The 144,179-nt window shown below is 37.9% G+C and overlaps 1 protein-coding gene across 2 annotated transcripts; it reads right to left on the reverse strand.

Moving 5' to 3' along the window:
• Window positions 1-6,402: 6,402 nt before the first annotated feature.
• On the reverse strand, window positions 6,403-108,271 carry LOC121313311 (zinc finger protein 40-like). Of its 2 annotated transcripts, none has more exons than XM_041245710.1 (9): window positions 108,213-108,271; window positions 106,521-106,673; window positions 46,151-46,204; window positions 28,147-34,016; window positions 27,443-27,579; window positions 25,166-25,341; window positions 20,140-20,241; window positions 9,513-10,018; window positions 6,403-8,281 (listed from the first exon to the last, which is right to left on the reverse strand). In XM_041245710.1, the coding sequence occupies exons 2-9, from the start codon at window positions 106,558-106,560 to the stop codon at window positions 7,082-7,084; spliced, it is 8,085 nt and encodes a 2,694-aa protein (XP_041101644.1). In that variant the 5' UTR covers window positions 106,561-106,673; window positions 108,213-108,271; the 3' UTR covers window positions 6,403-7,081. The 2 variants fall into 2 exon arrangements, with proteins under 2 accessions (XP_041101644.1, XP_041101643.1); XM_041245709.1 differs by lacking the exon at window positions 108,213-108,271 and adding an exon at window positions 108,084-108,172.
• Between the last annotated feature and the right edge of the window lie 35,908 nt (window positions 108,272-144,179).

The following is a 144,179-nucleotide window of genomic DNA, read 5'->3' on the forward strand; positions in this document are numbered from 1 at the left end:
CCACGCATAAAAAGCAGGTTTATGGAGTACAATAGTGTCACTGCCAAATAGTGTCTCCAGTCTGGTGACTCTATTTGGCACCTAGAGATGCCAAATTCTTCCAGGGGACACTATTTGACAGTGACACTTTAGGCATAACACCTGTGGCTAAGCCCCAGACCGGGACTTGGTCTTTACATTTTGGGACTGTCCCGCCCAACTAAGGGCGAGTGGTCACCCTATATCAACTGTGTTACTCTGATGTCAACTATGTTTCTTGCAAATATATTACTCCACAATATCTTATTTTATGTTTTATTACAACATAACTTGCTTTGTTGTTTGACAGAAGGGAAGAGAATGACCCATCACAAATATTTTGTGGAAATGATACTGATATCTAACTCTGTTCTATACAAACTTAAGTGCTTGCAAGTGCAGTTTGTAGATTCTGCAGTATTATTTAAAATAAAAAGTGAGTTCTTTGAGGACAGTTATTTTCTGTTTCAAGAACTATATTTAGGGACAAAAATAAATGTTGCTTTTCAATGTATTTACAAGGTGCAAAAGGCACTCTATTGCAGTTTCCACTGTATTTAATGTATTATGCTTTTTTTTTTTTAATGTGTATCATGCATTATACATTTCTCTGTATTTAAAGTATTATGGATTTGCTTAAAGGCGCTATATAAAATAAAGACTGATTGATTGATTTAGCACACTTCTTTGTAATATAGGTACGGGCAGCATGCATCTGATAAAAAAAAAAAAAAAAAAAAAAAACGGACAAAGTTTAGCAATCAAAGTTTACATCCTGTATCCAAATTTATTTTCGTTGAAAATGCTGAAAATTTCCCAGATACAATATCTGCATTTTAGACTAGTGGTTGATAGGTCATTAACAGGAGCGGTTACAACAGAACCCTACCTCAAATACAGACCAAACTCACAGGATCAATGGGAAGTTATTGTTTGACTTTAATAGTAGAATACAACAATTATCTGTCATGCGTCACGTGTGAATTGCAAGGATAGTACATGATACAGCTGTGACGCATTTCGGTAAACAGTTCATTGTGCTTGCGAGCTTGATATTTTTATTTTAAAGATAATTGAAGTGACGGGTTTATGTAGCGTATTCGAATAATAAATGTGTGGACTTTGACTCATACTGATAACAATATATATATAGAAAGTTTACACCCCCTTGAACTTTTTTCACATTTTGTTGTGTCAGTGCCTCAGAGTTTCGTGCATTTGAATTAGGATTTTTTTTTCACTTATCTACACACCATACTCCACACTGTTAAGGAGAAAAAAGTTTTATTGAGAAAAAAAAAAATTATATATTGAAAATACAAAACTGAAAGATCATTACTGGATAAGTCTCCACCCCCCTGAGTTAATACTTGTGGAAGCACCTTTGGCAGCAATTTGGGTGGTTGTCATGCTGAAAGGTGAACTTCCGCCACAGTTTCAGCTTTCTTGCAGAGGGCAGCAGGTTTTCTTCAAGGACTTCTCTGTACTTTGCTCCATTCATTTTCCCTTCTATCTTGACAAGTGCTCCAGTCCCTGCCGATGAGAAACATCCCCATACCATGATGCTGCCACCTCCATGCTTCACAGTAGGGATGGTGATGCTTTGGGTGATGCTCTGTGTTGGGTTTGCGCCAAACATAACGCTTTGCATTTAGGCCAAAAAGTTCCATTTTAGTTTTGTCAGACAGTTTTTGCCATATGGCTACAGAATCTCCTGAGTGTTTCTTTTTGCATACTTCAAACGGTGGTTAACGATTCAAGGTGGGCTTTCTTGAGTAATGGCTTCCTTCTTGCCGCCCTACCATACAGGCCAGATTTGTGGAGTACTTGGGCTATTGTTGTACACATGCACACTTTGACCAGTCTTGGCCATAAAAGCCTTTAGCTCTTGTAAAGTTGCCATTGACTTCTTGGTAGCCTCTCTGCTCAGTCTCCTTCTTGCTCAGTCATCCAGTTTGGAGAGACAACCTGATTTAGGCAGGGTCTTGGTGGTGCCATAAACCTTCCACTTCTTAATAATCGTCTTGACCGTGCTCCAAGGGATATTTAAGGCCTTTGATATTTTTTTTTTATACCCATCCCCTGATCTGTGCCATTCAACAACTGTAGTCTTGGAGTTCTTTTGAAAGTGCCTTGGTGCTCATGGTTGAGTCTTTGCTTTGAAATGCACTGCCGAGCAGAGGGAACCTACAGGAACTGATGACTTTATCCTGAAATCATGTGAATCACTACAATTTAACACAGGTGGAGGCCACTTAACTTGGTGTGTGATTTTGAAGGCGATTGGTTACACCTGAGCTAATTTAGGATTGCTATTACAAGGGGGGTGGACACTTATCCAACCAAACTTTTTCAGTTTTTATTTTTAATTAATTTTCTACAAATTTCTAGAATATTTTTTTCACTTGCAAGTTGTGGGGTAGGATGTGTAGATAAATGAAAAAAACAAACAAAAAACCCCCAACAATTTTAATGCATTTTAATTCCAGGCTATAAGGCAACAACATGTGAAAATCTTGAAAGGGGGTGTAGACTTTCTATAGGCACTGTGTGTGTGTGTGTGTGTGTGTGTGTATATGCTAATTTACACAGTCTCAAGTGTAAACCCTTCCTCCCTCGTACAAGATGCAAGCACCTTTTTGAGTGAAAGGAGTATGTGGCAGAGATGCATGATTCTTTGATAGAAGCAGCTTAATTTCTTTGAAGTTTTGCCACTGATGATGGAGATGAGAATGTAAAGATGGGAGCCCAGCTAACAAGCTTTAAGTTCGTTGCAGATATCAGACTTTTAAAGACTGCTGCCAACACCTTTGATTTGCACAAATGGATAAAGGATCCTGTAGTGGCTTTGACGGATCCACTGAGAGTAAAGCCTGACCCAAGACTGTCACTCCTGCTAGAAGCAGGCTGATCTTTGGGATACAAATTGAACATCTGTGAAACTGCAACAATGTTAAAATATTGTAATAACTCTGTGTTTTAAAGGCTATAAAGCCAGCAGAAAAACTATTGCAGAAAATGGAGAGCAGGCAGTTATCTAATATTAGAGAAAAGATTGCCTGTGTTAACCTTGAGAGGAAGAGACAAGAACTCCTTGGACACTGGCCAGACTTAAGACATGGGCCTCCTTTATCTGAGAGCTACTGTGCAGAAATCTGTGTAATAAGAAATAGTTTTAGCAAACTTTTAGAAACTTTTAGCACTCTGCAGTAAGTCGTTTTGGAAAGACAAATTTTTACATTTAGGCAAAAAGTTCTTTAGCATTTTCCATCTTCCCATAAGCGTCTACCAACCTACCGAATCTGGTGAGTTTGAGCAACTCTGGCAGAAAGAAAAATAGTAAGAATAATAATCCCAGCAATAACAATAGGCTTCCCAGCCCTATGGGCCTGGAAGCCCAATAATAATAATAATAGTGCTGGACATTAGTCTTAAAACTTTAACCTACTTTTCTCCTTGTGTGATAGTGACTGTTATATTCTGTAAATATGCTGTAAACACCTACTTTAAGACAAAGTCTATACTTGTCTCAGTGATATCATAATGATTGGGTAGGACAAAACCTAACCAGTTAAGCACTCCTTAAATGTCCTTAAGCTAACATTTTAAGGTTTATTTTTGCGCTCAAAACTACTGGACATTTTTAGCCTTATTCACAAAGTTATTTAAAGTTATTTTTGAGAAAAAAATACAGTTTGATATGCACACAATTTCATTAGACTGTTAAGTTCAGAAAAGTTTAATGAGTTAAAGCAGTTTGTGCAGGGCCAAGTTTTTTTTCTTTCTTTCTAGGTGTGGGGTAGCACTGAATCTTTAATGGCTAGTGTTTTATTTCCAAAGCTGGTCAAATCAAACAAATGACACCCCTCTGCAATAGATGGAGTGTTGTGCAATGGCCATATTAATTCGTACAAAAATGTTACAAAGGTATTACCTCAGTCATCTGAAAATGTTTGCATTAGGCCATTGTTTAGCACAAATTGAAAAAAAAAATGGTACTGCAAATTAAAACAAATTACAATATTAAAGCTTAAAAACAGCATGAAAAGAAAGCGACACAACACTTTAAGAAAATGCTCTGTCTACCTAATTATCAATTTTCAGGTATAAAAGAAAATGCTGGGGAGACTGAAAAAACTTCCTAAAATATCATTGCTTCAGCATTTTGTGAAGATTAGACTGCTGTGTCATTGCAAGGCCAAAAACTACTATTTTAATAAAATATGCAGAGCCACACTTTACTTTGACTTACTGGTAAGCACTCAATTAACAATGTTCTGTTCCCTTTTTCTGTCTTCGTATACACACAGTTCGCAGAATCATTAAATCTCATGGTACAGCACATCTGATTTTAGCTAGCCCAGAAAACATGCATTCAACGTTCACAGTGCGAGCAGAAACATGCATAAGTGTTCTCCATTTAACAGGGCAGCTAAGCCTGAAATATCTTTCCAATAACTTTCATTATCGTTGTCGTTGTTAATTGCTTAACAGACACCCTTACCCAGGGCAACTTACAGTTGTACACAAAAAATACATACCAACAATTGAAGTACAATTAAGAGCAAGATACAAAATACTGTGATTTCAGTCTTAATAAGAGCAAATACAAAACACAGTACACAGTGTTGATAGACAGAATAGGGTTATGCATGAGTGCAAGTGAAATACAAAGTACTACAGATTGGGTTAAGTGCAGGATTAAATACAGTAAAATAGGGAGCAGATAAGTACATGTTAAAGTGCATTAAAGGCAGAGTGCTACGTTGTCCAGGGGAGAGTTGAGTTTTACAGATGTTGTCTGAACAGGTGTGTCTTGAATTGGCGCCAGAAGGTGGTCAGAGACTGGGCACTCCTGACATCCATAGGAAGGTCATTCCACCACTGTGGGGCAAGGGTAGAGAAAGAGCTGGAGAGTACCAGAGCCTGGACAATGAGTTGCATGGAGTAGTGGGGGGAAATGGTTGGATTCTTCATATGTTGCTCAGGAAATATTGGCAAGTGCATGCTAGAGTGGGGATGTGCTGGGAGTAGGAGAGTAGGGGTCCAGGGTTACTCCGAGGAGGAGGAAGATGAGGAGGGGAAGAAAAGGAGGTCAGATTTAGAGAGGCTAAGTTTGAGGTGATGCAGTTGCATCCAGGAGGAGATAGCAGACAGACAGGTAGAGATACATGAGGGGATGGTGGGGTCAGAAGGGGGAAAGGACAGGAATATCTGAGCATCATCAGCATAGAAATGGTATGAGAAACCATGATGCGATGAGGGGGCCCAGGGAGCTGGTGTAGAGAGACAACAGGACAGGACCTAAGACTGATCCCTGGGGGATTCCTGCTGAGAGAGAGTGAGGTGTGGAGGTTGAGCCGCGCCAGGTTACCTGGTAGGTGCAGTCAGAGAGGTTGGAGGAGAACCAGGCCAGTGCAGTGCCAGAGATTCCCAGGTCAGTGAGAGAGGATAGGAGAATAGAGTGATTGACAGTAGTTGGCATCTTCCAGAGCGCTACTATGTTCGGAATTTCTCCAACAGCCTCTCCTCGCAGGTCTCTCCTCGCTGGACTCCCTCAGCTAGGCTCCCGGCTCTTTGGTAGAGAGACTGTTCGGTTGGCTGTCGCTTTGTGCTGGTACACAAATAAGATAGCTTTCTATTATACTAAACTGCGCTAAAGACAATACTTCAGCAATACAATAGTTTGATTGTACTTCAATGGGATTACACAACTACAAACCGTTGTGTGGAAACCAATCAAACCTAAAATCAACCTCTATTCAATTGAACCGCACTCACCTGGTACTAGTCACAAACAGTAGATCACCTAATTAAAAGAACAATACCTTTATAATGTTTATTTAATACAGCTAATGTTAACAGTTGGAATGAGGACTGTAGTAAGCACCGGAAGAGATTTGGAAAAGGTCCTCCCTCTACCTGTCCTCGCTCTTCCTGTCCTTGCTCTGACTGCCACAGCTCAGACTGCCCTTGGACGTGTGGCCCTTCGACGGCTGGCATTCTAAGACACTAAGCCAATTTATACTGTCCTGCAGGTCTAGAACAGATCCAGCTTTACACGCTATCTAAATTCACTTCAATCAACCACATCTCTGAACACTTTAGAAAATTCCTTCAACCAGCTAATGTAGTTACATCAGCAACAAGCATTCAATTGTACTTACCAAATCGCTAGTGTCTTCCTTCTGAGTGCAAACAAACAGCAAAACACAATCCAAGCAGGTCAGTTGCTAGAACAACTGATTAGCCAAGGGAAAAACAATGTTCATTTTAACACTACAGCCAGCTAAGAGACACACCCAAACAGCTGACTTGAAAATCGCTGACCAGTTTACACGCTATCTGAATTCACTTCAATCAATCACAGCTCATATTTCAGGCAGATAGAATATAATAGCTCTTAGTCAAGAAAGACCTCAGAAATAAAGAACAGAGTCCAATTGCACACATGACTTCTAATGCAAAAAAGGAGACACAATGATCAGTGCTGTCTGTAAACAATGTTTTACTGATACCATTTATCAGAAAGATACTGAAATGTAAAGCTACTCTCTTACACAAGGAAAAAACAGACCCATGTTTCATGGCCAGAAGATGAATACAATAAATAGTTTTACATACTACATCTGTACACAAACATTGTCCCCAAAGTCATCAAAATTTACATTTTCAGTGCAACATATATACTTTCTTTTGATATATTTATGTTTGACGTAACACTTTTTAAAATAAATCTATGTTTTTTTTTTTTTTTTTTTTGTAATAAACAAGCAACTACTTGATTTATATCCTCTATATTATTTACAGGTTCCTAAACAAGAAACTCCAAAAAGGCACAATTGTCTATACAATATGTTCAAAAAAAAAAAAAAAAAAAAATGGCTGGGGCTGACAAGAAAAATAAAGACAGTACAGATTGGTCGTCATTTATGATTGCACATACAATATGACATTGCAGTAAATGTGCTTCAAGGAAAGGATGGTTTGCATGGATACAAACCTCAAAGTGTTTTCAATTTCACAAAGTGACGAATTTAAAAAAAAAAGTTTAGTCAAGGGATCAGGTCTCTATTATAAGTCTGTCCTCATCATCACTGGACATATCGCTGTACTGAACCGTGTTCCGATGTCGCGATGCTCCTAAGCGTTTCTGAGATGGGTCATATGAGCATGATGTTGAAGCCTGCTGCTTCGAAATGTCGTCTTCACTCCTCTTTACAAAGTGCTCAATGGGAGAGTTTTTGGTACTATGAACAGACGTGGGTTTTTGACCAGCCTTAGGTTGCGATGCGACTTCAATCCGTGGAACACTATCTGCTTGGTCTCTGCAATCTGTCTGCCAGTTCAGTCTACCAGAAATCACAGGATCTGAAGCCTTCAACTGCACATTGGGTGATATTTGTTGAGTTATTGTACAGCCTACAGGACTGATGGTAACAGATACTGGAAGATGGACAGGTGTCTGCTCAGGCCTTCCCTCACCAACTTTTGCTGTTGGATTTTCTGGCCATCCTTGGCTTTCTGCAATTATTGGACTAACCGATGGAATCAGAGTGGGTAATGTTATGTTCAGTATCTGCAAACCAGGTATATGTGGCTGTGGACTGGGGCTGCTTTGAGTTGATGGGTTTGCAGCCAGCATCTGAAGTCCTAAAGCATTTAAAGTGAGGCCTTGAGGGTGCATTTGGGGGGCAATATTTGAGTTTGTAAGCCCCAAAATGTTGACTGCCTCCAGGCCCAGTGCTGGAAGAGGCTGCAGGCTTTGAGTGCTGAGTGTTTGTAAGCCAGAGACATTGACCTGGCCAATAGGTATACAAGGCAGGACTCTATTCACATGTTCTGCCACACCCATTGTGTTTGTAGTGCTGGGTCTTCCTTCTGGGGTCTTCTCACCATGTGGACTTGCTGTTCTGTGAATGACACTCACAGCAGGAATGGTGAGCTGTACTGGCCCTGCCTGGATAGGTACAAAAGTGGAGTAGGCTGCCAAGCCCGCAGGCACCAATTGGATTCCCCCAACTGGAATCATGCTGTAGGGTATTCTGGCTGGCTGCTGGGAGTGCATGGGAAGGTGGCTAAACAAGTGCGTCTGATGGGATGCAGATTGAATTTGAGTCTGGGGGAGGAACTGCTGCTGCAGCTGTGGCTGGTACTCTGACAAATGTGAAGTGTAGACTGAGGCAGGCAGCAATGTTGTCTGTGTGCTGCGATCAACAGGCAAACCAACTTCACTTGATGCAAAAGACTGGCTAACAGGCACCTGAAAATAAAGTAAATTAAAAGAAAAGTATGACACATTACATAAGAACCTAAGAATTCAAAAACAATAAACACAATGAAATCCACATCAATAAAACCACACTGCCAGTAAACTACCTTAGTTTGTAGCAGAGATAACTAAATATGGGAGGAAAGGGTACTAGTTTAAGCAGTGAATTGCTCTGCTTTACTACTTTTTTTTTTATTTACAAGAGGGATTTGGCAAATAGTTTAAATTTGCACACATATATTATAATAATGGTATGTAGGAACATGGGTGTTTACTTTTTCTATTTGAATTTTACCTTTCTAATACATGTAAATGATGAAGCAGAACTGAAAAATTCCCAGTAACTGCATCTCTCAGACCACTGGGTATCACTATACCTTAACACAACTGTACAAGGAAGTCTTTCATTTCAGCAGACAATGTCATAACTGAAATTATTGGGTATAGACTGTAAAATCGTAATAAATCTGTATAAAGGTTCCTAAAATTGTAAAGAATGGATAATTAAGTAAATTCAGTGATCTAAAAACATTCCTATTACACCATTTGTCATAAAACATGAGAAAGTGAGACATACCATACATGTGTGGGAACTGTATGTCTATATTTTAAAATATAATTTTTATCTTTAAAAGTTTAATAATTTTTTTTTTTTTTAAATACTTGCATTTAAACATTTTTTCAGCTAAAACGCAGGGCTTAAATTCAACTTAAACTCGCTAACACTTAGGATAACATGTACACAGTATCAGAGAGATATAGGTTTGTGGAACAAAATAACACCAGGGTGTCAGTTCAAGCATACAGATCTGATGATGAGTTTTTATGTTCACCAGAAAGGGCACAAATTTATACATAAAAGCTGTAGCCAAAGAGTAAAGAGATGAATATGTCTTGTACTAAATCAAACTATACTGGCTTTACTTGAACTGTAGCTTCGTTGTCACCGTAACAAAGTTCCATGTTTTTTCTTTGAATTGAAAACATGTTTCAGTTTGGTGATTTTTGTTTTAATTTTTACAAATAATGATGATGTGAATGAAAATAAAATGCATGGTAGGCACTGGAAAATGAAACCTACTATGGAATTACTTTTTAAAATTTGACAATATTCTACAAATATACTACACATTCTAACCGTAAAGGCAACTCTTCAAGAACCAAGTTAAAAAAAAAAAAAAAAAAAATGTATTAGCAAAATATCACAATATATACAACTTACCTTTGGCTGTTCTTTAACTTTACTTAATGCAGAAGGCATCAGGATTTCATCAGGCTCGGGGTAATCTATTGACATCTGACGGCAGGGAGACTTGGGACTCGTTACCAACAGGCCTTCTGTTTCTGTTCCAGCTGTACCGTAAGTACTGGTCTCCTGGATCTCAGATAATAAACTATCTGCTGGACTGTTTGACGTGGCACTTGAAACTGTCATTTGGGTCAGTAATGCTTTGGGCAGAGTTTCTAGTAGAGCCGTCTCCAGCCTTGCCGAATCCCTTGTAATCCTGAACTCCTCCTCAGCACTGGTGTAGCTCAAGGATTCGCTGTAGGTGCTCCCTGTGGGGTGGTGCTGTGGGCTTGCTGTGACAGATGGGGTAGTAGACAGTACAGATTCTGCCTGGCTGTCTTCTTCATCCTCCTCTTCATTGTCATTGTCATCGTCATCTGGACCTTCCGAGTCTTCTGCGTCTGAGCCTTGTCTCTCATATCCATACCTCCCTCTATCACCTGTGACAAAAAAGAAGTAGAGATGTTATTTCATTGTCTGGTTACCTTTAAATAAAACTGAAACTCCAGTATTAGTTTTAAGGAAAGAAACTCTGCATAGATAAAGTGCATATTTCTAGGTAATAGTCTTTTAATGTATTGCGATTGCCTTGTTTTGTTTGTTAATATTTGTGTTTCGCCGCTCTGAGCTACAGCATGAATTTGTCAGTCATTGCCATTTGTAACTATAGGAGTGACAAGAAGACTTCTTTGAGGGGAATGTTATGTGCTGCTATACAAAAGGACAAAGTAAAGACTAACATGGTAAACGGCTTTAAATTACTGTACATATTTTACATTGAAAATAGATAATAAAATAATTATACTGGAAAAGTTTACCCATTTCAGAACTAGGTCTGAGCCCAAGAGGTTACTAAAAACCGTATTTCCTTTTTTCTGAATTATTTAGCAAGTAGCCAATAGTGGTATGGTAGGGGATGAATCAAGTCCAGGCACTACAAGTACTGCAGAGGTAGACAAGATACCTGGGAATACTGAGTTAGCAAACTTGGTGTGTAGGGATAATTTTGGAACTGCCAAGCTAAGTGACCCCAAATTTACCTCAGTAGGTAGCCAGGTACAAATTATAAATGGGACACCCGTACTTTTGGTTTATCCCTGTTTTGAATTGAAAAATTATTTGTTGTACAAATTAGAAAAAAAGGGGTGAATATAATTGAACAGTTGGTAGTACCACAACTATTTATACAAACTTGGCCTATGGACTCGTGTTAGGAGGACACTTGAGGATTGCAAAGACCAGGGAACGTATACTTAAAATCGGTTTTACTGGCCTGCAGTACATATAACTGTGACCAGCCCCTGCACATCTTGTCCCGAATGTCAGCACGCAGCTCATTTTAAGGCATTCCGCAGCTCCCTGGTACCATTACCTACAATTGAAATTCCCTTTTCACGTATTGCTCTGGATTTAGCTAGTCCCCTCATAAAATCCACTAGGGAGAACCAACTTATATTAGTAGTAATAGTAGACTGCTACTTGGTATCTTGAGGTAGTTCCACTTCACAACACGCCTGCAAAATCCATTACAAAAGAGCTAATGTTTAGTTGTGTTGGTATACCCAATGAAATACTCACAGCCAGGGTACTTATATATGTCTTTACATCTAGGGTAACTAAACAGCTGTGTGCACTGCTCAAGATGAAACATTTGAAGAGTTTCGTTTATCACCCCCAAACAGACGGTTTAGCAGAACGGTTTAATAAAACTCTTAAAAGCATGCTATGCACAGTAATTGATAAGGGTGGTAAAAACTGGGACTATTAGGGACAGAGGTTTGTTGATGTTGCTAAAGAAACCTGGGGACAAGAGACTACCCCTTACCGTAGTGTTGCTGAACATGTGACCCAGATGAAAAAGCTTATTGTGTCAGTTATGCCAATTGTCAGGGAGCATGAGACAGGCTCAGGATGCTCAACGAAACTCCTTTAAATCAGTCTGCCAGGGTCAGGTGTTCCAGTCGGGAGGCCGCCGTTAGTGTTAGTTTGCACGGTTGAAAGCAAATTTCTGGCTACATTGCATGGGCCATACGAGGTAATTGGGGGAGTAAGAGATAAGAAAATCTGAGCAAATTGACTATGTCAATTTGCTGAAAGCATGGAAAGATGGGAAATAAACTGTCATAACCCGAGGTTAATAAAGCCAACACCTTGACTGTGTCACAGAAACAAGAGGTACACAAATTTGTAAGCAAACACAAAGCATTTTTTTCGGCCGTCCCAGGTAAAACTAACATTATGGTGCATGACATTATCACTGAACAAGGGAACTTAAAACCATATTGTGTTCCTGAAGCTGGAAGATACTTGTGCAATTTAAAAAAAAAACTATTTTAATTTAAGAAACAGGTACGTTTATCTGTTATTATTATTGGCACTTTTTACCCCAAATGAGTCCTCATTTTCTCTTTGTCTACGATGCTGGCTAGGAATGGCAACACTGTGTAGGCATTTGCAGTGATGGTTCTTGAGCCATGACAGGAAAAAACAGCGGGTTGCACCACAGGCTACTTGCACTCACTGCATGATACATAGACAAGCCCTTGTTGCTAATAAAAAAATAAAAAAATGCTACCCATTGTTCTCGAAGAAGTTGTTCGCATTGTCAACTTTATCAAGTCTCCTCCAACAAATGCCTGCCTGTTTGGCGTTTTGTGTGATGAGATGGGAGCAGAGCACTGTCAGCTACTTTACCACATAGCAGTTTGCTGGCTATCGCGGGGCAAGGTGCTCAATCATTTGTTTGAGCTCAGAGAGGAAGTGAGAACATTTCTTTCCGACAACAATTCTCTGCTGGCCGAAAAGCTTGTAGATGTAAATGGTTTGCTTTGCTAGCTTACCTGGCAGATATTTTCGATCGCTTAACATGTCACTCCAAGTAGGAGATGCATTTGTCCTTACTGTCACTGACCAAATCAAAAGCTGGATCAAGAAGCTTGCTTTGTGGTATGATCGTGTACATAGTGGCAGTCTGGCAGTATTTTATTTATTTTATTAGGTAACTTTTTTGACGAGAGCATCTTTTCAAAGAGTGATTTACAATCCATTATCACCAGCCACCTGGAAAGCCTTCAGCTACAGTTTCGAAAGTACTTCCCTGAAAATGATCGGAAAGCAGAGTGCTAATTTGGTGGTTGCAGTGCAATGAAGTTTGAGAACCGCTGGCTTAGAGGAGGGTAAAACATTGGTAGGGTTCTTGTTGAACCTGAAATTGGCAAACTGGACGCTACCCAGAATTGACCTCAGCCTGTTTGAAAAACAACAAGTAAGGGCTTTTCATGGGATAACAGGATATTATAGAAGATTTATCCCAGACTTCAGAACCATTGCAGCGCCTGAGTGATTTAACCCGAGCCAGAGGACCCGTAATGATAAAGTGGATTGAAGAAGCCGAGCTGGCTTTTCAAACCTAGAAAGATACTCAACCAGTTTTGCAGTGACACATAAGAGATGTTATTAGACGTTAGAGGTGAAGAACATCCTGTGCTATTTGTTAGTAGGAAACTTAATCCACATGAAAAGAAATATGCTACAATAGAGAAAGAATGCCTCAGTATTAAGTGGGCTCTAGAGTCCTTGAGATATTATTTATTGGGTAAATGTTTTAAACTGGTTATAGACCACGCACCTCTTACCTGGATGCAGCAAAATAAAGAGAGAAACGCTAGGGTTACCAGATCGTGTTTAGCTCTACAGCCCTTTAACTTTACAATGGAGCACAGAGCTGGAAGTAAACATGGTAATGCAGATGGGATCTCCAGAGTTCACTTTTTTTTTTTTTAGACATCAGCTGAGGGGGAGGATGTGTGATAAAGGGAGGGGTAAAATAATTGATAGAAGGTACATTAACCCAGAAGTTCAGCGAGGCATGCTTCCCTTTAAATCTTTAAGATTACCTCAAAGCACATTTAAGATATCACAAGTCAAATAACGAGAACAATTTTAATGTTTAATCTTCTGCAATATAAACCATATATTTAGCAGAGCAACAGTCCCATAACATAACACAGATAGTATATAATATAGATAATGATAGTTTAGTATGAGGAAATCAGGGCTGGGAAGACAACAGTGCATAAACACACAAAATAAAACTAAATCAGACAACTGAAAGTGTGGAGGCTTTTCTGTTGTCAATGATTATAGTAACATAGTTAACATTTTTGTTTCCCATTTTCCTTGGAGCTGTGCAGCTGCTGATGCTTGTGAACAAACTAATCTCACCAAATTATTTCCCTTTGATCCTCATTACTGACAGGAGCTAAAGAGGGTGTTTGGTTTTTGGCTGCCTGATTTCAAACCATATCCATATGCCAAGCACAGACATATTGTCTTTTTCAGCTTGCACAACGCAATAATTCGTAGCCACACAGTGCCTTTAAAGCCATAGGGCTCTATTCTAATGAAATGAGTGCAATCACAAACACAGTGGTTAAAGTCAGTCCCCTCTGCCCCGCAGGGAGTGGCTTCTCAAAATGTGATTCTGATGAAATTAAAAACCCAGCGCAAGCACATTTAGTGGCGCATTGACAGCGCCCAGCAAATCAATGCTGAGTAGGTTGGGGAATCTGCTATCCAGTCAGGGCCAGGCAAAAATCCCTTTAACAGACAGAATGTGCTTGCGTCACCGCAAGGCTCCGTTTTGAATGTAGAAATAGCGACCATGTCGAGAGGCAGTAGCACAGAGCAAGAACAACCAGCGCAAGTCAAAACAGCAACATTTGTCTTGTTACTTTAGGTAAATATCTCTCATACAGTACATATGAGAGATAGCAGCCAATTTCTATCATTCAGCATTCATCATTACCATGAAAGAGTCATAGGCAGTGTTTCGCTGAATGACATGTGAGACAGTCAAAATTGTTTACTGAATGTACTCCAACAACACTAGAACACCACAGGTGATTGCAGTAGGATGCTGTGTCACGACATCAACTACAACCGGACCTTGAAATGATCCTTCACCTACTATAGGAACAGCTTTCCAGCATCTCAGAAACAAAGCCAGCTGCATCGCTTGGTTTACAAATCTCAGGAGGAAGGATGCAACAACTGCTCCATCCATCAGCCTTACCGACCACAGAATGAATTGGGATCTAAAAGAAACATTGTAATAGTGTGTAGTTGTTTGTGTAAGTAAGGGGTGTACGTTTACAGGTTGGGATGTACATTTACAGGTAGGTAGAGAGGAATTTGGCAAGGGAAAGGGGATGCTTTTGTGTATTACAAGTATGATTAATACAGCTAATCAAAACTGTTGCAGAGAAAGAGATGAACTACATGAAGACATTATCATTAGTAAGTTTCTCGCAGTTAGGCAATGTGTACTGGATACATTAATTGAGGAAGTTCTGGGAGCTATATTTGCTGCTATCACACAAGGAACAGAAACAGAAAAAAAACAATTTTTTAGATTGCCAGAGAAATTCTCAGAGGTGATTTGTCATATTCTCTTGTATGGAAGCAGCGTGGGTGTAATGGGACCATTTTCATCCCTGTCACTCGCCCACAACAGTGGTGCAGGGCTCTAGGTAACTAATTAGATAGGAAGCAAAGTACAAGCTGTAAAAAAAAATAAAAAAAATAGGATCCTTCCCCCACATAGATTGCAAGAGACTGTCGTAAGGAAAGAAAACAAATAGTCCTTAGCCCAAGCGCCAGCTGTATTCTAATATTAGCATATGATTTTTTAAAGCTCTTTATACCCCCCAGATAAACAATACAAATTACTAAATAATAAATGAATAACGTTATCATCTAAAACCAAACAAACTGGACGGAGACGCCGTATACCAGTTAAAAAAAACAAACACTTGTCTTTACACCATCTACAAGGTTAAAACAAAAACACACAGGTTTACAGTACCTCACTCGACACCCACAGCTTTACATTACCTTACAGTACCTCACTTGACATGCTCAGCTTTACTCAGCCTGTAACTTATCACAGTAGCAGTAGCCCTGACTGCAGGGTGCCTGCCCCTCCCCCTTTATACAGGGCTTCACTAAATTAAACTGGAGACAAGTGCCTCTGGCTCTTCCCCCTCCCTCAGCCACAATATGTATTTACATAACAGTGAATATTGGCACATTAATACTGACAGTCTATACATTACAGGTACCTAAAAACTTAGCAGTTCATCTCAACCTGACAAATACTTGTCACCAAAATAAATAATAGTCATGTACATTAATGTACATGTCTGTGTGTTCATATGTACCATTTTTAACATGGTTTAGATACCTACAGATTGTCTGCAGACTGATAAACTGTAAAACATTTATGGTTTGTCAAAGAAAGTGTTCTATAATATACCATCAAGCCAGCACAACAAAATGAAACAGACAGCAATGCCTACAATCTTTCTAATGGCTACTATAAACAAATGATATATATATATATATATATATATATATATATATATATATATATATATATATATATATATATATATATATATATATATATAGACACACACACACACACACACACACACACACACACACACACACACATATATAAAAGGAAACTGATAAGTCGTTGGTTGGAACTTGCATAAACAGCCACACTCTAACATGGGCTCGCTTGTTTTGGGCTTGTTTTGAAAGGCTGTGTCATTTTATTTTTCTTGTGAGGCCTGGCAACACTGGTAACCTTCTCCGTCTTTCTCACAGGCAGCCACTGATTCCTGAACACCTCATTCTGCTATTGACAAGAGTTTGTGCAGGATACAGCAGGCAGTTTTATTATTATTATTTTATTATTTATATATATATATATATATATATATATATATATATATATATATATATATATATAGATTATATATAAAATAATGTCTCTACCGGTTTTCAGCCATAGTGATCTGCAATAACTGTTTGTCAGTTTAATTTTATACATCAGAGTTTACTTTTAATAATGTGTCTTAAGATAAATTGGTTGAAACAGTATTCACTACTAATGACTCTCCACTAATGACATTTGAAAAAAATTTGAGCAAGAGCAGTAAAACACATTATGAACCAACCGGTACAAGGTATTTTGCTTTATTACAGCAGCTTAGATTCACTCATGTACCAGTTCTTTGAGCATGGAAACCATGGAAACACATTCACAAAATTTCACTAGTAATCTTCAAAAACAGCACCAGTACTTTATGCATAGCTAATTTACATATCAACCCCCACCTTTCCCATTCATTTGCATGACGTCGGGTGAAAAGCCCGGTTTACTAGAGTAAAATAAACTGAGCGAACGGAAACCCCTAAAAAAAAACATTTTGCATGAGACATTTTTCTCATGCAAAAAAAATCTTGCATGGAAACCCCATGAATATTAACAAGATATCATATTGGACTAATATATTGTTATATTTCCAGCCCAGTCCATAGGGTGCACATTGTTAGATTATCAGATACAGTCGGAGCTGCCTAATCGGGATACTGGTAATCGGGATGCCTTCTTTAATGGCATACAACTTTGGGAGATGGCTCTTCCCAATGCTATTTGTGTCGTTTAATTGGGATACAGTATTTTCAAATGATGATTGGAGATCGCTTTTCAGAGCTAGATAGTTTTGCGTAGCCCAGTGCACGGACTACATGAGTACATGATAAATACCCTGTAACTTGCATAAATTGCATAAACCACACTGAACTCTTGAAGGAGCTGGAGTCCCCTGTGGTTTCTCAGGCTGCTGTCGCGAAAAAAGTTGCCCTGTCAACATTGCAGGTGCCTCGCCTTGTGAAAAGATCTGAATTCATTATTTTTTATTTCATGTAGAAATAAAAAAAAAAAAAACGGATTCATTTTGTTTAGGAATAAAAAAAAAAAAAAAAAAATGTAATTATGTACTTAACATTTAATCCTAATGTGATTTATTCTTACAAAAAGTGTGACTAATGTCATCTCAAATGCCTCTCGCTTAATTGGGACATCCCCTTATTCAGGATATTTTTACATCTCCCAAGGCATTCTGATAAAGCGCCGCCAACTGTACTGAGAAGACGGTATAACTTAGACCAATTTAATGGTTAAACTGGGGTTGAACTAGACCTGAATCTAGTACCAAGATAATAGTCTAAGTATGTGTTATGTTATAATTTGACCATAGTGATTACATTTAAAACCTAAGATTGAATTTTAAACAAAGAGTAATACTGTATTCATTACTTGCACAATACGGTTTATGCAAGAAACAAAAAACAGAACAAATTAAATCTATTGTGCTGTATGGCCTCAACTACAGAGAGAAGCTTTTGGTGGGTGACCCAGTAGTTCCTCTTGGCCTTGCCGAGAGCATGGCAGTAGTAAGCCACCAACTCTATTCTTCGTCTGTGCCCTCCTGGGCTGTACCGCCTGATCCCCATGTTGCTGTTGTCAGTATCTAGGATGAAGCGTCTCTGGGGTACAGGAAGGCGAAGACTGATGCCTTGGTGAGGGCCTCCCACAGCTCTCCGAAGGCAGCGTCGCTGGCAGTGTCCCAGCAGAACCGGCTCCCCTTCTCTGTGATCCGGTGCAAAGGCCTGGCGATGTGCGAAGCGCTCTTCAAAAAGTGCCTGTAGTAGGATGACAGGCCCACGTAGCTGCACACCTCGGACACAGTTTTAGGTCAGCCAGTCTTGCACCGTTGCTATCTTAGCCGGACGCTGTCCCTCCTCTAGCATGGTTTCACCCAGCTCAGCTATGATTAAAACCTGCTCGAGGGTGGCAGGTCCTGCTAGCGGCACCTGTCATTGGAGCTTAATGGGTGATAGGTCCCGGATTAAGACTCCCATCGCCAGGTCACTGCACACCTCTTGGGGGGAATGCATATGTCTTCTGGGCAAGGTAGCAAATGTCAGTGGCCGAGTTACTCCCCTTGAGCTGGTCACCTGCTCTTAAGGCTCTGCTTCAGCTCCACAGTCCCGAACTGACGGCTGAGGGCTGCCATCAGGGGCTGGATAATCTTGCTGCCCCTTCGTATCTAGGTCAAATAGAACCTGGAGCACCACCTCTTCAATGCCGCCACCAGGTACCCGGCTTTAGTCCTTTCGGCCCAACAGTTTGCTGCAGCTACAATGTAATTTATTTTTTGTATGTTTTTTTAACTTGTTTTATTAAACAAATGTACCCAATTATTTTACCCTCTGATTTTCTCCCCAATTTGGATTTTTTTTTCTTTTCACTGCAGCAATTCCTCACACAGCTCAGGAGATCTGATGGTTCAGTGGGCATCCTCTGATCTCATGACCAAGCCATCTTGCTCTTTTAAACCCAGGAACTTGAGAGAGGATGTCAGCGAGCTACCGTCCTCTGGAGGACAAAGGTCAGCCCTGGAGGTGTCTGCTCTGAGTTCACTAGGCGTCTGGCCAACAGGGTTTGCAGTTGCACGATGAGGAGAAGTGAAGCAGTCCCTGCCGGTTATGCCTCCCTTACCCACGGGAGCGCCAGAGCCAATGCGACACTTCCTTCGGAATCCGCAGCAAAGACAGACGACGTCACACAGCCAGGACGTGAACCTGCACTTCACCCTGCACACCACATGGCTGCGCTATTTACCAGATGAGCCACTCAGGGACCCAAAAGTAGAATTTTGTGATCCCATTTATTCAAGTTTCACTGCGACTGCTGTTTTATAATCAAATTGCATGTATATATTTTCCTGCATAATCCAAACAAGTTTTAGTATTTTATAGATTTTTGTCTTTAATAGAAAGAACATCAATCTTGACACAGAGGTTAAAAGTGCCACTGTGTTAGTATTTTAAATAGTACAGAGTTGTAAATATTGAGAGGATATGAGTTATTCTCCCGGCAGTATTTATGTACAAAGTCTAATTGATTTACTTTTGTCTACCCATAAGCAGGCTGTGAGAAAGCACCAATCAACCTCATCCTTAATTGCTATTCCAATAAACACAACTATGAACCATCATTATGATTATTTTAAACCTTGCACACATTGCAATGAATCAGCTGCAAGATACACTGAAATACATTTTTTTTCGGGGGTACATTTGTGGAATGGAGATAGTGTATCAAAAACACTCACTGGGCAAAATAACAACAAGTAAAGCGCAATACACATTACTCTATTAAACAGGGATTATGTTTTCACGGTTTAACCCAATAATGCCTCTGGCTTTTACCACTGAAAAGGATCTTTTTTTTTTTTTTAAACAGAAAACCTGCAAACCATAAACAACCGACTTGGCAAGAGTGGGCTCTGAACCTGCCAAAGAGATAGGTCAACCGTCCAATGGATGAGAAATAAAATTAAAAAAAAAAACAAAAAAAACAAAGCCAGCTGGCTTCTCACCATCAAGCATTGCAGGAACTGCTGTTATGGAATCAGGCAAGGACAGGGAGAATCTGTGGGGAGCCTTGCAGCTGCTACTATACTTTTTTTTTTTTTTAAGTTATTACATCTTCAGACCCAGGTAACATTATACCTTTAGCCTTCTGAGTGTTTTAAAGCGTATTTTATTGAACAATAAGATCTTTAAATATCAGAATATTAAACATACTTGAGACTTCTTTATATTGTAGATGTAATTTACAAACCAATAGAAAGCCTACCTGATTCATCTGCATCTTGATCTTCTATCAGGCCCACGGAGACACCCATATCCATACATTTCTTGCTATGTGCCTTGGATTTCATATGCTTCGTCAAGTTACCTTTGATTGTAAAAAGAATAAAATGCTAAATTCTAACACATGCCATGCTGGGCCAAGAATGACCTTTGACAATGGACCACTTCTCTGGAAATATATCTGGTTATATTGGGCCTATAATTATTATTTGTGCGTAAATAAATAACTCGATTTGTTTGTACACAAAGTTTAGAAATTCTGATTCATCAATTTTGACGCATTTCCGAATGCAAAGTTATATAAAAAAAAAAAAAAGTACCTTTACTAGCCTATAAACCTTTTATTACCAGTGTAAACCTGAAACAAGGGAGTCACAAAAACATTAATAACAATAATATTAATAGCATATTTGGTATATAACGGCAATAATATATAAAATAATTTTATGTGACAGACATCACAATTTCAGCAATACAGTGGCTGTCAAAAGTATGCACCCCCCTTGGACTTTTCCACATTTTATTGTGTTACAACGTTTAATTTAATTAGGAGTTTTTGCCACTGATCAAAACAAAAAAAAGTCCAGAATGTTAAAGTGAAAAATAAAATCTACAAATTGTTCTAAATTAATTGCAAATACAAAACAGAAAATAATTGATTGCATAAGTATTCACCCCCTTGAGTCAATATTTGGTAGGGGCACCTTTGGCAGCAATTACAGCCACAAGTCTATTTGGATGAGTCTCTACCAGCTTTGGGCACTGCAATTTTTGCCCATTCTTCAAAATTGCTCAAGCTCCGTCAAGTTGGATGGGGACCTTTGGCGAACAGAAAATTTCAACTCTTTCCACATATTCTCAATTGGATTGAGGTCCAGGCTTTGACTGGGCCACTCCAGGACATTGACCTTTTTGTTTTTAAGCCACTCCAGTGTGGCTTTGGCTATATGTTTGGGGTCATTGTCCTGCTGGAAGATGAATCTTCTCCCAAGTCCCAGGTCTATTGCAGACTTCAGCAGGTTTTCCTCCAGGATTTCTCTGTACTTTTCAGCTTCCATTTTGCCCTCTATCTTCACGAGCTTTACAGGCCCTGACGAAGAGAAGCATCCCCATAGCATGATGCTGCCACCACCATGCTTCACGGTAGGGATGGTGTTCTCAGGATGATATGCACTGTTAGGTTTGCGCCAAACATAGTGCTTAGCGTTGAGGCCAAAAAGCTCTTTTTTGGTCTCATCAGACCATAGAATCTTCTTCCACTTGGTCTCAGAGTCTCCCACATGCCTTCTGGCAAATGCTAGCCCAGATTTGATGTTTCGAGTTTTTTCAACAATGGCTTTCTTTTTGCCACTCTCCCATAAAGGCCAGTTTTGTGAAGCACCCGGGGTATTGTTGCCGTATGCACAGTGTCTCCCAGCTCAGCCATGGAAGACTGTAACTCGAGTTGCCATAGGCCTCTTGGTGGCCTCCCAGACTAGTGCCCTTCTCGCCTGAATACTCAGTTTTTGAGGACGGCCTGTTCTAGACAGATTCACAGTTGTGCCATATTCTCTCCATTTCTTAATAATGGACTTTACTGTGCTGCAGGGGATACTCAGTGCCTTGAAATGTTCTTATATCCTACCCCTGATTGGTGTTTTTGAAGAACCTTATTCCGGATTTGCTTTGAATGTTCCTTCATCTTAATGATATAGTTTTTGTTAGGAAATGTACTAACCAACTGTGGGACCTCCCAGAGACAGGTGTATTTAAACTGAAATCAAGTGAAACACCTTAATTGCACACAGGTGGACCACTCAACTAATTATGTGACTTCTAAAGACAACTGGTTGCACAGGAGCGTTAGGTGTGTCATAGCAAAGGGGGTGAATACTTATAATCAATTATTTTCTGTTTTATATTTGTAATTACTTTAGAACAATTTCTAGATTTTATTTTTCACTTTGACATTATGGAGTTTTTTATGTTGATCAGTGGTAAAAACTCTTAACTAAATCCATTTTGATTCCATGTTGTGTTCCATGTAACACAATAAAATGTGGAGAAGTTCAAGGGGGGTGAATACTTTTGAGAGCCACTGTATATAATACCTAATGAGAATGTTATTTTACATCTTTAGCCGATTTAATAGGAATTTGATCTGATCTTGCAGTACCATTTGACACAAGGAAACGATTGTAAGCATGGTCCAGACTGTACGAGTCTACGAGGACTCACACAAACTCCTGTGTTGATAAATCACATTATTTCTGTTTCAATGTGTGTATGCACGGTTTAGAAGATAATACTTATAAATATAGGCCATGGTTTTCTCAGTTACTAGCCATTCTGTGACAGCAATAGTATTTTTCTTATTATATAAAAACATGCATTCACCCTTTCCCTTAAAAATTACTGTTTTTAATAAAACAAGCTCTATTTGAGATATTTCATACTGCTATATAACAGCAACTACTGTAAGGAGTGGGGAGAATATACAAAATAAATTTCAAAGCAAACTGAATACTATTATTATATTATAAAATTCCAAACAAAATAATTATACATTTAGAATTAACAAAATACAAAAGTTATAGGCTAGGCTTAATATTCTATGAATCTGATAAGAGATTCAATTAGCTATGCAAAAAAATAGCTAAGAAGGGGTTTTCTGGCAACAACTGATGCTGATGCTGGCATGTGAATGTTCCTGTCGGCTACCAAAAAATTATAGCTAGAAGAAAATCTTCAGGTGACAACCGAATCCTTTGGCTCACGTTGTGCGAGTGTGCCAAAATACCATAAAATTCACTTAAGAATAAGGTATCATATTCCATTAGTACGACTATAAAACACCTGTCTTGATCAAACAATACTGAATTTAATTGTAATGGTCCGGAATATTTATAGATCTTAACTTGTAAATGAAAGACTTGATAACCTGCTTTTTAGGAAACTTGCACTTTATTGATACTTTAATCATTTAAACAATGACAAAATTTAACCACACTCAAAACCTATAAACCTGTTTTATTGTGAATCTCATTCCACTTTATTTTTACTGTATTTACCGATGGTACCATGGGGGTAAATAACTAATTATTGGTGAAAAAACAGCTTAAGAAACACAGCATTATGTTTGCTGTTTAGATTATAAAAAATGACCCTATGGTGTTTAATGTTCATTTTTTCTAAGTAGGACTGAAATGGTTCCTTATGGTGAGAAACTTTAAAAGGGAGGGGTACTCCTTCACATTCGGGGTGAGAATCAGCAATGACTAAATTGTAACAGTCTACCTGAGCTGTCATTGGCTTGAGGTGCTAACATAAAAATATCAACAAATCATTAATGCGGGGAACTTCAATACATTATTTTCATATGCATACCAGTAAGTTTTAACAACTGTGTGTTTTATACTTTCATTTTTTTTTTTTTTTTTTTTTCTTCTCTGAAAGAGCCATTAATCTTTAAAATAAAATGAGAAGCTTCCGGATTTGCTAAGGGTCCAAAGAATAACGAACCACAAAATATATTAGTGCTTTTTCTTAGCATGGCTCTTTCTCAATGGTACAGAAGCATATTGTATGAGTAATTGATAGAACAGCCCTGAAGGTATGTAGGCAGTTTTAATGATCTGCTGTTCCATTTCCCAGTGCACGTAGGCAGCAGGTGATACTTTCTTGAGTCATGTTGACCTTTCATCAGATTGAAAAATACACATGTTTCTCTTAAATTATGTTTCTAAAAAAATAAAAAAAAACTAAATAAGGTATCAGGGGGTTCTAAATAAATATCCTACTTAATAAAGTTCTCTTTTTTAAAATATATTTTCTTATATACATGATAACCAGACTGAAATTCAAAATAAAAATTAACCAGAAACATTCTACTGCTTACCAGTGAATGATTCCTGATTTTCAGTATAGAATTCTTTATTATGATATGTAACTGATATTATTTATTTGCATTCAATGATATGATTTGTTCCCCAACAATGTCTATTTGTATCTGTTCTTACAATAAAAATAAAAAATAACAAACTTTTGTATCTACCGATTATATATATATATATATATATATATATATATATATATATATATATATATATATATATATATATATATACAGTCAACCTCAGTTAACTCAACACTCTAGGAGGATGCCATTTAGTGTTGACATGCATATAAGTAACAGAACTTGCACATTTAAAGTATTAAAGTATTTAAGCAAGTTTATTTTTAGTTAAATGTCCTTATGAAAACGGTTGAAAAGAACTGCAGTGAATGAATTAATTACAATATACAGTACTGTACAAACTCGGTATAACTTGTATAGTTCGATTGAAATAAAAATTAATAAAATAACTACAGTGTTATTTTTATAAAAACAATCCAACCACAAACTGTGCACAAACTGTAGACTATACTTTTAGGTACTGGCCTGTATTATCTAATTTGACGACTTATATAGCAAAAGGTAACAAATGTACATTATACAGAATTAACTCGGTGATCAAAAACAATAATAAACAACTGACAGTTTCACACAGAAATCAAACATTATCGATTGTTTCGCATGCAAAAACACACGCTTTGATAATTCTGCAGACAAGCTTCTTATCCCGAATAACCTGAGCTTTCAAGCCAGTTGAACAAGAACACATTTTCTGTTTCTTATTCATTATGAACTGACACTGTAACTAGTTGCACTCGGTAGCTGCAAATGAATGAATGAACGATCGTTTCCAGTCAATGGTCACGTGTAATGACAGTCGAGTTATCCACTAATCTTTCTCACAGTTTTTATCCCTTTGGTACCGATAATAAGTGCCGAGTTACAAGTAAAGCATGGTGTCAAACTAAATTAAGAGGCAGGATGCATATATTTTATATGGAGAAAATTCCGGACCAAGACTGTCTGTCGCGTTATCCACCAGTCGTGTTAACCGAGGTTCACTGTATATATAATGAATCCTATCTAATATATACTGTAGTTACATTAAACGCTGCTGTTAAAAACATTTTCTCACCTTTCGTTTTGAAGGAAAAGTTACAATAGTTGCAGTGATATGGCCGAACATCAGTGTGCGTTCGAATGTGCTTCCTCAGCATACTGGGTTTCTTACACCGTATCCCACACTCTTCACAGATGTACTTTCCCCTTCCTCTGCCTCGGACATACACATACTCTTCATTGGACTTATACCTGGTGACAACATTTTACCAACAGTGTTAGATTATCATGCAACGTATTACGTTTTCCAATTGAAATATTTATGTACATAATTTGTTTGTGGATTGTACTGTTCAGTGAGGAAGGTAACAATCAGGAATACACTACAAAGAGGCTGTTTAGTTTAGGTTATCTGTCTGTGATGTGAAAAAAAGAAGTCTCCATATCTGGAAAATAACAGGAAATTAGTTGATTGAGATGGAAAGGCTCCTCACCCTCAGTTTTTAACTGTAGCATATATAGAACTTCCAGAGTTGGTTAATATCAATCAACAACTGCAAAATCTGTGAAAAACCTGATAAAGTAATTCGTTTTTTGCTAATGACAGTGCATTGGGCTACTGTAGGAAGTAAGGTTTACTGTCCCTTTGTTCTCTGACTAATTGTACAGTATTGTCTTTTATACAGTACACTAGTTCCAGTTTCAGTGCACACTGGTTTCTGTTCTGAAACCTGTGTCCTTCTAAAATGTTAACACATTCCACATGCACTTATTTGTACTTTCTTAAACAAGCAAGCAGAATATGTCACTGCACTCTGAAAACCCATCAGAGTGAATGTGGGCGTGAAGTTTCAGTGATGTTTCTTCAAATAAACGGGATCTGAGCATGTTCAAAGTTCTTCAAAGAAACTGAATCAAGTTGGAAGTCCTATTTTCAAGGAAAAACATAAGAAAATGTCTTTAACCCTTTAAACCCTACAATATAATGGAGAAAATAACGGCATTCCTTAGATTATTGTTTAACACCTTTGCAGCTTCCGTTGTGGCTATGTTTGACTCCCCTAGTGGTCTTTGGGTAGCCTCCTTCGTCCATGTTTTTTTGCGTTATGCATCCCTTCTTAGCTACGCAAATAAGGCATTCCATCATTGAATTGCAACAAACTAGACGGTCAAGACCTTTGCAAACCTGTCAGATGTGTCTCTGTTTACTTAACAGCTTAATTGATAGGCTGTTTGTTTTGAAGACATAATGGCTTTGATTGGTGTTATAGTTGTCAACTCTCTCACACACCCACATTTCAAGATCGCCTGCATGACCTGCATCACCTGCATGAAAACTTCTATTTGTATTTTCTATTTCAAAAGGACAACAAATGTATCTATTACATGGAAGGAATTCATTTTGTGACATTCTAAACTTGTAGAAAAAAGTTTAGAAGTAAATGCATGTATAAATTGTAACATTCCATGTGCCTTAATCTCTATTTTACCGTATATATGAATTATTTCTGTTTATTTGATATATTCTGTGAAAATAACAGTAACTGAATTGGTTTTATTACACAGACATGCCAACCACAGATGGAATGTAATGCAAGTAGGAGGAGACGCTATGGATGATGATTCATGTTTCTTTATACATTTTAAATCTCTATTGTGGGCGGACATATAATGCAATAATCAAATGCAGAAACTAGGGAATGACATAGTTTATATATATATATATATATATATATATATATATATATATATATATATATATATATATATATATACATACAAACCAGTAATGCATACTTTATTGTATTCCTTTATACAGTTAGATTTGTATTACAATAACTAAATAAATGCATTTGCTGTATGATAAGGACGTAGCGGGTGACAGTATATCTATATAATTCATCCATTAATGTTTGCATTGTTGTGCAACCTGTTGACATTTTCATTTTATCATGTGGTTATGTTGAGTTAGTTATAATAACTATAGGTTCAATAATTAATGTTAAATTGTGAAGAAAAGAAAAAAAAAAAACCTTTAGGTTAATCCAGGGTACCTAAGGTAACAATTTATTTTTAAGAAGTGCTCATGTTGAATAAATAAAATCTTTAAAAACAGTATGGTAAAAATGGTCATGAAACGCTTGGCTGTAGAGTTATACCTATGGCAAAATGCTTGGCTGTAAAGGGGTTAACATCTGACATACAGATTTACCACCATCACAGTAAATTATGTTGGTGGCTTTAGAAGATGCAATGCGGTACCCATTTCTAATTAATAAGAGGAAACAAACAGAATAAGATTTATTCTTTTGCCCTTTTGTACTATAAGCTCCATCTTTGCCACTGTACGTACCCTCCATCAAAGATTCTGACTCGTGCTGGTTCACTTTTTGTTGATGACTGTTCCTTGTCTGGTTCATTAGTTTGCCGATTTTCAACCTTATCATTGCTGCTGTTTTCCTTTGTAAATGTTTTTTGAGGGCTCAAGACCTGTGAAGCACAATGAACAATATGAAATATATTTACCTTATATCTTTTATTTTTTAAATCATATGAATGCAAGGAGATAAGCAGCTACTTTTTATAATACAAGTACTATCAGTAAGCTTAAAACTGCAGAGTGTACATTAGATGGCACAGTGTATTAGATGATTAGTGCATTTGGCACTTACCATAGAAATGTGACATTCTCATTGAAACAACTCGTTAAACATCGAAATTGCTAAATAACTGCTGCTGATGCATTTTGCTTATAGTCTTAATGATTCATTATACCTTTTATGAATAAGAACTAGCGGTGAAATAAGATTAATGCCTCCTTCAAATTATAACCACAGTGTAATACTTTTTAGTTTATTTTCGTTCCATTCAAACATAAGAAGCACAATAATGCATTATTACTTATTATTTACTTTGTATTACTAGTACTTCAAATTAATGCTCATTTTGACTGATTATATTTAATCTTTATTTGCATGCAGAAAATTATTGTAAAAAAATAAAATAAAATAATAATAATAATAATAAAATAATAAATAAATCTTTTTTTGATCATACCTTGGGCAAGCTATTTTTCAACTTGCTGGAGTAAGCCAAGATGTCAAACTTAGAAGTTGTAGTTATTGCTTGAGTGTAGTGTATCTTCTTTACCTTCTGTTTGGAATCAAAAAGAGACAGAGCAACTTTTGTTGGCAGTCCAAGAGGATTTGGATTGTTTGCACTAATGGCCCATGTGGAATAAGCAGAAACCCTCTGGTCAGCTTGCAGCACATGCAGAGGCTTTCTTTTCATCAGAAAACACCATGTGAAACTTGTTGCTGTCTTCAGGCTTGGAAATGACAAACGATGGCTATCTCTTGTGTTCACCACTGAAACAAATGAGGCTAGTTTTACTTGACCTTGAAAGCCAACTGGTTTGAATTGAGTACTCACAGGAGACCTTCTCTCTTGACCTTTGCCTAACGTTTTCAAATCTGAATTCACTAGCTGTACAGAAACCGATGGCCCAGGTGAAATCCTTGTAAGAGAGTTTGATGAAGGAGAAACTGTTTCATTCTCTGATGTTTCAGAAGGCATTTTGTCTTGATGAGGTTTCCCTTGATGTTGTGGGACAATTTCCTGGTCTGATAATAGGTTTTCTGCTGGTTCTGTTGTGCACATCTGTCTAACCAGCATAAGTTTCCTTTGTCTAGTTACCTCTGCAGCTCTTGTGTTTTGGAAATTCAAAGATCTACCTTCAGTGGTACAGGCTGCTCCATGTTCATCCTTAGCTCGTTTCTGGTGCTTTTCCATAGCAATATCTAAACTATTGGCAGGAGAAAGCATTCGTTTACTTGAAGCAGTAGGTTCCTGTTGTGGAAAAAGACCCACAGATGACATTTTCTGAACAAACTGCAAGGAACCTAATACAGAAGAGTTTCCAGTGTCATTTATGTTTTTTTGAATCCCTGGAACAGAGAGGCATTTTTCTTGAGAATGAATTAAAGTCTGCAGTTTGTCTTTGTGAACTTGTGACATTTTACTTATGTCAGTATCGGTGTTATGTACAGGGGCAGTTCCAGGAGATTGGTTCGTCTGATCATTTGGTTTTGACCTGGTAATTATTTTGTGAACCTGGGACATCAAATATAAACTTGATATTTCTTCTGGTGGTCTATACTTACTGTTTACTTCATTTGAAACTTGAATATTAATTATAGGCAAGGTACTGCATGAAACTTGTGTAGTTGGTAGCATGTACATTTGACTAGTTTTTAGATGAGCTACATGCAACTGATACTTAGGAGTATAGGTTTTATTTTGCTTTGAATCAGAAGTTTGGACAGAAGGTTTCTGTATTTCTCTCTGGTCTGCAGTTTGTGAGACTGATGAATGTTGTGACCAAAGAGTATTATGACCAGTGGAAATGTACTGCCAAGGATGTGGAAGCCCATGAACTGGGGGCTGCTGCACATGTATTTGACTGCCCAAATTAACACTCTGAACAAAGTGCTCACTCTTGTTCTGAACAGGTTCTCGTATCGAATGTTGTGGAATTAGAGTTGACACCAAAGACCTACAAGCAGCCTGAGACCTCTGATGTGATACTGCAGCCAAGCTGACTGTAGGACCCTGCTTAAAGGACACTGGAAGCTTGCCATGAGACTGTTGGCTTTCAGGACCAATATTTAAAGACATCTGCCGAACAAGAGGACCTCTTCTCCTTTCTATAAGAGGCACCTGAACTCCTACTACTACTGGAGAAGCTCCTCCCATAGGGGATATCGATCTTGTGGGTGAAATGCTTCCACAATCAAATGACTTACTGCGATATTCTGTGGTAACCTCAACAGAAGATTGAGTGCAACTGATTTGCTCAGATGCAGCCCTTCTCATTTCTCTTAAGTGTGAACTAGGAACACCCAAGGTATTGGAAGCCACTGGCAGCACATGAAACTCAGAGGATTTGCCTATACAGTCTGCCTTCAAAGGACTCTCGGCTCTTGGCACCTCATCCCTATCAAAAGAAGCAGATATGCTAGAACAGTGTGATAAGCTACTTTCCCGACTAAGGCTTCTGGACAATGAAGATTCAAGGCTTGAGTCTGCAGATGAGTTTTCCATTTCAGCTAACCGAATTCTTTTTTTCTTTGGAGGGAGTTTTTCTGTTGGCAGTTTAGACAGACTTTCACTACGCTGGGGCCAGTTAAATGTTTCCAATGGCTTTTCTTGTTCTGCTGCTTGGCTTTCTTGCTCCCTGTCTGGCTCTTCGGTGACCAGAATTTCAGGAACTTGAATGTTGTGTTGGCGAACTAGTCTTGATTGATGTACAGGAATGGTGCTTTCCCCAGGAACTGTTGTTTCATCATTCTGCTGGTCAAGCAGAGGCTTTTCTAGTAAAGCTGTCTGTTGGCTTTTCTCTTGATTAGCATTCACTGTTGTTATAGACAGTTGTTTGGTTATAAATTGAATTTCCTTGTCTTGTAAATTAGCAGGAGAAAAGTTCTCAAAAGACTCTGATTTATCAAACGAACTGGGCCTGCTTAATGAGTTTGTATGCTGAATCACAGATATACCGCTGCCCTGTCTTTTGAAGTCTCCTCTCTCTTTAGAAGTTTCTCTGATGGGAGACAATCTTGAATCTACAGCCTCTGTACTTCTTGCAACTAGTGGCATGTGAGAACCTTGCCCTGGAATGGTGGTGGGCTGTAATTCTCCCATAATAGCAGCATTCTTACCAAAAATCCTACTACACATTTCTTGGGACAGCTGGGTTGACACAGAATCAAAGCTGGAAGAAAATGGAGCACTCCTTTCAGTTGGCGAAGGTTCATCGTCATCTCCAACACTTTTCATTTTTCTTCTCTTTCTTATCAATGGTGTTTGCTCCACAACATCTGTAGCCGGTGTAACTCTGTAATGAAAGATTTGGGGCTGTGTACTGCGCGGTAACATATCCTGCTCCAGCTCTCGCACAGCTAAAGCTTTGCTTTTTGGTCCGTGCAATTCTGAACAGTAGAACTTTTTGTGATTTTCAAAGTTCTCCAGCTTTCGGTATCGGTTTCGGCAAGTTTCACATTCATACATTGTCCCTCTGCCTAGCTGTGATTTTTTATTCTTCTCTGGAGGTGATCCTTGTTCACATGATTTACTTCTTCGCATTATTTCTGTGGTCAAGATGGACCCATGGTAGCTTTCATCCACAGAACGTGTTGAGGCAAGACTGTGACCATCACTGGTTGAAGAATCCTCAACAGCTGTCTGTCTCACAAGTGTACGGGGATGGACTGCCTGAAGCGGGGTGGGAGGACCAGATACAAAGACATCATCAAAAACATACCCTATTTTGTCATCAAATGACTGACTACCTCGCAGTGGATGAGGTGGGGGTGCTACATTAGGGGGGAAAGTTGAGTAACCAGGTGTTGCAGGCATAGAATTACTTCTAGTTATTGGCAAATTGTCCATAGATAGATACTGGGAAGGGACAGACAAAAGGAACACTGGCTTTGACTTATCTGTGGGCGTGAAAGGGGACTTTGGTATATCAGAGCTTGAGCTTGTCCTTCTACCAATAGGTTTTAAATCAAACTGGAAAGAGTCTTTGAATATATAAGATTTTGGAGAGTCTATGCTCCCTCTTCTTGAAAGAGATGTCCTTCTTGGTTTGACACTGTCCAGCTGTTTGTCATCAACCACTGCTTCATTATCTGAAATTAATTTTGAGATTCGCTCTTCAAGTGACTTTGTTTCCATTGGTGGACGCATCTGGCCAGATGGAGCAGATGTTTTCTCTGTGTAGTTAGACTGAACTACTGATGCCATGACTTGGGTGGTGTGAGATGGACAAGTCAAGATGTTTTTATTTATATCTATTTCAGCTGGAGGTATTAATTTAACAAAAGGACTAGGACTTATGGTTTGATCTGCACTTTCTGACCTTGAAAAGTAACCAGAATCTGTGCTGCCTAAGCTCCTTGGACTTAAAAGGCATTTGCCTTGCTGCTGTTGTGAAAAGTCTGTTGCCTGTTGCCTTTGTAACTGTGCATGCCCACTTCCAGGAGATTTACTGTGCCTCTCCTCAATATCACTTATGTCATCCTGGGACAGGTTTGTGTTATCAACCTCTATTAACGAAGACATCACCGATAAGCTTGACCTTATACTTGCCGTTTGGAATTCCCTTTGCCTCTGTGCTGTGGCTAGCTCAGGGGTAGAGTCTGTTACTCTTGGACTGTCGGCCCTCAGTGGGGATACATTTACAGGGTAAACTACCACTTTTGGCAAAGCAGCAGTTACTTTTGGTTCAGATGACTTCTGATCTATTTCAGATTCTGCTGACTCATAAACAACCAAGGTTTCATCCACTTGACCGGGTGGGATGGGGGCTGTTTTTTGTAAACTGTTCTCAGAAAGTGACATAATACTACTTTGCGTTGATTCCGATTCTAAGTGTCTTTCATCAGGTGTGCTTTCCTCCTCACTTTCACCGCTTTCATCCACATCTGAGTGAATACTAAGTGCTTTGTCAGAATCTTGTGATAGAGTCCCACTGCTAGAATCTGGACGTAACACCAGACCTAGCTTGATAGCATGGGCATGGGATTTTTTGTGCTTGTACAAATTGCTTTTAGTCTTAAAAGAAAATCCACATGTGACACAAGGATAGGGCCGTTCCCCTGTGTGGGACCGGATGTGCTTTAGGAGGACACTGGGTTTAGCACAAGCCCGGTTGCAATATTCACAAACGTATTTTCCTTGCTTTTTAGGTTTCTGGTCTCTAACAGGAATACTGGACATCTGATCTACAACGTGATTTATAACTGTGGCAAGTGGTATTGGATTATACCCAGGAGTTACAGGAACTTGTATAGAACTGGGCACACTGGCAGACACTGACTGACAAGTATGAACCATGGGCTGACTCTGGCGAAGATCCTCAGGGCTTGAAGAATTAGGAACTTGAGTAAGTGAAGATATATCTGCCACACTATAAGGTTGCCGCAGGCAATGTTTTTCTTGGTCATGTTGGTGGCCACTTGCTCTTACAAAGTGAGCAGTTTGCTGTGAATTTTGTTGCCCAGTTGAAACATGCCGATACTGTAAATGAGATGCAATTTGATTATGTGCTTGCTCATTTTTTGCTGAAGGCAACTGTACTGTCTGTAAAATACCGGGATAATAATGGGACCCAGACACAAACTCTAGCTGTGACACTGAAGACTGATTTCGAACCCTTAAATTGCTGTCTGATATTCCAGCATTTTGTCCTGAGGATTGTTTCTCATCATTTAGTCCTGGTTTTCCTACATGGGCACGAGAAGCATAATATTTCTTCTTTGTCAAAGAGCTCAGATCTGGCTCCATTGCTTTCAACAAGACTTCAAATGAAGCACTAGCATTTGAAGAAGACGCACTGTTTGAAATGCATGTGCTGCCTGCAGGATTAAAGTTCCAGTTTTCATTTGACAATGACGTGGTGGCAGTTGGGCAATTTGACTGTTCTTGTGACGTTTTATCAGCTACTACCCATTGTAATATGTTACCATTTTGACAGTCTTCTACTTTCCCAATACACAGATCAATTGACTGCTTCTGCACCATAGGGGTCTCTGCCTGCATTGCCCTTTCACAATCTGTTGTTTCCACAATGGACTCAGTGTTCACTCTTTTCTTGTGAAAGATATCTTGCACTGGAGATTTTTCATTTTGTGGGTCTCCATTTTGTGCAGGTGAACTGCATAACTGATTCAATGGGTCAGGAAACAAAGCTGAGGGTGTGTCTGCCTTTACTTTAAGTTTAGATGCTGTTGGTGTACAAATCTTTGACTGCTGAGGTTTCTTTACAGGTGACTTGAGGATTTTCTTTATTTGATTTTCAGAAACCACTTTTTTTCGTTTTACACCTTTTATGGTTTCTGTAATTCTTCTGCCACACTCATTGATACCTGTTGAACAAACAGAATATTTAGTAAAATTCTGAACTGTATATGGACCATAATGATTTCACTAATTTTAAACTTTGTTATCATTCTCGAGTTAAAGCAAGGTAAATAAGTGAGAAGCTAAAGCAGTAGGCATAGAACTCAAGTTTCATGTGTCAACTTGAACATGTCAGAGCAGGAATCTGTCACCTTCTATTACAATAACAGAATACAGTATGTGAAACTTCAAGAACACTTTCTCAATAAAAAGATAAAAAAACATGTTGACATATTGAGGGGCTGTCCCAAATTCTCAGCATTTTCTGAAAGCATATAAAGCATGTGCTGGGATGGGGGGTTCATGGACAGTGTACAATATTGATTAAAATTGTGACACTTTTACAGCTTCCGTATGCCAGTACAGCAAAAAACATGTCAGTGCTGTGGATAAGAGGAAAATAATCTTTAAATTAGCTTTTAAAACATGCACTGTGGAAGTTAATTACCCCTGACTGCAACTTTTCACTTTGTTTGATGTATTATTTTTTTAAACAAAGTTTTAGGGTATTTGCTATTGCTATATATATATATATATATATATATATATAATATCATATATATATATATATAATATATAAGGTACAATGTGGTCTATTATAATTTTCTTTTGTGGACATTAATTCACTGTATTTGTATGTAGTAATATGTATGTAACAGAAGTTAAAATATGGCACTTCATATTTAAAAAAATTGAAAATAAGCAAATAAATGTTTCCTTCATTAAGTATTTGTTTAATGTTTCAAAGCAGACAAAAAGTTACATATATTAATCCAAAATGTTTGCTTGCAAATTCTGTTTGTCTAAACAATAACTTTGAGATGAATATGAATAAAAGGGGTATAACACCCACTTTAGTTGGTAGCATGCTTCATAAAATCACTTCAGACAACAACAGTAGAAATGCAATAAAACTCCAACAAAAATTGCATTTTTAAGCCCCAGCTGTCACTTTTCAGGCATTTTCCTTACGATAGCCTGTGAAACACTCCATTCATTGCTATGTTTATAACTGGATTCATCATATAACTGGCAGATATAGTAACACCCACATCTTCTGTCAAATATTGCATTCCAATGCACCAATTACTGTGCCGCAATATAGCATCAGTCATTCCACTGCCACATTACAATCAAGCATAGAGAGGCATGTTTGTATTTTTCAAAATGTTATTCTGGTATACCAGTATTTAGAATTCACACACAGCTACAAGAACCAACTAAACCAAAGAACAATTACCTAAAGCAGTGTAATTGTATTGTTCGAAGCATTTCAACTGCTTGGGACTCATTACTACCACAACTATGGCTTTCTGGCAAACTTTTACAATATCATTTTGTTGTTTCTTTTATTACATGATGTTAAATAATGTTTATTATTATTATTATTATTATTATTATTATTATTATTATTATTATTATTATTATTATTATATTATTTCTCAATTATGTCTCAATCCTAAAATTTTAGGTGATGCTAAACATTTGGCCTTAACCAGTTCTTTATTTTTGTAAACAATTCACTATACTAAATCCTGCTAGTAAGCCTGTTAAAGAGCTAATCCTGTCAATAAAGAAGTGCATTTCCTGGTTGTTCTTCCAAAACAAAAACAAAACAATGCTACATGTCACCGATAAAGCTTTCTGGTAATATATATTTTTAACAGCTCCTTTCTGGTCTTTAGAACAGACTTGATTTGATTTAAACCTTCCTTTTTACTTTTGACTTTTTCATTACATACATAAGATGAAAGTGGCCCTACATGATTTGCTGTAGTTCCTAATCTTGATGAAGGTGTGCACACCTGGCTTTTTCCAATCCACTTAAACCAAAAAATATATGCATGCTGTATGTAGTAGTTAGCACAACTGTTCTCTGTATTGCACACTAATCCAATTGTACATGTAACTTGAATACATTTAGTGTCAGGATACTGGGGGAGTGATGGTTTGTTGTAATATGGACATATCATCGGCATGGCTTAAAAACATTATGGAGAAAGGACTCACCAAATATTTCCAACAGACCACACCGGGTGCAACACTGTAACCAAGGATCAATGCACTTTAACATTCTACCTTTTCAACCAGTTTCATCCAGCTATTTGTCTATATTGCCTCCTTTCTGGGAGCTAGTTACAGGGGTGGAAGCAGAGCAAAGTAAGACGGGAAATGTATGGTGCCAGTTGAAGCAAGGCCAACATCTTTATCAGTTTATATTTTAACAGTAGTTGCACATAGTCTATACACTACAAATACAAAGCAATACAGATATAGTCAAATGTTTAGCATCACGTAGAACTTTAGGATTGAGACATCATAAAAAAAATAATAATAATAATAAACTATGTGAACATAATTTAGATATTTTATTTAACTCGAGTAGGTGGGCTGAAACAAGCTGTCGGATTCAACTCAACAGTGGGGTGCAGAAGAGCTGGGTCCCGGTGGAGGAACCACAGGCAATGGTGACTAGCCTGGATAGCGTACAATCACACGACCGGGGCAGCACATAGCTTGCAACGGCGTGGGCCACTGCCTACAGACAGAGGGCATCGTGGGCACTGTGGCCAACAAGGGCACCGATGCAGTGAGTGTTTAAGCACTGAGGGAAAGGCACCGAGGCGTCGGGAGCATCGAGGGCACTGAGGCCACCGATGCAGGGGAGCGCTTGAGCACCTTGGCTGTAGGTCACCGAGGCTCCAAGGGCGTCGTGGCTGAGACACTAGGATGCCGAAGCACCAAGTACTAAGGGCTTCAAGCACCGAGAGCATATAGGCCATGCCTGCCTTTCAAAAAATTTCTCTTATATTTTTAGGCTAGTGTCCATAAATATTATGCAACCAGAAGTGACACATCCAGGGATTTATAAGCTTTTTCACATTTACTGCAACAACACTCTGTCCATATGAGCATTGCCCCCGTTAAATATATTTGTTTCAACTATTACAACGGGGTGATTGATAAAAGTTTAAAGATGTCATCTGCCAGCTAATTTGAATAGAACAGCTTTTAGAAATTAAACAATAGTACAGGTTTGTTGTCTTCTGGATGAGTTTGAGTTGAAAGTGTTAAATAGCAGATCTACTGCATACCATGCTTTAGAGCTGGAACGAGTCACCAAAATCGAGTCAAGTCACTGCGGAGTAAAGACTCCAGTTGAGTCGAGTCTTTGACATGCCAAGCTTGAGTCGAGTCGAGTCACCAATCTGGCTCAAGTCATTAGTTCCCTTTCAGTTCGAAGATGACCACCAAAACAAAACTTTTTGGATACGCCTGCTTGTCAGGTATTTACCGAGTATTTTATATCAAAGCTGCCGATAGGCCCCTCCATGTAGTGACATCCTTGGTCCCACCTCCCGAGGTAATAAATAGTCACTGCACGGAGACTTCAGTCTCTTTTGCCTTTCACTTCAGGTGAGTAAACAAGGTAAGTATAAACTAACCTTCTCCAGATGTGTGGCTGACTCTTAAGAGCTCGAGTTCGCCTGTAGTATTTTTTTGTATTTTTATTGCTGGAAGTTGGCTTGACCCTGAATCAGAAACTTGACAGCTGAAGACTGAGCTAATGCTGCGGAACTGGCTGGCAAGTGTAGTCTGCTTTCACTAACCTTGTAGCTTGCAGCATGCATTTGTATCTTTTGCTCTGCTTTTTGTAGCTGTTTTGAAAGTAAAATTAAGAGAAGGGAGAATGTGATCGCCCAGCGAAACCCGGTTTGTCCCGAAATAATAGTCCCATTCTTTATACACCCACACAAAACACAAAACACATACACAAGCTCGGTTAGTGCGTGAATTAGTGCTCATGGTGCAAATACAGTTTCTCCATGATACTAGTACAGTGCTGTTCCGGGTTTGTGCTGGCCCTTGGAGACAGCTCCGAAATGTGTTAGCCATCTAATAAAAATAAGACACAATTAGACAAACAAACAAACACTCATGATACGTATACACAAATCCTAAGGTCCTTCCGTGTTCTTTTGCAATAAACAAAACGAAGGAACAGATTACGTCGCTTTGTCCCCTACTTGTACCGTCACTAGTGACCCCTTGGTAAATGATTGCAGCCGCTCCTCCAATTCACAGCTGCCACATCATTTCCCTTCCGGGTCGACGAGTTAATGTACTGAAGCTCCGCCCCATTTCTGAATGAGATTTACCACCAAGAATCATTGTCTTTCTGTCACAACGTCCAATATTTAAAAAAAAAAAAAAAAAGTCTCTTTCTCTCTCTCGTCTGTCTTTTTTTCTCCCTGCTGTAAGCTGCACCGGTTGAATAGAGCACGCGATCCGGAATGCACCACCAAACTACAGTGCTCCACTCCGCTGTAAGCTTTGCGCTGCACTGGCTGTGTGACTGCAAGCACTACATGGTCTACAGGCACCACACCATTGCATGCTATGCGCTGTTCCGGTTGTGTGATTGCATAAGCCACAGACTAGACACACAGCTCAATAACCCCATTGTAACAGTAGAAAGAAAAATGTATTTAACGGGGGCAATGCTCATGTGGACAGAGTGTTGTTGCAGTAAATATATGCCCAGTGAAAAAGCTTATAAATCCCTGGATGTGTCACTTCTGGTTGCATAATTATTTATCGACACAAGCCTAAATAAATAAGAGAAATTGTGCTTTGAAAGGCAGGCATGGTCTGTATACAGTACACCCATGTGTTATGGCTCCAACTTCTGTCTTTACTTCATCCCATTAAAGTTTTTTTTTTGTTTTTTGTTTTTTAAATTTGATTTGATTAACAAAAAGTTGCTTTACTGCCACAGCACAATTTGCTAATGTAGTAGACAGAAATATTTACATTAATTAAGCAATTCTGGCATATGTGACTGCAGGGTTCATTATATTCATAAACTTTTTTTTTTTTCTTTTTTTAATGTTTCCAGCCTTTGCAATATATAGTTGATTTAATATTTATATGGGAACTGTGATTTGGAATATGGCTTCACTATCTTTTAGAACTGTTAAAAAATAATAAACAATCTGGAATGAATGACTAAAACATAGGTATGATTATTATTATTATTATTATTATTATTATTATTATTATTATATAATAATATAATAATTTTGGTAATATTATAAAATGTAATCGTGATTTCAAATATTTCGTCCTACTAATGACAAAACAATGCACTGGAGCGGTCCTAAAAATCAATAATAGTACATTGTGAGTAGTTAATCTGTACTACTTTATGCACATGCTAAATAAGAGGTGGAGCAGAGCCCCACATTTGTCGTCACTCTGCATGCACATTATTTTGCGTATGCCTACTTTATTTTTCCGCTATCATGGAATAATATCTAACTAGACCCCACCCCCTCCCCCCATTTTCCAACTGTACTTCATACCTTGCAGTCTGCAGTCTGTACGATGAGAGGGCAATGAATGAGTAACTTTGTGTATTGTGTCATGTATTGTGCGTAAATGCAGTTATTTGCTAATCCAAGGCACCCCCCCCCCCCCCCCCCCCCCCCCCCCCCCCCAACTACATACAAATGCCGTCTGTATGACGGCTCATGAAGGAAATAAATACGTAACTTTGTGTACTGCATAAATCGTTACAAATTCAGTTCCTTACTAACCTAATGCATCATTCCAAAAGATTAACTTTTCACAGTAACACTAAAGTTAGGAATGAATCACGTCTTTCCACTGCAGCTGTTAGGACCAAAGTGACACTGTGTAGAGCACAGACAGAATGACCTATACCGGCTTCTCTGCAAAATGCTGCTCTGCAAAATTCTGGCAGATAAAAACTGTTTCCTTAAATAATAAAAAGGCCATACTTCATACCTCTGTGAAATAATGTATTCCAAATCATTTATTTTTCTTCTTCTGTGGCGTTTGCAAAAAGACGCCACACACCTAATGATTATTTGTATGTTCCAATGTAAAACACTTTGGAATAAATTACTTCTAGCAACTATGAAGCATGATATATATTTGAAATAATTTTTTTTTTTGCTGCATATAAATATTTTTTACAGCCCTAAAGTTAATGATTGCATGTTCCATATCACAGTTCAGGACAAAGTTATCTGCTCCCATTTGCACTAAGTTTTATCATAATCAGGGGCAAATGCATTTTACCATAGTGTTAGAGGTTTGCCCGTCAGATTGATGGACAACTCATAAATGACTGCAGGCAAATTCACATTGGAAAACAGCTTAGCACATGTACAACACATAATCAGCTCTGAAACAAACCCTTATCTATGCAAATACCTGTACAGGTTAACTTCACATTACCCTATACTGCAGGAAAACAAAACTTCTGTTTTGTTTTCCTTTACCAGTAAGTGGCAGAGTTTGCCATTCTAAGATAAAAGTAATGTATTTACTTACATAACATACCTGCAACAAGCATAACGAGTTCATAACAAAACTGCACGTTCACATTACTCAAACAGCTTCATATAATGGCTCTCATTGACATCATTTTTCAAAGATCTACCTTGCAAGTCTGTTTCCCACAAATTATTCCCAACAGTCAAGCTTTGTTTTCATAATTCCATCTACACGAACACCATTCTTCTTAGTACTTTATGTGCTATGCATATCAAAATGAAGCATAGAATCTTAAAAAAATAAAAATAAAATAAAATAATAATTATAAAACAATGATGGTGATGACAGTTAATGAATCCTTATTAAAACTGGGTTTCGAAGAATACCATCTAAATTAGCATTCTTACCTATTCATTAAGAAACTTTCATCAAAGAACATAAAGTGAAAATTACCTCTGGTTTTTGTCCCTCGAAATCCATCGTCGATTCAGCTATTTGCTTGATGAAAATGACTATATGGTTTTGTTCTAGCAATTCTCTGAGCTGCCTGTCTCTAGATCTACTAAAGCCCACACGTTATTACAACACCCACATCCTCTCTCCATCTTGCTCTCTCTCTCTTTTTTTTAAATAAGCTGTAGGCTTGTACAAATAGACACCGAATAGAAAAAATCTACAACAGGCTATTCAGCAACCCACCAATATTGTGTTGTGGTATTAACTACATGTCACTCAGTTTGGAAAAAAGTCCTACCCTTAAAATACTTAATAAATAGCATTTTTTGAAAGCAGACCAGGCATCCTTGAAGTACCAACTTAAGAGGATTTTTTCTTAATTATTGTGTATTTTGAACCATACATGTACTCTGTTCTGGTTCTATTATCATTGAAAGTAGCATATTGATAGTCCTCTGTTTACAGAACAGATGATGGAGATGACAACCCAATGTAATAAAATAAAAAAGTCATCTGGGTCTTCCCCAACTGGTGCTGGGATCCCCCGAGGCCCTGGGGTTGCTAAGTATTCAAAAAAGCCATCACTGAGCTCCGGGGTCCTCAGCTATTTTTAACTTCACAGAAAGCAACTCTGGTTCTGTTCTGTGTTGCTCCCTAGTCACTGAAGTCATCTCTGTGCCTGGCTGATGTCATTTCTGAACAAAGAAAAAGTGTGTTCTGATGGTAAACAATTTTTTTTTTTTGTACAATTTTTTTTTTTTTTTTGAGTACTTTTAATGCAGCTCTCCCTAGAGCAGATGGGGAGGCTGTTGCAGCATATATTGGAAGAGAAAAAAATAGCTTCTTGCTCAGTGCATTTAGTTATACTTAAAACTGCACGATAATCATATTATCATTTATTTTTGTATTTCACTCTCTAAGGCACCCACTCTGTATTAAGGGTTACCAATAGCTAGGTACTGTATATGTTATTAATATTATGCTTTGCAGTTCAATGCCAATGTAAACTATTAACCATTTAGATTATAATAATAAATAAAAAATGCTGTGGGAGGTAGACATTGCACAGGGAAAAACTACAACAAATCTTAAACTCCATGCCCAATATAAATGCTACAATATAAATGCTTATGCTACAATTATTGTCTATGTAAAATTAGACTGTATAGGATCTTATAATATACTTTAAAGGAGCAAGAATGCTCACATTTCTGAAAAGTCTATAATTAAATGAAGGTCATTGCACTGCAGCTGCACACTTTGCTATTTACATCACATCCTTTCTGTACTACGATTTATTTTTTTATTTTATTTATTTATTTTTTTTTTTAAGTTGTGTGGATCAAGGCAATGTTGAAATTCTGCAGAAAAGTGACACATTAATCAGCTCATGCAAACTTTATTTAGGTTGTGCAGCAGCCTTTGCAATCCTGGTTATTAACAGTAACTCGTCATCACATGAAACTTCTGTAAAGGAATATCAGCAAGGGGCTGGCTGTGTGTTCATTAATTTGTTCATGTGGCAAAAATAATTTCTATACTATAACAGCTGTCTAACCACCAAGCATGTGATTTTTCTTCAGACTGTGCTATAAATGACATTGAAAGTCAAGCAAATTTTTGCCCCTTTGGCACTGTATTAAAAAAAAAAAAAACTGTCAAATTACAGTACACTGTAAACTTTCAGCAGCCAAGAATGGGATTACCACTTATTTATTATTGACTAATGTAATGTGAATAATTGTTTACACCATAATAGATATAGTACTGTCAAATATTTTGTATAAAAACTAGAATGGAATGTCATTCCAATTTAAGAAACAACCTGTTAACATTTACTCACCCTTTTTAGTCAAACCATGTTTTGGCCGTGCACTTGATATAGCAAGAGGAATGTGCTTGATATGTGCGTGCTACACCACATTCTCAAGACAACGAAAAATTTGGAGTTTCTGAACATCATGTAAGCTAAGCCTATGTTTATTACTAAATACACACAAATAACTGTCACATAACTTGCACAGAGACACAAGTTGTAATGTACATCCTACTGTACTGTAAGTGGCTTGTGATCTTCATTACCAGTTATTTCATACTTTTTTGGTTTATTTATCATAAATAAACTGAAAATCAAGCAAGCTCCAATCACTGTTTGTACACTATGACTTTAGTCCAAAATATTATTTGCAAAATGCACATATTTAAAACTAAGCAGTACAAAGCCCCCAGTTATAAAACAATACTCAGTGAAATTAAAAGCGTATTTAAAAATATGGTTTGAAAATAAATACTGCCCTGCCACTATCCTCTGAGTAAATGTTCTGTCATATGTTTAAAAATGTTGGCATCATTTCTTTATCCTGTTATCACATTTGCCAAGAAATTTGGAACAAAACTAATTTCTATCTCAGCATGCCTTACCTTAAATCTAGATTGGTTTGGAATACTTTTAGCATAGAAGTAAATGTATTTTATTAAAGGCTTTATTACAGTATATTTAAATTACAAAAATGATTGGAAAATGTAATCAAAACACTACCAGGAAGTTTCTAAGTTTATATTTTGTATCTTGCTTGTTGTTTATTCATATGAAAATCAATTGATCTCCTTCCTCCATAGCACAGGTGGATATCAGGTCATCTGACTAATCTGCAGTTCTATTATTTTTATTTAGAGGCACCCAAACTTGTAAATGAAATATTTTATAATGTGAATTTATTATACATTTAGAGCCTCTATTTTTCAGATTTTATTAAACAAAAATTTGGTGCTTATTTTTAGCTATTTTCAAGTTTTATGTAAAATCTTTTTTTTTTTTTCTCCTCTGTGTTTTCGTTTGTTATATACTGTATGAAATGATTGTTTTCGGTTACTTTCCAAAAAATGTGGTGTTTTTTTTTCTGTCACAGTATGTATAGTAACTTGCCATTACTTGCACACTTCAACTGTACCTTCTTTCCTTTGCTGTCTTCCCTATGAAATCCTTATTGTCACAGGCATATTTTTCTGGGGTTTTAACAGGCATTATTTTTTACATTTCGCCATAATTTGCAATACTGTTTTAAATTCCCTGAGCATGTAAATACTCCCTCTTGAACTGTAATATAGCTTTAAAACTTGAGAGCAAGAACAATTCTTCATTTCAAGTTGTAATTAAATCTTGCAAGTGTGTTATAATCCTTCAATAGAAATGTAGGAATTTGCTGCCACTCAGTAGTTCGGGTGGTTTTAAAGTATTCAGAACAAATCAATGCAAGATACAAGTCAGGAAGGAGGGGCACTGCCCAACTGCACTGGAGGTTTTATTTATTTATTTATTTCACAGGGAAAGGGGTCAAGTCAACGAGAATTGAGTAACCATTTCCAGTGTTTTCCCGTGTGTGTTGGATATACACCGATTTCATTTTTTGTATAGGGTGTTTTATCGTTTTTTTAATCGGTTAAAACCGAAAATCAGAAGCCCTAATTATATTACCTTTTTTATATCATTTCAAATGAAATACATTAAGTTTTTTTTTTTGTTTAAATCATACAGTAACTTGGATAAGGGAGTGTACCTTTTATCTATATAAGTAATGATTAACTTATATATTACACTGCCAGATAGAACAGTTCTAGTATACTTGATGTAATAGTCGTCTGTATATATGTTAGTGAACCTTTAGATGCAACTGATTCTAACCAGTGCATTTTAGTTCTGAAATGCCTTTGTGATGGTAAGGTAAACCCAGCTGGTTTTTGAGTATGACAGTCTTTGTTACCCCAGTGTCTATTGGCTGATGAGAACAGAAATGGTGCTCCCGCACTGCTGCAATCGGTGAATAAAGATTTTCCAAAATCCCCCCATGCATCTTTGAGAGAAGGACGATATTCAGTGGCTCTGTCCCTGCTAATGTAACAGCCTGCCTGTAGATAAACACCTTCCAATTGCAGCCTGGAGCCCAGTTGAGAACACCCACAGCTTAATGATCTCGCAGGCATACATTTAATATTCTGCCTGCTGAAAAAGCAATCAGACGTTTTGGGCACCTATTCCTCAAGATAAATCTTTCCCACTACAACCTGACAATTTATCAGCCATTGTTTTTTTCTACAGTTAAAATGAATGTTGACTGTAAAATATGTGCTTTGAATGTCAACATTAGTATTGCAAAAATACAAATGTAGGACATCCTTGCTGCTTTAACATCAGATATGTACTGTGTGTCTATCTGGCATAGGAGGAAAGCTAGACTGAACTATTGCCCTAACATCCTTAAACCACAGGGCAATAGTCTCCACCTGTCATAAAGGAACGTCTTTCATCTCCACTCCGCACAACAAGAGGAAATGACTGAACACCAATTCTGTGATGTAACAGAAAATTAATTGCAAAACATACTAGAAAAGAAAGATGCTCAAAACACTAAAACGGTAATTAAAACATCACTGTCACTGTTTTCTGATTTTCTGAAATTCAAACAAATTCAACTCGACGATGTAAACAAATATGACAGACGGGATATAAACTGGATTATGCAGCAGTCAGCAAACTAGACGGAGAGCTGTATGCCAAAAAACTTTGGTAACTATGCGGTATGAAATTTTGTTGTTTATTTATGTACTTATGCTGTATCAGCTATATTTAAACAAAATATATAAAGTCATATTTACTAGCCAACCTTGCCTCACTTATTTTCTTGACTGATTCATATATTAAATATGTACTGCAGACTCACCATAGTGGAAAATTAAATGCCCCTTGGGAAGACTATTGTTACCTCCAGGGTGCAATGCCATCAGTCTATGGTCTTGCCATGGGTCAATAATTTTCCACTGTAGCCCTCCTCTCCTGTCCATATTTATTAATATACACAACACCCGCATGTTCACTTTTCTTCATGTACTTGTGTGCAGTTTGTATTGTTCTTCATCTACAGTATACCCATGCACACACCCCTAATAGTGTGGTCTGGACATACACATGTGAAGTTTATTGCACACATGTAGTGTAAAAGAGCAATGGGACATTAGACCTGGTACCGCCAAACAAATATAATTGACATTTGTGTTGATTTCAGTTCAGTGTTGGTTGCTCACTGGCTTTAAAGCCAGAAACAGAATCATAAACTTTCCAACTGAAGCAGCTCAATATGGCAGCTCAAAATGGCTTTCTTGAATAAAAATGTAACATAATCAGCACCTTACAAATTCCAGCAGGTGAATGGCATTGGAGATTACTACAGAATAAGTTCTGTGCAAAACTCTCTAAAATGCTGTAGCTGACTTGAGCTAACATTTTTTTAAATTTTTTTTATCAGGGATTAAATCTACCATACTAATGTATTCTAGATTTTACCTTTTTCAGCGTCTTCTGGCTCATTAAGTTCTTTTTGTGCTTCTTCAATTTTATCTGCAGTAAAAAAAACAAAAACATCCTTGTAATTTCTGTGAAGATAAATCAGTAATATAGGATTCTGACCTGTTTGAGATTATTAAATTTGCTGTGACAACAATCCATTAAACCATTTTTTTTCACTAAAATGTGCTTTCAATTAACATGGCATAACAAAGTCAGAATTTTAATTGTGGTATTGGAATGATACAGGCTGGTACATGCAAACATCAAGAGGCAGTGGAATGAGCCATGTGGCCCTCTGCAAATCTTGTGTCGTAGTAGAAACTGTATTATATTTGAAATCCAACTTCCTTATCTCAATATATGTATTTCCATCGAAGAGTATGCTATTCACTTCAGAAATCTGGTTATTAAAAACTATGTACAGGCAATTTCAATACCATCATTCAAATCAACTCAAGTACAAAAATGAATGTGTATTTAATATACAAACAGTTCAATTGAAGCTATATTACAACTGATAAACCAGTCGACACCATTACTTTCTACAAAAATGTCCCTAGAGGACAGTGTCTGTCCATCCAGCTAATGAGTGCTCCCTTTGTTCTAACCAATTATTTTCTCCCTGCAGAAAACAGCTTAATGTCAAATTTAGCAATAGTACAGGTACTTAGATATCTATTTAAAGGTACTGCAGCTTTAGCACTCCCAGAGTAAACAAAATGCAGTTAGTTGAAAAAGGCTATTCGAGTAGAACAACAATGTTTAACTTAATGAGCAACACTTGTTTTTTTTTTATGCAACAGGAAACAGTTGCAAAATATATAGTAAATTCTACAAAATAAACTTGTGTAAAATTTGAATGTACTGAATGCATTGTATGCACAAAAAATAGCTTTACAATACATTTTTATGGTAATGCTCTGCTTCATTGAATTGATGTACAGTAAAACAACCATCAGTGGGCTGCGACCATGGGAATAAACGGGGGGATTTTTACTATATACAGGCGAAGAGATCGACCTGCGCCTTCCCAAACCATTTCCAAATGCACTCCACCACTCTTACAGTGCACCTTCCCTTGACAGGAGGTCCGCTGCCCAGTTCGCCACTTCTTGACACTCCTCCACAGCTGGCCCAGGGATATCTGTGTGTCCAGCAATGTCGCCTTATTTGCGACAGGCATAGCTGTCTATGAGCCACCATCAAGCTTGCCAGGCTTCGGCCTAGGGCTTGCCCTTGAAAACCACAGATCTGGAGCAGTGTACTTTAAAAGGAGACAAAGCTCCGTTGGCACCGGCTCTGGAAGCAGGATCCCTGTGAGCACGCTTATCCAAGTATGCAGTCAGGATACCTGCCTTGTTGGCCAGACGGGTCACCTTCGATTCCCCTGTGTTGGCACATAGGGTCCATTGACAATCCACCCACTGATGGGGACTTAACCAAGGCCGCGATGGTGGAGTCAAAGGGGGAAATCCTGCCAGGCTCAGCTTCTCTGTGCCCTCGATCCCAAGAGCAGTGCACCTACTCCATAAAATCAAGGAACAGTGGGAAGGGCTACCTGCGCAGTCTACTCTACTGAGGGGCTAGTACAAAATTGTTTGTTTGTTTTTCAAGCTGTTGCACAACACAGGCGAGCGGGAGAACCACGTGTGTGCTGCAGATGTGCCAGCAAGGTATGCCGTCAACAACACATATATATCCTTTCAATCAATACTGCACAGGCAGTCGACCTATGTACCACAAATGGAAAGCAGCAGCCTGCAACATGAGCTCTGGTATTGAAAGATCAGAAAATACCTGTTTTGGTGGTCGTCTTCAAATTGAAAGGGAACTTTAAAATCAGTCATCTCAAAATATACAGTAAAAAAGTAACAAAATTAAACAAATATTTCAACAAGAAGTCTTGTGTCAATCTCATGTGTATATTAATTGGTTAAAATCCTCTAAAATTACACTCACTATGGAAAATTAGCGCACACATGGTCTGTATGGCATTAAAAAGTCTTCCCAAGCAAAGCAGTAAAGCATTTGAGAGTCTCTACATTGGCTTCCTGCTTTCAAGTAGACTCATGACTGACTGACTTGTTCCAGTCGACTAATTGCAGTTGTAATTTATGCAGAAATAGTCCAGATATTTAAGTGGCGAGTACCCAGCTCTTGTCGAATGAATTCACTTATAATGAAGGTGAATGAGCACAATTCAAATCTCAAGCTCTTTGTCAGGTCAGAACATGTAGGTGGGGGTTGCGTGAATGTGTATAACTTTTAATAAAAGTATCCATAATTCTATGACTTAAAAATTGTCCATAACTTAAAGCCACTCGCCAAAATGTTTGTATGCATAATTTCTTAAGGTTTTCCCTAATCATGTGACATAAAGAATATTGTGCCCCAGACTTAAGGAAGTGCACAATTTAGTAAGAAAATTAATCAATAATACAAAAATAAGTAGAACTATACATATTTAAGATTAAGACCCAATAATCTCAAAATAAAAAATTTGAAAGAGAAAAATACAGAAACCAATATGTTTCTCAAATGAGGTAGTTTTTGGATTTACACAAAATACACAAACCCGATTACTTTTTTTTTTTTAAACGAACACAGTTGCAACACTATAAATAGGCTTTTTAAATTTTATATATTTATAGTATATGTACCAGATAAGAAAACTGTAACTTGAAACCTATCGAAAGATGTATTTTCTTATTTTCATCAGTAATTTATTCCAAATTAAAAGGGCCCCTTGGTGTTCATTCAATAAAGAAAAATATATATATATAGGTGTTAGAGGAACATTTTTCTGATCAGACTGACTGCAAGCGATAAAGCCAAAAGGGGAAAAAAGCAGGCAGCATCTGACTTGGCAAAAACCCCATTTGGTTTGCAGCCAGGGAACTCTTTCACTTCCTTCTAGGCAAATATATTAGCTACATACTGTACACATGTAACTACCTGTAGTAAACACTGCTGCAAAAAAGAGGTAGAGAAAGCACTTACTTCCGCCTAAGAGAGAGAGAGAGAGAGAGAGAGAGAGAGAGAGAGAGAGAGAGAGAGAAAGGAAAGGGAACTAACCATTCCACTCTATGCATGTAACAGGGATGCCCAGTTACAAAATCAGCTTTGTCGAGAATTTACTGTACGGATGTAAATAAATTTGTAGCTAAATTATAAAAAACCATAATATAAATAATTTCACAAATCTATTTTCATTATGTTTGCTAGTATATTTCTCAAGCATGGATTGAAATTATGTGTTAAATATTATAATTTGGTGCTTCATGGTTTTACATACAGTACTGAACGTAGCTTGTTGTGCAGTCTGTTTGTAGAAGTTTAGCATCTATTAACAAATAGCTAAGCAAACAAAATAGTAAGAAGGTCAACATTTAACCCCCTCCCCTTAAAATGTGTGAGTTTATTTGTTTTGTTTGTATTCTGAGAATTTCTAAACCAATTAGCTGCCAGACTTGTGATATATAGGACCAAATGTCAAATACCGAAAGGTAAGACCAGAGCATAAAAGGCTGTATTTTTCCACTGGTTTACTTTACTGGCTAATCAGCACATTGGCTGAGCCTCTCATCTAGAACTATAAAACATTCCATCGTAAGAACAAATGCAACAATAATACTAGATGACACAGCCACAAACACATGAAATCAATCAATCTAAATTAGAATGAATTTCAATTGAAGCCAATGCATTTGTGCTTTAAAAGAGTATTGTCAGTATTGTTCCTGGTGGTTCTGTCTCCTTAATCTGATCAGATTATGAAACTGACTTGTGTTAACCAGTATCATCCAATCAGCAGAGTACTGCACTGCAGTGGGACTCCCTGAGCATTAGTCTCAGGAAGCTCCCCCCTTTAGCAGCACTACTGAAACAGAATAATCAGCACAAAGAAACAGCAAACGCAAGCGGTATATGCAAGGGAAACGGTATTTAATTGCACTGCTTATATGGCATTACTCATAAAAGACATTTCAGTCTCCAAAGCATCCCTAAACCACAAAGGAAACACCATTTCATTGAAAGAAAATGTCCTCTAAAAAAAATACAATGCAATCTTATAACACAAAGAAATTATTCTAAATCAAATTAATTTTAACAATCTGATAACATATCTTAATTTTAAACAAAAAAGGCACATTTCTGTACACATATAACACACACTAGAGGGTTTCTCAAATGGTTTCTAAGACATGAAGTGTTGAAATTGTGTTGAAGCTGGCCAGCATATTTGCCGAAACATATGATCTACTGGCTCTATTACTGGGAAATGTAACTGTAAGGGTGGCAATACTGTCTGGTAATTAAATATACACGTGATATTCTGAGTGACAAGGCTGTTTTTTCATCATGAGAAACAAGATAAAGATTCCATTACAAAATGCAGTTTTAAATTTTGTTTGGTTAATAAGACTGGTTATTTTTTGTAAGCAAGCTACACACCATATTTGGAATTTTTTAAAAAATGATATTCCCCAATACGGTTATTCCTGAATTTAACAAAACTGATATTAATCCATAATACTTGTTCTTTTGAACACAGGTCGGCAGTGGTGTGTGTGTGCTTTCCATTCCTGACAAGAGTTCTTAATTTCTTGGAACACTTGTACCCTGGTGAAAGTTAATCCTCAAGTGTGTAAGTGTAGTGGTTTATCAACACCATATATCTGCTGTACTAAAAATGACTATAATGGCTCAAAACTCCAACCACCACTTTCAGCAGAATTTAACCCTCTGTAAACTTGCAGCCTTACCTTTAATAGCACTTTCAGGCTAACAACAAGCCGACATTAAAAAGACGGAACAAAGCCAAGAATAACCAACTTTCCCAGCCAAGAGATATTAAGCACTAATTTCATTTGAATATAAAGAAGAAGAAAAAATCCCATTCATGCAAAGGCAGGTTTAAAATGAACCTGCTTCAGATTCAATTTAGTTAGACAGGTAAACACTCCCACATGTTCTCGAAAGAGTCCTCCAGCAACTAGATTCTATATTTCAAAGTCTAAGCTGTGATTATAACACTGTCCTAGCTATTTTTTAACCTGTTATGCTTCCCTCTTTCTTTTTTTTTCCTTTTAACAATCAGTTCTGTTGTACAGAAAAAAAGGCATATTGTACTACTACTCATAAAAACAGCTACTTTTCCTTTTAATTGACAGAGGCACTTTGGCATGATTTTTAAGTTGTGCTAATGTAGTTCAACCCTTTATGGTCTGTGGGACCTGGTTATCCCACTAGAATGCATTTTATATATGAAGCATGCAGTATACATGTGTATCATAAGTCACAACATGAATAGTAAAAGTTTATTTGTGTCTGACATAAAATACAACCAAAACCAAACTCTTTAAATTGGGATTCGGGCTCCATGACAAGTTTACAGCTTATGCTTTATTGATAACATAGTATTACTACTACAGTAAGTATTATTCTAAACTTGACCCCTCTGCTTTCAGCAAATAGAGAGGAGCAAATGTGTAAATGAAACTGTGCAGTGATGTGCACAATGCAAAGGTTGAATGTTATAGTCTAAAGACTATGGTACATTATTTGCTGTATTACAAATCACATATAAGAGATCAATACGGTGTCTCATATCTAATAGAGGCTATTTCACACAGATTGAGCAGCAAGAACCACTCAGCTTCACTTCATGGTTCTCCCACCCAAACGGCACAAGATCTTTATACAATAAGAAGCACGCTACACTTTTAATATATGGTTTCTTGGCTTGTCTTACTCTCTGTATATTCCCATTAACCTTTTGCCATTGAAAAAAGAATACAGGAAAAGATGGCGTTCCTTGTCAGATACCCAGATGTTACCAAGCTTTCATATGCCATCTCTGTGGGTAGATTTATTATTGCAATTTAATTCCTAATGAATGAAAAGGACAAATTAAAATTAGTTTTCCATTTATTTTACAAGTTCCAAGTTACCTAATAAAGCCATGTTAAAAAGAGACATCCGTTAAACCTACAGCAGGTATAACAGTATCAAACATGATTTCAGCCATCTAAAAATGACCAATTACAGGAAACCTAAGATCCACATGCTGTGATTTTAGTTCCCAGCGATCGCTATGTTATTCAATTTGTATAGTACTCTGTATAACCTTCCCTTTCAAATTGTCTTTAATATGCCCCTTACTGTGCTATTGATATTTTTTATATCCTGTTTTTTTTTTTATTAAGCAGCAGTTAAGTTGCTCCATGGAACAACAACATTTCTAACATAATTGAGACAACGCTTTCAATACACAAGCATGGCAGTGCACACAAATACACTGAACAAATATATAAACGCAACATGCAACAATTTCAAAGATTTTACTGAGTTACAGTTCGTATAAGGAAACCAGTCAATTGAAATAAATTCATTAAGCCCTAATCTATGGATTTCACATGACTGGGAATACAGATATGCATCTGTTGGTCACAGATACCTTAAAAAAAAAAAAAAAGGTAGGGGCGTGGATCAGAAAACCAGTCAGTATCTGGTGTGACCACCATTTGCCTCATGCAGCGTGACACATCTCCTTCACATAGAGTTCATCAGGCTGTTGATTGTGGCCTGTGGAATGTTGTCCTACTCCTCTTCAATGGCTGTGCGAAGTTGCTGGATATTGGCGGGAACTGGAACACGCTGTCATACACGTCGATCCAGAGCATCCCAAACATGCTCAATGGGTGACATATCTGGTGAGTATGCAGGCCACGGAAGAACTGGGACATTTTCAGCTTCCAGGAATTGTGTACAGATCCTTGTGACATGGGGCCGTGCATTATCATGCTGAAACATGCGGCGGATGAATGGCATGACAACGGGCCTCAGGATCTCGTCACGGTATCTCTGTGCATTCAAATTGCCATCAATAAAATGCAATTGTGTTCATTGTCCGTAGCTTATGCCTGCCCATACCATAACCCCACCGCCACCATGGGTCACTTTGTTCATAGCATTGACATCAGCAAACCGCTCACCCACACAACGCCATACACGCTGTCTGCCATCTGCCCGGTACAGTTGAAACCGGAATTCATCCACGAAGAGCACACTTCTCCAGCAAGCCAGCGCCCATCGAAGGTGTGCATTTGCCCACTAAAGTCGGATTCAACGCCGAACTGCAGTCAGGTCAAGACCCTGGTGAGGATGACGAGCACGCAGATGAGCTTCCCTGAGACAGTTTCTGACAGTTTGTACAGAAATTCTTCGGTTGTGCAAACCCACAGTTTCATCAGCTGTCCAGGTGGCTGGTCTCAGACGATCCCGCAGGTAAAGAAGCCAGATGTGGAGGTCCTGGGCTGGCGTGGTTGCACGTGGTCATGCGGTTGTGAGGCCAGTTGGACTTACTGCCAAATTCTCCAAAACAATGTTTGAGGTGGCTTATGGTAGAGAAATGAACATTCAATTCTCTGGCAACAGCTCTGGTGGACATTCCTGCAGTCAGCATGCCAATTGCACGCTCCCTCAAAACTTGAGACATCTGTGGCATTGTGTTGTGTGATAAAACTGCACATTTTAGAGTGGCCTTTTATTGTCCCCAGCACAAGGTGCACATGCATGCACATGCATGATCATGCTGTTTAATCAGCTTCTTGATATGCCACACCTGTCAGATGGATGGATTATCTTGGAAAAGGAGAAATGCTCACTAACAGGGATGTAAACAAATTTGTGCACAAAATTTGAAAGAAATAAGCTTTTTGTGTGAATTTCTGGGATCTTTCATTTCAGCTCATGAAACATGGGACCAACACTCTACATGTTGCATTTATAGTTTTGTTCAGTGTAGTTCCTACGGTCTTTGATACTGCACGGAAAAGCACCTTCACACATTCCAGCGGTCAGTCCTGAAGTTCAGGGTGATTTAAGGGTTTAAGATGATATAAGTTTGAGACATAATGATATTTTGATTTGCATACGCTCGTAGAGACATACTGTTTATTGCTAATACTACTAGAAATACAAATGCAGTGTAATCAAGTTTATTTTATATTAAAATACAACAAACCCTATACATACCAATCATTGTTAGTCTCATAGGCAAACACCACACAGTAAAGTATTATGTAACCATTTTATTTAATTGATTGGTGTTTAGGTACCAAATACTATCTGCGTGCTGTGCCAAGCACTATTGGCATTATTTTGAAATATGCAGATGTGTCAGTGGTTCATTGCATTATGTGTGTGTGTGTATGTATGTATGTATTTATATGTGTATATGTGTATATATATATATATATATATATGTATGTATGTATGTATGTATGTATGTATGTATATATATATATATATATATATATATATATATATATATATATATATATATATATATATATATATATATATATATATATTATCATCGTCATCATCATCATCTTCAGCCTTTTTCAATCCACTGATGGATGAAGGCCTTCCCAAGATTCTTCCACAAAAGCCTGTCTGCTGCGTCCCTCATCCATGATGCTCCAGCGTGTTTCATAATTTCATCTTGCCTTATTCCTGGAGGTCTTCTTCTTGGTCGCTTCATATCTCTTGGGATCCAGTCTAGTATCAGCGATGGTCTGTTCTTCTTGCTACATGTCCGGCCCACTGCTATTTCAGTTTTTTCGCTCTTATAATAACATTGCATACTTTTGTTTGCACTCTTATCCATTCCTTCCTTTTTGTCTCTTCTTTATTCCAAGCATGCATCTTTCCATATTCCGTTGAGTCGTTTGTAATTTTTGAGTCATTTTTGCAATGAGGGTCCAGTTTTCGCATCGTAAGTTAGCACTGGCAGCACGCATTGGTCGAAGACTTTCCTCTTGAGGAATAAGGGTAGTTTCCCTTTCAGAACCTGCTTAATCATCCAAAGGCACCCAAGCCCATTACTGCTGCATATTTTTACAGATTGTATTAAGCAAAAGAAAGTGCCAATGACTGGCGCAACGCATCAGTGATACTTTACATGAGAAAGGAGATAAAGAAGACCTCAGGAACTGCACACCTATTAGCTTACTTCCTATAATCTACAAAATCTGTACCAACATACTCACCAACAGACTTCATGATAAATTTGACTCGGCACAATCAAATGAGCAAGCAGGATTCAGCAGTGGATTTAGCACAATGGATCATCTTCAAGTTGTACAGCAAGTGATTCAAACCAGCAATGAGTACAAATTACCACTTTGCTTGGGATTCATCGACTATGAAAAAGCCTTGATTCTGTTTACACAAGATCTGTATTAAACTCTCAAAAAAAACAAGGAATTGAGAAAACATACAGAGTCTTGATCAACACCATATACAAGAATGCAACATTCACAGTAGGACTCCGTAAAAACAAAATCAAAATTAAAAAAGGACTTAATCATGGAGATACAATTTTCCCCATATATATATATATATATATATATATATATATATATATATATATATATATATATATAATATATATATATATATAATTTCAGAGAAGGTTGAACTGCAGAATCTGTAAAGTCCCACAGATATAGTGTATGTGATACTACTTGGTATGAGAATTGTCTTCATGCTAAACCACAACTGTTTATTTACTTAAGTAATAAGTAATAGCTTTCTGGCCAGCGCTTTTAGAGCAACAATGACATCGGATTTTATTTTAAGAGTTGGTTCCTTTATTCTATAATTGCAAATTAATTATTCAAGTATTCAACATTTAACACGCGCACATGATAGAGGTGAACACATCTCATATTCTGGAAAAAGGCAACATTGCATGACAATAATGAAATACTAAAGAACACATTTCTTAAAACATTCCGACAGTATCTGCTTTGACAGCACCCATTTTCTTAATGAATTAAGTAACAGAGCAAGCCACCGCTGTGGGGCCATGAAATGTCTGTCGAGATGAGACATTCAGTAAAGATGACAAGGTAATGAAGAAATCGTGCCAGGTAAAACGGATACGACGGCTCCATTATATGCCAATCCATCATCATCTGCTGTTACGCTAGACAGATTACTCTATGATGGTTCAGTGGTTATTTCTCATTTTTAGTCTTTTTAGATTTACAAGCATAACAGATGCTACAGGTATATTTGAAAATAGAGAGTAGTCTCAGCGTGGTCAGGAGTTCAATCTGTATTTGAAACGCAAAACCAGTACTAAATATTATTTTAAATGCTTGATTTATTAATTTTTTTAACCAAAAAATGTTTTCAGATGTCATTTTAGAAAAAAAAAATATATAGACCGTATTCTGGATACCATAAAGTTCAAAACAAAAACTGTATTAAAAAAAAATACGAAATGCGAACATTAAGGCAATTCCACAGTAGCTGAAGCACCATTTGGAGCAAATCTCATCACAGATTCAGTATCTTGCCTAAAGCTATTCATATTCTGCAATACACATGGACATTACATTAGAAAGTAACCTGCAGTCTGATTTCTTCTTTTATTTTAAAATATGAGTGATGTGTGATGGGTAACACTGCATTGTAAAACATACAAACATGTAAAACTGAAATACCTATAGATTGATCCCACTGAAATAATTAATAGATGTACAGTATACTTTTCAAACTTGAAAAATAACAGTGGGATGGATCAATTTAATTCATCATTAATGAGGAGGCTTCCTTTTCTAAGGTCGGGAACAGTACTTCAAGATCATCTAACTAAACAGATGGCTACATCTACATATACTGCATCTGCAATGAGTTTAACAGAAAATCTCTTTCACAACTGAAAAAGGGTCAACGTTTCATGTCAAAACATTTGCCCAAGATTTTAACACATTTCTTTTTAGGATTTAGTAAAATGTTTTCCTAGTTCACGTATGTAAAAAATAAAAACAGACAAAATAAGACTCTATAGTCCTTTTCATACAGTCCTAATTGCTGATTGCCTACAAAAGACACTCATTGCTACAGTAACCTGATCACGTAGCTGCAGGGCTAGCCCCAACTTCTGGAAACATATAGAACTTAACCCTTTTATGCATTCAAAATTGCTGAAAAACAAAACAAGCATTTTAAGTACTTTTGGATATAATAAATATATTTTTCTTTTGCGTCTTCCATATATCCCTATATAAAGACTAGAAGAGTTTTTTTTTTTTTTTTTTTAAATCTGTTCCCATATGAGGTCACCGTGCATGAAAGGGTTAAAGAGATGCTTACACACAGTACAACAACAAATGGTGTAAATCCCATTCACTTTGTGGATTGAACTGGATTGGATAATTAGTAAAGAGTTTCATGATGTGGAGGAACAAAACAGGTTACAGATTACTGCACCGCTGGACAAAAATTAACCTGATGGCTTTTGGTGGCACATTGTTGAGATTTGGCATATATGCATCAATCTTAAGGTCTATAACATTGATGGCAGAGGCAAGGAATGTATATACTGCCATTCCTTTAACCCAAGAGTTAAAGGAATGGCAGTTTACAGAGTAGAGTGCCGCATAGCAAGGCTACTATGGGACCGTGGACCGCAATGTAACCAAATTGCAAATTTCAAGTAACTTTTTCTAGTGCATTTATCTGTGTTGCTAGCCATTTCAGTATGTCAGCTTAATAAATTACAAACTTAATAAATGTAAAACATTTCTTAGTATTTACTCCCTTTGTCAACAATTTGTGGAAACATTAACCCCTGGCATCAGCATTTATTCCTGTTGCTAGTGACAATAACACTCAATTCAACAAATGAAAAGTATCAAATAATTTACTATATTACTATTGTTGATAACAGTCAATTTAATACATACAAAAAAAAAAAAAAAGGCAATTATTAACATGCCAGTAAAAGCCAATTCAATTCAATAACAGCAGAACTGTATAAGAACAATAACCGCAGACAGATGGACACACACACGGATGACGTTTCTCACATTTTTGCACAAATGCAGTGCCACAAATCGGGAATAATATATATATATATATATACAGTGCCTTGCAAAAGTATGCAGACCCCTGACCAATTCTCTCATATTACTTAATTACAAATGGTACACTGAAATTTCATTCTGTTCGATATTTTATTTTAAAACACTTAAAGTCAAAATCAATTATTGTAAGGTGACATTGGTTTTACAATAAATAAATGGTAAATACAAATAAAAAACTGAAATATCTTGCTTGCATAAGTATTCAACCCCCACACATTATTCTTTAGTAGAGCCACCTTTCGCTCCAATAACAGCTTTAAGTCTTTTGGGGTAAGTATGTACCAGCTTTGCACACAGTGTCGGAGTGATTTTGGCCCATTCTTCTTGGCAGATTTGCTCCAGGTTGTTCAGGTTGGTTGGACGATGCTTGTGGACCGCAATTTTCAAATAGTGCCACAGATTCTCAATGGGATTGAGATCAGGACTTTGACTGGGCCACTGTAGGACATTCACCTTTTTGTTCTTGAGCCACTCCAATGTTGCTTTGGCCTTATGCTTTGGGTCATTGTCCTGCTGAAAGGTGAATTTCCTCCCAAGCTTCAGTTTTTTAGCGAAATTCTCTTGCAGTATTTTCCTGTATTTTGCTCCATCCATTCTTCCCTCAATTGCAACAAGATGCCCAGTCCCTGCTGATGAGAAGCATCCCCACAGCATGATGCTGCCACCACCATACTTCACTGTAGGGATGGTGTGTCTTGAGGCATGGGCAGTGTTAGGTTTGCGCCACACATAGCACTTTGAGTTTTGGCCAAAAAGCTCTATCTTGGTCTCATCTGACCACAAAACCTTTTCCCACATCACAGCTGGGTCACTCTCGTGCTTTCTGGCAAACTCCAGACGTGCTTTCAGATGGTACTTTTTGAGTAACTTTCTTGCCACCCTCCTACACAGGCCAGTGTTATGCAGAGCTCTTGATATGGTTGACTGGTACACCATTACTCCACTCCCAGCCACTGAACTCTTTAGCTCCTTCAAAGTGATTGTTGGCCTCTCTGTGGCTTCTCTCACAAGTCTCCTTCTTGTTTGAGCACTGAGTTTTGAGGGACAGCCTTTTCTTGGCAGTGCCTGGGTGGTGTGATGCAGCTTCCACTTCCTGATTATTGATCCAACTGTGCTCACTGGGATATCCAAACACTTGGATATTATTTTGTACCCTTTCCCTAATCTATGCATTTGTATTACTTCATCTCTAACTTCTGTAGAATGCTCTTTGGTCTTCATTTTCCTTCAGATTCACAGCCTTACCAATGATCCTTCAACAGTAGGGGTTTTATCCAGAAAATGTGACAGCAACTTTAATGGTTCAAAGGTGGAGGCCAATGGTAAGGTAATTGTGTCCTCTTTAGGGCAATTTCTTTCATCAGTGCAAACTGGGAGCTTCCACAGCACAGGGGTTGAATACTTATGCAAGCAAGATATTTCTGTTTTTTATTTTTCTTAAAAATATTTCTCCAACATAAAACCAATGTGACCTTACAATAATTGATTCTGAGTTTCAGTGTTTAAAAACAAAATATCAAACAGAACGAAATTTCAATGTACCATTTGTAATTCGGTAATATGAGAGAATTGGTCAGGGGTCTGAATACTTTTGCAAGGCACTAATTATATATATATATATATATATATATATATATATATATATATATATATATATATATATATATATATATATATATATATATATATATATATATATATATATATATATATATATATATATATATATATATATATATATATATATACAGAGTTTAGGTTCAAAACGCAATATACGCCATTTGCACTAAAACTGAGCTAAAAGAAGGATCATTCATCTCACAGTGCCTACTTTCTGATGTTCAATGTCCTTTGTCCTCAAAACACGATATACACCACTTTAAATACAACTCAAATGATCATTTCTTTCCATAACGCCCTATACACCAGGCTTCTGATTGAGCAAAAATCCAGCATATCCACCGAGCCAATTGGCGTGCAGTATCACTGTTGTGTGACCTTGCACAAAGACGAACGGAGTGGGGGGCATCAGACCAGAAACAGGAACCTGGTAACAAACAGAGAGAGAGGTGGAGTTTGGTGGAGCTGAGCGAATAGTTTCGCTCAGCATTTAATGAATGAACAGTCAGTAAATAAAAGGTTTGTAACAAAACAAAAACACAGGACAGGACACTCGTCGCCAAAACAAAATGGACTATACAGACAAAACACGGTGAGCAGATATTTATCTACTATTATTATTATTATTATTATTATTATTATTATTATTATTATCATCATCATCATCACACTTATTACCTCCATCTCCAATCCTGTTCTCCACTCACCGAGCACACAACCCCTAGTGGGTGAAAACATGCAACTTTTATGCAGCTGTACCGAGACTCGATTGTTAATCAATCACTCAATTGAAGTCGCGGTACAATTGCACGTGAATTAATAAAGTGCAATTCCCCATGCTCACATATTTTTACGTTTTACTTGCACGTGAAGTGCTGTGCAATCCTTGTGACAAAATACAAATATACACTTTAAACACTTGTGTTACACAATTACTATACAATTACTATACACCAACATTAACACACAACACAAAATACACACAGGGGTGGGCACTTTGCCACAGACCCTAATGGCAGTGCCCAAGGGGTACAGTAGCGTACTTAATCTTGTAAATTGTGATTTTATGATTAAATGATTAATTTTTTTTTAAATGCAAAGTCAATTTTCTACCAGGGTGTAGCAATGGTGAATAAGCATTCACAAATAATGCTTAGAAAACTGTCACTCGATCGGAACTGTGAAGCCTCCCGTCATCTCCCTTGCAATGCCAACCCACTTAATGGTGTTTTCTGTTTGTGTTCTCCGTCTGCGTGGGACATGAAGTTTATTGTTTTAATTTACTGAAAAGCATTGCATCTTTAGAAGTAAGTGAAAATTCATTTTACAAAAATGTTGAGTTTTATACTTGGTTATGGCCCTGACTAAATGCAATTACCAAGTCTGCAAAACAAAAAAGTGCCTAATTGTGGATTGAAACTGGAAAATAAGTGGTTACCGTGCACAGGCATGATGGAAAATATTGTAAAATGACTGCATCTGTATTTGTCACTTTTTTTTTTTTTTTTTAATAACTCTTTTGTCCAAAATCCATGGCCGAAAAATAAAACTGTGCTCAGTTCTTCTAAATGCTGTAAAGGAGCGGGCCAGAAACATCCGCTCAAGGAACTCCCCTGCTCCAGATACAACTGGCTCGCTCCGCTAAGCCCACACTGGGTGTTCCTACGCGTGAGACTGACAGCTGAGACCTCAGTCAGAACTGTGGCGCGAGCTGGGGGGCGTGGCCACTGGACAGCGTGTTCTTTGTGTGTGTGTATTCTTGCTGTGGTTGCTACTGGGTGCATGCAAAGTTCATAATGCCTCTATAAAAATGACAATAATGCTTTTTCTCAGCTTTAAAATGTGTTAGTATACTAGCTTTAAAAAGCTTTATGTACCTTTTTAACCATTCATAACATTATAGTGTTGTACCTATGGTCAATATATAAAGACCTACCAAAATAGACATATTGTTTTCACCACTCATGGATGTACATTTGCAACTAAAAGTAGGGAGGTCAATCGTAATTTTAGATTTTAATAAAATAAACTATGAACTGGCTTTTGAATGGGTGTTTTTATGGGTGTTTGTGTGCAGTGTGTAATCAAGACTAATGTTAAAATTTTAAAAAAAAATCTTATTTCGTGGGGTTGGTTTTATATTTTAAGAAATTATATTTTTTAATATGGCACGTTTCGTTGTGTACGATTTTAGATCTTGTTAAAACAAAATCAACTCAAAACATACGTAAATATTTTTATATGCACTTGTAGTTGATATAATTGTATATGAATATAGTTATATATTTTTATTCATGATAACTCTAATACTTTTACAACGATTTCAAAATGGCTGCATTCATGACGCGCATTCCCATAGGAGCCAAAGTTGCCCACGCTGTGTTCACTGGCCCTACTAAAAGAATACAACGTTTACATTTTCAATACTGTCCAAAACTCTCTTCTACCATTATTTTACTTTCAAATCTTCTCATTTCTCTTATATTACTCTAATTCTTACTCTCTTGTCTTGTCTGTCTGTTTACCATACACATTCTCAAACAGCTTTCCCTTGCTTTATTCATTATTTGATCAAGTAAAAAAAAAGAAGTGATATCTATAACAGAAATAGCCCCAGCACCTTTCCAATTGTGCCTATTTGCTTGATGCTTGACAAGGTTGCCCCAATTGCTTCTCCTAAGTTGGGCTTTTGTGTTTGATATCACCAATCTAAACAGCTGTTGCGTTTTTCTAACTTGTTTTTTTTTTTCACATTGACAGTGTTTTTGTTATAGATAATTGTATACGCTGTGCAGTTTACCGATTTACAGGATTAAAACTTGAACCTCATGTTGTGAAAACCATAATAAACAATAATAAAAAAAAACATTAATTTAACTTTTTTCCTACTTATACAGACAGACCATTTGTATTGTTATGTAGATATACTATATTGCATTTAAAAAAAAAAAAAAAAAAAAAACTGTTGAATTTTTATCCCTGTGATTTAACACACCATTTCCCCCTTCCGCCATGATTTTGAACAAATTTACCATGACTGCTCTGTGATTTTTAGTACAAATTTAAGTGACAAAATCCCATCCTTCGTCATTCATTAGTGTTCATGCGTAGTACGTGCAAAAATATATTCATATATTGTTATGCGACTTCCTATGTAATCCCGCACTCCTGCCTGCCTGAATGCTGCTTAATATCAACTAATCGTTTTCGGGACCTCTGCTGTAAGGCTGCTGTAAATCAAGTGTTGGCGGGTGCTCCATTCATTGCGGGCCGCACATAAGGTTCAAACACACTGCGGGCCACATTAAAAGGGGTAGTCGGGCTGCACTTTGGGCACCTTGCTTTAACCCCATACCCCATGTTAAGTAACCCCATACCCCCATATCTCCCATATAATCCCCAACCATATATATAAACCAATATATATTAGGGTTGTCTATTATTTCTTGACGTTGACTTTAGATCCAAAACCAATACTTAATGGTTTAATTTTAATGAGAAAAGTCTAATCTTTTTTTATTATTAGCGTAAACAGTAACTTGACAGCCCTAATTTTATATATATATATATATATATATATATATATATATATATATATATATATATATACATTTTATTAGTTATAAAGTATGTAAGGTAATTTGAGAGTCCATATTTAGGAGGATATTATACAACATATTTAATTTGTCCTCTACATTAATATGTTAATACTATTTTCTGTAGACAAAAAAAAAGCCAGCAGGGAGACTGTACAATGAGGACTCCTCCGCTGTTGGTTTCCCTGACTGGCAGTTCTTATGACCCTGCTTCTATTTAAACGTCACACAAAGAAAAGAACAGCACAGTATTAATTAACAGCCTGTGCTTAAAGATAGCACATTAATAGCTAAATGCTACTCAATGCTTGTGAAACATTTGATTTGCAGAAGCCATGGCAGAAAAAGAGAATACCAGCTTTGTTTTTAAGGCTGATAAAGGCACACATAAATCACCTAACCACAATAATCAAATAGTCTAACCATGCTCAAATACATGGAAAGTAAAGAAATAAAACATATCAAAACCTGGAAAAGAAGGGCTTGCCCTCTGCAACATCATACATTACTTTCAAATATATGCTTAATTCTATCATTTTTATTTAGATTTGGAAATCATTTATCAGCTTGGAACAAAAGGCAGTATTTATCCTGCCTGTAGATTTATTGACTCTGACATAGGGATTTTTTTCCAGACAATATCTACAGCAACACAAATTTTTAGGATACATCCTGCTAAAAGGAGCAAAAACGCACAAGCACAGTGTGACAAGAAAACTAAGTATCCTTTTCAGCGCATTTTTATTTGGAATTCAAGTCCAGTTGCATAAAGTCTGGCTGAGGATGAGGGGGTGGTGAGGACTGCGTGGGAGAAAGTCACAGTAAGCTGTCTCGTACAGCTCCTTAATGCATTTTTAAATGAACGATTAAGCCTGCAGGAAGCTTGCTTCAGCGACCGATGTGCTAAAGTGAGTGTCAAGGAGAGAACCTGAATGTAAACATATACAAAGTTTATATCAATTACCTATCATTTATTATTTTATTACAAATTAGGACTGCTTTAGATGTCATTTTTTAATGAACTTTGCCGATGATGTCTAAACATACACACACACACACACACATATATACATACACACACACACACACACACACACACACTCACTTGAGAAAGATATGTACAATATATCAAAATGTTTGGCATATACAGTACCAGTCAAAAGTTTGAGTACACTTGCTGGAAACTCGTTTTTTTTCATAACTGACAATGTTTTACGTCGTATACGTTTCTGTAAATACTTGAAAATGAAAACACATGTTACAATAAACAAAACAAAACATAAGGAGTATCAAAGCAATGTTCACGAAAATTTAAAATTGTCTCTAAATCTTGGATTCCTCAAAATAGCCACCCTTTGCCTTAATAACAGCCTCACAAACACGAGGCATTCGGTTAACAAGTTTCAGCAGGAAATCACCTGACATGTCTTCTGCAGCAATTGGGCTTCAGACTGAAATCCCCTTGCTTTGGGTGACCATTTCATTGAAATTGATAAGATTTACATTTTCATTTAAAAATAGAATTTTTGAATGCAATTCACTTATGATTATCAGCTTATATAAGTACACATATAATGCAATATTAAGTGTTTATAGAAAAGTATACACAGTTAAAAGCATAGATAATCATGAAAAACCTGGTTTCAAGCAGGTGTACTCAAACTTTTGTCTGGCACTGTGTGTGTGTGTGTGTGTATATATATATATATATATATATATATATATATATATATATATATATATATATATATATATATATACACACACACACACACTATAGACTTGCTACTTTTTGATATTGAAATCGGTAAGACTTGTTAAACACCGAATTCCCAAAAAATGAGAGTTCGACTGAATTAAATTTATGAAGGATAAACGTCGGTGAAACCACTCGCTATTTTTTATTTTTGTACCAAAAATAACACATTTTTGAAATCATCTATAGTTTGTTTAGTTTTTATACTTACTGTCTGTACCTTCTCTGTTCCACTCTGAATGGCTAGGGGTCACTGTCAGTCATCTCAATGATCTGTTAGTAGTTTCACTGTCACTGTCATTTCACCCTGTTCTGAAAGATCTTATTTACTGAAGCAGCTCCAGAATGCTCTCATTCATTTAAATGATTGTCAATCATCAAGACCTGTACCGACTGTGCACTTTCATTTATCAGCTCAAGCGCCTGTCATTCAAAGCGCCTACTTTTGAAATTAGCGGGTTAAGGTGTAGGTAGGCTTTTGCTAGGTATACGTTAACAGTTACTAGTTTGATTTGAAAATGGGTCGCAAGAGGAAAACGCTTAATGAGTATTGTGCACAATCCCCTGACCGACGTCTCCGCTAGTATATTTGCTTATAATTTAAATATTAATTTGGATATTCATTCTTTTTCAAAAAGTAACAATAAGCCATAATATTACTCAGAAAAACGGGTGGGAGTAATCACAACTGGAAATGACAAGCAGTACAGAACTGTAATGCTCTGTGCGATAGCAGATGGACGCAAACTGCCTCCACATGTGTAACTGAGGTTGTAGCTTTGTAAATTCAGATTTATTTGATGTTTTATTTTTTCCACAAAAAAGTCTTAAATTCGAGGGCGTTCTAAATTGTAAGGAATACGGAATATCAATGTTGTATACAGTGCCTTTTTAAATATACACTGGCAGCGTGTAACAACAGTTAAGTTTATTAGAATAAACTATGATGGGTTACTGTTATATTTTTTCTGCTGCCTAGTGGAGAAATGTGTTTAACAGCCAAATTGGGGTAAAATGTTAAGAAGATATGAAACATGTTGTCAGTCACAATACAATAACAAGATTCTACTAATGCAGGAGACCCCCAAGCCCACTGCCTTTTTTTTTTGCTCCCCCTTTTTTTTTTGGCCACCAGCCACCACTGATACACACACACACACACACACACACACACATATATGTTTATATGTTTTCAAGATGTTCTATACTGCAATTTGGTGTGCAGCGGTGTGTATTAGGACTGTCACCAATTGTGTCAGATGACATCACAAAGCTGTCCTGATCATAAAATGCTGAAGTGGCACCCATATACCACAATAAGATACCTATGACACCCTGGTTTCACACACACACAATGTCTTTGTCCTGACTAATAATTGCTGTGAATTTTCCTCCCTACAATGCAAATTACAAAAGGTTAAATAGTGTATATTATTCTTTACCTCAATACTTAAGTAAACATATGCCACACAAAAATCAAATAAACATTGTTTTTAATAGTCCCAATAAGTTTACTGATGAAATTAAACAGATTAAACAAAAAGAGGACATATATAGGTAGTGGACATAAAAATGGAAACACCTGGGAAATGAGGGTCACCAAGTATATTGAAAGCAAGAGCTTCCACACAGGTGTGGCTCATGCGTTAATTAAGCAAATAACATCCCAGCACGCTTAGGGTCATGTATAAAAATGCTAGACAGGCCTGGTTTCCTTTGATTATCGCTAGCATGGCTGCTAGAGGAGACCTCAGTGACTTTGAAAGAGGGATGATTGTTGGGGCACGTTTGGCAGGAGCTTCAGTGACCAAGACAGCTCAACTTGCTAATGTTTCACGAGCAACAGTGTCTAAGGTGATGTCGGCATGGAACTCTGAGGGAAAGACATCATCAGCAAAGGGTAACAGTGGGCGGAAGCGCATAATCCAGGATCATGATATCCGTGCATTAATTCAAAGTGCAAGGCAAAACAGGCAAGCAACTGCAGATCAGTTTTCAGACTGCAAATTTCAATCTGGGGTGCGAACAGCCAGATTCATCAAAAACGGTCCACCAAGAACTCCACAGAGCAGGATACCGTAGTCGGGTTGCAGTGCACAAACCGCTCATCATACCTGGCAATGCACGTTTCCGAGTCCAGTGGTGCAAAGAGCACAGGCGGAGAAATGTGAAATGGTCAGATGAATCTTCCTTCAACATGTTCTTAAGAAATGAATGAGTGCACATGTGGCGCCAACCTAAAGAACTCTACAGCCCTGAGTGCTTGATTCCAACAGTGAAGGGTTCTAGTGGTTCCGTAATGTTGTGGGGCGCAGAAGGCAAGGTCAATGCTAATCGCTACTTAATGGTACTGAGTGATCATCTTCACCCCATGTTGTAGCATTTCTATCCTGCCGGGGGGGGGGGGGGGTGTCTTCCAGGATGACAATGGCCCCATCTGCAGAGCACGTGTGGTTGCCCAATGGTTTGATGAGCATGACACTGATGTTATCCGTCATGGCCTTCTCAGATCTGATCCCAATCGAGTATTTATGGGATATTCTGGAACAATGCCCGAGACAGCATGTGACAGGATCTTGCTCGTGTCACGTGTGTGGGTAGCCACTGTTCAAGCATACAGAGAGACACAATGGAGGTGGAGTTGAAAACGCTAGCGCAGCCGAGCAGGATTTATTAATAAACAAACAGAAACTAAAGTAAATAAAGGTGGTCATGTGACGTTACCAGCGATGGCAATGCACAGAGGACTAATACAGCAAGCTGTACAAAAATGCAAAATAAAACACAATACAAAAAACTACAAATAAAAGTTCCGTAAAAATGTCTAGCGCTACTCCCGCTACTTCCCACTGGAATCCAATTCTGTCTATACTACAAGCTGTTGTTGCCTGAAACTAAACTCCGTTTCTACCCTGCCTCGGTATACACACGACCGTCAGAGGCAGTTCCTTCTTGCACGAATGCTTGAACCCTAACCCTGGTTAACCCATGCAGTAGTCAGCAGTCTCCAGCGGTATTCCAGACCTCCGTAGTGCCCAGTCTCATGGCCTTGCAGCAGCCCCGAGCCATCAGCCGCGGATGTTTTTAAACTAACAGCCACTCGGTCAAGGCCCGCCAACCTGCTGATTGAGGACCAGCACAGCCAATCACTTGCTGCCCTTCCTCTCAACCAAGCCTAGCAGGCAACAAGTCTCAATTGAGCGCCCGTCTGTAAACAACAATTCAATTACACAAATCAACTCCAAAAACACACAATAAACCCATTCCCACATACAAATTACACCAACACTAATCACCCATTGTGCAGGGCACTCGCCATGCCACACAGCGTTTTCCACCTCCATCAACAAGTCCTAATTTTTAGGACTTTCTCATGGAAGAATGGTGCCACATCCCTCCTGCACAATGCCAGAGGCTGGTAGACTGTATGCCATGGTGCATACAGGCCGTACTGGCGGCACGTGGCGGCCCAACAACCTATTAAGTGACTTTACATTGGTGTTTCCATTTTTTTGTCCACTACCTGTAAATTAAAATAATGTTAGATAACTACTTCAATAATCAATCAGTCTCATTAAAATATGAAAACATGACTTTGGACTTGATTTTGGTTCTAGAATAGTACACAGTACAGTAGTCTCCGGCTAAGAGAATACCCCATGGGAAGCAGGCAAAGTGTTCTTATAAACGAAGTGTTCTCCAAGAAGGAGTTGACAATCAGACACAATATGAATCAATAAATAAATAAATACATATGTATTACTTGTCATGATGCACATGCAGCAACATATGAAATGAACTGAATAAGATAAAGCAAAACAATAGGCAAGTGTATGTTAATAAACTATAGTAATAAAGTAACAAATAAACGAACATTAACAAAACTAAAGCAAAACAATAAGGTCAAAAAGCTTAAAACGTTATGTACTATGAAATTAGCTTGTGGGTGTGTTTTGGCCTATCACAACAGCACAGACAAAAATAATGGTTGCTACTTCAGGTTAACTAACTTTAATAAACTAACTGTCAAACTAAATTAATACATCACCCCTACACACATTACAAAATGCAGCAGCAATATACAAGACATGTCCATTATTTAACAGAATGGTGAAGCAACTCACTTGAACAGGAAACACCAAATTGCTCTGTGACTTGTGTCTGATTCAGGATTTTTTCAAGAGCTTGAACAATTTCCAGCAGCAAGAGACACAGCGGCGAATTTTGCCGTTTGTTTACACGCCATTTTGAAGCAATGAGGTGCACTCATGGAAATCAGAATACGAAACAATTCAATATGACGGCGGTTCACGGAAAAATGTAATAAACCAAATCAGTGTCCCTCAAAAAACACTCAACCTTGCGATGACAGGTCGCTCTTTTACAAAACAGTACTGTATCCATTGTGAACGAATCGCTAGCGTTGCCGAGAAGGTGTTCCTTTAAGCAAAGTTCCTGTTCCTTTAACAGGACTATTTACAATGGGGAAAAATCTGTTTCATCACTAAGGCGAAGTGCTCTCTTAACAGGCAAAACCTTTAGGGAACTCACAGCAGAACTGTCACTACAGCAATACTCTGTGTAGAAGATAACATATTTATTCTTTAAAAAACTGGCAAGATCTTTTAGCAAGACAGATTTTCATATTCTTTCACACATTCTGTAAGCCAATGTATGAGAAACACAGTGCAATACACAGTGTACCTAAAACATATTTGCAAGAGTAAACAAAAATGCTTTCATTTTAAAATTTCAAAATTGGGGGTAATAAATCATTTAGCTCTTATTTTTAAGAAAATGCATTTCAATTTAGTTTCAGGTAGGATTACTAATACTAATATATTTTCCACTTGTAAAGTGGACATTTCCATTTGCCCTTGGACTTCCTTAAAAATAGGACCCAACAAAATATCAAAAATATATATATATATATTTTTTTTTTATTATTTTTTTTTTATCATATTGATTAAAAAACAAACAATCAATTTTTTACTCTTTCAAAAATAAAAAATAAAAAAAAAATATTAAAAAACTAATTGTTACAGGTGCTGTGCCCAAATGATTATTGTCATGGCAACTCTAACTTTTGGAACAGTATACCAATTGATTATTGCAATGACATTACAATTTATGGTGCAACTGCATTAAACTCCAGGGTTCTTTACAGATGGTTCTTTCTCAGCATCACAATATACAGTGTGAATGATTGGTGTTATATAAGCAAAAAAGTTTATTTGAAAACACTGTGAAGATTAAAGTGATACTGCACCATACAGTGAACAGGAACAGACAAACCCATTTTTACAAAACTGTAGTATCTCTGTGTGGTACTATGATGTTTTTAAGCAGTTTTATATTGGCACACCAATATATTTTATTATATAAATTATTTGTTTTTAAAACATATGGCTAACTTAGATTTAGCTTGATTGGAAGTTTTCTAATGTAACTTATTATTTGCATCACACATAATAATACATTTTGTAAAATCATAATAATATTATGAAAAACTATCTTTGTGCCCTTATTGTCTCTTCATTTTGTTTCTTCTGCACTCTTGTTTTTCTACCTCCGTCATTCTGATGGTGTTTTTTTTCTGTATTTTTGGTCACACTGAGCTGCTTCCACCTACTACTTGAATTGCTATATCGAATTGCCACCTCCTCCTACGACTACTCAAAGCTGTATCAAACAAAACTAGGCCTTCGATTCTCCCACACTGCCAACTACAAACCGAGTGACATCATGCTGACGTTTGGAGGACTCTTATAGTGGCACTTACATTACTTCTATACTAATAACATGATTATGTTAGATGTCATTTATTATCTCAAAAACTATCCATGCAAAAAGTCACTTGGTTATTCAAACACAAACTCCATTAAAATCATATATTTTATGTTTCACTAGAAAAATAGAGATGTATTATTTGTTGAAAAAGAAATATATATTCTGTGTATGTGCATATATAATTAGTAACTAGTTTAAGGAACACACAGTAGCCAGGTACAAATTCAAGAAAACTACAATCATTAAAGTCCAGGGCTTGTAACCAGATTCCCACCGGTTCAAATCCCACTACTGCCACTGACTGACTCGCTGTGTGACCCCGAGCAAGTCACTTAACCTCCTTGTGCTCCATCCTGCCGATGAGATGTTAAATCATTGTTCTATTGTAAGTGACTCTGCATATAATGCACAGTTCACAGTCTACCTCTGTAAAGCACTTGTGATGGTGGTCCACTATGAAAGGAGCTATATAAAAATAAATATTATTATTATTATTATTATTATTATTATTATTATTATTATTATTATTATTATTATTGTCAGTTACTGTAATTATTGAGTTATAAAATTATTGATTAAGCAATTGACTAAACCTGTATTGACCCTGGCTACCTCACAAAAAAACTGGGCAGTGTTCGAAGGTTCGCTCGCTAGCCAGGGATTCGAAGGTTGTTTTAAACCTTTTTTTTCCGTTAACAAAAACTGTTTGACAACATATACTATAAATCACACATTAAATGTCACTTGCATGCAAATTTCGATCTTTTGGTTTGTATAATACATATTACATAAACAAAAGTTGTTGTATTAAAATCCACTAACAAATCATTAAACATAACAACTCTATATGGTGCCGCTGCCATGTATGGAGCAGGGTATAGTATCCAAGGCACTGGGCGGTACGGTTGTAGTGCTTCAGTAAAATATGTACTGAATATCTAGTGTACAAGACAGTGTACGAATATGTTTGAAACATACAAAATATAAGACAAGACTAATAATTTCAATTTCGAAAACTAAGCACTGTCCGTCCCTCCCCCCTACAGCTCGTGTTATCCAGAAGCAAACCTTTAATTTCTTCATTCTCCATCTCATCAGCAAAGCGTTGTATATCGTAAGCTGTATTGAAAGAAATGTCTCAAAACCCCTCTGCTGTTTATTAAATGCCCAGACGACCAAAAAAAAAAAAAGAAGTTGAATGCAAACTGTACAAGCGGCTCGTGTCATGGAGATATAACTCTCTGGGGTCACTTGACATGCGTAAGTTCATATTATTTTTATTATTATTTTTATTGTTAGTAGTAGTAAAATGTGACTGTTAACCTACTTGGAACGGTGACTGTTAAATAAAGCTTTGTTTTGCCTAAAGCGCCTTATACACTAGATGCAACGCGATGAGCGACAAAGCACGATAAAATCAAGAGAATGACAACCATTACCGAATAGGAAGAGCCTCTCTGACCGTCAATTTCTGAACAAATATACAAAAGCTGCCCTATCAGGGCCCTGCTGTGAGGGGGAAGTCACGCTCACCTCCTGTTGAAGAGGGACGTCCTCACAGTAGTCAGCTGGGGACACAGCCTCAAAGGGTAATGGTTGTCATTCTCTTTTCAGGGAACCAGGGTTATGGTAATAACCTAACGTTCCCTTTCAATTCGAATGACAACCATTACCGAAGGGAAAGCTGTACCAAAGCTGTCGTGACTCCAGATTACCGACAGAACAGCCTCACGCCGATAGCAACAGAGCCCACATGACACCTAAGGGCATGCCGCCTGCAAAACTCTAGAGCCCAGAGAGGGTCTCGTTCGGTTTGTCACATCAAGGCGGTAAAAACGCACAAATGCCTGACTACCTGTCCATGTAGCAGCATTGCATAACTCAACTAAGGAGGCATCACGTAGGAAAGCCCACAAAGTTGCCTGGCCCATGGTGGAATGGGCCGTAATGTTCCCCGGTAATGAGGAGTCCGTCTGTTCATACGCCAAGCGTGTCGCATCTGTCACCCAGTGCGCTAGAAGTTGCTTCGATAGGGCCTGACCTCTACAGCGGGACCCACAGCAGACAAACAGCTGGTTGGACTGTCTCCAGGATGCCTTCCTATCCAATTAACATCACAGAGCCCGAACTGGACATAGCATGTGTTGTCTACGGTCCTCCTCTGACTCGTGCGGGGGAAGTCTGAAAGTTTCCAAAAACACTGATTTTTTAATATGGAATGAGGATACCACCTTTGCCAAAAAGGATGGATTTGTTCTTGATGTTACCTGCAAGTCACTTCCAGTGAAAGCCATACATGTGTCATCGATGGACAGCGCATGAAGCTCACTTACTCGTCTGGCAGACGTAATGGCTATTAAAAATGCCACTTTCAACGAAACAGGGTGCAGTTCTGCTGACGCCATGAGCTCAAATGGGGGACCCATAAGGGCCCGCAGTACCAGTTCTAGATCCCACTTGGGGACCATAATTTTCATGGGAGGACGAAGCCTCCGAGCCCCTTTAAGAAATTGCACTGCCAGGAAATATGCCCCAGGGGACACAGAGTCAATTTTGTCATGGCAAACTGATATTGCTGCCAGGTATACCTTCAAAGTGGACACTGATTTTCCTGCATCAAACAAGTGTTGTAAGAAGGTTAATCTCAATAGGGCAAGTCACAGGATCGTGACCTTCAGCAAGGCACCAGTCTTGGAAAACTTTCCATTTATATGAGTACTGGGCTCTAGTGCTCGGAGCCCTAGCAGACTGTAGTGTCTCTACTACTGCATCTGGCAAACCTTGTCTAAATAGACGGCTCCGTTCAACGGCCAGCCACAGAGTTGGAGCTGGGCTGGGTTCGGGTGCCATAATAAACCCTCCGCTTGGCACATGTCGGAAAGAGCAAACCAGGGGCATCTCGGCCATCTGGGTGCTACCAGCAAAACCTGTGGTCTCTCCACCCTGATCCTCTCTAGTGTCAGGTGTCAGGAGTAATAATGGTAGTGGAGGAAACGCATACAATAGCCCCTGTGGCCAGGGTGAGCTAGCGCGTCTACTCCCAGGGGGCCCCCATCTCTCTCCATGGAGAACCATAAGGGGCAATGAGTGGACATGGCTGTGGCAAAGAGGTCGACTAGTACTAGTCGAAACCTCTCCCAAATTTGCTTCACCACTTGAGGATGCAGCCTCCACTCCGAGCTGTCTGGAGCTCTTCTGGACAGGAGGTCTGCTGCCTTGTTGTCCACACCGGGGAGGTGAACAGGAGTCTGTGCGCTGCGTGGTGAAGGCCTGGTGCGCACAGACCACCTTGGTGGTTTATGTAGGCTACCACTGTGGTATTGCCCATGGTGACAAAGTGCCCGCCCCTGCGTATATTATCTGTTATATGTTGCGTGTGGTGTGTTTAAATGTTGGTGTACAGACATTGGTACACGGGATATAAACGGGTCTGTGTAACACGAGTGTTTAAAAAATGTATATGTGTATTTAGGCACGAGGACTGCACAGCACTTCACATGCAAGTAAAATGTAGTAATATGTGAGCACGGGGAATTGCACTTTATTAATTCACGTGCTGGGATTCAAGTGAATAATTAATTGGTAATTGAATCCCAGCACAACAGTATATATAGATGCACGTTGTCACATACTCGGGGTTGTGTGTTCGGGAGTGGAGAACGGGGGAGAGAGAGAGAGAAAGAGAGAAAGAGATAAGCATAATTCTAAGCCTCAATTGTTTTGGTGTAGCGTTCGTCCACTCTGTCTTTTGTCAGTGTATTTGTTTTGTTTGTCTATTTATTTTGGCCTCATGTGCCATGTCCTGTTTTGTATTGTTACAAACCTTTTATTTTCTGCCTGTTCATTATTAAACTGCACATCAGCGCCTTCACAATTTCAACAGCCGTGTGCAGAGTCAGTTCCTGTTTCTGGTCTGTCGTCACCCACTTCGGCTGTCCTTGTGACACCCATCCAGACCAGCACATGCTTGTGCACTAACTGCTGGCGAAAATGAGATAATGCCAGGTTCACTGCTTGCAGCTCTTGCGCATTTATGCGCGCTTGCTGCCAATGTCCTTTCCCTTGACCTCTTATTCCTCTCCCGTTCCAGACCTCTCCCCAGCCCAGGCTGGAGGCGTCTGTAGTGATCACTTCCCTTCTGTGAGGGGATCCGTGGGGAGACCTGAGGCGCAGATTGCCAGGACAGAGCCACCACTCCAGTGTCTTCCGGCATTGTCTGGCCACTCGCACCAGCCGGTACTGATCTTGGACCAGGTGCACCTTGAGCATATTTACCCAGGCCTGAAGCGGGCGCATTCTCAGCAGCCCTATGGAAGGATTCTCGCGGCGACTGCCATCAGCCCCCAACAACCTTTGATATATTCTGACCTGTAGGAGAGCGTCCTCTCTGAATAAAGAGAGTGTGCCCAACGACCGAATCCTGTCTTCTGACAGTGAAGCAAGCATGCTCACAGAGTTCAATTTGATCCCCAGGAACACTGTGGACTGAGAAGGTACGAAGTTGCTCTTCTGTTGATGTACTGAGAGCCTTAACTTCGTCACATGATCTATGACCTGTGAGCCTCTGCGCGTGCTTTTGAATGCGCGCACACTAGCCAATCGTCTAGATAGTTCAGGATCTGAATACCCCGCATCCTTAGTGGAGCCAGTGCTGCATCCGTGCACTTTGAAAAAGTGAGGGGCGCCAGCGAAAGGACAAAAGACAGCACACAGAATTCGTACGAGTTGCCTTGAAAGGCGAAGTGCAGATATTTTCTATGCGCTGGACAGATCGGGATGGGAAAGTAGGCGTCTTGCAGGTTGACCGATGTGAACCAGTCACCCGGTTGGACGGACAGGATGATACACTGTGCTGTCAACATGTTGAACTTCCTCTGTTTGAGGAACAAGTTGTGGACTCCGAGGTCCATAATTGGTCTGAAACCATCATCCCTTTTAGGCACAAGGATGTACCTGGAGTTTGGGCTTTTCCAAGCGTACACAGTTCTTCCTTTGAAGACTGCCGATCTCCTGTTGAAGGAGTATAGCCCTCACTTGTTCGATGGTGGTGGGGAGCACACCCTTGAAGGGTGGCGGAACTCTTCCCTCTGCAACACTTGCGGCAAGGGCGTTAAGAAACCTCCCACCGTGGCCTACCCGATGGAGGTGGCTGGGTCCGAGACGTCCGATCTGAGGGTGAAAGCTCCCTGGTCACTGTAGCAAGGGTTGTCCTGGATGACCTCTGCGGAGGCTCTTGGACCACTGATCTCATTCTCCCCTGGTTGGAGGAGAGAGACTCTGCCGGGGATACAGATGCTCTCTGTCCTCGAGAACTTCTGACATGGAGAGCAGTCCAGCTCACCTGCCAGTGCCTTGGCCGCGTGTTCTGGCCCTAGGCACCTGGCGCAGGATCGATGTTCGTCCTGCCTGGGCAGCTTAGCTATGCACCGATCACACTGGTGGAAGCCAGCTGAAGACCCAGTCAACTGCACTGACATGTTTGCATTTTTTTTTTTTTTTTAACTGCTGTGCTCAATGAGCAGCCTGCAGATGCGTTATTTTTTTATTAAAAAAACAATTCACCGGTGCCGGGATCAGCGTCGAGGCTAGTGCTGTTGGCGCCGAATGGGTGGAGCCGAGTCGATTGGCACCGAGGTCGATGCCGACGTGTAGCACGGTCGGTGCCGGGCTGTAGACGGCCTCGAAGCTATTCCCAGGTGCCGAATCAATCAGAGCCGGAAATGGCGCCGAGAAAAGTGGTGTCGAAGCCGAGTGGACCTGTTACAAGGTCGGTGCCAATGGTAGGCACGGTCGCAGACGAGTTATAGGCGGGAAAAACCGCAGTCGATGCAGGGATATGCAGCCGATTCAATCGCTGAGGACAAGCGCAGCCGCGCTAGGAAAGCTCGAGGATTGAAGGAGGCGCTAGGCTCGAGCTGTTTTTTTTTTTTGGGGTCACTGTGGCCGATTAAACCGGGCTGAGGGCGATGCTGTGAGCCGCGGGGTCTCCTTAGACCACCACAACAGCTCTCACAAGGTGTAACAACTACACAAGGCCTTGCATAGTAAAAAGAGCAATGGTCGCACGCTAATCTCTTCAGAGGGGTCGAAACCAGCTCTAGTCAGAAAACTGATGCGATTATAAAGCAAGAGCACTCTTTTAGACATGCTTGAGCATGATTTTGCCGTGAATTAATCTTTAATTTGTGGATAATTCCAAGAAATTAGCCAAATTCGGTACATAAAAGCAAAAGCAATGTAAGACCTGTCTCAGAGAGATGAGAGAGCAAATGCTGATGTGCTACTGTGAGGATGACCCGGGCGGGACTTCCCCCTCACAGCAGGGCCCTGATAGGGCAGCTTTTGTATATTTGCTGAGAGATTGACGGTCAGAGAGGCTCTTCTCATTCGGTAATGGTTGTCATTTGAATTGAAAGGGAACCTATGCTTTTCAATCGTGCTCTTCGCACCAAAGGCGACCCGACACGCGATGTCGCTGCGACACAAATTCCAACGCGATCGATGAAAAAAAATATAGAACCTGATCCTATTTTTGTGAATTCGTCGTGCGACTACACAACTGAGCAATCAGAGAACAGCTTCATGTCATGTGGTATGAAATCAAGCACTGTTTCACTTTGTGACGGGGTGCTCACCCCTTGCGTGTATTTATGTAGGTATTCATTTGTTGTTGTTATTATTATTATTATTATAATTATATCGTGTTTATGTGCGGATGGACAAAGGCCGTCCAACTTGTTTATTATTTAAGATGATGGCGAAAAGCTGTGCGTTTGTGTTTTGTTTATTTATTTAAAAAGCTCGCGCAGAAGGTGACCAATGACCAGAGATGGTCATCTGTATAAAAACCTGCAGCTTTCTGTGCTCCAGGAGAAGAGTGAGACGTGAGTCTACATTAATACAGAAAAAAATTGCTATCTAAAATATACTTTAGAATTGCTAGTGTTTGTTTCACTTTGGCAAGAGTGCCCTTTTATACAGGTGAACATCTCCCAATTAGCAACAATTAGTCAATTAATTAACTCGGGAGATGGTCACCTTCTGCACAAGGTTTTTAAATAAATAAACAAAACACAAAACGCACTGCTTCTTGCCGCCATCTTAAATAATAAATACTCATGTCAGACGACTTTCATCCGTCCGCATATAAACACAATCTGTTTTTATACTGATACTACGACTACGACTAATAAAAACAATAATAACAAATGAATACCAACATAAATAATAAAATACACGCAAGGGGTGAGCACCCCGTCACACTTTCACTGAAAATGCAGGTAATGATCATACTTGCAGTAGCTAATTTCCCTGACCTATAATAATAATAAGCCATTTTCTATTGCGTTTGTTAGTAATCATACTTTCTGAACGATCTGGCAAATTTCCAGCTGTCGCGTCGTTTCTGTGATCTCTTCTGGTGTGCACGGTGTTTTCGCAGCGAATTTGCCCTGTCGCCCCAGTCGCGTCTGGTGTGTAAGGGTCTTTACTCTGCTGCAGTTGTACAATGCATGCTTACTCGCAAACATTTTCAATTACGTGTAAACAAAAATCTTATTTTTGTTTTTATTTAAATTATAAAAACATGATTACTGTTCTACATAACATTTTTAAACTGCATGTGAATGTTTTATTCCATTTATATGGATCACCTGTAAAATAGGATTTTCAATCAAACATAAACAAGTAGCAATGGGGACGTCACCAGTAAATTATGCAAAGGAGTACCATCGAAAGTTCAAACCTTCCTTCGGTAATGTGTTCTGAATCTTCGAAGGTCAAAATGTACACTTCGTTGCAGCCCTACAAAAAAATGAAATATACTTTTTTTTTTTTTTTTTTTTTTAACTTGTCAATGGTCATGTGTGTCTGTGGGGTTTTGGTGAGCTTTACTGATGGCATCACTACACGTACATATAATTCCCCTCTTCCTACACTCCGTTCATCATGTAGAAGCAAAAAAATGTCAAGCTTATTTTATTTTACATTCAAATTTCCCCTTAATTTCCCTACTGCGTTTCAAATGTAGCATTCACCATAGTGTTTTACTGAGCTAAACCCACTGAACAAAAAGCTTTTCATTAGCAACCTTTACTCATATTAAACAGGAAGCAATTTTTATTAGTTTCAATCTGGAAACACATTTTGCATATGATTAAAAAAAGGAGCAGTACATTCTGACAAAGATAAAATACACTAGATTTATAAGAATATTACTTCATCAATAATACTGACTGATATAGGGCATTATAAAGCTTCAAAAAACAAAACGTGCTAGACTAATACTGCACTGAAGAGCAGCAATTAAAAATAAATGCACTACATTTTCAGGGTCCTTGTACAATATGCATGTGTTGGGACATTGGCCTAAGTATAGTAATTAGTTGAAATGAATGAGGCTAGCCAAAAACCATTCAATTTGAAAATATTTTACCAGGACAATTTGAGATGGAAACATGCCAATAATACTGAACTTTTTGTAAGACTATCTACAAAAAGGGCTGTGCAGTTTGGGTTTCTATATAAACTAATTACGTGCAAGGACTGATAACAAGAAATGGTTCAAACACCAAAAGCACATAGATATATTAATTAATAAAATATTTTTTCTTGCATAACTGCTCTCACAGTTGTGCAACAGCAGAAAGTGGTCAAAAGCCATGTTTGTGGGTTGCTTGTCGAACAGTCAACATTTGGGATAAATTCCACGTGTAACGGTAGAGTCATTCCATGACAAATCACCCCAAAAATAGTTGGATTTTAAACCTTACCATCTCTGATTAACAACAAACTTGGTTTTTAGTGTTCTTTCAGGCAAAAAAGATAATATTTACATTTTCAGACTGATCAGGTCAAGGGGTCAAAAACGGTTTGCACTAGACTTAAATACATTTGAAAGAAAACAAAAGTAAGTTACACCTTAACAAAAATATAAAATCTAAAACAATTACTAAGAAAAGATTAAGGTCTCAGCTTCGTCTGCAAAATTTTAGAAATGTTTTAGTTTGCTTTGAAAAAAAATAAAAACCTACCCCCCCCCCCCCCCCCCCCCCCCCCCCCCCCCCCCCCCCCCCCCAGTAATTAGTAAAGGGTTAAATAAAAATACAGAAACCTGATGAGAGTTTTATTGTGTAAATTAATTCAGTGAGAAAATGATCTGTGAAATGCTGCACAATTAACAAATGCTACAATGTGAAGAGCTATATCGCTTGTCATCACAGCTACTATTTCTCAGCTTAACCTGATGTTTACTTAGCAGTTAGCTTAAACGTTTTAACTCAGAAGTCTGTTATAGCTTAACAAAAGAATCACCTAAACATGTATTTATGCTAATTTGAGGCAGTGTGGCCAGTGGTTCAAGTCCAGGGCTCGGTAACCACACCTCTGCCACTGACTGACTCACTGTGTGACCCTGAGCAAGTCACTTAACCTCCTTGTGCTCCATCCTGCGGATGAGATGTTAAATCAATGTCCTATTCTAAGTGACTCTGCATATATAATGCACAGTTCACAGCCTATCTCTGTAAAGCGCTTTGTGATGGTGGCCCACTATGAAAGGCATTATATTATTATTATTATTATTATTATTATTATTATTATTATTATTATTAATGTTGTAAGTCATTAATACAGAGATTTGAATGAAAAAACAGTGCCAAGTTTTGCACATAGAAGCCAATGATAATAAAATGTATTATAATTAAAATATAACATACAAATAATTGGTAGTGATAGAGGCAGGGCAAAGAAAGAACTGGTGAGACAAATTATATAGAAGGAAGCAACTGTGGGACTGCAGGTGATAAGTTATTGAAAATGGTATATTAAAACTGAACTGTCTAAAAAAATCCTTTTTACCTTTTCCTTTAAATGTAATATTGACAGTTGAAATCCTGAACCCCCAGGTCTATCAAGTAAAACTAATTTTCTCGAGGAAAAACATGTTTGTTTAAATGAGAAAAATGTTTAAAACACAGAAGGAAAGTACTGTATATTTCTATCTTGATATTTGTCATCAGCTAAGGGCATTCTGTTTAGCCATATGTCTGATGACTGAGACACACCATGAGCCAGATTGCAGCAGGGATGAAGAAAATTTGCTCTAATCAACATTTGGGCTGACGCTTCAATCCAGAGAAGCTTGGATGGAAGTGTCTGTAAAAAGCAAGCCATGTTGAAAGCCTGGACAGATGAAAGGGTGGTCATGTGAACGTTGCTGCTTCTGTGTACTTGCTCGTCACCAAGGTCGACCCGGCTTCTTCAAAAAAATCAGTGTAAAATTGTGTAGCTGATCACATGACACGGCCAGAGTAGGGTCTGACCTGGGTAGAGCATGTCAGTGTGAAAGGGGCTTATGATATAGCTACAACTATCCCAAATGTTTGAATGCCATTCTGCATGTTTTTTTGCAGATCTGGATACATACAAAACAAAAGAAATTCAGTTAGAAGTTAAAATATTGCTGAAAAAGCAAAAAATGAAGATTTTGCTGACTTGTAGAGATTTAAATAAACTCCATGTTTTAAAGGTTTAATTGTCATTGCCATGAGTTTTTTTTTTTTTTTTTTCTTTTGGTCAGATAAATACAGTACCTTAAAATAATTGTATACTGGCACCAAAAGTGTGAATCAGATGTAATAAAAAAAATATATACTACAACGAGTCTTTATTTGCATTTAAACTGCAGAAAAAGTGGACATTACATAAACAATATTTCATATAAATACTTTGAAAAACTTTTAAAACACTCCAAGAAAATGTCATTCAGTTTCAAGTTGTCTCCTATTCATATTGGCTGTCATTTAAGAGCAAGCTTTACAAGTCTGTTTGTATCATGGCAATTAATGGAGAATTTAAAATTTATATTAAATGAGGTAAACAAGTCAACCATAAAAGTATTTCCTCAGACCAAATTCTTTTTCATACATAAATCTCTCAGAAAAGATTTTTTTTTTTTTTAAACTCCACACAACATGCATCCACCGTGTGTCTGAAAACCTCTCAACCAGGAATAACCCTGTTTCTCAGAACATTACATTTCCTTCCAATTAGCTCAAAGCTGAGGCATGAACTACCAGAGCCAAGCCTGAACCACATCCTCACAACGCAGTGCAATTAGGGGAATTCCTGACTCAGACAGTAGAGATGTCTCTCCTCCCTCTCTTTGAGCTTACTTCTGTATTCTGGTTACATGTATTCTTGACAAAACTAAAAAAAGAAATCGAGAACTTAGCTATTTTTTGTATAATATATAGTTTAAAGATTTAACCAATAACAATCAGTGCCCTTAACAAAACATTCTTTAAAACAGTCATTACATTTCTTCTAAATAAGGCCCAATGGTTTCAGAGCATTAAACTTACAAACATGAACCTATGTAGTCCATTTATTCAATCTAAACAGCAGACTCCTATGTAGTTAAGGTGGTAAACCAATTCAAGTAAATAAGTACATTACTGTTATGTTTTCTCACAATTTTACATTTTGTTTCAGTGTACTAAGGATGGTTAAACAATTTGCAGTGGAGCAGCAGAATTGATCAAGTGTATTTGTAATATTTACAGTACCTGAAATGCACTTGGCATATTTTTCTTTGCCATAAATACCACCGAACTCAGAAAGTCTGATACTGTTATTTAATAACATTTGAGCTGGTAATAATACTACAGTCACAATGATCTCATACAATGGATGGGACCCAGACAGAAAAATCCTACTGTTCCTAATCTGTTTGGAATCACTGAAGGCAAGCTGATACAAATTGCTGTTTGTGTTTTCACCACAAAGATTGGAGAAAATAGATTCCAAGTTGTATGTCATAAAACCGCACTTCTTTTTGTAACTTTGCATATGAAACAAATAATTGTACACCCCCCCAGAAAAATAAAAAGGAGGGAGAAAGCAATTCTTACTCGATGGCTATTCTTATTCAAAAGGATTTGAGGGGGCTCATCATCAACTTTTGTTATATAAGGCTTTTAAAATGAGCATTTAGCAACAAAAACAAAATCAAAGCTAGTATAATTCTTTATGGCAAATACATACAAGGTATGCAATGAGCTATGCAATTAATTATTCATATTACTATTTTTCCAGTATTGTTATTATTTTATTGTATTCTTTCTGATATGTCTAGGCCATAAATAATTATGCTATGGTATGGGTGAGGCAAACATCCTTTATAAATACTGCAGTGCACAATTAACCCTTTCCCCAGGTCCTATGTAGCAATCAGTATTCAAAACCTCAGACCTATTGTGGCAGAGTAGGAGGAGGAGAGAAGGAAAATGTAGTCATGGGGTGTGATGCAGGACAACATCACCCACAAGGCCTTGGGGTTTGTAATTAGAGCCAAGACAGGAAACACACGCTCTAATGGAATGAGGAGCACCTGCCTGTAATTATGCAGTAAATTACACATCTGTTACGCAAAATTAAGTATCAAGAACAGGCAAAGAATTAAGTAAATTTACCAAGCTGTGTTGCATTTAAAAATAGATGGGTCTATCTGTCATACTTCAGCTGTAATAAAACGTTTTGTGAAAAAAATGTGACAGACGTTACACAACTGGCTTGCAGTTAATTCTATAATTTTTTTAATAAAGAAAATATTACTTTAAAAAAGCAACACAGTTTAAAGTAGTAAAGAGAAAGGCTCGTTAAAAACCAAATAATTACTTACTTGTTCACAATGCTGACATTATTTATTCCTTATAAAAATTAATGCAAAACAGAAAGAACCTGGTGTTGGATTTGTGTGGGGGTGTGTTTACGATACAACGTAACTCGCTTCCAATTTCTTAACCGTCTTTCTATGATTGGCTGCAAAAGACAAAAGGGCGATTGGACAATTAAAAAAAAAATAATAATTGGGGGGTGGATTTCCTAGTAACTGTAATAATAAAAAAATGACCTGCTATTAATATCTCCGAGTCAAAGAGCCCATATGTTTGACTCTCAGTCCAAGTCACACAAGGTCGAGTCCGAGTCTTTTGCGTCCGTGACTCGAAAAATGCAAATCGAGTCAGAGTCCCAGACTCGTTCTGAAATTCCAATAGATAGCTAGATCAATTTCAGTACTAAATTCCATAGGCAGCAATGGTGTAGTTGAGTCGGGACCAGGCACAGATGAAGTACTTTAAAACGTACTTAAGTACAAGAATGAAGGGAAAGGTACTTCATTATTACACCTTGGGTGGTTGCAACATTGGCCACGATGACAGTAATGTGTCCCGAGAGAATCATAATTAAGAAAAGGATTACGATTAAAATAAAAAAAGTCACCTGGACTCAGCTGATTAGTAAAAGGTTACTTCTCTTGTTCTACGGGTTTGAGTATATATTTTTTAGTAACAAAACAAACTTTTTTTTTTAATGGAATTGTATTCATCAGGGTTAAGCGTACACGCCATATTTTACCAAACTAATTCTCGGCTGCCTCAATTATTCAGAAACGTTCTTTGTTTTATCGTGAAACGCTGTCCGTTAATCGATGACAAGATGTGAAAATTAGATAAGTGCATTACCTATTACATGTGTTAGTAGAAGTTCAGTACACATCTGGCCAAAGGTTTTGTATCTCCTAGAATTTTAGGATTGAGACATGATAATTAAAAAACTACATAAACATAATTTAGATCTTTTATTTAACATCGTGTAATTAAAGTAGGGCTGTGTTCAAAGGGTCGAAGGTTCTTTCGCTAGCCAGGAATTTGAAGGCAGTTGTAAATCTTCGAAGGTTCATCAGGCAGCATTCACACACTGGCAGATGATCTTCCCCCCTCTTTACATAAACCGTTTAACAATGTTAATACTATAAATCACAAGTTAAATTTCACTCACATACAAAATTCGATTTTTATTTGTATAATGGGGGGGAGACATCTACAGCAGCTGTACTGCTTCAATAAAATATGTAATGAATACCTAGTGTACAAGATGTAAGAAATGTGTTATGAAATATAAATATGAAAACATAAAATATATATGAAACATAAAATATACCCTAACACTAATAATTTTATTTTCAAAAACTCAGTGTTTTTTTTGTTGTTTTTTTTTTTAATTTTCTTTTTTATTTTGTTGGCAATAACAAGACAAGTTATAAGAACGTTTATATATTTTATTTATTCAGCGGATATTCATGATTACAGTGATAATTTACAGATGATAAATCAATGTTTTTTTTTTTATTTAAAATTATAAAAAACATGGATTACTACATGTGAATGTTTTATTCCATTTACCTGTAAAATAATAGGATTTTCAATCAAATATAAACTAGTTGCTACAGTGACAGTCACAGTAAATTATGCAAATGAGTACTTTTGTTCGGTAATCTGTTCCAAACCTTTGAAGGTCAAAATCTAAGAAATTACTAAATGATTTTGCAAAGGTCTACCTGAAGCAATGATAGTTGTACAGTATTTCATGTTTGGTTTCAATTTGTGTTTGTTTTTTGTTATGGAAAACTACAAAGTGGTATGTGATATAAGTTAACATAACATTATTCAGCAGGTTTCATTCGATTTTAAGAAGCAAAATGTGTTAATTCTATAGGGTGATGCAAAACTTTTAGCTATAGCTGTACATACAAAATATAAATTCACATAATAATTCTTATTTAAGAAAATCTATATTTTAGTGGTGTTCCGGTATCTTCAGATTTAGGACTACACCACTGGGTATCTATATTTATACATTCCCATTTATGTACTCTTTACTGTAAGGTACATCCAGAGAGAACACTGCCCAAAAGACACTTTAGAAATACTGATGCAACTGAGAACTGATGCAAATGATTACATAATGTATTGGTCAGCGGTTTAATCCCAGTAAATCACAAAGAATTGTTACAAGTGGCTGCACTGAACAGGTAATGCATTAAGGCCGCTGCACACCAGACGCGATGTGACAAGCAAAAATGTGTGAAACAACAAAAATGTGTGATGCCCCTATGCTTTTGATAAGTATCTTTCTCACCATAGGCACACGACAGGCAATGGAGCAACACCAGGACGACACTGGACAACACTGGAACAACGCAAAATAAATAAGACTGAATCCTATTTTTTGTTGTGAATTGAGCAAGCAGAGAAGAGCTTGAATGCATGTGGTCCAGCAGGGTGAAGCAGTATCCAAAATGACAGAGGAAAACTTGCACTGGAAAAATATCATCGCAATTATAAAAAGATACAGATTTGAAAGGTATTTTTATTTTAATCTGGTAGTTTTCAAATCTGTCGCATCACCCTGTTTCGCTTCTGATGTGAATGGTCATTCGAACGTACCTTGTTGCCCAATGAAAAACCGGAAACGCGTCTGGTGTGTGGCAGCCTTTAGGCATAACAATTATTTAACAAGAATTGACAGAACATTGTTCCTATGTTTACATAAGGTTTCTATACAGTGAGTTTTCAAGCTTTTTTTTTTCTGAAGGTTGACAAATGCAAACCTGATTCATTCGTATTGCAATCCATCAGCAGAAGTGTGTAGGTGTTTAAAAAAAAAATCAAATCAGAAAGCAGGGCAAATGTCAGCCTCCTACACAAGATGCATTTACTGAAATCCTACGCCGTCAATGGTCCCTGCCAAAACAGCAGCAATTAGCTCACCACTTCAACTGCACATGCCCAGTGTGGCCAAAAACTAATTGTAAGGATGACTGTCAATAACTTTCACTTTTTTGTTTTATATAATAATACCAAAAAAAGATTGCTGCTATTCACTTTAATGTGAGGATGGTTATAAATGTACTATTTCAACAGAATGATTGATAGATAGGGTGACCAGATTTTCAAACCTCAAAACCAGGATGCACTGTTAAATAATAGATAAGTCAAATTAAACCATTTAAATATAGGCGATTATAATGGTTATTTAAAATAGCCATCCTCTCACTCTTAGTATTACTTTATTTATACACCACCCATGTGGGTGTCGGGGTCCAGTATAAATCCGCTATATATCGAGGGCCGCGATATATCGAGAGACCCATAGAAAAACAAATAGGCTATCAAATACTGTAAAACCACTCCCTCGTTTTATCGGGGGCGTAAGGGTCCAGTATAAATCCTCTACACAACCTGCTTTTACTCATCGCACACTGTTTTAATTGGTACAGCGGAGGGTAATTGCTTTTAATCAACTTCAGTCTCCAGTTAATTTCATGAGTCTTCCTCTCCTTCTCAAATGCACAAACCCGCTGCACTGAAATAATCTATTCCCAACAACAGAGACTTGTTGCTAGGGAGCTGACGTCACTGCCTTGTGGCTTTTGCTAGTGCATTGCTGCCACACGTGAACACCTCGCTGGCTAAAATAAAAACCGCTTCAAGTAGCTATTTAATTTGCTTTGTGTTACTGTGCAATATGTATGTATATAATAACAGTACAATATTAACGCTTTGTTTTTAATTGTTTTGTATACTGTTGTTTGATGTACAGTACGAAAAAAACGAAGTGCCTATGTATATTGCAGCTTAGGCATACGCAGTATAGCAAGGGGCAAAACAACGAGGGGTAGGGGTGTGTGTGTGTGTGTGTGTGTGTGTGTGTGTGTGTGTGTATATATATATATATATATATTTTAATTTTAAGCATTTAGCTAATTTCAGTACACTCCCGGGTTTGTAATTTGTGGATAATTAGTTTAATTTGCCATATTGTGTTATATACATATCGTTACTTTGATATTGAGTTTATTACTATTATTATTATTATTGTTAATAATAATAATAATAATAATAATAATAATAATAATAATAATAAATAATAATAATGTTTTGGCATTTTTTCTTTTTTTTTTTACTCACTGTGCCAAGCTCAATTTATTGATGTTGTTGATGTGCTTGCAACCTCTCGCTGCTCTTATGTCTGTGCTAAATCCTACCAGAACTGAACAGCTACGAAATTAACCTAAATTGCACACAACTGTGGATTCATATTGAATAAATAAACTAAATAAAATCGCACGATGCACTAAGGAATAAACATGTACTGTATGTCTGTTTTAATTACTTTATAAAAGCAATGTTCTTGATTACCCTTGTATCTTTTTTTTTATTTCACTTTGTTTTCACTGAAAATAAATAAACATACATTTACTGTCATTAAGACGCCATTTGTGGGACAAAAATCTTAGCAAATCTATGAGACTGAACTCACAAATATGAAACAATATTTATCATTCATGGATTTGCTGTTACGTAAATCTGAAGCCAGCAAATTATCAGAACTCTCAATCTCCAAGTATTGTACCACTGTAATACTACCTTGCACTTTACAAAGAAAAGTTGGATTTGCACATTTTGATTTAGCTTTGGAATAAACTTGTACTAGTTGAGTACATATTTCTGAATGTTTGATGAAGTGTCAGTAACAAAGAGGGTAAATTAATATACTTGTAGCTAAATACTAAAATCATTATTAGCCCACACATGAACACTGCATTACTGTTGTTAGTGTCAGTTGCCTTTGTCAAATTTTTCACAAAGTTCTGTCAATATTTTTTCTTGGGTGTCTTCCACAGTACTTACTGCTTGCTACAGGTACTATGTTAAATACATATATGAACATATAATTTAGATCTTTTGTAATCAAAAACTACAATATGATATCGCAAGTGTCTACTGGAAGCCATAATAGTAGTACAGTATTTCATGTTAGAGTTTGAAACGTCAAATTTTTCAATGTAAGTTTTTAGTTAAGTATATGGAAAACTACAAAGTGGTACAGTATTCCTTTGAATTTAAGACACGTTTTTAAAACGTGTTTCTTCTCAAAAAATACTTTGCATCTTAACAAGTACAGTGTAGTGATGCGTGTATTACAATCGCCAACAAAAGACATGACTATCCGAGTACACAAACAGCAACGTGACTAACTGTCGAGAAAAGACAACGAAGACGTCACTACCCGAATACACAAGCAGCAACGTGACACTGCTGAGAAGTTGATATTTGTGCAATGCAGAGGGTGATATAGACTTGACAAAAGAAATTATAATGCAAGTTAAGCAAACCTTTTAAACAGAACACATTGCCTACTGTGACAGAAACAGAATGATTCTTGGTGGCAAATCTCCCTCCCAACCTACGAGGGCATGAAGTAACGGGAACAGAGTACCCTGGACTGTTTGGCCTGACAATTCATTCCAATGGTTAAAAGGAAGTTGGTCATCTAGAAAGGGGGCAGAACTCCGGTGCAATAACTCACCGACCTAGAATAGAAACGATGTGGAAGCCGTGGTTTGGAGGAGCGGCTGCACTCGTTTACCAAGGGGTCATGTGTGATGGTACAAATAGGGGACGAAGCAACATAATCTGTTCCTTCGTTTTGGTTAAAGCATTGAACCCAGAAGGACCCGTACTCTTGTAGCATGGGTGTTTTCTTTGTTTGTCTAATTGTTACTTGTTGTTATTAGACAGCTAACACAAGCACTGCAGCACACATCCAGGACTGTTAACCGTGTTTGTACCTTGTGTTTGTAACTGGACTGTGTTTAATATTTGGGACTGCAAACCCTTAGTTTTGAACAGTGCAATACACATTGCTGTGTATCGCCTGGGACTACTGTTTTGTTCACTAGACCTGGATTATAAATAAAATCTATTTTCTGATTGGATCACTCTGTCTCTTAACTGCACACGCATCACTCCTACCCCTTTACCCTGCGAACCACTTTGCCACACTACTCTTTACCACCTGCAAATCTGCATGTTTGTAAATAATACCAAATGTAAAGCGGTGCAGCAACCAATAAATAACTGTACCCAATTTCTCAAAGACAACTACTGTAACCTAAGCTGCTTTCCAGCCTTCTTTCTTTGTCTCCAATCACATTAAAATCTTTATTTCATCTCCTTTTTTTTTTTTTGCTGGTTCTCTCACTCGAATTCTTAATTGTTTAAAATAAAAAGCTGATAAACTAAGAATACTTTATAAGGAGGAAGATCCCCCACCTTTAAACCCCATGTCTACTCAAAGATTATCAGTAAAGCTTTACAGCAACGTTCTGTTGCGGAGAGGTCAGATTAAAACGAATCTCCTTAAACCAGTTGCTGGGAATCCCTGATCTTTTGCCAGCTAGAAAGTGAAACCAAAGGCTCTCCTGGTATTTTCCCTTTCACATGAAAAACACTCACTCTCTACAGCTCATTTTGGGGAACAAAATATGGTTTCAAACGCACCTCATTTCCAAATTGTCTGAATCCCTGACAAACAGAGAGCAAGACTCCTTGCATGGCAAAATTAGTTGAATGCTGTTCATTTCACCTTTCTTAATCTTTAAAAATCTTCCTTTTTATTTCCTCCTAATCAATTATAATGTACTGTTCTGTTAAATCAGTAAATACTTTATGCAGCACATAATATTGCTTAAATAACAATATTTACATTAACCTTAAATGCCAAGATCCCAACACAGGTGTTTATCAAGTGTCTTTATAAATTTCATTTTAAATAAGTGATGAAAAGGAGACAATAAGCACAAACGGCATGCTCCGTAAAATTTCCTAACTGTGTTTTCAGAGAATACCTGAAAATGACGGTCAGCACTTCACAAAAAGCAGAAATTACAGAATTTAAGCAAAAAGAAATCTCAGCATTAAAACGGTGAACTTACCTTAAAGCCTCTTCTACACAGACACTGGGAGGTTCTTGGTCAATTCCCTTTACTTCGATCAAGGCGCACTGTCATCAGTTATGCCAGTGACGTTAGACTGCTGTTTACCAACATCCATTTGCTGTGTCTTGTTTACCCTACAGTTCAATTCACAAGACAACACTTGCACTATCCATGCAGCTTCTGTGCCATTAACCACAAAGAGCAGCCTCTTGTGACACAAAGCCTCCCACACTTAAATAGGCGCTATAAATATGCATCAATCCTTTCCTGCATTGATCTTATCAGTGCAGACAAAATGTGCAGCACATCTGACAGCAGCTCACATTTAAACACATGCTACAAGCAAACACAGCTTGCAAAACATATAAGGTTTCAATCAGATATAGTATGCTGCAAGCTTTCAGGATGTTCTGCTTTATCTACACCTGCAGCAACAGTTACATTACAAGCCAGCTAACAGGTCATCCCCTATCATCTATGCAAAGGCACACCTGAATTGCCTCGTCACAGTGATATATATAGTGTGCCATTCCCAGACGTAACAAACTCCCTCCCTTAGAGGTTTAGGGATTCTAGGAATCCACCCCCACTATCTCTCCATGGTAACAGTAGCTATAGTAAGGACAACCCATATGTTATGCAACCTGACAGAATATTAAACATTGTCAGTAGTCTACAAATGTTAGCAGTTGTCCTCTCCTCCCCTCCTGCTTGCTTGCTCGTGCCGTCTCTACACAAACAAGACTTAAAAGGTAAAGATCACTTATTTGCATTTGAGGTTTCAAAAGAAAGCTTAAATCTGTGTTATTGAAATAGAACCATTTTCTTGGATCAAAGTTGAACCAACATGTTGTAAACAAACAAACACACACACACACACTACCAGGTAGCAGCTTTGCAGTCATATAAAGAAGCCTATACGCAACATTTGAAACCCCTCTATAGACGTAAAACTGCAAACAGCAAGGGAGAGTTTAATTTTGCTTGTTTGGTTTTTTTGGAATGGTTATTTCTAAGGAATAAGCACTATGTTTGGTATAATGAAATATTAAATAAAACCTTTCTTTAACGTACTGTATTTCACTATATTTTTATTGGGGAATATCATGAACAAAATAATAAAGATAACACACTACCATTTATATTAATCACTTTGAAAAAAATATTGTACTTCTGAATCTACAGTACAGTGCACTGTATCAATTTGCCATTTTTCTAAATGTAATTTCTCAGTACACATGCATACTCAACCTACATAGTTTCTCAAAGGCAAAAGAAAACAACAAAAACACATTCTGGGCCCAACAAGGCTTCTTTGCCCTTTGCCAACAAAGACTGGCATGGTTACATCATCCAAGGAGAAAAACATGGGCAATGGAAGTGTATTACGTAGAGACAGATACAGCACATCCATCAGTGAGTGTTGTGCAGTCACTGTCTTGGGAATAACTAGCTGCATATAATGCCTTTCTCTAACTTGGCTGCAGTACCCATATCTAATTCTCAAAATAAAAACAAGCTTACAAATATCAGAGCAAAACCTTGGGTCAATTGTAGCGTACCAGTGACTTGGTACTAAAATGCAGACTAGAAAATCCTGCAAATCTGTACTAACTTAATCCTGATTGCAGCGTACCAAACACATGATCCCAGTAATTGGTTAACTGATCGGAACAAGTTAGACCAATAATGGGGAATAACCTACAGCTGTAGCCAAAAGTTTTAAGTGAAAGATCAAAATTATGTTCATTCAGGCACATTTTCATTACATCAAACACATTTAAGTAAAAATAAATGTCATGTCTTTTTCGTGCACATTTCAAACTGGCAGATCATACTTGCATAAAGCTGCAGACAATGCTGCATCGGCACAGAAAAGTTTAACTGCATGATAATTACCCATTCGTTGTTTATAGCCAAAGTATATTGACTGAAATTGTACTACGTTAAACTAAAAACAGTATCAAAAGAACATGATTTACAAAATAACGGATCTGACTGCTGAAACATGACGGACATAAAAAATGTACGGATGGACTATCATTTCAGAGGAAAAATGCAGCTGTTTCTGCAAAACAATGTAAGCAGTAAATGCTTAGGACAAGCAAGAGTAATAAGTTAGCCTTGTCTTTCACAGTACTAAGTTAATCCACTTGAACACAATCATCAGGAATCTGATTTGGCATGCTGCAATCAGGATTTTGTTTAGTCTGATTTAGCAGATGATCTACCTGTCATGATTAACTTCTGGTACGGAATTAGAAGACGTACTAACTTAGTCCATTCAAGTGGACTAAACCTGCTTAATCCACTAGTTAGACACATCAAGTGGACTAAATTTGGTACGCTGCAATTGACCCCATGAGTTTAAACCCTGGCCTGGTCCAATACAGGGACTGGGCAAGTTTGCCAGTTATCCTCCACTGGGGATGCATTTCCCTGCTAGAGAAGGAGGCCAACGCAGGCGCTTCAGAGTTTGGCATTAGGTAAGAATTTTCTTTATCATAGGTTATTGAGAGCATTAGAATGCTGGGTATATGAGCTTGTCTGCATGTATTAGCACAACTTATTAACAGTATCAGAATCAGGGTGTCTATGGAAACACACTGTAAACATTCAGTTAACTAGAGGTGTTTTTTTATGTTTACAGTAAGTCCTATTGTTATGATTGCAAGTCTGCATACTGATGATGACTTTGTCTTTCTCCAAATAAAAAGGATCTGTTGATTGTCTAAAGCCACATTATTAAATATGTTCGTTTAACACTTTTATCTTCATCTATTTTATACTGGACTATATTCATTACATTATATTATACAGTGCCATGCAAAAGTATTCAGAACCCTGACCAATTCTCTCATATTACCAAATTACAAGTGGTACATTGAAATTTCGGATATTATTTTGTACCCTTTCCCTAATCTATGCATTTGTATTATTTTATCTCTAAACTTCTGTAGAATGCTCGTTGGTCTTCATTTTCCTTCAGATTCACAGCCTTACCAATGATCCTTCAACAGTGGGGTTTTTATCCAGAAAATGTGACAGCAACTTTAATGGTTCACAGGTGGAGGCCAATTGTAAGGTAATTGTGTCCTCGTTAGGGCAATTTCTTTCATCGGTGCAAACTGGGAACTTCCACAGCACAGGGGTTGAATACTTATGCAAGCAAGATATTTCAGTTTTTTATTTTTCTTAAAAATATTTCCCAACATAAAACCAATGTCACCTTACAATAATTGATTCTGAGTTTCAGTGTTTAAAAATAAAATATCGAACAGAACGAAATTTCAATGTACCATTTGTAATTCAGTAATATGAGAGAATTGGTCAGGGGTCTGAATACTTTTGCAAGGCACTGTATGTATATATATATATATATATATATATATATATATATATATATATATATATATATATATATATATATATATATATATATATATATATATATATATATATAAGAATATATAATATATATATTTTTAAATTAAAATACAGAATTTTGTTTTTCCCTAATCCAATTTTCTTTTCTTTTTACTGTTCTCAGAAAATGCTCGGCTTCTTTCTGCTGCTGTCAGTGCTACTTATTGTTTATCCTTCAAATCTCCATGCCACTTTCTGCCTCTTTTATGCACCATTCAACCACAACTTCCTCTGTGGTTTTGCTCTTCAGCCTTTCTCCTTCATACTGTACTCTTTTCTGCCCTTTCAATTTCTCTGGATTGTTCCTATTTTCTTGACCCTTAGCCAGCTCTCCCCTGCTCTCTCAACACCCCTGCCAATTAATCTTATATGCTCCTGCAGGCAACAGGACATGGGGGGAAGCCACCTGCAGCCAGCTACTCATGTGGCTGGTTACTGTGGTAACAGCTACAGTAAGGCTTGCTTATGCTGCCAGCATCAAACTATGTCACCCCTTTAAAACGGTGTCTCCTGTATTAAATACTTTAAATGTTCTATTGTGTATTGTTTCTGTATAATCATCTGTATGTTGCAGCTTGTTCATAAGATTGTCTTTCTAAAAATAAAAACATACATTTAATACAATAAATGCCATAATCAATTTTGCCTTACCATACACATTTCATAATTATATATTGACTTATATATTGAGAAAGAAAAAAAACACAGAAAATATAAAATCGCATATCCATTCCACAATGTTTACGTTTCTACTCTGAATTTTTTTGTATCCTTTACATGACCTGTACCTTGACAGGTGCTGGAAGGTGTATTAAGCAATGTTAACCCATTCATTCACATTATTTCAAGCAATTTGTGTAGAAAGATAGGCAAAGGAAACTGATGACAAAGAAGTTTAACTGGATTGAGATCTGGGGTTGGGGTGGCCATGGAAGATTCCCAGCAGTCTCTGTCATACTCCCCTCTGGCATGGTGCACACAACAGCAAGCACCGTTCCGGGAAAAGAAAAATACAGCATCGCGCACCTACCTATACAGATATGAAAGGGATCTAACTAAGCAGATGGCACAGGGAGTGGCAGGTTAACCAAGGCTTCCTATTCCAGACACTCCCGAATCTTCACAAGGAGAGAGGATGTTTTTAAGTGAAAATACTCTCACAAAAGCAATTTCTGAGTCATCTGAATTACTGTAAGGCAGTGGGTCTTATTGATCCATCTTAACACTTACTAAGAAAATGAAAAGCTAAAGCAAGATCTCGTATTTTGTAAACCTTCATGTTCACCACAGCAAAGCTTCAATAGTTATTTTGGTATTGTTTTACAAACGCAAGCAGTAGGGTAAATCTACTAAATGTGCTGTTGTCTGCACTGGACCGTTTGACCCTGACACAATGCAAATACATTTTAAACCATGTGTACTTTTTTGCATTTTTGTTACTGTAGCGACTACGCTAGTTCCAAATACTTGGATCTTGCTTGAAATTTCATTCAGGAGATTTCAGGATACAAGCCATTCCTAATCTGGTCAGCTGTGGTTTATAATGTTAGATATATGCCTCTTATTAAACTAAACTAGTCTCTTCCATCTGACCCCTAAATATGTTATGGTTGCTGTTATTCTCACCTTCTGGTTGTAGATCAAATTATATACCTTTGTGCATTTAATCACACTGGTCTTAAATTAGTTCATAACCCATAAAACAGAAGCAGTACATACAGGATTATTGGGCTTCCTAAAACCTGATGCTTCCTAAATTAGCCTTTCATTACATTATAGTAAGTTCCAAAATGTATATCCACCAAGACCAAGGCTATGAGATTACTTGCGTTTCAAATGTCCGAAATTATACGCCATAATGGTATATCACACAGCGGGAATACAGATACATTTCAGTAGTTCTAAGACAGAGACCACCCTAACTAACAAAATGAGTAATGAAGAGAACCAAAGACATACGAGTCGTGCCTATTCATACAAGTTAATATTCAGCTACCGATACAAGAGTTCTATCCACCAGGGTATGCTAATCAATTCTATCAAGAGATCGTTACTTACAAAGGATCTTGGAACACTCTTGAAATGGCATCATCTGTGCCACATGGAAATTTAAACCAGGATTCAAATGTGTACATGTTATTTTGTACAAAGGCACAACATTTAAAGAAATGTTAAAGAATCTTAACTGAGAAAAAGCAATATTTTTGGATCAAAAAGCTCCAAAAGACCATTGTCGAAATAAAAAGATCTTTTAAAACATCAACCAAATATTAACAATAATTGACAATGCACAGTGTGGTCAACTGTTCTTGGAGGATACAGTCACTGTTTTCTGCTCTTTATGTTTTGTCCACGACTATGCATTTAAAAAAAAAAAAAAAAAAAAAAAAAAACAGGCTGGGCTTCAAAGCAAACATCCATTACACAGAAATCTGAACTAGTACATCAAAAATGCAATTTAAATGTACTGTTTGGAGTGCACTAATTTATAACTATTTTTTTAGTAAGAAATGCAGAGGTGATGATAAATAAAAACACCAACCTGAAATTATCAACAACAAAAAAAAAAATAGCAGTAGCATCAGCTACTGCTGACTTCATGCCCACTGCATCTACCCTTCTGCTTCTACCTGTTTTTTTTGGTTTTTTTTGTTTTTTTTTAGATGTTGCAGCAGCCTATTTGTGAACCCTTTGTCAAGCAAACACTCCATAATATGTTAATTTGCTGTTGCTGTGGAGTTATTTTTTCCAGTATTGGATAGAGGTATGCTACAGGCAGAAATAATGTCACAGCACAAACATGTTGTAAAAGAAACACTGGGATATGCTGAATTAATCATGCAACTGGTGGGATAATCTTCAATCAATATATAATATTTGAATACACCAACTTGCTACAGTACCTTCATTTGGTCCCTTGAATATCCTTTGCCAAGAAGTTCCTTGTAGGACAACCATGATTTTATCAAAATCATTTTTCTTCCAACTTTTCATTACAAACTGTTGTTGCTGTTGGCATTCATTAGAATGTTGGTCAACTTGATAATAATGTTCCGCTTAATTTGTTTTCTGGATTTAAAATCTAGTTTGACTGGTTACAAATATGAAATGTTTTTTTTTTTTTTTTTAATTAGGCATGCAAGTCTAATTTTCTTCTAATGTACGATTATTTTTGTTTCCTGCTAATGCAGCTCTAACATTTGCAATACACAGCTATTCCTGGCCTTAACATTACCTCCAACTCAACTGACAATGCTTTCTTTCTTGTAGAGCTCTGAAATTATGAAATTCTTTGCCTTCGTTTGTCAGGGAAGCTGGAACCATTGCAGTTTTCAAGTAAAGACTAAAAATACACTTTTATAAAATGACTATGTGGATTTTAATGTAACTTTAATAATTGCTGCTTTTGTATTATTATGTGTATACTGTTATTTAAATCTGTTGTTTAAATGGTATGACTGTGACAGTTGTATGTGTGACATGATATACAAATGTACTGTGGTTTGTTCTTTTTTCCTATGTACTCTGTACAGTGCTTTGCAAGACCTTCTGTATAAAAAGTGCTATATAAATGCAATAAATAATATGTTGATTGTGACCTTTTGTGTTTTCATGCTAAGCAATTTGCAAACTAAGTCTGAAGACAACTCAAACTTTCCCATCCTCCCTCTAAAAATAATGTGTCATACATACATTTCCAGATCACACTTCACTCTTTCAACAGGATTACTTTTTCAGTTTAGTAAACTAGCTTGTCTGTAAAGCTGAAAGGGTTACAGTATGAGATAATGTACAGAACACCATGATCTATTTACTATCTCAATTTGAGATATAAAAACACAGAGAATTGAATATAGCTCCAGCTCTACTTTCCTAGCACATTGCTATGTTTGTTATTATATTATTAAAATAATGATTAATTAATTATGAACTTCTTAAATCCAATTTCCATAAGTAATTAGGTGCACCACTTAAACTAAAAACAAGCATTTTAAATTGTGACTTAAAATCAATGTAGAGTCTACCCAGAAAGATCTGATCTTCATGCATGAAAGAGGGACTGGAACCTCCAACGGATATATATATATATATATACACACACACATATATATAGCACCTTTCATAGTGGGCTGCCATCACAATGCACTTTACATTTGCATTATATGCCGAGCCACTAACAATAGAACATTAATTTAACATCACATCCGCAAGATGGAGCACAAGGAGGTTAAGTGACTTGAACGTGGGATTTGATCCGGTGACTTTCTGGTTACAAGCCCTGGACTTTAACCACTAGACCACAATGCCTTAATACCCTTGAATGGATTCAGATTGGTTGAGGGGGGCATGCCCAGAGAGCCTACATCTGTTTGGGAACGCAGCAGCGCTGCCATTAGAGGCTACTGCATGGCCATAGCCATACAGATGGGCACTGAGTGAAAGATTGCTTTGTTTACACCAAGGAGGACAGTGTCCACTCCAGAGGAGAGAACTACTGTACAAAACACTTCCACTCCAAGACGTTGCTCATTAAGCCATTGCCCAGCCGAGGCTGTCTGGAAGAGGCCGGAGTCACCTGGAGGACACCTGGACTTGACTAGGTTAGCTTATGGGATTTGATTCCAACAACCAGTACAGAGGGTTTCGTCAAGGAAGGTTCCTGGAGCGGGACGTCTCTTTTAGTGAGGCTGGTGCTAGCCATGTAAGTTTGGTTTTCTTTTCTTTTTTAAATCTGACACTAGGGCTACCATTGCTGGTACCCTAGTGGCAGCAACTGGGTTGATATTAAATCTGTGCGGCGTGTCAACACCCAGTGCTCTGTATCTGCCTCATTATTATTCAGTGACGACCCACATAAGTAACATCGCCCTGCTACACTCGGATTCTCCAATATTATGTGAGTGGCAACAGCCACACTGAATCAGCAGTGCTCAACCAGCTTATCACAGATGATGTTGATATACTATACATTCTTTTGGAAAGCACCTCCACGTGTTTACTATCTCAGAGATGAGAGGCCACTTCCTGCTGTTTATTACTGTATGGTGTCTTAACAGCAAGCTTGAGCATACAATTTCTCTTCATAAAATTGTAATTGTTAACCAGAACATATTTACAGGACTCTACGTTTAGATTTTTAACTACTGGCCCCTTGGCTACTGAGCTAGTGTTTTTACTGGCCCGGATGCAATTTTATTTGGCCCAATATATTTCTATATTTTTTCATAATGGTTTTTATTTTCAGTATGTTTCTAACTGTGTAACCAGAGAGCCCAAGTCTCAAAAGAAAGAAATTAAATAAAGCCTTTCAATATATGTTACTTCAGCCATTTAACATGTATATCACAAGTGCTAAAAGAAAAGTAGGGTAATCCAAACTTTAAAATTAGAAATTAGAAAGGTAATGTAACGTTATGATGAATATAAAGAAACACTAAATGTTAAGCAGAACAAAGCAGTGACTACAGGAAAAGGCAAGATACCTGGAGTTGGAAAGGAGTTTTTCTTTTTAAACCCTGGACTGTAGTTCAATGTAAAACATCTACTGTTGACTTTCTGTGAATGGATGGAGTAAGGGCAACATTTGCACTGACCATTAAAAGTACAACCAGGTATGCTTGTTTTGAATTATTTACAGGTTATTGAATATAACTCCACTTAGATTAATCTGATTCTGTACTTGATGGCTAGTTGTTATTAATAATGTTAAACTATTGTACTGTTGGAATGTATTTTCTATTGTTTTGACCTGTTTACAATATTTACACTAAGATTATTTTATAAATATTATTTGTTAGAATTAAACAGATTGCTTTTATATTCAAACTAATAACAATCCTTCTGTGAGCGTTGTCACTTGTGTAGCCTCTCCCAAGTCAGCGCCAATCTTGCTGAGTGATACCAACAAGTCCTTCAAAGATTGTGAATGGTATTTTTGACCTGAACACATCGGATCCCAAATAAAAAAAAAAGGTTTGACAATACGATCGCGTATCTGGGTCTCCATCGGGACATCTTCCTGTGAGACCAGATATGATGTGAATTCACAACAAATAAAGCTGCTGTTTTATATGCAAGTCTGGGAAACTGACGCCAAACAAGGCAGAACGTTACCTTTTTTCACTGTCATAATGAAGCCAGATGAAGTCTCCACTCTAAATGTTCGTTTACATTTTTTTTCCATAATTACTTTCTTTATGATTTATTGATTTCAGCGTTTTCCTTTTGGGTTACTGGTTGCTTAGTTGTAGAAAACCCGATTTGTAAAAGATCTGCCGCGGGAAAGAGTACCAGCACAGCACTTCGGTACGCAGTCGCAGATTCTGACTGTACAACAAATATGTCGCGCGGCATGAAAGTTAGGATTACTTCGTAGTTATGTTTTTAAAAAATGTTTGTAAATTAATTTTCAGCTTTTTTGGCACACTGTCCCATTTTCCTGGATTCGTGAAACGGAAGCCATGTGCACTATATCTATTATACTAGTTAAATGTACCCGGCCCTGGGCTACCGGGCCATGGTTAATGTCGAACCCTGGGTTAGGAAATGTTATGCTTCAATCAGTTGAGGATGTCAATTATTCATTGATATGTGGCGATAAATAACATAAGAACTATAAGTAGAAACACCACTTTAATGTATCTCCCTTCAGTGGGTAGCCGTGACTGTCATTCAAATGTATGCGGTGGTGTAAGGTTATAAATCCCCATACCATTAAAGTCATGATTTTTAATATTTTTGAAAAACTGAAAAATAGGACCCAAACAGAAGATAAAGAGGTTCAGTTGATACACCCTCTCTGCACCCACAAAGAATATTACATATAAATATAGCAACATAACAAAAGTTAACTTAAAATTCCTGCTATGTTACCAAGGATATGTGTGACAGTCTCATTGTAGTTTTCGCTTCTTACTGCGAATAGTAAATACCTTAAATATTTTGAGATTTGACAACATATTATGTAGACTGTGCATCACCAGTGAAATGCCAGTTGCCACGAAAAATGTTTTGGGTTTTTTTTTTGTTTGTTTTTTTAGTACATATAAGAAATCGATTTTCAAAGGAGATCTGTCAAAAAATCTGAACCAGAGAAAATAAAATTACAGTAGAGAACCTCAAAGTTACAAACACCAAACATGCTAAGTGACTGGTCTACCAAACACCCCTTTCAGCCCTAAGTACGCAATCACTCAACCATGTGTGCAATGCAACCAGACAGGCACTCCTATAAGTGGTGTGCTGATCATGCATGAAGGCAAAATTACTGGACCAACGAATGTATCCAGACAAAGGTGAGGCATACTTCAAATCAAGTATGGGCAATTTTACTAGTGACATTTTAGTTTTAAACAAAGCACAGGTTTTTTCAAGCCAAAGAAGGCTGAATGAATGCATTTTGTTTACAATAAAATAAAAACACATTAACTATTTTAACCCATGTTTTCCTGGACGTTTAAAGTCTGTGTTTTTGCTACAGTTACAAGTTAAATGGTTACTTAAATGTAGCCTTTTTCCATTTACAGTAACTTTTTAAAGACTTTAGAACCATAAGAATATGAGCATTGCATTACTATGCTGTATCCGATATTTCAGATTTACGAACAACCTCCATTCCTAAGGTGTTCATAACTCTGAGATTCTACTTTACCAGAAAATGGTATTACAATTATGTACACAGAATTACAGTGTGTGTGTGTGTGTGTATATATATATATATATATATATATATATATATATATATATATATATATATATATATATATATATATATTTATTTTTATTTTTAAGTATAATATATGTAAGTATTTTTCTGTTTCGAGTGTAGTTGGACACTGGCACTTTGGTCAGGCATGGATATAATGATGGATGAATAATCTGCTTAATGGAATGGAAATGGAAATATGTCCTGATTGGCTTGGAAAACGGTCCAACACCAAGCTTGGTGTGCGCAACAACTGGCTTGGAATATACTGTGAATAGCAACTGAAGGGTTTCATATAAACCTTGAGAATGTCTTGTGGATTTTGAATATACTTTATACGCTTGCTATTAAATGCAGTCAAAATACCTGACCAGCAGAAATCAAAACAGGTTCTAAAAAAGAAATTATCAATAGAACTGGAAAACACAGCACACAGAGAGGCTGTTTTAGAATGCACGAGAGTTCTGTTTTGCCTAAGATAAGGTCTGCTGCGTTTTGTTGGCTGTGTTTAGTTCAGGAGGTAATCTAGCCAACTGTTTTCTTATGTCATGTTCCATTTGTGCAATGAGGACAGTAGCACTTCTGTGAACCAATACCCAACAAGGTTTTGCCATCTGTCCTGTTTTTAAATGTTTATAACAAAACTGTTCAACCATTTTACATTCCACTGTCTTTTATATTCTGTGCATTGACCTCAAAATCAGAATAAAAATATAATTATAGGATGTCAAAAGCCATTTGTAACAGCAATGGAAATAGTTTACCTAACATAAATTACACAGATTATTGAATACGAAGAGTAGGTACTGTTTTAACTTTAAAAATATAAATGTTAATTATATTAACTATATAATATTTCCTACAATATGCAATACTTACTGTATTTGTCAATTTAAGATTCATCTTTAAAAAAAAAGTCAGTGCAAACATAACAAATTATGAAGATTCTGTTTTTGCACTTGGAATCATGTAAAATTGAGTTGTAAAAGTTCCACAGAGGTTTCCATTAAGCAGATGTTATTGAACCTGTTTCGGTTTAAAAAGCTGTTGTAGTTACAGTTGCTAAAAACCTTCCCCAAATATGCCCCAGGGACAGAAGTTCCCAATACTGTACACTGGCTGCTTTATACACATTTACGTGCTGAGGAAATACCTTACAGGTTAAGCAAAAAACAACAACATGAACCTACAAGTAAAGCCAACAGTTTAACCCTTTAAAGAGTAAGTAGCGGGGTTCCGAAAAATATTGCGTTTACACGTCCCCATGTGTTGCTACAACTGTTTAAATAACGTAATTTAATTTTTATTTTCATTGTTAACATCCTGACAACTTTTTACACTTATAAACTTAAAAGTATATTTCAAAGCTATTTTCAAAATGTCCGCTGTAGTGCACTGGTAGTGTAAGGATTATTGCCCACATTGTCAAACAGGTAAGACAGCAATAACGATCCATGATGTGGTATGGAAAAGAAAAGCTAGAGCACCTGTTGTTATCGGTGGGTTTTTTTTTTTTAAAATCACTCTTCTTGCAGTGATTTAGGAGGACAGCTCTCAAACCCTAGTGCACTAGATCAGCCCTTTTGAAAATACCTTTGAAATAGACTTTAAAGTTAGAAATGTAAAAAGTTGTCAGGCTGGTAAGACATTTGGATATGTCAGTAAAAACAAATACTGCCTGTACAGGTTCAAGTTTATTGAACTTTTGTCTTCAACTAATTGCACACCAAAACGTATCTGAGAGTCACCAGGCACATGTTTACTGGCATTGCAAGTCATGTAGTATTTTCTTAATTACATTTGATTTGTTTTTAGACAACAAAGTAACAGTGAAATGACCCCCACCACCAACAGTAATTAACTCACAAGTCATATGACTCGATTTTGATGAAACAAGTGCAATCGCAGACGCGGTGGTTAAAGTCAAACGCGTCTGCCCCGTAGGGCGTGGCTTCTCCAAAAGTGTGATTCTGAATAAAAACCCTGCGCAAGCACGTTTAGTGGCGCAGTGACAGCGCCCAGCCAATCAATGCTGAGTAAGTTGAGAAATTTGTTATCTTATCATGGCCAGGCAACAATCCCTTTAAGAGACAGAATGAGCTTGCGTCACTGCAAGGCTCCGTTTTGAATGTAGAAGTAGCAACCATGTCGATGTCGAGCAGCGGTACCACAGAGCGAGAAAAAACAGCGTAAGTCAGAACAGCAAGTAGTAGGTCACTTGCCGAGAGAATATGTAAACCATGCTTCACAACACAGGAGATTTCTATATAATAGAAGAGGTAGAGGGGCGTATGGCAATAATTTATTATTTATAATAATTATACAAGGTACATTATTTCATGGCATTGACATTACTACATTTAAAGTGTAAAATATTTTACTACCCTCCCTGATCTGGAGACTTTCTTTCAAGAAGCAGGGAAAAGGTAAAATACACTAATACTGTATTTACATATTTTCGGGCAGATTGATTTGGAACAGTGATTAAACATAGTTTGAAAGATAACATTTCGAGGTCTTTCATTCGAGATTTAATCCCTCGTATTGACCAATCAGGTTAAAGGAAATCTCCAACCCATTTTCTAATTCATTATAATGTTTCAAACTAGTTAAGCTCATACATTATCAGGCAGAAAAACTGATATCTTTTATATAACTGTTTCAGATATGCCAATAGCAGTGACTTATTTCAATCACGGAAACAAAGCAAATACATTGTGTTGAGTTTACACTGCAGTTAACTCGGTTAAAGTTGCACATGATACACACACACAGCACTAGCAACAACAAGGGAAAGAAAGGACAGAGACACACATACAAAAGTGGCACTCCTGTTACGCTGCTGTCCATATACTGTACATAAATATTTTCACTTGTAATAATTGTCATGAAAATAAATTGCTACAGTCCTCGTGTAATAAATGTAGTACTCCATTGTATCTGCAAAATATGATTTTTTTTTTTAATTCATATATTTGTTTATTATTCAATTTATGAATAATATTGTTAATTTCTTATGTTTTGTCATTTTTTGTCTTAGGTTCTTTTTTCTTTTCTTTCTTTGATTCCTCTTTCTATGTCAGTCCAAGTGCATGCAGTTGCTACTTAGGACTACTTTGCTTTTTACAGTGTGTTCAATTCTTATTGTGCCACTAAATAAACCTGGTTTCAGCAGGTCTTAACGCAGTGCTCAAGTGTCTATTTGGGTCCCCACTGTGCTGTCATCAGAATCGCTTTGATGAATATATTAATGATACCACAGCCTGAAATTTATGCAGACATGTGAGATGGGGCAGGCACTATATAACAGCGTAAGACATGTCTTCAGAATACCACTTACGCGCAGTGTTTTTTTTTTTTTTTAAAGTCTCCACTTCACTGTGCCACAGAATTCGGGGCAAGCGCCATTTGCATTTGCACTTGCTTGAATTTGCGCTGTGATCAGAATACAGCCCATAACGTTATTTGAGGTTTTGATGGCTCAGCTGAACCGGCTACTATGAATGGAGTCATAGATAATGGATTTGTATCTTTAAAAGTATGTACAATTGATTGTACATAAAGAATTCTCTCTCAAAAGGAAATCAAAATCACTGCCAACAATTAACAACCCTGTAATCAACAGCTTTGGCACACCTGGGCACTGAGATATTTGAAGGTATCTTGGGTCATTCATCTTCACTTAGCATATAACAATATAGATTATACAAATAGTGGCAATTCCTATACCTGAGGGACACAAAAGTCACAGGAGGGCTCCAGTCAAGCTATTATAATTAAAATACAGGCACTGTATTAGAGCTTGCATTAAGCAGTTGATCGTCTTCACCCTCCTTAGACAAATTGCCTGCTGCGCCCCCTGCACAATATTTAAATGTGTGTTACATGTAACTTCTACAAACCAAGGTAAGCTACAGAACAATACACTGTATAAAGTACAGAATGCAGAATGTAGAGAATTCTACCTGCTGATGATTAATTAATATATGGTTCCACCTGCTGATATTTTGCATGCTTTTTAAAATATCTGAATGATAAATCCTGGTGCCTGCGAGCTGTCAGTACAACTTTAACAATATGCTGTCTCTCGATGGGATTTTCCATATGCCAGTTTAAATGAACAACAACAGATATATACATAGAAACATTCATGCTGCTCATGAATTGGTAATGATCTTTCACAGTTTTTGCTTGGTAATAAAAAAAAACATCGGACTCAATCCGACATGTGTACTTCCTCTTTTCGCTCAAAAGAACCAACTGCCCAAGATTTTGGAATAGTTCATACCTTTCTTAAGGGAGCATTGTTTAAAAACATGGCACAACAATACAGCACCAACACAAATTACGGAAAGAACAAGCGAGTTACAAGTTGTCAATTTTCCACACTCAAACCTATACAAAGTATTTAAAATAACTATTATAGATAGAACCATGATGATCGGCATGTTGTTAAACAAACAAAGCCTCCCATACAAAATACAATATTAAAGATATGATATATATTTTATATTATATACGGTCCAATACTGTTTTCTACAAGTTTTTGAATGTGGCCTTAATTTATGAATGTTTCCAGTGTTTTTCCGGTGTATATTTGATATACACTGATTTAATTTTTTTGTATCAGGTGTTTTATTGTTTTTTTATCAGTTAAAAATTTTAATCAGGAGTCCTAAGTATAATGTACAGGTATTAAGATGTTTTTTTTTTTGTTTGTTTGTTTTTTTTTAATCCATCCATTTCATGTAAAACAATTGCTATAACCACTGGAGTTATGTGTTGCATTGCCCAATATACAAAATTCCAGGTTTTGCTTGGTTATCAATGGATATGTTTATTATTTGTATTTTTTTTTTTTTTTGTGAAATAAGAAAACATATAACAGCAATAACTTACCTTTCAGGTTTTTCGGATTATTCTGTTTCGTTCGAGGCATTTTCTTTATTTCCAATCAGTGTTACATTACTGATGACTATGTTTCAGAAGGTCAGTTGGCCAAGGAAGAGGGGAGCCTCCTATGACCCTCCTGAACAACATCAAATCGCCTGCCTAAAAAAAAAAAAAAAAAAAAAGGAATGGAAGAAAACATTATAAATAGTACTCACACGTTATACCCTTACCCTTACTGATGACAACATCAATAGTCAGCAGCAAATAAAGTCAATAGATTACCTCCAAATCAGCGTGGTGACTTTTTCTTTTTTTTAACCAACACCTGTAAAATGTTGTAACAAACATTTCTTGTTGTACCTTGCATGCTACTGTCTCATACAATGCATTGTGATGCATTGATATTTGCAACCGGTGATATTTACTGTTGGGAGACATCTGACCTTCATGCCATAACATCTCCCAAACGCATCAGCAATGCGATCAATATCACAACACTTATAGATTATTGGTGGCACTGTAGCCTATAATATGATGACGTCTGCAATGGCTTTTAAGCAGGGGATTTACACTGAACCATTCAAACCTGGTTTTACTGTGAGTTTACCATGACTGTTAACAAAGGATTCTTCCCTCACTAAAAAAAAAAACAAAACTCGCAATAGAAGCACAGCTTTCCACAATATATATGATGTATTTACAGTAAAAGTTCTTAAATTTCAAAGCATAACAATTGGCATGTCTTTTTTTTTTTTAATTTTTTGTACATTTTTGTTTGTATTTATTGCTATTCTATGAAAATTAATAAACACGTTAATTGCTAAATTATCTGTTCTGGGGTTGTTTTTAACTAAAGCAAGTCATGTTGAAACAGACTCACTTCTAAAAACGAGGTTACGTTTATTAAAACAAAGAAGTCTAGGCAACACTTCACTCTGGTGCAGGCTCAGAGGTAAAAACGCTTTGCCTTTTCGTTTAATCTCAGCAGAAACAATTGCGCGGGATTAAACTACATTTTATATAACTACTAGAATAGAAATGTGGTTAAGGGGAGGAGCCTGTGAAAACCCTCTGCAACAACAGTGTAAAACTAAAATGCAATTCCCTACTGGAAAAGGAAAGGGGAAGAAAAATCTAATTAAAATTAAAAAAAAAAAAATTATAATTGGATTAAAACATGTGTGACTGTTTTCTCTAAAATGCAGTATCAACTAAATAAAGTAAACTATCACCACAAAATAAAAAAATAAAAACAATGAATTTACAGAACACCGTCCGTTGAAAACAGAATAAAAATACGGCATAAAAATTCACCAAAACAATGCAACGTTGCTTGCAACGATCGATAACTGATCTGCTGCAGTAGAAGACCACAAGTATATTATCACGACTGCATCTTTGCCGTTATCAGCGTAAAATTATTAGACACAAACAACTGACCTCTTTCATATTTCCAACGTCCAGCCTTGATTGCATACACACAACCTTTTTACACTTCTCATACAAATGCACCCAAAACATTAACACGCTAAAAAGGTAATGGTTGGAAACCTAAACAGTCATACTTACGAGACTTGAGTTTGATAAATCTCATGTTTTTGGTAATACACGTTTACGGTAATTAAGGTCTGTTTTTTTTTTTTTTTTTTGTTTGTTTTTTTTTTTTTTGTTTTTTTTTTTTTGTTTTTTTTTTTTTACCTTCGCTCACTTTCTATTGCAGGAAACAGACAGGCCCACTGACGTCGACGGGGGTCCCGTCCCCGCCTCCTAAATTGAGAAGCGTAAGAAAGGAGGTTTGTGATATACGTACATCAATAAAGGAACCCCTTTTTTTTTTACTTGCTTTTTTTTTTTAGAACCCCACAGGAGTAAAAAGGTTAAATACAAATAAACTCTACTCATGTATTTCAGATTTGTGTAACATTATATAAGACAATACTTTATTATATATGAGTTGTGTATCTTAGTCCCCTTGCTACCTCCCTTTTGTACATAGTTTGAGGACTGACGGATATCCCGGAGGTTCCTTGTTGTCAGGTCATGTTGTGTCCCTTCACTACCGACTGGGCTTTCCCATTCAGATCTCCCCTAATCCAACAACCCAACGTTTGGTAACGTTAAACTAGGGTTTATTAGATTTAAAGGTAAATTAGTAAGAGACAGAAACACATCTCTTGTCGCCACTGGAAGATTGTATGCACCAAACTAATTAACTGGATGCGTTCCAAGTTCAAAACAAAGATTAAACAAGTTTTTTAAAATTGTATTAGCGATGCTTTGCCAAGCTTCTGGTGTTCGTGTCAGGTTGCAGAGCACTCATTGGTTTACGAGAACAGCTGGGTTTTTTTGTTTTGTTTTTTTTTTCTTCATTGGAAGGTGCAGTAAGGAATTTCTGTCTTTTAGAACTGATGCAGGTCTGAAACAAGCATACCTTTTCCATAAACACATTAAATGCATAGAACCAGAAGTGGCGGTAGTTGTTCTCACCTCGGTAAAGCATGCAGCCCCTAAACACTAAACATACTGCATAGACTGGAATGCGGCACTCGTGATTAGGAAGAAAAGCCCGTATTCTGCATTTCACCGCGCTCGCTAAAGACAGATAACCCCTATATAGTCCCGTTTGTTTGTTTGTTTGTTTGGGTTTTTTTTGTTGTTGTTTTGTTTTTCTTTTTTCGTTCATTATTTGGCCCTGCCTCCTGACACTTAACGTTTTCGATAAAGTGTTATGGTCTCTTTAAATAAATAAATAGTGTAACCAGGTTATACTTTTTGGTATATTTGTTTAAAACAATATGTTTAAAAAAAAAAAACAAGGAACAGCAGTACATAACCAGTTCTGTGCAGTTCCCCTGTGACTTTGTCACTCTATTTTAAATGGTCTCCTACAGCTTGTGACAGGGCAGACTGGCAGCTTGTGGTTAACAGAATGATTGCTCTCATACCAGAGCCCTGATCACTTTCAGTTGTTGCTCTGTTTATACTTGCAGCACAGGGTGATATTATTAAGAAGAGTTCACAACATTATGTCCAGGTCCCACTAATGGGTGTAAATGTCATGCTTTAGGGATGCCATTTCCAGTAATGAGTTTAGAAAAAAGCCATTCAATTAGGGAGACCTAACAAGAGAACGTTAGGTTGTTACCATAATCCTGGTTCCCTGAAAGAGAATGACAACCATTACCGAACGGGAAGAGCCTCTCTGACCATCAATCACTGAGCACATATAAAAAAGCTGCCCTATCAGGGCCCTGCTGTGAGGGGAAAGTCCCACCTCAAAGGGTAATGGTTGTCATTCTCTTTTGAGGGAACCAGGGTTATGGTAATAACCTAACGTTCCCTTTCAATTTGAATGACAACCATTACCGAATGGGAAAGCTGTACCAAAGCTGTCGTGGCTCCAGATCACCGACAGTACAGCCCCACGGGATAGCCTCAGAGCCCACAGAAGCATGCAGCCTGCAAAACTCTAGAGTCCAGAGAGGTTCTCGTTCGGTTTGTAACATCAAGGCGGTAAAAACGTACAAATGTCTGACTACTTGTCCATGTAGCAGCATTGTATAACTCATCTAAGGAGGCGCCATGAAGCAAAGCCCACGAAGTTGCCTGGCCCCTGGTACAATGGGCCATAATGTCCCCCAGTAACAGGGAGTCCATCTGTTCATACGCTAATCGTACCGCATCTGTCACCCAGTGCGCTAGACGTTGCTTCGATAGGGCCTGACCTCTACAGCGGGACCCATAGCAGACAAACAGCTGGTTGGACTGTCTCCAGGGCACCGTCCTATCCAAATAACAGCGCAGAGCCCGAACTGGGCACAGCCGTCCTCTGACTAGTTCAGGGGAGATCTGAAAGTTTTCACAACCATTGATTGGTTAATATGGAATGAAGATACCACATTTGCCAAAAAGGATGGATTTGTTCTTGATGTTACCTGCAAGTCACTTCCAGTGAAAGCCATACATGTGTCATCGATGGACAGCGCATGAAGCTCATTTAATCGTCTGGCAGACGTAATAGCTATTAAAAATGCCACTTTCATGAAACAAGGCACAGTTCTGCTGATTCCATGGGCTTGAATGGGGGACCCATAAGGTCCTGCAGTACCAGTTCTAGATCCCACTTTGGGACCATACTTTTCATGGGAGGACGAAGCCTCCGAGCCCCTTTAAGAAATTGCACTGCCAGGAAGTGTGCCCCAGGGGACACAGAGTCACTTTTGTCATGGCACACTAATATTGCTGCCAGGTATACCTTCAAAGTGGACGCTGATTTTCCTGCGTCAAACAAGTGTTGTGAAGGTTAATATCATCTCAATCGGGAAAATCACAGGATTGTGACCTTCGGCAAGGCACCAGTCTTGGAAAACTTTCCATTTATATGAGTACTAGGCTCTAGTGCTCGGAGTCCTAGCAGACTGTAGTGTCTCTATTACTGCATCTGGCAAACCTCGTCTAAATAGTTAAACGGCCAGACCCAGAGTTGGAGCTGGGCTGGGTTCAGATGCCATAATAACCCCTCCACTTGGCTCAGGAGGTCCTTGCGCAGCGGGAGCTGCCACGGCTGATCCGACAACATGTCTGAGAGGAGAGCAAACCAGGGGCATCTCGGCCATCTGGATGCAACCAGCAACATCTGTGCTTTCTCCACCCTGATCCTCTCTAGTGTCAGGGGTAATAATGGTAGCAGAGGGAACGCATATAATAGCCCCTGTGGCCAGGGGTGAGCTAGCGCGTCTACTCCCAGGGGGCCCCCGTCACTCTCCATGGAGAACCATAGGGGGCAATGAGTGGATTCGGCTGTGGCAAAAAGGTCGACTAGTGCCGGTCGAAACCTCTCCAAAATCTGTTTCACCACTTGAGGATGCAGCCTCCACTCCAAGCTGTCTGGAGCTCTTCTGGATAGGAGGTTTGCTGCCTTGTTGTCCACACCGGAGAGGTGAACTGCCCTGATGGAATGCAAGTTTCTGTGATTCCAAGACAGGAGTCTGTGTGCTGTGTGGTGAAGGCCTGGCGATTGCAGGCCACCTTGGTGGCTTATGTAGGCTACCACTGTAGTATTGTCCATCTGGACCAGCACATGTTTGTGCACTAACTGTTTGTGAGATAACGCCAGGTTCACTGCTTGCAGCTCTTGGGTATTTATGTTCGCTTGCTGCCAATGTCCCTTCCACTGACCTCTTATTCCTCTTCCATTCCAGACTGCTCCCCAGCCTAGGCTGGAGGCATCTGCAGTGATCACTTCACTTCTGTGAGGGGATCCAAGGGGAGACCTGAGGCGCAGATTGCCAGGAGGGAGCCACCACTCCAGGGTCTTCCGGCATTGTCTGGACACTCGTACCAGCTGGTACCAATCTCGGACCAGGTGCACATTGAGCGTATTTACCCAGGCTTGAAGTGGGAGCATTCTCAGCAGCCTTAGTGGAAGGATTCTCGAGGCGGCTGCCATCAGCCCCAACAACCTTTGATATACTTTGACCTGTAGGAAAGCATCCTCTTTGAATAGGTAGAGTGTAGCCTCCAATGACGAATCCTGTCTTCCGACAGTGAGGCAAGCATGCTCACAGAGTTCAGTTTGATCCCAAAGAACACTGTGGACTGAGACGGTACAAAGTTGCTCTTCTGTTGATGTGTTGAGAGCCTTAACTTCGTCACATGATCTATGACCTGTTTTGTGTGCGCCTTTTGAATGCGTGCAAACTAGCCAATCATCTAGATATTTCAGGATCCGAATACCCCGCAGCCTGAGTGGAGCCATTGCTGCATCCGTGCACTTTGAAAAAGTGCGGGGTGCCAGCGAGAGGCCAAAAGGCAGCACGCAGAATTCGTACGCGTTGCCCTGAAAGGCGAAGCGCAGATATTTTCTGTGCGCATGACGGATCGGGATGTGAAAGTAGGCATCTTGCAGGTCAATCGATGTGAACCAGTCGCCCAGTTGGACGGACTGGAGGATACGTTTTGCTGTCAACATGTTGAACTTCCTTTGTTTGAGGAACAAGTTGAGGACCCTGAGGTCCATAATTGGTCTGAAACCGCCATCCCTTTTGGGCACCAGGAAGTACCTGGAGTAAAAGTCGCTGTTGGTATCGCTTGGACTTACCAAGCATACAGCGCTCTTCCTTTGAAGATTGCCGCTCTCCTGTTGAAGGAGTATCGCCCTCGCTGGTTTGACGGCGGTGAGGAGCACACCCTTGACTCCTTCGTTAGGTCAGTCATCGCCTTAGTCTGCTGGTCTGCTGAACCCTTACAGTCTCTGCTAGTTCCATGAAGCGCCGCTCGGCCGAGCTTAGGCGCCTTCTAGGCGACTGTGACGGGTATCATCTGGGCCTGCGTGGATAAGGGGAGCGGTGCCTGAGCAGCGACCACCTGGGGAAGGGGAGCGGTGCCTGCACTGTGAACAGTGTTTAGTCTTTATTTAAATATTTTATTTATTTTGTTGTTTAATAAACGGCAGTACTGGTGTCTTTGTTTTGGTTCCTGCATCTGGCCTGACATCACCACTCACCAGCCTGTCACAATTATTATTATTATTATTTATTATTATTATTATTATTATTATTATTATTATTATTATTATTATTACATGTAGTGGGAAGTATTGGGGCCAAAATACTTGTGTGTTTCCTGTGTGAGCTATTTACTGGGTCAGGGCTAGCCATCAATATTTAAAAATGGGTCCTGGTCCAAAAAAAGTTGAGAACCCCTGCTCTAGATGACAGATATCCTATTAGCAACGGAAGTGTGAAATCTAGTAGTCTCATTTTCATTATACTTCAATACCGACAAACTGTCAGTCCAAAAAACTGTCCTCAAGAGGAAACTGCAATTTTTTCTTCATCATTTTGTCCATGTGAACCGAAAGCATTGCTGTTGTAAGTTCCATTCTTGGAATCGTGACCTGTTTTAAACAACCTGAGATTTTCCCTTCAAGAAAGTGCAATGGATCTGGATTCACTAACTGGAGGTAGGTTACTGTAACCATTCTCACTTGCATCAGCAAAGTGATGTACTGTGCTGACTTTACTTCGCCGAATTTCTCTAGTTTTAGACATCTGCATACTTTGAAGGTGGCTTTTTTTTCTTTGTCTTCTTCAGGACATAGAAGTTGTTTGATATTGTGTCAATCACCTCTGCTTCATAACAGTTTCTTTTGTCCTCAGCTGTCTTCCTAAGTGCAAATATATTATATAAAAATATAATATATAAATATAAATATATAAATATATTGTTGGGACTTTGACCTGATGGAACATCACTTTGATATCGGCCATCACGGCGATGGGCTCCTGTGGAAACCTGCTCGTAACGCCTATTAGACTATTGGTCATGTCCGGCCCCTGTAGAAGTCATTTAAAGAAGTCCCTTGATACATTGCAGCATAGTCAACATGACACAAATCTTTGCGGTGATATACTCCATGATGTGGTATATATCACATGGTATATATCTCATTATGGTTCAGCTGCTCTTTCAAAACTTCCTGAGCGTAATCTTTGTCGATATCCATTACAGTTGTACAATGGCCAAATAAACTGTAATAACAGTAACACCCCAATATAATAATATAATAAATAATAAATAATAATAATAATAATAATAATAATAATAATAATAAACATTTCTCTGTGTGCATGTCATTTTTCTATTCTAATTATGTTAGGGACTATTTTCCTCAGTGGAAGGTTACCCGGCGAAATATCAGAAGTTCAAGATAAATATAGGTTTTAAAGATTTTTTTAAAGAGAAAATAAATAAATAAATAAATAGTTTTCTAATAGCAATAGAGCCCTCTTGATGCTTACCTCTAGTCGCGGTCATCTACCACATGGTAGAGCCTGCATCGACTGGCTCTGTCGCTTAAGTGGAATCCCAGAGGATTGGAACATTGGAATTTTGAGGAATTTATGGCCAGTTTAATCATATTTTTTGTAACAAATGTTCAGAGCATCGGAAGCTTTAATTTTTAGAACAATTATTACAACTAATAAGAAGCTTTTACAGAACCATCTAGGCCACTATATAATTCCTGCCAATACACTGAAGAGAAATACATCATTATAAAGTTAGCATTCATTACCAACTAAAAGTTAATAACTCAATAAACTAACGGGAAAGAATTGTATAAATTGTTTTATTGAAATTAAAAAGTAATCAGAAACTCTGAATAATTCATCAACATCGCAGGCTTCTGTTATGACTTTTTAATTTAAATAAAAATGTTATCTAATAAAGATGATTTAGAATTGAATACAGGAGGCAATTAAATATTTAATGCTATAATTTCCATTCTATAATTCTGACTTCTGTTAGGATTTGTGGACTGAGACTCAGTTAGAGAAAATACTTCACTGCTGTCTGGAGGGATTCTTAAAACTATGTTAAAAAAAATGCAAGTTACATTGTTAAATCTAATTGGTGTAGAGCTTATTAAAGTTAATTATCCATTTAATGGTTCAAGGGCATTAAAAATGATCTCAACAACAACAAAAAAACAAAACAAAAAAAAAATACGTAATTTCTTTTTAATAGTAAAAGCTCTTTACGTTATTAAAGAATTCCTTTTGGGACAATATGGTCAACAGATCTTCATTATGATTTTTGTTTTTTCCATAAATTTGCTGTGGTATATAAGCATAGCACATTGTTGTAAAGTATAAGCATAAGAAACTATCATAAATGGCGACATTTTTAGTACATTATAAAATTGTTTTTGTTTTTTTTCACATGCCTTTACAGTCTGTTGTGTCATGTGCTAGTTTCCTTGCATCAGTTTATCTAAATCAATTTATGCAAGCTTTTAAATGTAGTATCAAATGCTTCTGGCATCTGAATAGTCCATGAAGATGATTCCAATCTTTTATGTCATATTGCCATATTTAATAATGGCTTTTTTTACCTGTATTCTTTCTTAACTACAGTAATGCATGTCCGGATGTTTTGTGTACGGTGGAGCATAGACATTTTTAAATTGTTTATTGGAAAGATAATCCATTAAAAACATAGTTGCACCATCTGTTTTTGTTATAAGACAATACAATTACTGCAGACTGTTAATGTTTTTTTGTTTTTTTTTCCACAACAGCAGTTTTATAAACATCAAACTTATTTTTTTTTCTCCATTTAACAGACATTATTGAAATAGCCCATGAATTAAACATGTTTGAATAGGACCACTGCTTATTTAATTCTTTCTTTCTTTCTTTCTTTCTTTCTTTCTTTCTTTCTTTCTTTCTTTCTTTAAGAAAAATACATTTACATTTACATATACATTTTATACATTTTCTGCCAAATTTCATTCAGTTTGCCCTTAAACAAAAGGAAATAATAGAAGTTGTTAAGCAAAAAAAAAAAAAAAAAAAAAAAAAAAAAAACCCTAAGAGGCTCTTTTAAAAATGTGACTATATAAAAACTAAATTTAACAACAGTTGTTAAGTTTTATTATTGCTTCAATGGACCTTTTAATTGCAGTCTCTGGGAAGCTGTTGTAAATAGCCTGGGCTAGTATCACAAAGAATGCAGCAGTGATTCAGAGAACACTCCAGCTGAGCAATAGCTATCTATATAACAGTGTGAAAATAGCTCAATTGAATTTGAATTTCACAGAATTTGTTCACACATAATTGTAAGGTCATGATTAGCATGATTATAATTTTCTAAACTATATAATGTGCTATCATCCCATTGTGATAATATATATATATATATATATATATATATATATATATATATATATATATATATATATATATATATATATATATATATCAACACAGAAGACTATATATATATATATAGAATATATATATATATATATATATACAGTTTACTAAGTGCATGATAACACTTTATATAAAGGCATTGTACTACAGTACACAAGTATTTGTTTAATTACAGTGTTTCTGTTTAAACAAACTTACTAATTCTAGGTTGCCACAGTCTACTTCCAAATCCAATGTGAATGTATGGATTTGAAAGGCTTGAAATATCAGGGTGTATTTTTATGGTTTTAATGTATTGCATTATGTTATCAATACATTTGATTCATGAAGTGTGTCATGAAGTTCAGCTGAGCTGCTAAAAATGTTCATTAAAATCTGCAGTTCAGTAACTGTTTCAACGCATAATTGGTTGGTCATACATGTTAAATTAGTATTTAAAAGCTTCAACAAAATCGCTTTGCAATAGATTTTTAGTTTTACCGTTGAAATTGCTCCCCATGTTGGTATGGACCAAATTAAATCCAATTACGTAAGTAGAAACAGTAAATTCCTTGTGTTTCAGTACATAAACTCTTCAGACAATTCCATAATTAGCTATACTGATCTGCTTTAATCTGACAATAAGGGCCTTTCTTTGCTTGTTACTGTAGAAGCAAAAAATCCACTTGTTTTTATTTTCAGTAGGTCCAAGCCTTTATATATTTTCCATATAGGTTTTGGAAATTGTAATCTCCCTTTCAGTCACTATTCAGTTTTATCCAGTATCGATACTACATCAAGAGGCACCATGAAAGGCACCATTTGGAGCACAGCTTACCATCTTGCTATGTTTGCTGATATACTTTCTTATTTACTATATTGCTTCTTGTTAACCTTGATGATCTGCCAGATGGGTTTTTTTTTGTATGGTGGACCACGGAAATACATCACCTTCCTAAATTTGATAAGAATTGTGCATTTGTGTCTCGTTTTAAAATTGTATGAATGTTGGAGAGATCATTGACTAAAGCAGAGCATAGCATCTATAAGGGATTGTGACAGTATACAGTGTATCCGTGGTATTCTTTTGATGTTTCCACAATTAGGTAACATTATATAGGTAACAGAAATTTCTTAGTTACTATTTTGGAATCCTCTGCTGTTTAGATTGGTGTGGGTTTTCAGTGAATTCTCGCATATTTCAAACATTTTGACTTCTGTATTTTAGCCATTGATTTAAAGAGAAAAGTAAATATACAATTGGTATTGATACAATTGATTGATACATATTAGCTTGTTCCTGGTTAATGAATAGAAGATTATTTTTGTCTACTTAAAAACAGTCTTGGGGTTTAAAGGATTCACCAACCCAGAAGGGCATGCCCTGCAGATTGGGGATGTGGTCAGTACACTGGAGTGAACTGTACTGTCCCTTCTAGTGAGGTTACCCGTGGTCAGGCTGGGGCCCTGCCTCCTTCTTTCCAAAATATTCAATCCCCAGACTGAGGCCCCTGGCCTGGGAGATTTCCATCCAGCTGCCATTTGGGGAAATCCCAGCCTGGTGAGGTATCTATTCTGAATTGACTGGAATGGGCACTGACTCCCTCCAGCTCTTATAAAAGGGTCTGAGAGCTGGATCCTGGTGTCGGACTGAATGAAGGAGAACAGTATGACAGCTAATGAAAGAGAAAGCTAAAGAGAAGAGAGTTGACCTGTGAAAGCGTGAGCTATAGACGACAGCACCTTTGTTAAGAGATTATTGAAGCTAAAACAAAATAAAGACTCAGGTAGACCAGATTGGATTCCAAATTTGCTTCTTTTAATTACTGCACTAATAAAATAAAATAACAGCGAATCATCCCTGTTTGGGCCAGGGTTTGCGCCAACTCAATAAATAAAAATAACTCCCTTGCTCTCTCTGCTCTTCCTCTTCTCTTCCCCCCCTTCCATACGTTCTCTGTTCTTCTGACTCACTCTGGGCTCTTTTACCACTTCACAGTCTACACACAGTCACCGCCAGGGTCATTACAATATATATAATTTTATTACTATTTTTTTTTTTCTACATGTGTTTATGAACAGCAGCTACACATAACATTATCTTTGTAGGTCATTCAGTTAGATATTAGGTCAATGTTGGATTTTTCACTTAGCAACTTTCAGAAAACACTATTGAACTTTTTCACAGGAAATGCTATAGGTGTACAAAGTTGCTCGTTATTTTCAATAACACTCCGCTCCTAGTTGTATTATTTTCTTAGCATAACACATATTTAGTGATAACAACAGATTCATTTATGGCATTTAATAAAAAAAGGCAGTGAGCTGTGACAAACATTATTGTGTCCTCATCAGTTCCAGGTTTAATAACAATGCATGTTGCTGTGGCAACAGCCACAGTGGGTTGCATTACAAAATATACAGCAACATAAGCATGCGCTCAGACAGCCTGAGCAGTAATTCCAATAACAAAACAGCATGCAACCGCAGTAATGTTGTTTTCTAAATTATTTTGTTAAAGTCTATCATTTGTGATCATTTGAGACAGAATTGTTATTTCCTGTGATATACTGTGGCAAAGTGGTTGATAGTGTGCAGGAGCACACTATCAGGAGGGGATTAAAGAACAGACAAACAATTGTAATCCAGGTGAAAAAGTTTGTTTTATTTATTTTTATGTCCAGTGACTGACGGCAAAAGAAACAATAAATAATAAAGGAGGTAAGTAATACAGTGGTGTGTACTACTTAATTTATAATCCCTGTGTTGCCCCGCAAATAATAATCCTGTTATTATTATACAGCCACACAAAACACATGCACAAGTCCATTAGTGCATGAATTAGTATAAGTGGTGCAAACACAGTTTTATTTGTGACAGAGGTGCAGTGTTGTTCGGTTTCGTGCTGCCCCTGGCGACAGCTCCAGAACTGTGTTAACTATCTGGTAACGTACAAGACAAGACAAGACAGTTACAAACAAACAAAAACACAACACTCACATTTTCTGATAACAATACACTTTTACTGTCCTTCTGGCTTTTACTCACTACAACCCAAATGCAAAGGACAGATCACTTTTTGTTGAAACTTACACAGACCTGCACTTTCAAAACAGCTGTGTATATAATTTTGAAATGATAATAATGAATAAAAAAGACTGTATCCAGATTTTTTTTCGAAGAAATTACTTTGTCTTTCTTTTAAATATTTCAAATTCTCAAAATGACTATACTGTGTTGAAATAAATTGTTTTAAAAATACATTGTTACAATTTAACTTTACTAAAACGCAAAATCATTTTACTTTCAGCCCAGTGAGAGGTTCTATTGTTGAGTCATATACTTTATTATTAAAATGACTTTTTAAACATAAGTTCACAACACTTCTTGTTAATTGCGATAACATTATGGTTGGTTGGTGTGTTGTAAGTAAAAACTACTCAATGTTTATCTGCTCAATGGAGTCTGTTTATTTCTCATAATTATACCATGCCAGAGACAAATGTCTTTATCCCAAACGAGAAATCTGTATATTACACGAACGGCCACGCAGCCTAGAGAGTGTTATTGTGCCTATAGACATCATTGAGACAGCTAAGAAATGGACATGAGATCATAAGATACAGCCAGTGTGATCATGTCAGGAAGTTTTACGTGGGTCTTGGCCAAGACTTGGTTTGTCAAAGCCATTCTATAGCTGTTATTAATGACATATAAAACCAAAACCTCCAAAATTAACTCCACATTAGCTCCACATTAAAATTTGAAAGTAACAGTCTTATTCTTGAAAATACCAGAGTAAAGAGGGTTCTTATGTATGATGCAGGTGCACCTGGTCTATAAGTAAGATAGGTGTAATGAGTCGAAAACACCAAGCACATGTTGTTCATAATAATGTTGATGCTTGTATGGGTCTAATTTCATTTTTGCTTTACAAGGCTGATTTTTATTTTGGTAATTTGAAACTATTGGTAGATACCATACCACATGTCTTCCTTGTTTATTTAATCAGTATTATGTGTTGAAAGTTCTATTAAAATAATCTATTTTAGGTTCTGCTGATGGTCTTTTTTGGATTTTCAGTTGTGGTTGTCCTCCAGCATTAATTTATGAAAGGAAAGTTCTTAAGTGGCTTAATCTATACACAGGTCAGTTATGGTGTTCCCAGTGAGTGAAACAAACCTTTTATTTTAACTGAATGCATCATAACATAGGATTCCATAACACAGGATTCACAGAGTCAAGTAAGGGTAGACTTACTAAATGTTGCTTCTTAACATTACCATTTTGTTTTTCCAAAATTTGGGAATAAGTACATTCTTAATGATGTTTTAGATGACAATGGAAATTAACAATACAGTATCAAAATGCTACAATATAATATGATCTGGCCATGGTCCTTCAGTGTGGATAACAGCAGTCAAACATTATAATCACTTCCATAATCTTTGTACTTTACAACATTGAACCCTGAGAAATTACAAAATGAGTGTGACAAATAATGTAATTGGAGATGTTGGGTTAGTTACAAATTATTACACTGGTAGTTGTTTTTTTATTTACTTTTATGTATTTAAACTTAATTACAATATGTTTTGCTTTCTGGGCCAGACATTTTGCTTAGCCCTAAACCCATATTTTCTAGGTCTGTAACTACCAAGAACTTGGATAAAATATAATTGAATGTAGTTTAATATAAATCCAAATTACTGTACAAAATTAATGGTGACTTTCAACAAAGACTTGACCATTTCAATATACCTACCAATAATACCAAATGATATTACATAAAACAACAGTCTTCAAACCTGGTCCCTCTTTGAGGAGGCCCAAAATAATATCAGTGGGCATCAGAGGATGACACACTTTTAATAGTTTAGGATTACTTGTAGACATATTGTAGTCTGCCTTTTTACAGTAACGTGAATGACATTGTTGAAGTTTAAAGTTTTGCCATAAAGAGCCCAGAATAAACAGCCAGAAGTCAAAAATGACCTCTGAGTGGCATTTTCCAAAATCAACAGGTAAATTTATAACCTGTCTGCTGGGAAACAGGCTCACTCTATGTACTTCAGTGGGCACCATCTATGGTTAGAAGGAAAAAGTGAGGGTTTTAATGCTAAGAAAATGCTTATCTACATATTGAATGGACTGATTGTTTCAAATAATTCCATTAAACAAGCTAAATATGGTTTATAGGAGATTTCTGTAGCAGGGGTTTGGTTTGTGAAAATGGATAGATGCGATAGATGCATCTGGTTCCTGTACATAACACTTCCACCTCTTCCCAAGCACATTCCTTGCACAACACATCATGATTCACCAGTCATGCTACTCCCCCGGGAAAAGTACATAGTAGCAGAAAAATGTTAGGAACACATGTAGGCCATTTTATTTGGTCCTTGAAGAAAATAAATATATGGTGAAAATGGAAAACAAAGTATCACAATGTAATAGTATTTGTAAGATTGCTCTGTTTAATTTGTTTGTTTTTGTTGGGCACCTAGCATCCTTCTTACAAAACAGCAGTATTTAGAAGAAACAAAAGACAAGTTATTTAGATTTCCTATAGAAGAAACAGTGCAAGATGTCTTGTTTTGGCCAAAATGATTCGAATAACTCTGTGACAGACAATGGTTCTTGGTGGTAAATCTCCCTGCCGGCCAGTGAGGGTGCTAAGTAACGGGAACAGAGTACCCTGGACTACTTGGCCTGACACTTCGTTCCGAGGGTTAAAAGGAAGTAGGTCATTAAGAAAAAGAGCGGAGCTTTGGTACGCTAACTCATCGACCCGGAAGGGAAATGATGTGGTAGGCACGGATTGGAGGAGCGGCGGCAATCATTAACCAAGGTGTCATGAGTGATGGTATAAGTAGGGGTCAAAATGACGTAATCTGTTCCTTTGTTTTGGTTATTGGCAAAAGAATCCAGAAGGAACTGTATATTATGAATATACATATTGTGAGTGTTTGTTTGTTTTGTCTAATTGTTGCTTGTTATTATTAAACATCTAACATGTTCTGGAGCTGTTGCCAGAGGCAGCACAAACCTGGAACAGCACTGCACTCATATCACCATAAACTGTATTTGCACCACAAGCACTAATTCATGCACTAACGGACTTGTGCACGTGTTTTGTGCTTAATGTGGGGGTACAATAAACGGGACTGTTATTTCGGGACCAACTGGGGGATTATAAAGTAAGTAATACCTGCTGCTGTACTACTTACCAGCTTTACTGTTGATTGTTTGTTTTACTGTCAGGCACTAGACAGAAACCAAATAAAACAAAACTTTGCACCTGGATTATAATTGTCTGTCTGTTCATTCATGACCTGCACCTATACACTATTAATCACTTTGTCACACTCTCCCAATACATCGAGGCACATATAAAGAAACTATACACAGTGGTAAATGTAGGGGGACCAGAAATGGTAGGCAATTGAATCAATGAAGTAGGCAAATAATAACTGGGGGTCCAGCTGCTGCTTATTAGGGTGCTTTGCGTTGGATTTTAGACTTGTTTTGGTGTTTTTTGGGATATCCTCTTGCAAGAACTGCCATTTTGTGTGTGTCTTTAAATTCAGTCTTCCTGTCCTTGTTTTTTTAAATTTTGTAATAGTAGTACTGGTACAGGAATACCCATAGAAAACACTTAAGCAACACACCTGTAAAATAATTAATAACTCTTTTTAATTTATTTTGCACACACAAGCTATTGTCTGTTTTTCATTAGCTTTTAAGCTTTTAAAAGGCCATGTATTTTTTTCATCAGAAAGATCACTTTCCAAAGTTTAAGAGAAACGTGTGTGTTTGGACATTCAATATGCAGCCATTAGCCTGATATTGAAAAATAATAATTTACTTTTGCACAAGCACCTCTGTATCACAATAAATACCTACACTCTCCAAATAGCACTCAAATAACAAGTTCTGTCTTGCAAATTTGTTTGATGGATACTTAACTATGTACTATACACTCCCTCCCCTTCACAATAATCCCCAAAATAAATAGTAAATTAATAATAAAAAAAAGACATCTTGAAGATTTGCAATATGATCTGTGGTCACCACCTCACTATGTAGATTAATCACCACCCAATCACAGATATCCCATATAATTCAACGATAAATATATTTGTGGGCAACAATAATTAAAATGACATCTTAGGACTACTCAAAATAATAAAAAATAATTGTTAAATAAATACTAAAACACTGGTCACTTCCTCAGAGAAAAAAAGGGCCTGTGCTCTTCCTGCTTTAGTCCCGCCCACTTCTAGTAACGTCACCTGAATAAATCAGAGTATGAGTATTCATACTAGTATTGGTTTTCAAGTACGAGTAAGAGTAGTGGGTACTCTGCACACCCCTAGTGTATTATATAAATACAAAATAAATACTATGGTATTTCAATGAAAATAATTACAAGAGAGATACACATACCTGCAAAAATATACAGAATTAAAATTACAATTCTGTTCCTTTATTCCTACAAAAAGAAGGAAATATAATACGGAACCCTCTCCCTACATATGGAAGCTTACTGTTTTGCAATCGCACAACACAAGCACTTTTTTAAAAAAATGTAACACCCTCGGAGAAATGACTGATTCCATGCATTCCAATAACCTATTTCCAGTCTGACTGGAAACAAAACAAACGATTATGTGATAAGGAGCTGTGAATTAAAAAAAAACAAAAAAAAAAAACAACAACACAGGATGATGTTATTCTGTACCTCTCTGTATCTGGCTTACACTTTTTTTTAGGCCATCAAAATCTAAATGTATAGATATTATTTTTCTGTGAAATTGATTAAATGAAACTGCCTGGGCTAAAGTTGAGTAAGTAACACTAAACAAGTAAGTATCTTTTAAATATGATTCTATTACTAATTTTTGCTGTTTACTACATTATCGAACATCCTTAGCTAATCTATTCAGTTCATTTGAAACTGTGACCTTTAACTCAGTTTCTCACGTTCTCTCTCTCTTTACTATCTATCTCATAAATTTCACATTTAGTTTATTAAATGTGGTTGATGTGTTTGAATTAAAATTGGTTGATTGAATCAGATTGACCTCATCAGGCCACTTGACCTAGCATCTTGGTATATATAGCAAACCTCCTCAGTTCAAACGGAAGGATGTTACAAGACAGATATGCCTTGATGAATGGCTGTTCTTAATGATTGAATCAAAGTTCCTGATCGTCCAACCCTGATCGTTCTACCTCGGAGCCTCTTTATAATAAAGAACTGTAGGTTGCAAATACCATTCTTTTCACCAATCAAAGTTTGGCTTACTGCAATGCAGCAAGTGAAGATAAACTTGTGGAATACAACTAATTATGATTCAACAGAGAGGATTTTGTTCCTGGTCTACATTCAAACAGTTCTGGATTCTACAGGATATCATCATACAACAAAGAAGGGTTGTGAGTTTGACTCTGGGTTTTAATTTGTCTCTATTGTCATGAGACCATAGCTTTCGTCACTCAGAACAGTGTTCAAGTGCTTCCCTGGTCGTCTCGATCACCAGATCTGAACTCCATCGAGCACTTGTGGGATGAGCTTGATCGACATGTGCAACGACGTCACCCCGAGCCACAGATGATACAAGGATTTTTCCAGGCACTTGAGCAAGAGTGGGTTGTCTTTCCATGGCATGTTATCCAGGCTCTGATTCGATCCATGGGCAGGAGATGTCAGGCCATCATCGATGTCAACGGTGGGCATAGCCGTTGCTGATTTCTGTTGACCTTGAATTTTGTTTGACCTTAGAAAGTGACTTTATTGAATGTCTTAATGATTTCTGTACAGGTTAAGGTTCTTTGGAGCTGTCTATTTTATTATGCAAACTGCCATACTAATACTATAAAAAGTAAATTCAAAACACCTATGCATTTCTTTTTTGGAACTGTGTATATATAGCCTCCCCAAGCATGTAGTGAAAAGAATTGCACAACCAGCTTCATGAGAATAAATAGGGAAAGACTAGCACTTTTATACAGGTATATTGGATCTAATCTGGATTTAAAGTGACTATTTATAGGTGCGGAAGTTTAACAAGTTTAACATTCTGAAAAACTAAAAATCATTATGTACTTGTAACCGGTAACATTTATTCAAACAGCTCTAGTAGGCCTTACCGTCAAAGCAATTATTTGCACATCTTAAACAATAAAAGCTAAAATACAGTAATATAAATATTTAGTGTTTTAAATAATGGCTATTTTAGAATCGGATGCTGCAGAAGGCTTTTACATGACTGAACGGCTGTTTAGCCTTACCTGTCTGTCAATAATCTCTATGGTAGTTGAGTTTTGTGCACATCCACCTGATCATTAAGGGGTTAACTTGCACATGACAACCGTGGCTTTGCTTGGGGTCAGGAGAATATTACGTCAGAGTAACAAACATAGCGCAGCCATCTCTGGGGACATTGTCTCTACAATTTCTTTGTGGATTTTGTGTTTGTGTTTTTCAGATTTTTATTCTGCTGTTTTTAGATCACTATAGGCTCCAAATGTGTTAAACATTTATCTGCTGTAGAAATGTCATGTTTAGGACTAGGTTTGATGGGGATATTTTCTTTACAATTTCTGAGGAGAGATGCTTTAAAATAATTCATACTAACATTGCATACATGAGCCTAAATAAAATAATTGGAATATTAAACAAAACAAAACAGTTTATTTCTCATGGGGAGAGGTTGTAAAACAAATGAATGGACCTCCTTTATATGTATGGATTTCCTATCTGAATTGTAGGTTTGACAATTGGCCTGGCACAAAAAGCACTTTAATCAACTGAGGTCTGAGCAAGTCTCACTGCAAATGGGTTTCAGTGGGCTCTGAGAAAAGACACTAAATTAATAATTAAACAAACACTGGGGGTTTATGTGTACTTTCATTACCAAGGGCGGCTTTTTGATTTGGATGGTTGCATATTAGCTGCAGAGCCACTTACACCCAAAATATGGACTACACAGTGAGTCAGTGGCTGAGCTGGGTTTTGAACTGGGGACTTGCTGGTTACAAAACCATTTTTTCAACCACTGAACCACACAGCCACCTATAATAAGGAAATCATTAACGTGCACAGTAATTGTAATTATCGCGCACCGTACAGTTTAGTGCCCTTTCATAAATGAGGCCCAGTATATTACAATATGGTATACAAAAGGAACGATTTGACAAACTGACATACAGCACTGAATTCTAAACAAGGTTGTTTTTTTGGACTCCCTGTGAATGGCATACAAAGTGAACATTGGACAAACTGCTAGACTAAACATTCTGAATTACAGGACTGAATTCTTAGTCACAGTTTGTTTTTGCACTGCCTGTGTAGTGACAATCTGAGGCCTTGCCACATTTCCAGGCCAAGCAGCCAATAGAACTTGCCAGCAGGTTGCAGCTGGTTGAACAAGAGCCAAGGGAAATCAATACAACTCTGTTTGAGGGGCATTTGTTCAGTTAGTCATCTGACCTCAAACAGTCTATTCACACCACCAGTGTCAAACTCATTTCAGTTTGAGAGAAAAGCAATATTTTCAGAGCTACAATGGTAAATGGGTTTTTGGTAATACTTTTTTGCTAATGCTTTAAAATCAATTGGCTCATGTAGCTTTATTGACAAAACTGTACTGTAATGATATATTTTAGGATGCAACGTCTGAGTAGGAAATGACTAGATTCTTTCACAACGCAAGTGGTCCTGTCCTGTTCATCAGATTAGCTGGCACACCACTTGTATTGTTCATACCTGCATTTCCAGATACCAAGAATAAGTCACGAAACACACATGAAGACGGGAATTTGAAGCATATATGGAAGCTAGTGCAAATCAAATTATAATATATGACAGGTCTACAAACAAAAATGCTATCCCTCTTCCTTAATTATAAGATCCAGAAACGTTTTGTTTTCATATTAACCTCTTCTTTTAGTTAAGTACTACAGCATCCTGGAGGCTGCATCGTCTGATTGCAGACCATGGGGGTGAATATGTATTACAATGTATTAAGTTTTTAGGAACCGGGAAGCAGCAGAAGCAACTTTTCATCTACAGCGTTGTCTTTAAAATATATATTCCAAGCATAAAATACTACACAAGCAAAGAACTTCTAGACCCCTTGAGGTACACAATGAATTGAGCAGTTGTTCAGACAGCTTCTTCTTAAAATACATTTGTGACTCAAGCAACACAAGGAAACTGACAATTTGGGTGACCAGATCCAACCTGTCAGTACATTTGAAACACTGTTTTATGCACCTCATTGCAAAAATAATAAATTTAGCATCATTTTTATTTGTGGGACACATACATCCCTTGATCCTTAAATGGTTTTAAAGAAAATATTTTGAAATGGGGGCCTGTTGATAATATGCCTATTGTTTAACATTGACATTACCTATCATGATCGGTCATTGAAGGTACCTGGTAAGAAAATAATTGTTATAATTTGTTAACGCCGAAGCAGATACTGTGTGTGCTCTCCCCGCAATCAATTTCTACAGTCACTCGTATTGGACATCCTTTTCAAACCCCTACTGTATGCTTGTATTGCTAATTTATTAAAAATACGGGGAGGGGTGCGCGTCTGTGTGCGTGTTAGAAATAGAGAGAATGTAGATTACGTTGTTGCATATTTAAACCTATAACAAACTTGTAGTAGCCTACGATTAAAGTTGTGTTACAGTCTGTTGAAAAGCGCAACACTCGCTGGTAGTACAAAATGTTTATTAGTTTAAAAGTCTTCAAATTATTCATTAGAATTTGGTATTCTGATGAAGATAGCTTGACGGCCAATCTCCCACGACAATTTTTTAATCTAATAAATCTTTTGTACTACGAGCGAGTGTTGCGCTTTTTGAACAGATTAGATTGTATTATTTTGGATGGACCTCGACTCGTGTTGCATCATCAGTTCGTACTGGCCATGTCTATTAAGCCAATTGCTCGTCCAAATGGATCTGCTCCGCGTTTTCTTCTTTTTTTTCTGTGCAAAAGATTGCACAGACAACAGCGATCGCCTCTTCGCTTGAGTCCACGATTCTCCCGAATGATGTCTACAGTTTTGCAATGAAAACAGGCGCAGTCCACGACAAGATATCATGTGTAGTGTGTGTAGCTTGCAATCTCCGATCGACTGTGAGAAATCGTAGTTCAATCGGTAAGTATGCGTGGCGCTGCGTCTCCCGATTGCAAAAATCATGCAGTGTAAACCCGGTTTAAGGAATCGCAGCGACCAATCTTCAGCTACGATCCCCTGTAAACAGAAGTCACTGGCAGCACGTCGCAGGCGGAGCGTCCGACTCTTTCCTGCAAGGACAGACATGCACCTGAGAAGCCAGTGACGGGACACTGGCCCTGTTACACCCGCCTACATGATCCAGATACTGTAGCATTGGTCCTGTTTTTGTACTATGGTACTGCAAATGATTTGGTACGGTTTACCATTAAAGACGTATTGCTCTGTTATTGTTCTGAAACCTCATTATCTCTGAAGAGCTTTTTTTCAGGAGCTTCTATCTTTTTCATTTGTTTAAACAACTTTGTATTGCACCTGACAAATGCATTCTATTTGTTTAATATTGGTTTGAAACATTCACTGGCCTGTTGTTATATGACCTACATGTTACTGTTTGCCGACAGATGAAACCCAATACAAGATGAAAAAGGAAATAAACTGTTTGCTTGGAAAATCTCTTTTATCCTCCTAACAAGAGTTATTTTAATCATTGAACATGTGTGCAAATGTCTGAACTTTCCTGCCACGAATGACACAAGAGACAGGAATGTTGATGTGCTGTGATAGCTGTGAATTTCAGCACATAGGCACTAGCCTTGATGTCAGACTTGGGGTAAGTTCTGATCAGCTAGAGTAACTCATCCCTGGAGATTGATCACCCACACAAGGTTGAGGCAATTGATAAATTGTACTGCATTTCACTTGCATGCAAAAACTAGCTCCAGGGCTTACAGCAATGCAGACAAGCGACAGTATGCCATACACTAATAGCTGAAATTGTAATACAGCTTCTTCTAGAGATAGTAAAACAGCATTTGCTTACAGAGCTCAGTGGATTCACCCTCTAAGATGATTCATAAAATAGGGATTTTGCAAATGAGGTCCATTAAATATTCTGTCTAATTTATTAAATCTGCCAGTAGTTGCAGGCCTTGTATTTGCTTGATTATTTTAAGAACTCTGAAAAGCAGGCATTAATTTGCCACAGTTAGACTGTAGGCTATATGAAAACGAAGGTGATGTGGGAGATGTGTCTGCAGCAAGAAGACATTGTTTTCAAGGACAAAGAAACATTTAATAACATTTTGCAAAGAGCTAATTTTTTAACCCTTCTGATCAAGTCAGTTTGCAAATTGTGGTTTATAATACCGTATTGTTTTGCAAACTCCAATTTTCAATACATGTTTTATCGCTTCTATGACAAAAAAGAAAGTCTGCAAATAGAGAAAATAGAATTCATGTAAAAATAGTTCTTAGAAGCACCTAAAAAGGTCTCCCCACAGTGGCAAAGCAAGGTTCTTTACTTCTAGAGTGTAGGCATTGTTATGAGAACGGTGGAGGAGATTAAGGAAAGATGGAACGATATTCCAAGGCACATTGAAGAAAAAGCCTCATATACATATAACACAATAATCCTCCACCGTTATTTTAGTAATGCCTACAGAATTGATGTAATATGGCATTCTAGTATTTAACAATACTGGTTCAGGCAGTAGGGACAGAGGGACAGATGACGCAGTTAGTTTGTAACTAGAGCAAATACAGTACAGCTGGTTGTAGGCACATCTGAATAATGCAGCTATATTATAGACCATAGAGATATGCTTTAAAAATCATACAGAGTCAGAAATACAGACATACATAAGAAATAGAGTTCTAACTGCATAAGAATTTAAGAAGATATAAGCCGTAGTTAAACTGAAGACTGTTCGTATGGAGTTATTGTTGAACATATTACTGTACAATGGAAGAATTTTCCACCTATTTGATTGCCATGGATGTAAGTAAATACAACTTATTGTTTCTAAAGTTTAAAAAGTCTATACGCCTGAAATTATTCTATACGAAATAAGAAGTTGAACTAATATGCGAAGCACAGTAACATCTTCATGTGTTACAAGTACTGCTTGTACCAAAATCTCCACTTCCATATTAGTAAATTTCAGTTTTCGCTACTGAGCATCCTCATCACCATGGCTAGCACCAGACTGAGGTCTTTGTGTGCCAGTAATTTTTTATTTGGAATGTGTAGCCTAAACACTGGGGTTGACCCAAACCCGCTCTTCATTGTGAGAGGTGTGTCATTTTCCACCGCTAATTGCGTTGAGGGGTATTTAAATTGGTTGATTGCGGAATCGCCTGCTTTACCTAAATAGTCTTATCAAACAGGTTGTTATTTTGACGCAGAGTGCGGCCGTACTGAACACGCACATTACATGGCTTTTTTTGGTCAGTTTTTCCCCCCGTTTTAAATTTGGGCTTCTGTGCGCTGATACCTTTGAGACTTATCTTTAATTTGTAATCCTTGATATTTCTGTTTGTTGCACTGCCCATAAACCGTAAGCCATTTTGTTAAGCAACTGAGCCGATTGCCCTAACAGGTATTTCACGTGCAGTAGAAGAGTTCTCACAGACGCTGCAGGATTAAAATGTTCCACAAGGTGCTGGGCTCGAATGAGCTCTCTAAGAGAGCTTAATTGTTACCTTGGAAACGAAATTACAATCAGTACTTTGCCGTGCAAAAAGAGTCACATGTCTTTAGTAAATCTAACTAGAATGATTTTTTATTTTATCTGAAATAGACTTTCTGTCTATCTCAATGTCAATGAAGTTTCTTCGCGATGGGTTGCAATACCATTGGAAAATGTTCGGTTTTAAAGCCAAGACATTTTGGTAAAACCTTTTTAAAAAATGATACTTTGATAAACTTCTCGTACACATGTGAAAACCGTAAAATCACGTGCAAATTTACTGTGGTCAACTATTATAAAGGAATGTTTACACTATGTACAATTCCTTATCACATATAAACTTAATTATAAGTAATTAATTAAAAAACAACTTGAACTTTCAAAGTATATCCATAACTATCAGTTATCAACAGAAGTGTCTTCAAAGAAAAACAGTGTCATTTAAAATTAAAGAAAATCAGAAAGACTTTCTATTTATTTATAAATAAATGTCAATACAGTTCTGGAGGTAATTGAGTACAACATTAACTCATATTATATATATATATATATATATATATATATATATATATATATATATATATATATATATATATAGATATAAGATATAAGAACATGAGTTAATGGAGTTTCCAAAACTCCTTGATTATTGCTTGCTTGCTTGATTATTTTGGTATACTCATGCATTATAACGTTAGGTTACTTACCGTAACCCTGGTTACCTGAAAGAGAAGACGACCACCAAAACATTACGTATGGGATATGCCTGCCTATTGGTAGGCATTTTCTGAGCTCTCAATCCCAGAGGTGCTGATAGGCCCCTTCCTGGTATGAAGCCCTCTGTCCTGCCTACGGAAGTCATGTTCTCTTTCTGCATCAAAGTGGTGAGGGTGAACTCACTGGTTGGTGGTCATCTTCTTTCAGGGAACCAGGATTATGGTAAGTAACCTAACATTCCCTTTCAATTCAAAAACAACCACCAAAACATTACGTATGGGAAATGTATACCAGCTCTGTCGCGAGGGAGAAGAAATGGCAGCTTACGAGTGACACTTCAGAACAGCTTAACCCTAGGTTAGCGGTGCGAGCGTGGAACCTCAAGGACCCTCGTGCCTATTGAAGGCAAAGAAGGATCTACCACATTCAAGTAGTTGAACCTGGAGAATGTATGCAGCGTAGCCCAACTAGCTGCCGTACATATATCGGACATTGTGGCCCCTCTAAAGAGACAGCTACTCTCCAATGGGGCAGTCGCTGTTTTGAGACAGACTGTGCTAGGGTCCGTAAACCGTGACAAACAAAGGGCTGGACGGAATGACAATCCATGTGACATCTCAGAGCCTGCACTGGGCAGAGGAAGTTCAATCTCCTATCCTCCTCCAAAGAAAGCAGAGGTGAATGGAAAGACAGTTCTACAGCTGATTCATGTGGAAGGCTGTGAACACCTTTGGGAAGAAAGCAGATTTTGTACACAGTAACACCCTGCTGCCATCGTCCCAACTCCACATACAGGAGCTGTACACAGCTGTACTGCAGCTTACTGACCCACTGTTGTGGAGGTGATAGCCAAGAGGAAGGCTGTCTTCATAGATAGATGCTTTAACTCTATGGAGTGTATGGGCTCAAACGGGGCCTTCGTGAGAGCCTCCAGTACAACATCAAGGTTCCATTCAGAGAGAATGGCCCTCCTGGGAGGGCATAATGGCCAAGCACCTTTAAGAAACCAGGTAGCCAAAAAATGCACACACAGAGATGCCAAATCTATGGGGGCATGGCATGCAGAGATAACTGCTAAATACACCTTTAATGTGAAAGGTGACCTAACAGTATCCAGCATCTTTTGCTGAAACTGCATGATAAAAGGCATGAGGCAAGAAATTGGGTCATGACTTCTAGTCATTCACCAATTCTGAAAATACTTCCACTTACAGGCATACAGCGACTTAGTGGAGTCTGCTCTAGTGCTCTGCAAAGTACTCACAAATGCGTCTGATAGCCATAGGGCTGTCCAGTGGTCCTGTTCAGGGGCCAGACCCATAATTGGAAACTTCCTGGTTCCAGATGCCAGAGAGTGCCTCTCGCCTGACTGAGGAGATCCAAACGAAGGGGGATCTGCCAGGGCTGGCCTTGTATTAGCTGGCATAGGGTCGAGAGCTAGATTCTCCTGGGCCACCAAGGGGCCACCAGGAGAACTGTCACTTTCTCTCCAAGAAGAAGCCGGCCGGGAGCAACGGTACCGGCAGGAACGCGTAAAGGAGCATCCTGGTCCACTTTTGGGCTAGGGCGTCGAATACCACAGGGGTAATGCGTCGTCTCTACCGAGGCGAAGAGATCAACCTGCGCCTTCCTAAACCATTTCCAAATGTGCTCCACCACCTGTGGATGCGCCACTCTAACGGATGTGCACCCTCCCTCAATAGGAGGTCCACTGCCCAGTTTGCCACTCTGGGAAGATGTTCCATTGTGCCAAATTCAGGAGCCATAAGGTGATGCGATGCAACCCTGCGCACCGGAGGCCACCCTGGTGGTTTGCATACGCCACCACTGATGTGTTGTTCATTTGGACCAGCACATGTGTTCCTTGCAACACTGGAAGAAAGTGCTGGAGAGCCAGGAAAACAGCTTGCAGCTCCAGTATATTTATGTGCAGGGCTATCCAACGGCTGGACTAGGTGCCGCCCCCCCCCCCCCCCCCCCCACCAGCCCAAGTTGGAGGCGTCCACTTGGCGAGTTAACGCCACTCCCATCCGCACACCACCGCACAGGTGTGATAGCATCCTCCACCATCGCAGGGCAGCGGAGCACTTGTGAGACACTGTCAGTCGACGGTGTCTGTTGCGCTTGGGGTGTAAATCGAACGCATTGAGCCATGCTTGGAGTGGGCGCATGCATAATAAATGCAGTTCCATGGCTGATACAGCTGCGGCCATCAGCCCCAACAGTCTTTGGTACCGCACCAAAGGGACCTACAATCCCTATTGAAACAAGGAGAGGCAACCTTGAATAGCTGCTACCCTGTTGTCTGAGAGGTATACGCGCATCGTACTGGAGTCCAGCCGGAGCCCCAAGTACGTTGTGCACTGCTCTGGTATAAGCCAACTCTTCATATCATTGATGGTGAGGCTCAGCCTAGCCAGATGCTGTGTTACAATCTCCATCTGGGCCACTGCTCCCTCACAAATCAGCCAGTCGTCGAGATAGTTTAGTACTCTGATCCCCTGTAAGTGCAAGGGTACCAGGATAGCATCTGGAGCAGTGTGTCTGAAAGAAGGCAAAGCTCACTGGCCACCAGCTCTGGGAGTGGGGTCTCTGTGAGCACGCCATCCAAATACGACATTAGGATACCCGCCATGTCACCCGCGCATCCGCTACGTAGGCCTTCTTTAAATGTTTCCGTAACCTGCACTGAGGGTTCGGGCACATCGGGTCCCTAGGCAATCTCCCCACCTGCGGAACCTTAACCAAGGTCACAATGGTGGAGTCATCCGGGGGAAATCCTGTTGGTGCGGGTGGTATCAGGGCCGAGACCTCCACCGGTGCCACAGGAGCTTGCTCCCTAGACAGGAGCTCAAGGACCTGGGCTATCTGCACCTTGAGGTCCATGATGTCTCTCGCCTGCCTTCAGCGCGTCACCCTTCTCGCTTGCGAAAATGGGGAGCAACAATGGAACATCTATCCCCATGGCCCTATTCAGCCTATTGTGATGGAGTTGAAAAGCTGTGCATATGTTGCAAAAGTCCTCGTCCCCAAGAAGGAAAAAGGCTGAATTTCACACTGATTCCATGAAAGCGTCAAGCCAGCTTTCAGCCTGAAAGGCAAGGGAACTGCAGTTGACTGAAAAGCTCTTTTTCACAATACACTCAGATACCAACACAGGGTCTTACCTTACCATCTTCACAGGCAAAACGAGAACATGGCTTCCGAGGTATGACTTTTTAATCCCTCTGTAGGCGGGACAGAGTGCGTCATCCCAGGAAGGGGCCTATTGGCAGCTCTGCTATAGAGAGCTCAGAAAATACCTACCAATAGGCAGGCATATCCTATACGTAACGTTTTGGTTGTCGTCTTCGAATTGAAAGGAAACAGCATCCTATGCATGCCACTGATGGCACTATAACAGCATCCAATGCAGGCCATTCACGGCAGTGTCCCAGCACCGTAGTACAAGTCACTTTTGGTACTCCGAAGCAAATTATAATGATCACATTAAAGTCTGACAATATAGGTCTACCACCCCAAATAATTTGTAATTATTATCAGTGAAATTATTAGTGATAATACATGGATATTAAGTTAATAGGATACAATGTATTAGGACCCAACAAAATACCACTTTTATTATCTCAAATACGTGCATTTTTTATTAACCGATTTAAAACACTGAGAACAGCCTACAATAAAACACTGAGAACAGCCTGTTTAGCGCAGTACAGGACACTCACAGCAGTGTCCTAGGACACTGCAGGTCCCTGAGGCACTTCCAGGACCCCAGCTCTTTACTGTCCTGGTACTCAGCACTCAAATTTTAACCCCTTCTCCTGAGGACTTCAAGTTCTTGGTGCAAGACCCAGTGTTGAAGAATTTGGTGAATAGATTCTGCATAGTTTAAATAAGTTTTTTTTTGTTCTCTAAACACTAGGTCCAGGCCAATTATAATACATGCAATAATGACTACAAGTGCACCAGGGATTCCTGCTAACTTCTTTGAAACTTAAATCTGGTTAATTTTCTCATGAGGCGAATTACTTTGTCTATGGTTCTATGGTCACACCTTGGGGTACAGTGCATACATTTTAACATGGGAAGTCAGCAATTATAGACATCAATGATATATCTTTAATCAATATACTTAAAAAAAAAAAAATAAATAAATAAATAAAAAGCTTCCGAGGTTTTTGAAGCAGCACCAAGACAGCAATCAGAAATTCAAGCACTCTAGCGCCATCTGTTGTTGAAAACAAAAAATGTAAATTAGAGTTCATGCCCCCACCTCTCAATGCAACATGAGTAGCTTGAGGAGTCAGGTCACAGCTTTTTACACAATATCATACAAATTGGCCAATTGTGTTTTCTGCTTGACTGCACCTCTTGCACGAATGCACTATATATAGCAACTACTGTCTTTCAGAAAACATATGTCTCTAAATGACTGTCAGACCATGTATGCATTTGTTGTGCATTCAATGTAAGGTATGTGTTTTTAATAAAAGCATTGTGAAACAGAACTAGTTTAATCCAGATGCTTAGCACATGCTTCATATACAGTACACTGGCTTCTTTCATTATGAAAATGAACATTTTTATATGAATTGTGATTTAAAAAGCTGCATCTAACTTTTTTGTTATGGCCTTAAATACATGTTCTAAAAAAAATGAAAAACACAAACAATATTTACGATACCAAACTGCTAAAAATAAACGGCTCCTACCTTCTACTGAGTTGCAAATTGTTTTATACTTTTCATTTGCCTTTGCGCCTATTTTTTACTGAACCTCTGATATTTTTAATGAAAGAAATAGAATACACTGGGAATATGAACCCATTAAGTGTTTATTGCCATATACAATAACCCTCCCTCCCCCACTATTCCTAATAGAAATACATTTTGTTAGAAAATGATTGCCTTGAGAGGCAGGTGGTACTATTTTGATGTCTTTCCCTTAGATCATAAATTGATTAAGTTAAAAAACAAACCTGCATCTACAACTAAGGGGCAATGCAAACACATTAACATGTTGATAAATAATTAGAATACTCTTATCTTTGTGCAGTGTGACACAAATAGTCTGTAATACTGAATTCTGTTTTCTCATGAAAACAATACAATTCAAAGACGGCTCATTATCAAGGAGGACAGTCCTGAATAGGCTGCTTTTACTAGAACTGAATAATACAATTGCTTAAATAAAACACAGAGTGTCTTTTCTACGTTTTGTAGCAACCCTCACATTTTAATAGATTATTCACATTTCAATCACATTATTTAACCTCTACAGTTTTGCATTTATGCTAAAGCAGCGGGATGTTTGAGGATTTTCTTTTTCCAAACTGGGAGATAATGTGAATAATAAAAAGACTATTATAATTTAGTAAAAGTCATTTTTAACATTAAATGGCTGAAATAACAGATATCAGGACTGTGCATTTTGAATACACCTGGAAGACAAGTCCTAGTTAAAGCAAACAACTCACTAGGATTTTACTTCTCTGTACACATGCTGTACTTTATTCACTCCCTGATGAATTTTTCTTTTGTGAAAAAGTAAGACCCTCGACTGGAACAAATAACGCTGCGTTTAATTGCATTACCAAAAAAAAAAAAAAAAAAATAATCAGAATAGGTTTTTTAATCTTACATTTGAATATAGTTATACACCATGTTATGTAATTTAAACTAAAAACATCAAAGAATGCAAAGCATTAGGCTACAGAGATATTTATAGCTAAAGTAGGCAGGATGACTCACTCTCCATTTTCACTTCTGAACATAGCTTATACCCCTCCAAAAAAAAAAAATTATAAAATAAAATCTCCCACATGGATAAATGTCAGTAAGGCTCCCACTTTTTATTTTTCCAAAGAGGTTTATGTAGGAGAGTTCATTGTAGATCATAATCACCTTTATGCAGGAGCAACATTGTTATATTTATTTATCCTATATCTTATGCATATATTATATATATATATATATATATATATATATATATATATATATATACACACACACACACACACACACACAGTACTGTGCAAAAGTTTTAGGCAGGTGTGAAAAAATGCAGTAAAGTAAGAATGCTTTCAAAAATAGACATGTTAATACATTATATTCATCAGTTAACAAAATGCAAATTGAGTGAAAGGAAGAAAAATCAACATCAAATCAATATTTGGTGTGACCACCCTTTGCCTTCAAAACAGCATCAATTCTTCTAGGTACACTTGCACAAAGTATTTGAAGGAACTCGGCAGGTAGGTTGGCCCAAACATCTTGAAGAACTAACCACAGTTTTTCTGTGGATTTAGGCAGCCTCAGTTGCTTCTCTCTCTTCATGTAATCCCAGACAGACTCGATGATGTTGAGATCAGGGCTCTGTGGGGGCCATACCATCACTTCCAGGACTCCTTGTTCTTCTTTATGCAGAAGATAGTTCTTAATGACTTTCGCTGTATGTTTGGGGTCGTTGTCAAGCTGCAGAATAAATTTGGGGCCAATCAGATGCCTCCCTGATGGTATTGCATGATGGATAAGTATCTGCCTGTACTTCTCAGCATTGAGGAGACCATTAATTCTGACCAAATCCCCAACTCCATTTGCAGAAATGCAGCCCCAAACTTGCAAGGAACTTCCACCATGCTTCACTGTTGCCTGCAGACACTAATTTGTGTACTGCTCACCAGCCCTTCGGCGAACAAACTGCCTTCTGCTACACCCAAATATTTCAAATTTTGACTCATCAGTCCAGAGCACCTGCTGCCATTTTTCTGCACCCCAGTTCCTGTTTTTTCGTGCATAGTTGAGTCACTTGGCCTTGTTTCCACATCGGAGGTATGGCTTTTTGGCCGCAAGTCTTCCATGAAGGCCACTTCTGACCAGACTTCTCCGGACAGTAAATGAGTGTACCAGGGTACTGTTTTCTTCCAATTCTGAGCTGATGGCATTGCTGGACATCTTCCGATTGCGAAGGGAAGTAAGCATGATGTGTCTTTCATCTGCTACAGTAAGTTTCCTTGGCCGACCACTTTGTCTACGGTCCTCAATGTTGCCCGTTTCTTTGTGCTTCTTCAAAAGAGCTGTCTGCCTTAAAAATTCTGCCTGGGAGAGACCTTGCTGATGCAGTATAACTACCTTGTGTCTTGTTGCTGTGCTCAGTCTTGCCATGGTGTATGACTTTTGATAGTAAACTGTCTTCAGCAACCTCACCTTGTTAGCTGAGTTTGGCTGTTCCTCACCCAGTTTTACAGCTGTTTCTGTTTCAGTTCATGATTGTGTTTCAACCTACGTATTGAATTGATGATCATTAGCGCCTGTTTGGTATAATTGTTTAATCATATACCTGACTATATGCCTACAAAATCCCTGACTTTGTGCAAGTGTACCTAGAAGAATTGATGCTGTTTTGAAGGCAAAGGGTGGTCACACCAAATATTGATTTGATCTAGATCTTTCTTCTGTTCACTCACTTTGCATTTTGTTAATTGATAAATATAATCTATTGACATGTCTATTTTTGAAAGCATTCTTACTTTACAGCATTTTTTCACACCTGCCTAAAACTTTTGCACAGTACTGTATATATATATATATATATATATATATATATATATATATATATATATATATATATATATATCACACACACCCACCCACCCACCCCTCGTTATATCGCCCCTCGCTATACTGCAGATTCGGATATATCGCGGTCCTGGAGTTGGCTCCCCATTTTTACTGTCTAACTGCGTATGCCTTAGTTACAATGTATACCGAACAGCAAAATAAACGTATCACTATTATAACACATTTATTTAAAAAAAAAAAAAAAAAAAAAAAAAGTGAAGGACACTGACGAAATGTTTTTGGTTTCTTTTTAATCACTCGATCATTCATCCTTGACCATGACACGCTGGAGTGACTATGACTGAAGCATATGCACTTAATCACCTAATTAGTGAGACAGGTGATTGTACATTGGATATGAAGTGATTTCAGCTGTTGAATTGCAAGCTTGAATAAAAGCAATAAAGAAAATCACAGAAAAAAAAACAATATGCCACGTCTGTCAAGAGAGCAGCACCTTGGTGCAATCGGCATGTTGGAGGCTAGACTGGGGCAGCGCACTGTGTGTTCATAGCCAGTAATTTCAAACCTGGCGAGATGGTATAACCAGACACACACTGTCAATAACAGGCCACGAACAGGGAGACCAAGAGTCACGACATCTACCCGAGATCGACAGATCATTTTGCAGCATCTTCGTGATGTCAACTGTTAATCAGAAAAATAAAAAGTCACTGCACCTGCTCTAAAACAAAGTTTGTCATTTTTCGATGACATCTAGTGAATTTTATCCAAAAATGAGTGATTTTGTACTGCACGTCACTAACCACAATATACAAAACAATTAAAAACAAAGTATTAAAATCATACTGTTATCATATACACACATATTGCACAATAACACAAAGCAAATTAAATATCTACTTTTATCTTTTTTTAATTTTAGCCAACAAGGTGTCACGTGTGGCATCGATGCACTAGCAAAAGCCACAAGACAACACGCAACAAGCCTCTTATGCAGGGAATGGATTCTTTCAGTGCAGCGGGTTTGTGTATTTGAGAAAGAAGAGGAAAACTCATGAAATTAATTGGAGACTGGAGCTGATTGGAAGCAATTACCCGCCTTTGTAGAATTAAAACGGTGTGCTGCTTTTTATACTAAAAATGAGAAAAAGTATGCTGGATGTATGCTGGACCCTGACGCCCTTTATAAAATGAGGGAGTCTTTGTACAATATTTATTTGTTAGCCTATTTGTTTTTCTATGGGTCTCTCGCGATATTGCGGGCCTCGATATATAAAGGATTTGTATTGGACCCCGACACCCGCACGATATATCACCCGTGCGTGTGTGCGTGCGTGCGTGTGTGTGTGTATGTGTGTATATGTACAGCTCTGGAAAAAATTGAGACCACTGCAAAATTATCAGTTTCTCTGGTTTTACTATTTATAGGTATGTGTTTGGGTAAAATGAACATTTTTGTTTTATTCTATAAACTAATGACAACATTTCTCCCAAATTCCAAATACAAATATTGCCATTTAGAGCATTTATTTGCAGAAAATAACAACTGGTCAAAATAACAAAAAAGATGCAGTGTTGTCAGACCTCGAACAATGCAAAGAAAATAAGTTCATATTCATTTTTAAACAACACAATACTAATGTTTTAACTTAGGAAGAGTTCAGAAATTAATATTTGGTGGAATAACCCTGATTTTCAATCACAACTTTCATGCATCTTGGCATGCTCTCCACTAGTCTTTCACATTGATGTTGGGTGACTTTATGCCACTCCTGGCGCAAAAATTCATGATCTGGTGGTCCTCCATCCACACTTTGATTGACCTGGCTGTGTGGCATGGAGCATTGTCCTGCTGGAAAAACCAATCCTCAGAGTTGGGGAACATTGTCAGAGCAGAAGGAAGCAAGTTTTCTTCCAGGACAACCATGTACTTGGCTTGATTCATGCATCCCTCATAAAGACAAATCTGCCCGATTCCAGCCTTGCTGAAGCACCCCCAGATCATCATCGATCCTCCACCACATTTCACAGTGGGTGCGAGATACTGTGGCTTGTAGGCCTCTCCAGGTCTCCGTCTAACCATTAGACGACCAGGTGTTGGGCAAAGCTGAAAATTGGACTCATCAGAGAAGATGACCTTACTCCAGTCCTCTAAGGTCCAATCCTTATGGTCTTTTGCAAACCTCAGCCTGGCTCTTCTTTGCTTCTCATTGATGAAGGGCTTTTTTCTAGCTTTGCACAACTTCAGCCCTGCCCTTAGGAGCCTGTTTCAAACCGTCCTCGCTGTGCACTTCACCCCAGCAGCTGTTTGCCATTCTTTTTGTAGGTCACTTGATGTCATCCTACGGTTGCTGAGTGACATTCGAATGAGTTGGCGGTCATCCCGGTCAGTGGAGTCGTTTTCGCCCTTTGCCGGTCTGTAGCTTTGTTGTCCCCAATGTGTGCTGCTTGACCTTGTTCTTATGAACCTCCGTCTTTGAAATTTTAAGGATGGAAGCAACCCGACGCTCACTGTATCCCTCTGTCAGTAAAGCCAGAATTGAACCCTTCTTTTCCTCACTCAAAACTTTCCTTTTCAACTCTTTGGGCATGGTCAATAGTTATTTTTTTATTCCAATTACTTTTGAGGTACTACTAGCACTGTTTTGCCATCCAGCTGGTCCTATTGCAAGAGGATAGTGATGACCACAGGAGTGGTTTTTATACTTTTCCTCATTAAATAAGAATCAGTACCTCATTCAGCAGAATGAGGTGTGCCTGTGTTGGAATTCAACAGACACTGGAATAGAATGGCTGCCATACATGTAGAGATGCTGATTTAAGAAAAATTTGCAATGGTCTCTTAATTTTTTAAAGAACATGTTGCTCTCTCTGCTGGTCAAATGAGGATAACTCGTCCGCCACAGTTACTTATTAGTTTGGTGCATTCCCAAGAAAGCAAACTGCTTCTCTCTTAAACACAAGTTAACAAAAAAGAAAGCTGGTAATATCATTGGCAAGACAGAACAGTAATGTAAGTTTATCTTATAGAAACTAATTGTCAGTTACTAGGATGCCAGAACTATTACATTCTATCTATATTGTAATTTTTCATGTTAGTGAGACCAAAGCATAATTTGGTGTTATGTTAATGGCCATTAGTATCTGGCAGCTGAGAAAAGGCCAGAAACAAAATGTTCCTTCCAGCTGCTCGACACTAAGGAACATTTGGATGTAATTGTTTCAAAACAAATATACTCTCCCAGTGGTTTGTACAGCAACCCCCATAATCTTATCTCCAAACATGAGGGGAAATGCATGGGCGGTGACCGCCGTTCCTCAGCGTGGCTCTTGGCTTGTTCCATCTCTTGGGCGATCTCCACGTTGAGTTCCTGGAGGTGCTGGGACAGTCATTCCATCTCCTCTGCGATCTCCGTGTCGAGTTCCTGATTGCATTGGGACAGTTGTTCCATCTCGCTACTCGTCTCTCCTTCTCCTCACCACTCCTGCTTAATGCTTGGGTCTTCCATTGTGTACCCTGCTGCTGACACCAGTATAGCGTTTCACAGGTAGTCAGGCAGGAAAGAGACAACACGCTTGATTCAAGTTCAATTGCTTTAATTACTCAGAGACCACTGCTCTGTCTCCTTCACTGCAATCCTGGAACAGTCCTTCAGAACACACATCATTGGTGGTGCAGTGCCCTCTTATAACGTAGCTCCACCCCTTTATTCTAATCGGGTAACGGAGCTTACACACATCCCATTGGTCCTCAGTCGCACACCAGGACCATTGGGCTCAGACAAACAACAGCTAAAAGGAACAGACAAACAACAACCAGTTACAGGGGAACACAGAAAGCACCACATGTGCAGGCTACATTTATAGACACAGACAGTCAACCAGCATACAGAGGGGGAAAGGAACACAATACAACTGGAATTACAGTACGGTACACAAGACACAATTACATAGATGCACGGATCTCTACATTATGTTGTGGTTATTAAGGATAATACACAGATATACTGTGATATGTAGTGTTATGAAATATATATTTAAAGTGGTTATGAATGATAATGCACAGATATACTCTGCTATGTAGTGTTATGAAGACATATATATTTTTAAAGTGGTTATGAAGTCACGGCATTGTAACTTCACTGTCTACAGATTTGATATCCTCTTCATAGCAAACTGTAAACAGTGGAATTACATTGCCTGAACTTTTTCTGCATGTTTTTAAGAAGGAGACAAAAAATATTGCTGCTCTGTAAACTTGTGGCTCCTTTCAGTAAACACTGTTATCAATAATCAAACCATACCTAACACAACAAACAACAGAAGTGCAGTTAAACAGATTGTTCCGAAAAGACAGCGCGACATCACTGGCCACAGCTGACTCTTGTACCCCAGTTCCTGTTTTTGTTATCTAATAAAGATTAAACCCATTCCTCCAAATGGATTTGACCTCCCCGCTCAGTGCCTCAGCATGCGTCCCTGATTAGTATGTTCCTGTGCTGAGTGAAAACATGGCCCTGGCTTGGGGGATGTGATAATACACCATTATGTTTCAATCTCTGTCCAGCCTGCAATTTTTGAGGAACAATGACTTGGCCATCTGGACTGGAAGTGAGCTGTAGCTTCTCTATGCACTCAGTATGACAATATTAGCTAGAAAACAGCCTTTGTATAACAATGAAGCAGGACCCTAAATATCCTATTGACCACCTGTCTTTTTATCTCGGAATGTTTTGTGGAATGTAGACCTTAGCAGAAATGGCAGTGTGTGTGTGTGTGTGTGTGTGTGTGTGTGTGTGTGTGTGTGTGTGTGTGTGTGTGTGTGTGGGGGGGGGAGGTGGGCGGGTTCAGACTGTTATTTTCTAATCTGGCATTAACCACACATTCACTAATAAAGACTATTTTTGATAGTCAAGGATGTCTTTTTTCCTAT

The sequence above is a fragment of the Polyodon spathula genome, chromosome 3 (genome assembly GCF_017654505.1).
Source record: "Polyodon spathula isolate WHYD16114869_AA chromosome 3, ASM1765450v1, whole genome shotgun sequence".
NCBI classification, from domain to species: domain Eukaryota; kingdom Metazoa; phylum Chordata; class Actinopteri; order Acipenseriformes; family Polyodontidae; genus Polyodon; species Polyodon spathula.

What these genes read in the sequence shown, in the direction of transcription:
- LOC121313311 (XM_041245710.1), bottom strand. Translation starts at nt 106,560, where the DNA reads ATGCCTCGAACGAAACAGAATAATCCGAAAAACCTGAAAG. An exon ending in GCCAGAAGACGCTGAAAAAG is followed by an intron (nt 34,017 to 46,150) that starts GTAAAATCTAGA and finishes TTTGTTCAACAG; the next exon opens with GTATCAATGAGTGTGGCAGA. An exon ending in TCAAGATGCAGATGAATCAG is followed by an intron (nt 10,019 to 20,139) that starts GTAGGCTTTCTA and finishes TTTTTGTCACAG; the next exon opens with GTGATAGAGGGAGGTATGGA.